At 39.4% G+C, this 117,228-nt stretch overlaps 2 protein-coding genes across 4 annotated transcripts; both read right to left on the reverse strand.

The window, feature by feature from the left end:
- Positions 1–331: 331 nt before the first annotated feature.
- On the reverse strand, positions 332–31,697 carry EDEM3 (ER degradation enhancing alpha-mannosidase like protein 3). 3 transcript variants are annotated; one of them, XM_057426958.1, is made up of 21 exons: positions 31,304–31,697; positions 29,129–29,174; positions 24,121–24,221; positions 21,830–21,869; positions 18,739–18,851; positions 17,617–17,770; positions 16,360–16,494; positions 15,258–15,363; positions 14,569–14,666; positions 13,473–13,598; positions 12,808–12,891; positions 11,282–11,365; positions 10,600–10,724; positions 9,971–10,136; positions 6,944–7,098; positions 6,014–6,167; positions 5,287–5,481; positions 4,345–4,510; positions 3,663–3,848; positions 2,750–2,797; positions 332–2,112 (listed from the first exon to the last, which is right to left on the reverse strand). In XM_057426958.1, the coding sequence occupies exons 1-21, from the start codon at positions 31,474–31,476 to the stop codon at positions 1,706–1,708; spliced, it is 2,862 nt and encodes a 953-aa protein (XP_057282941.1). In that variant the 5' UTR covers positions 31,477–31,697; the 3' UTR covers positions 332–1,705. The 3 variants fall into 3 exon arrangements, with proteins under 3 accessions (XP_057282941.1, XP_057282942.1, XP_057282943.1); XM_057426959.1 differs by lacking the exon at positions 2,750–2,797 and having other exon boundaries at positions 31,304–31,690; XM_057426960.1 differs by lacking the exons at positions 21,830–21,869; positions 24,121–24,221; positions 29,129–29,174; positions 31,304–31,697 and adding an exon at positions 19,100–19,237.
- A 2,460-nt stretch (positions 31,698–34,157) lies between these two features.
- On the reverse strand, positions 34,158–98,831 carry NIBAN1 (niban apoptosis regulator 1). Its single transcript, XM_057427191.1, has 14 exons — positions 98,705–98,831; positions 68,654–68,784; positions 67,136–67,267; positions 66,366–66,480; positions 64,737–64,904; positions 50,235–50,350; positions 44,355–44,459; positions 44,097–44,259; positions 42,944–43,131; positions 42,529–42,690; positions 39,875–39,985; positions 39,228–39,335; positions 37,355–37,466; positions 34,158–36,422 (listed from the first exon to the last, which is right to left on the reverse strand). Exons 1-14 carry the CDS (start codon positions 98,757–98,759, stop codon positions 34,696–34,698), a joined length of 3,393 nt encoding a protein of 1,130 aa, XP_057283174.1. The 5' UTR covers positions 98,760–98,831; the 3' UTR covers positions 34,158–34,695.
- Positions 98,832–117,228: the final 18,397 nt, after the last annotated feature.

Here is a 117,228-nt window from a genome sequence, read left to right on the forward strand (position 1 = left end):
AAAAGCTAATTTATTTAAAAGGACACTTACTCACTATTCTGCTACTGCTTCATTTCCTCCTCAAAATTACCTCCTACTCTAGTGATTTAATGTTATCGTTCAGTTTATGGATAATATTCTGACTGTCATGCTCTCAAAAGGTGCCTGTGCATTTTGATACTCTTGAAAGCAACTGACGTTAAGTATACATGTATACAACATTTTCCTGGGATCTCTCCATTCACACTGTACAGGAGTACACATAAATACATACAGTATGGCTGTACTAATTAACAGTTGCATATTCAGCACGCATAATTTCACCAGCTAAATGAAAGGTGCAATTCAGAATGGGGATTCTTTTTATTCCATGTAACAATGAATATAAACCTTTTTTTTTAGCCTGGTGCAGCATATAGGCAGTGTTAATTCACTCTTTAATATAAAACAATTCTTTGAAACACAAGTCACTACAAGCAGTTTATATAAATCAATTAGGTTTTGGCAGTTTCTTTGGACACAGTCAAAATATCTCTCAGTTGTTTAAACATCCCCCTTTTTAATTAAATAATGCTTTTCATAATAGGGATAGCAAACCAGGACTCACACTTACCTGTAATAAACCCCCAAAGCCCAGAGTAATACACCAGTCATCCTTGCAGTTCACACCACTATACTTTGAACTATGGACCCAATAGCTAAAATTGTTGCCTTTCACTACTGGTACTGGCCTCATTGCCTTAAGGATCACAAGTATAGAAGCTGCATATAAAAACAATGACAACAAAGTCAAGCTGTAAGAAGTCAAACTTGTAGAAAAAGGAAGATTATGTTATAGTTGATCTAGATCTGTTTAGTGTCCTTTCAGAGGATATTGCCAGTTTAAATTCCGTATCTCAGGGCAGATTGAGTTTTTCCAACCTGGGAGGCCAAAGGAAGTACCTGTAACTCATGAGCTGTCTTGTCCACTTTACCTTAACTTCAAACTTTAACAAAGCACTGGGAACACCTTTATCTGGTACACACCAAGGCTGTCTTAGTTTCCCTGATGAAACCTGCTTACAAAGTACATCCTACCCTACCTTTGGGTTATACGGTTTCTTTAGTCAAAAGCAGAGCAGAAGGGAAAACTGATGTTGTGATAGTCCTTCAAAGTAATGGAAGGGGTAATGAACAACACTACCATGTCCCAGTATGATAAGTCAGGACAAAAATCAAACTGCTTCTAGCTGTGTCCTAAAGATACAACAATTGGAAACAATTTGACCTGTTGCTATCAATGAAGGCTTTCAACTCAGTGGAGATCAGTGAAACTGCACCTAACTCCAACCAGAACAGTGGCTGAACTACTGTTTTCACGTGCACTCACCGATAACTGTTACGTAGTATGTTAACCCCACTGTGTTCAACTTCTGCTTCCCAGAGACCAAGGGAGTGTGACCTCTCGGAGCCTGGAACACAGAAGTCAGGCTAATTCCCTGAATGAGCCTCCTGGGTTACAGCACCATGCAGTGGAGCCAGACAAATGCTTCAATTGCACATTCCCATTTTTAAACAGGAAAAATTAAAACAAAGAGCGTGTGCTGGATTTCTATGGTATTTTCCAGGTGAAACCTGGCTGCTCATCACAATACTGAATATGTTTTCTAGTTCTCAGATACCAGGGCCTCACTTCTACCCAAACAGTTCTCCATTTGTTTACTAACAAATAAGTTATTATTACAAGTCATAGCTCATCCTTTTCCATCATTTCAAATGCTTCTATATCTTCATTCCAGTCTGCTAATATGGATTCCATAGGCTGGACTTTATTATCCCAGTTAACTTTGGAATTTGACTCTGTTTCGGTCTTCTGTTCCTGAGGCTGGTTATCTCCTTGCGTACACGTTGGCTCTGGAGCACTAGCCTCATCAGGTTCAGGGACATAGGAATCCTGATTTGAAATGGAAACACTGTCACTGTCTGCATTAGCAGGAGCTAAAGAATCAGGGTCAATAACATCAGATCTTTCTTCTTCTTCAGGCTCCTCACTGACTTCATCAACATCCTGAAATACTGAAGTAGCTTCTTCTGAATTCTGTTTATGTGAATCGTTTTCAGATAATTTCTGGTCCATATTCTCCATTTCCAAGTCTTTGAGAGGGGGAGAGAAAAAAAGAAATGTTGGGGGGGGGGAAGATAGGAAGGCAGATTTTAGTATGTATTTTAAAAGTAAGGTCATTTCTCTTAGCCTAATTTCCTCAAGGAAGCGCAGACTTACCACTGATACGAAAATTTAACATTATTAAGGAACACATTTTAAGGGGGGGAGGGGAGGGAAGACATTTAAACACATTTTAAATGAGGGCAAACAATATAGTGAGACCAGTTTCGGTTCCTCAGACTTGAATAGTGACATCCAGGTAAGTGCTAGCTACCATCATTCGGTCTTATGTAAATACCCACTACATGCACTGAACACCAATTTTAAACCACTCCCAGATCCAACAGGCCCTCTCGCATCTAAGCAAGCAGGAGTTAGATAGTGTTTCATGAGTTTACTGAACTGTGAACTAGAGAGCCCCAAAGCCGAATCCTCCCTCATCACATCCCCACTAAAATGAAGTAACATACGTATCTCAAGTACCTATTTAGCTTTACAACAGCCGTCCAATTTAACCATTCAGATTTCTCCGGAGTCTGAAGCTTATACCTAGTGTACAGGACACTAATATTTCAAGACTTCTAGGGAGTTTAACGGCATACACCACTTTTAATATGGGATACTTACTGCTATCAATAATGTAGTTTGGAATCATTTTACCTTTAAAGATTGTTGCTGGGATACCAAACGGAAGCACAAGGAGGGAGAGGAAGAAGCAGATACGAATTACAAATTCTCAAATGCAGAGCTATCTTTCATATTTAATATTTTGTTAGAGCAGCTTAACCATAGTTGTCAAGAGGAGGAATTTGTAAGCAGCTATGAAGAAACATCACTAGCTTTCAGCATATCACCTCTGCAAATGTGCAGAAAATAAACGCTCCCATTAGTTTACTAGAGATACTTGTTCTTACACGCTGTGCTTGGACAAAGCAGCACTACAAGGAAGGCTTACAGAAGGAAAACCTAGAATTTTCTGCCACATGCAAACATTTTAATTAGGAATATATTAGCTTGTCATTTTCTTGTATTATACAAGAAAAACTCCAAAACATCTGAGGTCGGTAGCCTTATTTCTCATGATAACCACTTCTCCTTAGTTACGCAAAATAGTTTTAACAGTTGCCTCTTTCCTTGTGAGTACCAAGAATGCCACTGGGGAGCTTGGTAAGAGAGAGGCATTTACAATGTAGGGCACTAAAACCACTTATGCTATTCCTGACACTACTTCAAAGCAGACTGTGGCAAAAAGGGTTCAAAAGAAATCAAAAAGGCTGTATTTGCTCATTAGTCAAACTGACATTTAACTTACGAACAGCATTTCTGGATGTTAACGTTAACTTGATGGGGCAGTAGATAATGACATATCTCAGATAATGGCTTTCTTATGAAAAAACTGATACCAATGTCAACAGAAAACTACAGCTATAAAATAATGTGTCTGTAACTTTGCGTAGCAGTAGAAATCGCTATTGTATTTTTCACATTGTGCCATGATAGAGATGGAAGCTAAATTTGTATAAATAACCTCTGATTTTACCTCTGTCTTTTGCTTTATCAGAAAGGAGCACCTCCACAGCCTCATACTCTCGGATAGCATCCAGTATAATGTTTCCTTCCTTGTTGAAGAGGAAGAGCATTGGAATTGTGATATCATCTGTATTCTTTCCATCACCAGCCATTTGAAAGAGAGGAGCTGTATCACTACTGCTTCCTTCATTGTCATCTAGCCAGATGCACACAAAAGGAAAAGCAAGCAAACCTCCTGTTAGATAAACAGACTACAACTCTGAACTTCAGCACCCTTGAGCAGCTTTCTACTGTCCAGTCAGTTAAGAGGATCCCAAGCATAAAATTTACATTGGTTGTAAAATGCAAAAAGCCAGCTTGTGTACTTGTTTTCCTTAACATCTTTCATTCGTATCTGAAGTCTTCCTAAGCAGTTAGTAGACAGCACTATTTCAACACACAGTGATCCTTAAAGTAATAACTTTTAATCTGCAAAAGCAGTGACAATTACCCATCCCAATTTGTTTCACTAGGCTTTTTGTGCAAAACCAGACAAAGCCAAAAACATTTCTTCATCTTCTGAAAGCACGATTTCTGTGCTGGAGTACAGCATCTCAAAGAGTTTAACAGTTTCTTGTCAGCTTTCTAGTAACTTCAAATCTGTAAAATACAGATTACATCTACACAAATAAAGAACTCAAAGTTTTATTTACCAATAACAATGCCTCCTATTGCTCCAGCTTTTTGAATGTTTCGTGCCTTTTCAGCAAACATACACTGGCCTCTTTGCATCAGAGCAATTTTCTCTTTCACTGCCTCAGGATTAGTGATCTCTGAGCATCCATTATATGGCTTAATGGTTGCAACAAATCCTCTTGTCTGTTTGGAAAAACAAAAGCAAAGAGAGGAGAAGAACACTAGGTTTAGGCTTGCAAAAGATCCCTAAACATTTTCTTTTCTTCAATTAATCTTATGCATTTTGTGTTGTCTTCTGTCAAGTGCAGGCAATCTTTACCATGAAGCTGGAGTTCTAAGAAGCAAAGAATGACCAAGTGAAAACTTAACTGCCATACTCGGTGTATTTTGTCTACACCTGTGAACTGCTGCCTCTGGAAAATTTTCTTCTGTAAACTGCTAGTCTGGAGCTTCTCTTTGGGGCTGCATCTTGCCCAGCCAAAGTCACCAGGTTCTCCTACAGTTTCCAGTAGGGACTATTGTCTCTATGATATTTTCTTCTTCCATCTAGATACAGCCTTTTATAAAAGCTTGCATAAAAACAGCCTACTCTAAAAAGGTTTCTGCAAATTCATGGCTGACGTGGTAGGAAAACCTCCTCTTAAATTAACATCTCTTAAAATATGCACTGCAGATTATATAACTTTTTGTCAAAGAAATCATACCATGTATGTGTATTAAATCCTAAATCATGACCAATGACTCGGGAACAGAGCGCCAGCCACAGACTGATAAGCCACTCATCTAAGACTGTCACTGCTGTCATTCTGTCATTCCTGTGCACTGTCATTTTAATTACTTATTAATCGGTCACCCTCCAGCTGGCCATCCTGAAATAGTAACAGTACTGTAAAATTAGCCTTATGCAATAAGGAAAGTAACAGAAAGCTAGAAACAGATCACATACACATTTTACATACCCCTGCTTTGTGTTTGGATAAATCCATCCCAAACTGTGCTGGTCCAGCAGTCAAGACCACCCGACCAAAGAATGGATGGGAAACAATTTGAACAGCACGAGGAGGTAGCTGTTGCTCTTTCTGTTGCTGACTGGAGAGTTCAATCATTTCCTGCATGAACCTTAAGCCATCTTCAGCATCAAGTGAACTTGCTGCCTGAGTAGTAAAAAACGAAAAAAAACGAAACACAAACAAAAAAAAAAAAAACAAACAACTTTCTTCTTAAATATTCAAGAAACTTTGAGGGCGAACTGGAATTACGTTTGCTTGGACAAGTGCTAAGAAGATTTTAAAATACAGAGTGGAAGCTCACTGGCACTTGCTCATCATTTCAAATACAGAAGTTAACCTTTTACTGTGTCCACCACCCAGAAGACTAAAACCATACAAACGTACAGACCTCCTAAACAAATGGAAGCATCCCACACTGAAAGCTAGTACTTTCAGGTAAGATGCTGTTAGGTACATCACTTTGACATGAACAGCCCCCATCTAATGTAATGGAAGATTAGTTAAAAGTGTTGCTTAGGCAAAATATTAACAAGCATCAGCCTGCCAAATATAGTTGCATATCCAGCTCATGTGCCCTCTTCCACAGTCTGGATGTCCCTCCTGAACCTCTAAGTCAGAAATCATTGCTAGTAGGATTTTACTGAAAGTGTTCAAAAAAAGTACTATCAGGCCTTACTTGCACTGCATGCTGTACTAATTGTACTCTTCCATCTTTAAGATGAATCAAACTGACTCCCATCTTCTTCAGTATCTCCAAGTGTTCAGGATTACTGGCCATGAAATCTCGGGCTCTCAATGGTGGTTTTGGTCCACTTCCCAAACTCTCTTCCCTGCCAAAAGATATTAGAGGTCAAATCTTTAAAAAGCAGATTATTCTTGAAACCTAACTTTCACATTATTCCTACCACAAGATTAGAATTCCTTGGAATAACACTGAGTACAAGCTTCACTATAATGCAACTTCTCAGTCAAACTATCTTTTTTAAAAGTTGTTGATTCTATCAATAATTTTATAGTGCAAAAAAGCACATGCAGTGTTGATAAAACTACCACATTTCTAAATAGCCTGCATTACTAAGACTGACTAAACCCAGTTTTCCTTACAGAGTTGCTAGTCAGTTTTACTTAAGAAGTATAAATATCAAAGAGCTGGTTAGATAGATAAAACTTCCTCAGCTATAACAGACTGTCTTCTGTAACAGACTGTCCTAAATTATTACCATACATAACTTCATCTATTTCAAAGATTTGCTTACTACAAAGAAGAGTTGCAGAACTGTTCAAGAGTCTATAGAGATTAATTTTACAAATCAGAAATACATACTTCCTGTAATACCTGGCCTACAACTACCACTTGCAGTATATGGCTCATCAAGCTCCTTTTACTTGAAAGACTTGCTAATTCCTGCTCAAAATTAACTAAGTCTTGATGATGCTGCCAGAGAAAACATAACTGATTTTTCCTACAGCTAGGCTATCCATTCTAAAAGGACTACAAACTTGAGCAGAGCAAGCTCCAATACAGCTAAAATTTCTCTGTCCATGCTTAACAGACCCTGCTCCACTTACTCCTACGCTACCAAAAACCAGAAAATATTCATCTTACGCTCTGGAAATAGCCCTAGGACAGCTCTTATCCACCACATTTTTCAAAGGTTCACGAATACTTTGAGCAAACATAGGGTCATTTGGGAAAAGAATCTGGGTGTTTGGACAGGTCCAGTCAAAGTTGCTGTCATCCAGCTCTGTGTATTCTGTAGTCTGAAATGAAAAATACAGATCACCCATTAAAACTGCTGTTTACATTTTTATACAAAGAAAAAACAACAGCCAGACCTTAAGTAATCTCTCTACTCAGGACATACAGCAACTGAATGCAATAAATGTTCTACAACCACACAGATTCCAGAAATGAAGAATACATCACTCTTCTGTGCCACACACTGCACTAATAAAGGGTAACCAGTGCACTATAATCCCTTTCTAGAGATACAGAAATATAAAACCCATTCTAATTTGTAACTTACCAAACTCGTATTCACAATTTCTAGAATCTTCCTGCAGAAACAGCTAATCTTCTACCAGCAAACAGTACTTCTAAAGCCCACTCCACTGACATGAAATGAAGGAAACTATGAAAGGAGTAGTTATAATTACATTTGACTCCACCTTTATCAGAGTGGATCAGCTTCAGGCCTTAGGTCATTCTTGCTTCATATTACTAAAAATGTCACATCTTTTCATGTGAACAAAAGATTCTCCTCCTCAGGAGCCATACTGACTTGGTAGTCTGAACCGGCAAGGATGAATCTATATATAATTTCAAACAATCTATTTTGAGAAAAGATGACAGAGCTAGCATTTGCACAGATCACTATTTTGTAACATGTAAAACCATGTAGAACATGTACAGTGATTTGGAGCCATATTTAACCTCTTAGTTTTGCAAATAACTGATTGGATAACTGACAAGTTAAATTTCTCACCTATAAAAGTTAATGTAGTATTTTTCTATTGAAAAAAAACACATCCCAATGTTCACAACACACTAGCTAATTAAAAATCAAGTATTTAAAGGCTCCCTTAAAAGTGAGGCCTAAAAGGCTATTAGTTCACTGTAACAAACAGTTTAAAGTACCTGTGCTTTTAGTGTGACAAAGGGTAGTCACATCACTTACGAAAGAAGGTCTTGCAAGCACAGTTGTAAACATCAGCATAGTAAGACATGACATTTCCTGTTTATGAGCATAAATACAAACAGGATGTTGGGTTGATGCTACAACTATGCCACAGACAGTTTGGTTTAATAGCACTGTGTTTATATGAAAAATAATTTACACATTCCATTTTCTCTTATCATTTTTTCCCATCAGATAGATTACATAAAAGATTAACACATTCATCTTCACAGCCTTTAAGCCATTTAATGCATCTTGTTGACACTCTTTTTCAATGGATCTTACTTATATTCTGAACATTAGCAGCTTTGACCTAAAAGAGCTTAAGAAAACTGCATCTGAACAATTTACATGGACCTTTTGGAGCAAGTCCAGAGAAGGCCATGAAGATGATCAGAGGGCTGTGCACCTCTCCTGTGAAAACAGGCAGAGAGAGTTGGGGTTGTTCAGCCTGGAGAAGCAAACACTCCAGGAAGACCTTCTAGCAGCCTTCCAGTACCTAGAGGGGCTGACAAGAAAGCTGGAGAGGGACTATTTACAAAGGCATGTACTGATAGGACAAGGGAAAATGGCTTTAGATTGTATTGGAAATGGATTTAGATGAGGCATTAAGAAGAAATTCTTTACTCTGAGGGTGGTGAGACCCTAGAAAACAAGTTGGCCCGAAAAGTTGTGGATGCCCCATCCCTGGAAGTGTGTAAGGCCAGGCTGCATGAGGCTCTGAGCAACCTGGTCTAGTGGAAAGTGTTCAAGTCTGTGTCAAGGGGGTGGAACTAGATGATTTTTTAAGGCCCCTTCCAACCCAAACCATTCTATGATTCTATGAATTTATCCTTTTATTGGCCATCCATTAGCATTTGCATCAGCTGTGTGAATCCTGTCTGCCTCACAAGTATCAACTTTTCATGTTAGCAACAGAAGTTACATAAAATGCTCCTTCAGACCCTTCAGAGAACTTCTTGCATAGTTTAAAAAAGTCTCCATTTCCAAAACTAAAAGACAAAAGATGATAAATGCCCAAAGAAAGAACAGTGAGGGTGCAGATCTCCATCATCAAGGAACATGAAAAAGCCAACCCCATGACCCATTAAATGTATTACCAATGTTGGACACCAAGTGCAAGTAATTAAAAATTGTTCACTGTCTAATGCTAGAGTCCATAAAACAGAGTGCGCCCTACTCATTTCTCTGGGACACATGGCTTGACATACAGCATGAGCATGTCCCCTGATCCAGGTGTTATTGTAAAACTCTCAGTAAAGGGTAAAAATAAAGGTACACTAACATAAGGAAATTTATGTCCCTGATACCCTAGACAATACCTAGAAGTATTACTGCCTTAAAAATAGTGTCACCTCATTGAACACACACAAAAACGCCAAGTATTTATGATGCTTCAGAGGGCAGTTGTATTACTACAGATTATTTCGGAAGGTTAAGTAATTTATAAACCAATGAATGTCCTCAGATTTACACAATAGATGCCTACTGCATGGATTAAACTAATTAAATATTCCAAAGCTGTCAAACTAACTTCGTAGCGGGCTCAAAAAACCTTTCAAAATTTGCCAAGGAATCATGTAGTAAAATAAAAGGACAAAAGTTTAGGCACAGTGTTACAAATGTTTTAGAGAAAAAAAAAAGATGGAGATAAAAACACCACAGTGCGTTCTTTTAAAATCCATACAGAGATAGGGAATGATTTTCTTTTTAAATACTGCTAATTTTCCACAGCATTTTTTCAAGATCCAGTTGTGCGGAGCCCAGTCATAGAAACATCATTCATATTGATGTGACTGGCACTGTTAATATGATGAAATTGTTCATATTAAATAAAGTGTTACAACTCATGTATTTCTTCAAACTATGATTTTTTCTGATTTTTCTTCCATTTCCTCTCATAAAAAAAGGAACTACTTCAAAGCACTACGAAAACTGATTAACCTATTACTTACTGTATTTTTTTTAGCAATGGTTTGATTTGTAGTAGAAAGCCAAAGTGGTAATAGATGAGCTTCTGTAGTGAAGATATAATCTTCAATGTCGAAAATCATGTCTTCCTTATCAGCAAACAGCAGGTAAAGATATTTAAACATCTCAGCCAGAAAGAAAGAATCCATTCTATGGAAAAAAGTGGATGCCCTTTAGGAAGATGCCCTTTTTTCTACAACATCACCAAAACAAATAGTCATACTGCTCCACCTCTGAAGACTTCATGACTATTATTGTTGAACTTCATTCCATTAGCAGTCCTTTCAATTGGAAGAAACCATGTTTGTAGGGAAATGATTCAGCATAATCATTACAAAGCAGCATTACTGAAAAATAAAAACCTCTATATTTGTAGTATCTTGGTGGACAGTAATTAATCAATCGCTCTGAGACAAATGAAGCATTATTCAACTAAAAATATTCTTATGTAACAAGCTAAAACTACTGAAATAGTTTACAGACTATGACAAATGCATAATTTAAATGCATAATCAAACTGCTACTCAAAAGCCAATTAATTCTATTATATAAACAGTAAGAAGATTTTTTTTCCTCTAATCTTTTTTTATGAAAAAATTGTGAAAACTTTTACCTATCTTCATGACTTCCTGTACGAACATCCTTCATTGCAGCAAACCCACAAGGTACTCTTGCATACTTGTTCAAGTTTTCAATGAGTGTTTTTCCTACTTCTAGATAGTAAGGGTCCCCAGTAGCCTAGAAAAGAAAAACCAACAAAAATCAATCCCAAACATATAGGTGCCCTTAGACTTACTTTACAATCAGCAGCAGTCATTTTCCTAATACTAATTTATTGTTTCTGTACCTTCTCAGACACCAGTAAAGTCTAATTTATTAATATTAGTCACAACAGATACTTCTGAGACATTGAGAGACATTACTTTCTATGGATATTCAGATACGCACAAGGAAACACAGAAACACAAGACATTTAGGCACTGCTCTTCTCTGCAAGATACAAATGGTTTTAGCTCTTACTCTACAAGATCTCTTTAGGAGAGATGGGCAACACTTACGTATCTTTAAAAATATGGGCCTTTGTCACTAAACAGTTTTCTTCTAATTCTAGGCACATCAAACAAAATTCCTAGAACAATTTTTGATAACCAATACTTTCATCTTCTTTATATATAAACTGGCACCAGTATATAAACTGGAGATATGCTATTCATTCTATATTGAAATAAAATGTCAACAGAATTCTAGCTGCTAGAAAAAGTGACAAAAACTCAGACAAATGAAAATTATCTTACCTTATACAGGAAATAAGTGCTTTCAGCAAATTCAGGCCTTAAAGGATGCTGAGCCCAGTGAACTCTAAAGTCTGTTGTGAATGCCTGAAGAAGAAAAAGAAAAATTAAAACAAGAATAAAAAACAAACACAGGCTTATTTTGAATCCCACTTACTACAATAAAGTACACAACAGTGGAGGACCAAAGGCCCAACATCAGTCTCAGGAGGCTACAAGAACATTTGTCCAGTTAGTACATTTGAGTCCAAAACCTAAACCAGTGCTCTAGTCCACTTAGTATGAGTGAGATTTAAGCTTGTGTTAGTGCAGGAGTGTGGACACCACCCGGCTTCTTAATAAGTGTCCAGCAAGTGGAGTTCTGGCAAGAAGTAACAGATGAGAACTTGTGGTCTAGACCCAGAAGGCAGCATGCAGCCTCCAATCACTCCTGTCAGCACAAACACACACCTGCTGCAATTCAACTAAAGCAGTCTGTTGAAGGGCCACTGTTGAAGAAACCACTCAAGCTTTCACAAATACCATTTTTGCAAACATACCTATCACCTGACACTTCCACTGCATTAAACTGTCATTTCAGACTGACAGATGGTGAGCAGCCACTTCTAACATAAGAAATACCACAGACTAAAAGTCAGGCACCTAAAAATTTCCTAGTCTACGTGTTCACATGCACTACCAGGTGGTTCATTCTAGTGCTTAAAGTAAGTCTTTGCTAAAGGAGATGGCATAACTGGCATTTCAAAGCTCCCTTGCTAAGTACAAATCACTGAAAAACCAACCCAAAAGAGTCCTGAGAAGCCAAATCATACCACTTTAAAAGCACTCAAAAAAAATTATCCCAGTGCTTAGAGAGCATTCTTTGGTCTCAATACCCACATTAGGTGAATGTGATGTTAATTAAATGTTCTCTAACAGAAATAAGCTTACACTAGGGAAAGTCAAAATTAAAACTGGAGTCAGAAGTGCTCTTGTATATTCTGGATCATCACAAAGACATACTCTTCAGCAGGTAAGCAAGCTTTTCTGTGCAGAATTAACTTGCTCAAACACTGCACTTGCAGTATCTACAGGTAAATTTGTGTACCTTCTTACAACATGCAAAATTTCAGAATGTTCTCTCAGAACAATTCAGTCTTTAGTTTCCCTCCTTAGTATGAACATGGCTGTGATCTTTAGCATTAATGCTATTATATTACTAAGCAGCTACTACATTTGCTTGTACAGGTTTTGCATACTGAAATGAGTCAAGGTCAATTTTGAAAGGCTGAAATATAAAGCTTAAGCAATTATTAACAGCAGCAGCTTCCTATGATTCTGTTAATTACAGCATAACTGAAGGAAAAATATTTCATATCCAAAACACAGTTGTCATATGTGCAGAACTGTAGCTCACATGAGAATGCTGTGGAAACGAGGCCTTTGGTCTTAGTAACAGGTATACCTACTATTTTTTTTTAAATGGCTATCTGAGACTGCTCAAATTGAGGTAAGAATCAGTTTACACAATCAAAAAATTACTACCTTACCTCCGGGAGAAAGTTATGCTTTTTTATAACCTGATACAGCATCTCATGAGTTTCAATAGCAGGTCTAATATCACCCTTCAACACCTAAAATTAAATAATAAAATTAACACTAATTCACCATGCATTCCTATATTACTCCTGTAATATTCAAAGTTAGGCATATTCACTGTGTTTATTTAAAGCTACAGACCACTTTCTACATTTCCAGCAGATATACTGAAAGGGGGTAATATTTACAGTATGTAAGCCATAGATATTCCCTTAGAGCTTTTAAAGCAAAATCAGTGACCTTATTAAGACTACTGCCTATGTAGAAAAAGGATCTCTATCATTTACAGAGATTGAAATGGGACTTTGTCTTAAATGGCACACAAACTAGAAAATCTGTCACTAGACTACTAAAAAGGTAGCTTAAGTTCAGAGTTTTTAATGACTGGTGGTGAAGGAAGCAAATCATACAGACATTCTTTTCCTGATTCTCAGCATGGCCACAATACAAATTAACTTGCATCATAGCACTGAAGTTACAGGAAAAGTCAGTACAGGAATCCTCTTTCAGTATTTCTGAAAGTCAAATTACTAAGCTTGACTCGTCAATTATATATCCAATCTATTTAATTATTTACTTGTTATTATATCATCTGTGCATGGGTTTTAAACCTTACCTGCAATCCAGGGAAGAAAGCTAGCAAAGAATCCATCCAGGTCCTAGCATTTAGCATTGGTTTATGAATATGGACATCAAGAAGAAGAGGTGGTTGGCTAATGTATCTCATTATGGCATTGTAGTGCTGACAAACATCAGAAAAATCATGAATTTGCATAATCAATACATTTTACAAAACAGATACAGATTACCAGACTATGAAATTTTATTTCAAAGGAAGGACCAATACTACACTGCCAATCATTATTGCATTTGGCAATCCACACTGATTTCTAGTGTAGTAAATACTGAAAAGCTCCACAGTATTACACATCCAATGCACATCACATTTTCCAAGTAGTATGCATACACAGAAGTATATTCAGTAGCCATGCAATAAACAAGTAACTATCACAGTTAAGGTACATTAGTTCTGGCTTAATTTTTAAGCACAAGCTAAACAAAGCTGAAATTGCTTTCTCTGGACAACAGAATTCTAAAGCAAATGTATCTCAAAAGAAGGGGAAAAGGAATTATAGAAAACGAAAGCAGCTGGACTAGATGGCTCAGAACTTTAAACCCCACTAGCTCACTTGTCAACTTACTAAATTCCAAACCTACTAGACCCCAAGACAACTGTCCTTCCTGTTTTCTGAAGCACAAGGTACAATCATGGACACAAGTGCTGAAGCAATAGGGAACAGTTAACAGACACAACAGAGGGAAAAAAAGCTCTTTTTTCTTGTTCCAGGACAGAAAGAACTTGCGCTGTGGCCTGTAACAAGTGGCCTTTATGTTGTTTTACAGCAACATTTGCAGTACTACACTCTTTAAGGTGATCTTGAAATACTGCTTCTCCTGTACTGGAAATGTGGAAAAAGGTCCAGAAGATTCCAATTTTCATTGGATGGGCTTAAAATAGTAGCTCAGGTGACAATTCACTCAAGATTAGCAAGAACTCATAGTAATAAGAACTGGCACTAGACATTCTGTGTCACAGAAATTCTGTTAAAGATCTCTTTATAAGCTTCTCCAGACTAACAGCTGACTGACAATACAACTAGTCTTAAATTTGTCTCACAGAAGGCACAAACCTGAGCAAGGTGTTAACTTACCGTGTTAAATCTTTCCAGGAAACTGTCATCTCCCAGCAAGACATAGGCTTTTAATAAATATTCATAATATGAATCTATTCCTGCTCCAACTCCACTATCTAGAAACAGCAGAAAATTAAAAGGTGCTTTTGCTTTAAATAGTTATATGGATATTTTCCCTTGGTTTCATTTTTACTTTAAAGGCTCCTTCAGCAAAAGGAAAAGCCTCCTATCACTAGAATTAAGGCACAGATGGATGCAGAGACACAATACTGTGTATCCATGGTAAAGGCTTTACAATATCAGTGCACATAATATGAAGAGACATGCACTGAAACCAGTTGTTTCACTTTCCTCATATGGAAATATTTCTACTGGCTGCCATAAACAACCACAGCCCTATTTATACTTTTCCTATGTATTCATAGTAGAATCTCTGAAAATTTATCCCAAGGCATTTCCCTCTCAGTATTAAAGTGAATCAGAGAACACTTCCTTTGCAATGAATAAAACTAGTTTTGCTGCCAAAACACCCTCCCAGAGCAAAGCCAGGCTTCGTTGTAGCAAGTTTCTCCAGTACTTAAATTATTTAAGTCCAGTTGCCTATCCCATTATTTTTAAATAGTCTGCCTGGGGCAGGAAGGTGTCAAGATTTTTTTCTTGCCCAAAACCGTTTGTGGTCACTGATTCCGAGTCAGAATATCACACACCTTTGCGGACCCAGTCTCCAGTATGGATATTAATTGTTACGCCCACTAAATTGCTGCTGCGCTGTCTTTTTTCCCAAATAAAATCAAGCGCTTTCCGGGCATATTCCTGCAACAGCAAAAAAATGCTAATTAAAGGAAATTAGAGAAACACAGATCCTAAAGACTGTTATTCTTTTGCCTATTGAAATTAAGATGCTAGGGAGTAATAAAGTGTTTCATATCTAACAATTCTGTAACTCAGTATTACACTTAGATACTATAATGTTCAGTCGACATTTTAAATAGTTACTCAGTTGCTGATTAAAAAGAATGGTGTTGACTACTCAACTATTTGCCTAAGACCATACAGTGTATGACCAAGTTAAACATCCTTCTGCATGGGTTAGTACACAAGTTACATACATTCTTTATATATACAAAATTAACTTGAAGGTAATGACCTATGCAGCAACAATGGCTTTAAATCACAAAGCACATTCATGGGATTTTAGCAGACAAATTCTACCAAAACACACAACACAGGCCCAGCTATGCATCCACTGGGTTCCATGACATAAAGTGGAATACTAGGCACATAATGAAAGGGTTTGTTGGCTTTTCTTTTTGGTATCATATCAACAAAACCATACCTGCAAGCATTTTTATTTATATTTCTGCTGAATATACCCTTAGGTGGGTCTTGCACAAGTTCAGTGGGACTATATACGTGTGGGGTTTATTTATTATTTTTTTCAAGCTACATATCAAGGACCAAATATCCCACTTTTCTTCTTACTAGTCCTGATCTCTTTACCCCAAAGCTGTGCAAGCATTATCCTTTAGCTACTCTTCAGTATATTTATCTTGCTTACTTCTACATTACTGTAACTACTTTCAAACAAAATTATTTCCTGTGTTTTTTTTATTCTGTAAAATCAGATTAGCATTTCAGGAAAAAATCCCCAGCACATGACAAATATGAACACATGCAAACCTTTTGTGCAGAACACCTAAGATATGCACCCATTTCATGAACTCAAAATTGTTTGCCCAAAATTAAAGAAATGTAACAGAACACTAATGAATACCTAATCTAAAAAACAAGTTAGCATGGAAAGCAAACCTCAAATATAGATGTTCCTGTGAATCGGCTTAAAGCTGCAAACTCAAGGATCAAGGTACCTGCACAAGCTGTACAGGTATCGGTTTCTGTTCCTGTTCGTGCTTCTGGATGTCTTACACCAAATTTTAAGTTAACCTAGAGAAAAGTAGATATCATCATCTTTATTGTTATTAGCTGAAAGAATTTATACTTCTATGATAGGTCTGTAGAGCAACGACGTAACTTTTTCTAAATGCAAGAAAAAAAAAGATCACAAAGCCCCCTTCAGTTTTGCTCTGATTTACCACATACTATCAACTCAAACACGCACATAAGGTTATCCAGAAGTACCCAAAATACTCAACCCTCCAAAACAAGGACTGGCCTAAATATCTCTTGCCTGGTTCACTCACAATTTGAATAAAAGAATACCACCCTAAAAATCTAATTCTAGCTATTTATTAATCAGCAAACCAGGAACTCAGACCATCACAAGTGCTCAAAATTAATCTTGCTACTCCTGGCTCCAGAGAATACCTGCAAGATGGGCCTGCTTTTGTTGAGGGCACAACATAACCTTTGCATTCTGAAGAGGGCCCTCTGAGCAGAAGACTGTCAAAGCCTGAACATTCTGAATTAGCCATTTTCACTAGAAAAGTGCTGATTTACTAAGACTAAATTTTTAATTTCTGGAAAAGTTTCCAATCAAAGCTGCATCTCACAAAATCAATGGATGATACGCATAGGAAGTAGTTTTCTGTCATTAAGTTTGCACCTTGGTCTGTTTGAATATGAAAGTTTTTACATTAAGTGAGTATTTTTTGATTACAGCTAACCTTACCCTCTTAAAAATGTGGATGTAGATTACAAAGACTAATCAGTTTTGTGCTAAATTCAGAAGCAAACACTTGCTAGTTCTCTTTCAATGTCTTAGTGAATGGTATGTACCAAAAAAAAAATTACTCTCCTCAGTTTCTTGGTGATGCCTACAGTAGTAGGGAGCAAGAAATCAGCAGTGATTAGACAAGGTTTCTGTTGTTACTATTTACACAAAACAATGTATACTAGAATTTTCAGAGGTGGAAATGTAGGTATCCAGAGCCTAAATCTGTATTTTAAAATACTAAGTAGCGTGTATTACGAAAGAGCACTTTATCAGCTTTTATTTTCTGTATAATGGCTTAATATATAAGTGATTTTAGAAACAGGGATAAAAGCAAAACAACAAAAATTTTGCTTACACAAGTAATCCTGTACTGCAGAAACCAAACAACTTACTCTTGGATAAGGGAGACCACTAGTGGTATTAAAAGCAGGTAAAAGCTTGTAGCCTAGTTCCTTTGCCATGTGCAGAAGTTCACCGTTGTACCACTGCATATGTTCACCTTTTTCCTTCAGCATAATTGCCACTGAATGCCCACCTAGGAGACCCCTAAACACAAGAAAAATTATCCACAATCTCAAAAGGCATATTCATCTGAACAGCAATGCAAAACTTTCCACAATTAGATGCCCATGTACATAACTGTGCTATATTCACATAGTCCTAGTTTTCAGAAATGCTGAACAGATACAACTCCCAATTACAATCAAGGTTAGCTGTCAGTATTTCAGAAGCAATTCTGTATCGTTTAGGACTCAGTCCTAAACTGCAGAGGAATCACTGTTTCCACTGACAGTCAAGAATAACCAGCACTTCTAAACTGCACATAATAGATTAAAACTAACCTGCTCTGATCCTGCATTGAGCTGCAAGTTGGACTAGAGACATCCAGAAGTCATTTCCAACCTGTAATAAGCTATTATACCAAGCATGGAAATGTTCTGTCTGTTAAATCAAGTACTGAACAGCATAATTTGTAAGACTGCTTCCATTAAATGAAAACCAATGCTACCAAAGGACACAATTTATTTATTTATTTATTTTAATAAAAAAAAAAAAAAAAAACAACCTCTACCTGCAGCATCTAGATGGGGGTCAACTTCACTGGATTAATTCTTGCCTAACATTTTAATCCTTTCTTAGGGCAGGTGTCAAGCTATGCCAACTGACAAAGGCATAACTTTTAAATGAGGGGAAAACAAGACAGAACCATGGAATCGGAATCATAGAATGGTCTTGGTTGGAAGGGACCTTAAAGATCTTTTAATTCCAATGCCCTGCCATGAGCATGGACACCTTCCACTAGACCAGGCTGCCCACAGTTCCATCTAGCCTAGCCTTGAACACTTAAAGGGATTCACAATTTCTCTGGGCAATCTGTACCAGTCTCTCACCACCCTCACAGTAAATAATTTCTCCCTTACATCTGATTTAAATACATACAGAAAGGTATGCCTTAAGGACATGCAGCTGAAAAACACATTTTTAAGAGTTTTGAGAACACAGAAGTTACTCACCCAAGGACTCTTATGTTGGTTTCAAAGACAGATACTACTATGTCATTATCTAAATTAACATCCTTTATTACTTTTTTTACAGCCTCTTCAAACTCTTTGGTTTTATTTAACACCTGGAATAGAAATATAAGCAGGTGTTTAGGTTCAAACATAGCTAATACAATCACAATCAGGCACAGAATAACTAGTGCAATGAATTAAAAAAGAAGGCATTTAACACAGCTTAGACCAATATCCTGGTCCTGCAGGGGCATACTCTGATACAGTGCAACAGACATTGGTAGCATTGTTTTTCTCATGAGATGCATGAAAGAGAATAAAAGCTGTACACAAAGTATGAAGTCACTGAGAATGTACCTACCCAGGGATTTATTTGTTTGCTCCTTCCCTACTCTCTCACCATGACTGTAGTGTGAGAGGACTCAGTGGCCTGCAGCTACGCTAGCAGAGTGGCTGAAGGCTGTCCTGCTCTGATGCCTCCAGTTTCATAGAAGCCTCCTATCCACCAAGGAGCTACATGCCAAGTCCAGTGAATTGTCCCAGCAATCTTTTTCCTCGCAACAGCTTTCTCCTTGTGCCTGAAGAACAGCTCTGTATTTCCTACATATTTCTTTTCACACCTTCTTTTTATTCAATCGGTCTTTAAGAATCTTTGTTACCCAATTTGTTGTCATTAGTACCTTTAAATTCTACAACTGTTAATCCTGCTTTAAGACAAGAAAACAATACATCACAGTATCACAGTATGCTAGAGATTGGAAGGGACCTCGAAAGATCACCTAGTCCAATCCCTCTGCCAGAGCAGGAACACCTAGATAATGTTACACAGGAATGTGTCCAGGCGGGTTTTGAATGTCTCCAGGGAAGGAGACTCCACAACCTCCCTGGGCAGCCTGTTCCAGTGTTCCATCACCCTCACTGAGAAGAAGTTTCTTCTCAAGTTTAAGTGGAACCTCTTGTGTTCCAGTTTGTACCCATTACTCCTTGTCCTATCATTGTTTGCCACTGAGTAGAGCCTGGCTCCATCCTCGTGACACTCCCCCTTTATATATTTATATACACTAATAAGGTCACCCCTCAGTCTCCTCTTCTCCAAACTATAGAGACCCAGCTCCCTCAGTCTTTCCTCATAAGGGAGATGCTCCACTCCCTTAATCATCTTAGTTGCCCTTCGCTGGACTCTCTCCAGCAGCTCCCTGTCCTTCTTGAACTGAGGGGCCCAGAACTGGACACAATATTCCAGATGGGGTCTCACCAGGGCAGAGTAGAGGGGAAGGAGGACCTCTCTCGACCTACTAACCACCCCCCTTCTAATACCCCAGGATGCCATTGGCCTTCTTGGCCACAAGGGCACAGTGTTGGCTCATGGTCATCCTGTCGTCCACTAGGACCCCCAGGTCCCTCTCCCCTACACTGCTCTCTAACAGGTCGTTCCCCAACCTATACTGGAACCTGGGGCTGTTCCTGCCCAGATGCAGGACTCTACACTTTCCCTTGTTATATTTCATCAAGTTACTCCCTGCCCAACTCTCCAGCCTGTCCAGGTCTCGCTGGATGGCAGCACAGCCTTCTGGCGTGTCAGCCACTCCTCCCAGCTTAGTGTCATCAGCAAACTTGCTGATAGTACACTCAATTCCCTCATCTAAATCGTTGATGAATATATTAAATAATACCGGTCCCAGCACTGACCCTTGAGGCACTCCACTAGTTACAGGCCTCCAACTAGACTCAGCCCCATAGACTACAACTCTCTGGCTTCTCTCCTTCAGCCAGTTTGCAGCCCACCTCACTACCTGATCATCCAGTCCGCACTTCCTCAATTTAGCTGTGAGGATGCTGTGGGAGACTGTGTCAAATGCTTTGCTGAAGTCAAGGTAGACCACATCCACCGCTCTGCCATCATCCATCCACCGTGTTATTTCCTCATAAAAGGCTAAGAGATTGGTCAAGCATGATTTCCCCCTGGTGAAGCCATGTTGACTGCCCCTCATAACCCTCTTATCCTTGATATGCCTTAAGATGGTACCAAGGATAAGGTGTTCCATCACTTTTCCAGGGATGGCGGTGAGGCTGACCGGTCTATAGTTACCCGGGTCCTCCTTCTTGCCCTTTCTGAAGGCTGGAGTGACATTTGCTTTCCTCCAGTCCTCAGGCACCTCTCCCGTTTCCCAAGACTTGGTAAAGATGATGGAGAGTGGTCTAGCAATGACTTCCGCCAGTTCCCTCAGCACCCGCGGGTGCATCCCATCTGGACCCATGGATTTATGGATGTCCAGATTGCTGGACATGAACGACAATAATCCATTTGAATGCCTGTTCAAGACAGGGAGGTCCAGACTCCACATTTTCAACATCTGTGGTCCTGATTCAAAAGAGCTAATGGTCACCTCACAGCACATCATAAAAAGGGAACAGCCATCAGAGAGAGACCACTATATAATTCACGTACCAAATCAGGGCAATAAGGATTTTCGAAACAGATTTACATGTAGATGTGAATGGCCAGAAATTCCTGATTTCCAAACTCTATCTTATGATGACAAAATATGTCAAAGGGATTGAAATCTAACAAAAAGTAGTTTATTAATGATTGGAATCTTTTAGTAAGAGATGAAACACAAGAAGTTTGGCAACATTTCCTAGCTAACCTACCCAGGGTGGCATTTTTTACATGTATATTTAAGCACGCACAAATTCATCCATGAAATGTATACATACAATCTAAAACCACAAATAATTCAGTAGGTATAAAGAGGTGTTCACCTGTAAGTTAGCATGCTGCTTAAGACTATAATGGGAAGCAAACCCACATGCTTTAAGTTAAAGCCCAAGAAAAAAAAAAGATAAGGAAGCATCAGTGTAATGTGAAAGAACTGGTGTAGCTTTCTTTTTTGCAACAAACTCCAAACACCACCATCACAGCACTTGGAAGTTCTTACAATCAATAGCCACTTCGAACAGACAGACAGACAGAGATCAAAAGTGAAGAAAAATATGTATTTTTAATGTATAATTTAACAAAATAGAAATCTAAAAGTAAGTCTGAGCATCAGAAGACAATCTTCTTGTTTTATTAATAGATTAAACTTACCACAAGAGTGTCCAATGTATCAATCAAGGTCAGTGAAAATCTATGGAACAAAATTTAAAACAGATTTACTATTGACCTGTATGTGTATAAATTAAATTGTTTTTCTTAGTAAACAATACTGTGGGAGAAACTAAACTCTTATAGACCACTAGCTACAAAAATTTTAGTTGTACGCAATATATTTAATATTAAAACACCCTACTAAGTTTTCTCCCTTTGTTAGTGACCAGAATAGGAGATGACTGAAACAAGCTACGATTTATAAAGATACCTCTATGTACTGCAAATCTTTCAAATTTCTTGTAAGCAAATTAATTTTTTATTTGTAGTTTCCAGTGAAATCCAAGAAACCCAGTAGAAAGGTCCAAAGTCTTTTTCAAACCTCTTTTTTCTTTTTCAAAAAATTAAGTGTTGTCTTATTAAGTGTAATAGTAAAAATATTTAGAAAGATCAAAAATCTAAAAAATCTAAAAAACCTAAATTTCTGCAGAAACTGTTCCAGTTACCTACTTCAGAAAAAGCTGCAGTTTGGTACAATCAAACTCAGTGTTAAATTTAGTGGTGGAAGGCTAAAGAAAATGCTGTTCTTTTGTTATGAAACTTCCTACATGGGAAAGCAATGGGCAGGCTTAAAATAAATAACTACTTATTCCATAAAAGGAGGACATCAAGTCAGATCCATACTATTTGAAACAGTAATATCACAACGAGGCTTGTCCTGTTCATAAATTCTTCTCTAAAGCTGTTGTAGTGCATACAAGCTGAGTGGACCTTTAGCTGAACCTGATAAAATTGCTCCTATGTTAAGAAACACACATAATACATAGAATAGAATTTACAGAATATGATAGTACCAAAATTGAAAACTTTGGAAACAGTTACAACTGCCTACTGAAGAACAAGCGCCAAGAATTTAAGCAAGTGCCTAATGTTTGAAACCCTGTAGGCAACATATGTCTGTGCACAGAATGTAATTCAAGGTCATAGATTGTAATTTTTTTTTAATTTGTGAAGATAAAATGGCATTCCATGAGTGCTGTTCTACAAGTGAAAGAGATTAACTAGTGGCTGTGTGCAGTAGGGGAGATCAGGCATTGCATAGCTAGAGAAAGCTGGTATAATTCCGTAGCCCTCCTGGGAAACATAACTGACCTATCTTGCAGTGTCATTTTATGATTGCAAAGGCTTGCAGAGAACAGGACTGATGAGGCAACCGGATAGAAAAAGGATTATATAAGAAATCTGATAAATAATAATGTAGCTAATTATCAAAACAGAAAAAAAGCATGTATACAGAAAAATAGTACATACTATGTACTTTCACACAAATGACAGCATGCTACTATGTAAAAAAAAAAAAACAAAAAGTCCCTCATCAGCCATATCTCTTAAAATCTCCAAGGCAGCAGGCTTATATAGGAATTTCTAGAATAAGGTACTTTTGTATATAATAAAAAAAAAAAAGAACAAAATTACATGCTCAATATCATACAGTGAATTTGAAGTAGTATTTAAGACAAGGACTTCATCTTTGATTAATGCTATTCAGCTTAGGGACACCATGCAGTGATACCAATCAAAAAAGAGCAGTAGCTATTTGTTATTGAAGTATTGCTCTGTAAACATCAAACTGCACACAAACAGACAACAAAGGAATCAATCACAAACACTTAGACCAAATTAATTTTGTCTTTTGATTGTTCTATCGAACATGGTGAAAACCAAGTCTCTAAACCTACATTTTGCTGTCCAAAGAATCAGTACTTTGTACTATAAGCTATCTTAAAAGAAAAAATATTAAGAATTTCCATGTCTGAAATAATGTTTTATACTTTGGCAAAGGCCTCAGGCTACCACACACGACAATCATTTGACTAATTCTGTTTTCAGAGAGCTTTCTACTAAAAATAAAAGGCATTTTAAATACCACTTATAAGGATAACAGTTTTCTGCTCTGTGTAGCTCATAATTAACCCTTACAACCTCTACTGAGGAGTCAAATTTACTAATACCATAAATGTCAGCTCACATATGGAAGGCTTGCTACATAAAATAATGTTTTTAATCATTCTCCAAGTTCTCTTTTGATCTCATTCACTGTCAATTCTCCTTTTCTGACTAAGGTACGATTTCACATCACTTAATATCATGGGGAAAAACAATAAAAGTAAGTATTTCTTACACAAGTAAATTTTTGGGTATGTCAACTGAACAAATAAATTTTATGGGCTGCAAATTGTACTTAGATTTATAAATGCTTACAAGAGACAGTAACCATTGCAAATACTAACTTTCCCAAGGCATCATCCACATCCCCTCGACTTGGTTCCTGACCCCGTACTCGTCCACGGCAAGTTAAAGGCATGAGTTCATCAGCTGGATACGCATGCTCCTGTAGGGAAACAAAACAATGGAATAAGTTAAAACTGTTATAGCCATTTCAGCAACTCTTTAGAGCCCGTTAAAAGGAAGCCAAATTGTGCCATACTTAAAAAAAACTCAATGACAACCACAGAATCTTTGAGGTGGGAAGGGACCTCTGCTGTTTATCTTGCCCAACCCCTCTACTCAAGCAAGGCCATGTAGACCCAGTTGCCTAGTACCATGTCCAGACAACTTTTGAGTATCTCTAATGATGGAAACTCCACAACCTCTTCAGGCAACCTGTGCCAGTATTCTGTCACGTTCATAGTAAAAAAGTGTTTCCTAATGTTCAGAGAAACCTTCCATGTTTCAGTTTGTGCCATTGCCTCTGGTCCTGTTATTGGGTACCTCTGAGAAAAGCCTGGCTCCATATTCTTTACACCCTCCCTTCAGGTATGTATCTAACATTCATAAAATCCCCGAGCTTTCTTTGTGCCAGGCTGAACAGTCCCATCTCTCAGCCTTTCCCCACAAGAAAGATGCTCCATCATCTTTATGGCCCTTCATTGGACTCTGTGCAGTACATCTCTCTTGCAGTGGGGAAGCCAGAACTGAACACAGGATTCCAGGTGTGGCATCACCAGTGCTGAGAAGAGGAGAAGGATCAACTCCCTTGACCTGCTGGCATTGTTTTGCCTAATGCAGCCCAGAATACCTTTAGCTGCCTTTGCTACAGAGCGTGTTGCTGGCTCATGGTCAACTTGGAGTCCACCAGGACCCCCAGGTCTTTTTCTCCTGAGATGCCTTCCAGATGGGTGCCTGGAAATTATTAAACTGTGAACAGAATAACAGGAGTTCTTTCCATCTAACCTCCCAGAGAAGTCTGGAACAACTAATGCACATACAACAAAAAAAAACCCAACAGAACAATTAACTTACATAGTTAATTGTGTGCTTTCTGCAACAAGGTGTGTATGACACTGTCTATTATGTTTTTTAGGTAGAAGTTATCATCTAAAAGAGGAATTTAAAACCTAAAACTAAATGCAGGCATTATCAAGTGGTTGGTATTTCATGGAGACAACAGTGGGAATTAGACTTTCAAGTGACTTTGGAAATATTTCCAAATGAATGTTAAGTGACTCAGGGTCACAACCAGTGACAGGTAAGAGAACTCACTTAGAAGTTAAAATAAAAATCTGTCAAATCACTACACATGGCATAACAAAGGATAACATTCACACAAAAAAAAAGCGCCTATCAAGATTGAGACTTTTACAAATTAACTTTTTTAAAGGGAGAGACACTGCTATATTTTTTTTAAAAGCAATGGTTACTTTCCATATTTCTAGAAAAAGCATTCCGCAAAGCATCCTGTATTGTAATATTACTTCTCATCAGTCAGTCAGAAATAACAGGAGTGGTACCACTGCCCAAGTTTTGCAAGTTTAAGCTACCAGCAAAATAGGACAGCAAACTAAATAGAAATGGATTTGAAATACATCATTGTGTAACAGGAGAGGCTTACTGAAAAATCTTCAGAGGCCACTGACATTAATACAGATAAATCTGAAAGATACCTAATTTCAACAAACATCCACAAAATTGCCACACCATTAGAAGCCAAAGACAAGTGATTTGGGATGGAGGTGGAGCTTCTCTCTTTTGATTACATCAGGAATCCAGCTACTGTACTGTGCCATGCTATTTTACTTTTAGTAGAGAACTAACATGTGGCAAGATAAAAAAGTTCAAATACTGAATGTCTTTACTTACAGCTTCAGTGCAAAGTCTTCCCAAACATATGCTAAAAAAAACATGCTAAAAAATAAAATCTATATTCAAACATGAAACAAAGAGGAATAGGAGGAACAATCATCTATAAATAAAAAGCTCTTACAGCAATTTCTTTTGAAAATGAAGTTTTGTTTCCCTGTTTACCACCCTCACAAGAGTTTTAGTCTTTGCATGACTCTCTTCTCCTCAAGTTTAACTACAAAAGCCAGAATCTAGATAATTTTAATATGACTCAGATGTTTCTGAATATCTGTGCAATGTATTCAGAAAAACGGTTTTAAGCAGTACAAACAAAAGCAATACCAAAATTAAGATTTCTGGGTTAAGTTATGGATAAAAGTGATAAAAATTCTGAAAAAAAAAAAAAAGCCTTTTAGTCTTACAAAATCATAAGGAACTAGAAGCATTTTGAAAAATAGAAGTTCTCTCTCTAGAACAGAAAAGCTACTGGGTCAAGTGATTTCCCAACTTTCAACTTTTCCCCTTTCAAGTAAGCTCAAAGGAAGGTAGCAAGACATAGAACATGATATAAATGTTTCAATAAACATACTTCTGGAAAATATTATAAAATAAAGCTCAACAAACTCTGGAATTTCTACACATTCTGACCAACAGATGATCCCATTGCCTAATGTTGGGACTGTAAAGTCAGGGTAGAACAGTACCTGATTAATGAAAAAAGACACATTGCTAATAGTGCTATAAACCAAAAAAATACCTTCTGGTCTCAAGCAACTGACATTTTCACATATTATTTGACTGTCAAGAAGAAAAGAATTCTGATTCTTACAGATATTGCCGAAGGAATGGAAAAAATAAGAAACAACCCACCACCAAAAAAGTAGCAGCTTTTTACTCAAGGCTCCAGTTAACAACTGAAAATAAGACAAGGGAGTTTCTGCCTTGCATGCAAACATGAATTTTCAGACTTCTAAATATACAAGTCTAAAACACATAATAATAGAAACAGAAAATCAAAACTCTTCAGGTGGCTGTTTCAAAAGCAGCTGCAAAAATACTTCATTTTCCACCTGTCAGAATCAAGTCTGATACACTAATCTTTTTTTCAGCTTTAAACAAACAAATCATATTTCTTTGTTTGTTTAGTGCTCCAGCATACGTGGCAAGCAAATATCCTTTTGGCTTCAAAGTTTCCAGCATAGCTGAGGTCCTTTTTCTCTTTCATCCAGAATTTTCTTGCTTCAGGTGTAGCAAGACGCCTACCAGTTTCCAGTTCAACACACAATGCACAGTAGAAGCACAGGTCCTTTCTACCAGGATATAATATTTTATCTAATTCTGCCAAATATGCAAGAGTTTTTCCTTCAGAATGCCACGGGAAACACAAGTCAAGTCCTTCTCATTGAACCAGGTCCCAAAAGTAACTAGTTACAAATTAGCACAAAAAGGCTGATGTTTGTTAAACTGCTAAGGTGTCAAAAGCAAGAACTAATATTAAAAAGAATAACTACACTCTCTTCAAAAATACCCTTACTCGGCTTTTTATCCATTCTAGAGTTCTATAACTCTCCTATACTACATAAACTTGTAACTCACAAGCTTTTTAAAGTATTAAACCATAATATAGAAACCAGGATTTGTAGCAAGATATTGTCAAGACACAGCAGTTTGTCCTGCAGGAACTGGTGCCACTTAAGAAAAGAGAGGTTTCTGCAACAGCCGCAAAAAATGTACAAAATGTTTGTTAATGGAAATTCAGTAAGACTCCATCTTTTATATTTATCTTATTCACATTCACAGTTTCTCTCCCCAGAAGTGTGTTACTAGTATATTTGAAAGTAATTATCATGTGAGGAAAGTCAGTCCACTCTAACTCTTTATTCTTAAACATATCTAAACCAAGCTAATGTATTTCAAGGTTGATTAGAATGCAGAATGGCTCACACATCCAGAACACAAAGATACCTGCACAGAAAATCACAACTCATACTAAAAGAAACCATAGTGAGCACGGTTCAGTCATATGACGGTCACATACTCAGAAGAGGCTATTTTGTGTAGATATGAAGCCAGATCCCCTCTTGTTCTACAAACAGTATTTGTAAAAAAGCTACCAAATTGCACCTGCTGTATCTTACTGCAAAAGGAATACTGTACATATTTTTTTTATCTACAAAGTAAGACCAGTTTCTGTTCTCCAGAATCTGATGACTACAGACAGCTCTTCCTGAGCTTCCTTTTCCTAGTATTTTTAGGAGTCCGGAATTTCAAAACAAATACTTTACCAAAATTAAAACTGTTCATAGCTTGATGTGAGATATACTGGTTTGAGAAAGATCAGGCACAGATTAACCCTAGCTACCATTCTAAAAGCCCTCATAACCTCCTTGACACTGCTCGTCCCGTAAGTAAGATTTATTCATTTATTTTCAAAGGCAGTACAAGTGCTCTTACTAATTTACCTTTGTTTCCGCCCCTACCTCCATGCTATTTCTCTAGAACATCTGGGCCATATCAAAAGGAGTGTGACCAGCTGGTCAAAGGAGGTGACTCTGCTCCTCTACTCTGCTCTTGTGAGACCCCACTTGCAGTATAGTGTACAGTTCTGGTGTACTCAACATAAAAAGGACATGGAATTGTTGGAACAAGTCCAGAGAAAGGCCGAGGATGATGAGGGGGCTGGAGCACCTCCCATATGAAGACAGGCTGAGAAAGCTGGGGCTGTTCAGCCTGGAGAAGAGAAGGCTGCGTGGAGACCTCATAGCAGCCTTCCAGTATCTGAAGGGGGGCTATAAGGAAGCTGGGGAGGGAGTCTTCATCAGGGACTGTGGCAATAGGATAAGGGGTAATGGGTTTAAACTTAAACAGGGGAAGTTTAGACTGGATATAAGGAAGTAGTTCTTTACTGTAAAGGTGGTGAGGCACTGGAATGGGTTGCCCAAGGAAGTTGTGAATGCTCCATTCCTGGCAGTGCTCAAGGCCAGGTTGGACAGAGCCTTGGGTGACATGGTCTAGTGTGAGGTATCCCTGCCCATGGCAGGGGAGTTGGAACTACATGATCTTAAGGTCCTTTCCAATCCTAACCATTCTATGATTCTATGACACTGTAGACTGCTTTCTCTCCCAAGTCAGCAAAAATAACTCTGAAAAAATTAAACCAACAAGTATTTTACTTACCATATAATTGCTATATGCATGATCAAACATTTCAAGCACTTGGTTTCTAAAAAAGAAACAAGGAAAAGCATTAGTGGTCTGCCTCACAATGGCCTTTAACTCACCATCTTAGAACTGCAAGATATATTACACTTTAATAACTGAGTATCAGTAACAGATACTCTACTAATGTACTCTACTCAAGTAAATGAAACATAGCAGAGTAATTTTTCCTAATTTGGCTACTTTTGTTCACTGTAGAAAGGACACCTAACATGAAGGTAAGTATTTGGGGATCTCTTTCAACCTCTTGTGCTTCCCCTTAAAATATTTGTAGATGTCACCCACACATTAAAACTAGAGATGGGACACATTCCATGCTCAGCAAAAAACAGCAAACAGAATTATGTTCTGCTTGTAATCACCAATACTAAAACCTACTGACATAGCATAAATTCCTGTCTGTGATTCAGAAAAGGACCATAAATTATGAGGTACACCTCTTCCTTGCATTAGAAGTCTTGGCAGGAAAATACCAAAGAAAAACCTTGAAGATACATTTATTTTACATGTTTAAAAAGCTGTCAATGTGAGAAACACTACTATATAAAAAAGCACTGGGTTTTTTTTTGAGACAGCACTACTTCCAATTGCTCCTGTTTTACTGAGAAGCCCTGAAAGGCAAAAAAGTATGCTAAATTCTAAGCTGCCAATAGCATAATTCACAATCTCTACTGACAAGATTGAACATAAAAGAGACAAAAACACTACAATTATATTCTAAATACCTGATTTAGCTCAGTGACTTGGAAATTTAAGTAGTTTTAACTCATCAAATACTTTTAAGTCATCAAAAGACCAGAGTATAAAGCTTTTTTCAGGTACTTCACAGCCTATATCCAGTCTGCAGTTCTGGTGTGCCTTTCAGCAGACAAAACCCCAGCATCTGGCACACAGGTGCCACATCCGGATGAACTAAACATACAATGCTGTTCAGTGATGCAGCACACAGAAAGCTTCTTAAAACTTTTATTTCTGTACACACAACTTACATCTACAGGGCATCGTCTGTAATAACTTCTGTGACTGTCATTAAATAAATACACAGATAACCTGCCGTTATTGAGAAACGACCCAGCTCAGTCTCTCACATACAAACTGTGGCAAGACATTATTTGCATATGCCTGGGCATGAGATGATGCAGTGACTGCAAGTTATGAACACAAAAAATTTAAAACCAACTGGTGAATGAAATTCAAACATACAAAACTTTGTACACACAAAGTACCCTGAGAATCCAAGATGGAAAAGCTCAGTAACTGTAAACATTATCAAAGTTAAATATCAACTTATAACTAGTGATTAACAACCATGAAAGTATCCAGAGTGCTTCTCCAGCAGACTTTTTGCACCACTATTCCATGCAACTGATCAGTAGATGGGAGGAGGAGGATGATGAAACTGCCCCACTAATACTCTAAGATGGTGATATGCTTGATCACATATTTGTCTAAAAAAGCCCTACTCCATGCAGTGCAATGCATTGCCACCTATATTGTCGTCTTTGTCCTTCAACTAAAAACTGTACTAAAAAAGAATCTGTACAAACACACAGGACCAAAGTAGTCTATCTTATAGTCAATCTTATATAGCAACTAGGCAAGAACACATGTAAACATTTACCTTCTTTATGACTCCCAAACATTCACTTGCTACAGAGGCATAGCCATAATTAGACCAACTGACAACAGATTTAGATTTACCTTTGATCACTTTTACCCATCATTACACGCAAACACTAGCTACAGTCTTCAAGACGGCAGCTCTCAAGCCTACGGCAGAAGAGTCTGACCCCACACACAGCAGAGGCGATAACGGGCCGTGATGACCTGACCCTAAAGACTAGCCCGGCTCTGACACACCTCAGACACCGACGGGAGACAGAAACCCCTCGTCTAGTAGAGTCCTCAGTGCGGGTAAAGAAAGGACCAGAGAAGCACTACCTGAAGAAGGATACAGCCGCACCCATCGAGCCCAACCAGCGGAGACAGAGTAGAACCCCTACCGCAACACGGCGACAGCTCCTGGCCCCGCTGGCCTTTGCCCCCGCCTATCTGGCAGCCTCGAGGACGAGCCGGCGCCACCGTCGTTCCTCAACCCCTGCTCCCAGCCCGGCCCGCCGAGGAGGCGCTCACCCCAACCGGCGCTTCTCCTCCTTGCTCATGGCCCCGGCGCCCGGGGCGGCCGCCAGAACGGAGGAGGCAGAGAGCAGGCCAAGAGCCAGGAGCTTCCACGGCCTCCTCCAGCGGGGCCCCCGATCGTCGTCTCCTCCGCCGCCGCCCCCCTGGCAGCCTGCACCTCCGCTCATGGCCGCGGCCGCCTGCCCGGTGCTGCTAGGCCTAGCTCCGGCCCATCTCGCCCGCTGCCCGCCCCTCGCGGCACGGCAGCCACAGCTCCCAGAGCCGACGCGCAGGCGGAAGGGACCGGCCCTCCACTTTCCTGTGGAAACCAAGGAAACCGCCTCACTCTGCCACTTCCGGGTCCCCCGCACGCACCGCCCCGCCGCGCCAACAGGAACGGGAACAGGAACACGGCGACGCGGGAGGGCACGCGGGCCACGTGACGGCAGCGACGTGCCGGGAGAGAGTGCGACGTAGACAAATGGAGGGGCGGGAAAAGCGGGTGCGGTGTCGGACTGCAATTCCCGGCATGCACCGGGGCGGTCGCGAGTGGGACTGCGCGCGGCGCGGCGCGGGCGGAGGGGAGAACTGGGGAGAAGAGGAGCGCCCGGTCCAGTCGGGAGCCGAGGGCTCAGCCGGGGCGCGGGGAGCGCGGCGTAACCGGCCTCCTTCACTCGGCCCCCGGCAGCCGCCCGCGTGCCTTTGGTACACCCGCCCTCTAGTGAAGTTGCCACACACAAAAACCAACCTCCCAGCGATGGAAGGGAAGAGCTTCGTTTATTTTCATGATAAGCGTTCTTACACGGATCTAAGCAAGATACAACGTGTTTCATATCCTGTCATTTAAAACCCATAAAATAAAACAGCGGTAACACTCCCCCAGCCACTCCCTTCAAGGCACCCCAGTGTTCCTAACCCTCAAACTTCCAGGCGGTGAAAGGTGATTTATTATTGTTCCTAGTTTACAAGCACAATAATTCATTATGAGTAGGTGTAGGAAATTCCAAGAACTTGACAAAAATCACTGAATGGGTGGATTATTGTACTTTTTGATCAGTGGTCCGACATAACCTTGTGGATTGCTAACTTCTAAATCGCTGTCACCTCCACCCGAGTCTATGTAAAGACAAGACTCTATCCATTTGCAAACATTCAAATGTACAGAAAATGTCCACAAAGTCAAAGGTTCCGTCCCCTAGCCATGAGGAACTTCAATTTAAATTGCAGAACAAGGTAATGTACAGGCTGAATCTTCCCTCTTCTTTCCCACCCTACTTAAGAAAATGCTGAGAACCTGTATTCAGCAACTTAATCCTTCAATATTACAGGAAAATATTACCCAGGTCTAAATCTGCCGTAGAAATAACTGAAAAATTACTATGATGGGAATGCTTTTGCTAAATACTTTCTGTATAGATGTATCTTGATTTGTATTAGTTCTAAACAGCTCTTGGAGACTGCAGCCTTTTTTGCGGAGTCACTGTCTTGCTAGTCCTCCTTCATACAACATCGTATGAAAAACAGTCATGTTGCCTAATTTATCACGGCTAAGAGAGACTGCTGCTGCTTAACTCTAAAACACATTATAAATTTGAAGTCACTTAGCATCCAGTACTAATTAGAAATAGCTAATGGTTTGTAAAAACAAAGCGGCTTACAGTGAGATAATGAATGATTTGTTAAAAAATGGCTGACAGTGGTTTGTGTGTTTACAAATTAGTATTTTTGCATGGAATACAAGGAGGAAATGAGTCAAAGTACTTTTGCAAGGAAAACTTCCGTGACCTTAATGTTTCTATACCTCAGTATGACTTCTAGAACAAACAGCAGTTGCATTTATTTTACAATGGTGACACTGCAGTTGATCCAGTTACTCAACAATGTTCCTTTCTTGTGCCGTAATATTTGCCTGTTCCTCTAGTGTCAATTCAATGTTAGTATTGTAGCGTATTTTGATAGCATTAAATAATAGACTTTGCACAGTTTGTTGAAGTTAAATGCCAACAAGTATTATGCTCTCAAGAATTTAATATTTTTTCCCATGTCTTTATGGGTGTAAATCCTGCATTTATCATTACTCATTTATTATTAATCTTTGCTGTCCTGTACTGTATTATATTTATTCAGAAACAGTCTGAAATACCAGGCAAAAATTTTAAGGTGTTCTAAACTGATCTCTGAAGTGAGGCCTTGAAATCTAAAGCCCATTTTACTAAAATACTGGTTTTCATTTCCAAGCTTTTATGTGCTGTAAATATGCAGATAATGCATATAAGCAACTCTGTGCATAGATTTGATATGGATGATAATATGCCACCTATGATAGCAATAGGTCTCTTTTCAATAACTGCTTTTGAAATGTGATTCTGCCCCCCAAAGTCTAAGCACATGTGAATAACCTTTGGCTGCTCTTTGCTTAACATCTGTGTTAGAAATTCTATGCAATTATTATGATATTTCACAATTTTTGTCATTTATTATATAATCTTTGCACCTCAAAAGACTTACAGAACTGGGTAACTCAGTAAAAATGGTAATGGCAGAATTATGAATATTCTGTATTAGACAGCCGTAAATGAATATATTTTATGGTGGGAGGTAAAACAGAAAGATGCTGTGTAATAGTTCTAGTTGTTGTAAACATTCTCATCTTCCCTTCCATAAAATTAAACAAAATAAAGTAGCCATAAAATGCTCTGGAAGGCTAAATAACCTAGAAGTACACAGCGGGACTGAGAAACCTGCTCCCATATTTTCCCCATTTTAAATACAGCAATTAAAAAAAACAAAAAATAAAAGTCTGAACACTTGCTTGTCTTAATTATTTTAAAGTTGTGGTGGATATTAAAGTAATCAGTTTGCATAGAGTGTGGCTTTTGAGCAACTTTCTAAATTAATTATTTGGTTCTGTTTAACTACTAAAGGGTTTATTTATTTCCCGTATTCTACATGCAAATACTAAAAGCATCCGTGAATAGCAATGTATGTACCAACCACCTAAGAATCACAGCAGTACTTGTAAAATCCATGTACTTAAAAACCATGAGCCACTCCCTTGCTAAAAAACTAAGAACAGTTAAGTTGTTAAAATAACTTTATAATTGGGGGGGAGTTGCTTTTGAACCATCCAGTGGTCATATTTTCAGACTTTTTTCTATAACCACAAAAGGTAGCAAATTTTGAATGAAAGATGAGGTTCCCAACAGCAACCTGGTTTTAAACAGTGAGGGCTTTAACTGGAAAGAAACCTATCACCCATCACACAGGAAGGGTTCTGTGCTAAAACTGCAAGAGCTGGTAAAACCACAACAAAGCCCATTTCCTCTAGCTCTGACCCAAAGTAGTCACAATTAAACAGAGATTACTGGAGTAAATAAATCCTGCAGGGATGCATTGAAAAACACTTCTTACTCCTCAGAGTTTTGTTGTGTGTAACTATCTTCTCTGTTTTCTTCTGTGAAAATATCTTTTACTTCTGTGCTTTTTAGTTCCATGTGTGAAGATGATTCATGTCCTGGCTTCCCTTCACCCTCACCAGCCTCCATATCTTCTATGACCTCTATGGCACTAACTTCGCCCTGCTCCAGCGCCCAAGAAACTGGCATATCTAGTAGTCCTGTTCTAGGGATTTCTGTATCCAAAATGGGCACTTGTGTTGTATCTGCATTTTCAGCAGGATTATGAAAAAAGCTTTCAGTCTCCACCACAGTGGCATGGCTATTCCCTACTCCTCCCTCCTCCCCATCTAATCTTTTGTCTTTGGACACATTTTCAGTGTGTTCCTCTGGCTGCAATCTATCACTTTTGCAGCTTCCCACACCTGTGTACCAAACACTTTGTCTGATCTCCACCTCTGCTTTTGTCTCCTGAGGCATATCTGAGCTTTCCACCAGCCATTCTGCTTGTGCTATATTGCAGGCCCCCTTGGACACATCTTTTAAATTCGTACCATCTGTCCCCAAACTAGATGAAGATGGTTGGTCCTCCTTGAACTCTGCACATTCTGCTGCATCTTTATTCATCATCATCTGGCTCACTTGAATTTCTTCTGCAGCCATTTTGCTCAACTCATTATTCCCTTTATTGTGCTCCTGCAACTTTAATATCTCACTTTGGCAAATCTCCTTTATGTTCTCAGTTGGAGTATCTGCTGGTATCTCAACTGTAACCATAAGCAAACTCCTTATCTCGTTCACATCATCGGGGGATTTAAAACTCTTTTCTTCTGACTTTCCTTCTTTTTCAGGATTATCCCAAGGCCCTCCTTTCCCTGCATTTTCATCCTGCGAAATAACCCTTGTCTCAGTACTAGCTCCTTGGCCGTTGCTTTCTTTTTTACTATCCTCTTCAAATCCCATTCCTACTGCATTTTCACTTTGAGTTAGTTTTTCTGTAATTTCTCTTTCTACCTTGATTTTCTCTTCAGCATCCCCTAAAATATCTGCTTCTGCTACGTTATCATGTGGGGAAGTCATCTTTATCACAGAAACTTTTTTGTATGCTTTGCTTTCTTTTTCTGTGCCACCAACAAACACAGCATCCATTGCCATTTGACTCTCAGAAGTTACCTTTTCTTCTACTGCTCCTTCATGTACCTTAAGTTCTTTTTTAGGGCTGGCTCCAAGACCTTTTACTTCGGTTTCAGTCCCAGAAGCTACTTTTTCCTCCACAGCTTCTGGTTGTGTCTTAAGCTCTTTTTCAGTGTTTACTACACACTCTGCTTTCACTGTGTCTTCATTCTCCAAAGTGCTTTTTTTCTCTACAACTTCTTGTTTTGTAAGTGTAGCTGAAAGGGACTCCTGGTCTTGGCCAATGTCTATATGGAACACTTCTTCACTTTTGCTTGCCTGATCACTAGCTGTTTTAACAGAAGTGACTGCCTCTTTGTCTGATGACTTTCTATCATCATGATCCTTCTCCCAAGAAATTTTTCCTGTCACAATGAGCATTTCATCACTGTGAGTTTCAGTGTCTGACATCTCAGCTCGAGCGGTGGAAGGCTTCTTCGCAGGAGTGGTTTGTGCTGATCCTGAAGGGGTCTTCAGGTCTGTTAAGCTGGACACGCTTTCACAGGGCAAATTCAAGTTATCTTCAAAGAGGTTGTGCTTCTTCATAATGGCAGCTTCTTTTATCACTAGATAAAACAGAAAGACCAAACTGTTTTGGAAAGACTGACAGAGGTACGTTGAAGAAGGTACAGTGTTTTCCCAAGTTTCTAATTTTGTACATTTTGATATGTAGTAGTAGTTTTCATTTTCAACTTGCTTTTAGTTTACATTTCTTTTGGGGTGGGGTAGGGCAGGGATTTTATCTGTTTTGAATAATAGAACTTCAATATTGACCTAAGCATTGCTGTAATAGAAAACTACCAGAGGAACCCACAGTGCACAAAGATAATGTTTCAATGCATATTACAAGAATATATGAATAGAAGTGTGTTCTTTACTTTTATTATTACACTCATATTTTTAAACAGTAGTGCCAAAGAAGGTCTATTAAAATTTGCTGTGCAATACACATGCTTGCCTTTTATCTAGGATATAGACAGACAGGCAGATCCAGAGAGATGCAAGTGTTTTATGTACCTATACATGCCATCAAAAATAATTTAGTTTTCTGCCACAAAAGCAGAGAGATCTGCAGGGAACACTGCACTGGCATCACTGATGTGTTGGAAACTGCATCCTGCAGTACATTTCATTTGAGGAAATTAATTTTTGCTGCCATTAGATATCACCAAGTCTTTGCAAACAAGATCATAATTTCACTCCTTGGCCCAGGAAATCAAGATGAAATGAAGTTGGTATAATTACATTTTGTTAGAAATAGGCTTGTGCCAAGCTATCACTTTGAATTTCCCAGGTTTAGTGAAGTTGCCACATAATTCAGATTTTAGGGCTTGCCATATATTTTTAGCACGCTAAATAAAAACACTGTAGCATCATAACCAACGGTCTTCAGGAAAGTGGGACCTGGGACTGAAATAGCCAGGTTTGGACTCTGGGAAGCTCTGAGGCAAGAGCTCACATTGAAATGTTGTTACTGTCACCTCAATAAAGTTCTCACCTTTCAGGGTTTCTTCAAGCAGTGTCTGATATAAAATCTCTTCATACACATTTTCTACTTGAATCACACTAGTGTAATCAGCAAAAATGAACTGCTCGTATTTCTGCAACTCCTGTGCAGACAGAGAAGAAAGGAACAGATATATAAAATGAGAGATTCTGGAAGTTCTGCTTCAACATAGCACCTTGGAGATGCTTTCTAGCAGGTCTTGCAATGATCCTTGATGGCTCTTGAGATGATCTATTCAAACTATGACTAAATGAACTATGTATGTTCACAATTTATTATGCATTTATCAAGCAGTATTCTTGCACAATACTTACATTTAAAAGCAGTATAGATTGCCACCATCTGCACTATAATAAACAATTCTGAAATAAATAGCTAGTGAGGAAATGCCTCACTGTTTGCCCAAGGAGGCAAATCCACAGTGAGCATGGGAGATACACTGTTTGACTTTGTTTTTCTAATAGGTGTGTAACATTTTAGCTTACTGATTTATATGCAATAGCCTGTCTAGACAATAACTGAGTCATTATCACTGAACAGCTGTTGATTGTCTATATGTAACCTCTGCCTGCTTCTAGAAAAGGTGCTTACATGAAAACGTCTGGAGGTTTTCAAGTAAGACGACAAGACCTTACTGGCCATGTCAACTGTTCCACATATTTACTTCTAGAGCTGGCTGCTTGTTTCTGCAGAGGCATAAACACAATTGTCATAAATGAAATAGAAAGGGCTTGTGGGAAGTTTGCATCACCACTGCTTCCTTCATCCTGTATGACAGAGACGTGATGTGAGACTCCACCCTCTCTACATATATTCAAGGTGATGAAATGCTTGCCCTTGTGTGAAGGCACTGCTGGCACTCTACAAGAGACTATTATTTTGGGGATAGTAAAGAAAGTAGAGTGACATAGAGAAGAGAGTGATTTTAAACACATTTTTGAAAGTTGTAAGTTTTAATAATCCATACTTAAAGTCTCACAGGCATAACTTGGGAAAATACTTGGTTTTAAAACTGCAACACCAAGAGCAGCACAGCCTGTGGGAACTGATGAACATCAAGGGAAACAAAAGTACAGAGAGGCTGGGATGGCTTAGGGCAGTCATTTTTCAGCAGGTACAGTGGAAATGCAAGAGGATATGCATGGGCTTCAAGAAAGGCACAGACTATTTGTTTTGAGTCAAGGTGAACAGCATTCCAGCACGTTTCTGATGCAGCCATACTGATAACATCTCCATGAAACTCTGGTAGCCACATTTGCTGAGTACTAACCTACCCATATGATTAAGGAAAACAGAGATCATCTCTGTTTGTTTCCTGATTCTTGACACAATTACTTCCATTTAAAATCACTGACAGCAAGTGCAAGGCCTGTCTGCTCCTGCTGCCCAAGCAGGCATTTGGCTTTGAAGCAGGTTGACAGCAGAGGCTCTGTATGGTCACAGGTGTGCCTCTGAGAGCGCTGCTGAAAAGGAAAGTGCCCTCTCCCACAGACTGCATTTTTGCCTGCAGCAGGGCTGCTGAACACAAGGACAAGTTCACAAACCACAATCATAACTCTCAAGAGGAGTCCAGTTTGAGGGGACTTCAAACCTCTAGGGAAGAAATGAAATAGGGATAGGCAAAGATCTGCAACTATCTTTGAGAAAGCAAGCCATATGTACAGCTTCCCTGTTTCCCGAAATCTTCCTTATGTTCCGTATGTATCCAGTCCATGAACTGGCAAATCTAAGTGTCTGTCCCAGCTGGCAGCCAATCTGCACAACTGTCCAAGAGAAAACAGCCTTATAGAACTGAGGATTTACTGCCAAGGTGTTAATCCTTCTCTGCCTTTTATGATTGTTTTTTATATTCACAGAAACCTACTGGTTTGCACATTGAAGCCAGTGTCTTCTGCATTGTGGGCAAAGTAATCTGTACCAGTGCTTCTTGAAATATCTTCTTCCGGATAGTGCTGCTATCATAATCATATTGCTGTCAAAACAGACAAAAAGAGAAACAAGCCCAAACATATCTGAGGTTATTAATCACTCATAAGAGGAGCTGGTTCTTGTTATCCTGTAACTGGTAATGGGTGAATTCCAAAGGACACCATATCATGGGTGCACTCAGGGCTTTGAATTCCTATGCAGGTTATTCCAGCTTTTAAAAAGTACTCTAAAATCTAGTTTTCTTGGATCTCTTTCTCTTCTAGAAACAGCCCCCCAGTTCTTCTCTCCAGGTATTTCATCACTGCCTCTTCTGAGAACAGCAAATTCTAGGGGCAGGCTAACTATAAAGCTAATTAAAATTATTTACCCAGATTCACAGTATCTTGTCCATCCGATTTAATTGCAATGAAAGGCATTGCACATGTAAATACTTTCACAAGTGTATGTCCAGAACTAGGTTTTACCCTCAAATGCTAAATGCCACCAAATCAGTATTTCCAGCTGGATGGTAAGAGATACCCTCTTTCAAATACTGACATAAATTAATATAAAATACATTCTCAGTTTCGAAAAGGCATTTACCTTCAGTACTCTCAGCTTGACTTTTTCAATGGTGGTTGCAACTTTCGCTGAGTCTGCCTGGCGACTTGGAGAGAACAACTGCTCAAAAGTATAAACTGCATTTTCCATCAGCTATAAACAATAATAAATAAAAAACCCACAACAACTGTTAAAGACCAGTAACATAAAATTGTACTTTTAAGAAGGCAAAACAGAGAAAAAATAACAGGCTTAAAATAAAAATTTCAATTACTTTAAATTATTGTGGAAGGGGAAGAAAAAACATACACAGAAATCTTGCAATAAAGAAAATATAGCCTTGGTATCATTATTAAGCTATCATAGCTTTCCTGTAGATGTACTCTCATGTCACCATCCAAACTGACAGTCACAAAGACAAAAAAGTAGAATCAATCACCTATATATATGAAGGCCATTGACAAAACTCATTATCCCTAATGAGATGACTCCCACTGACTCCTATCAGATTCTAATGGTCTTAACCATAAATACTGAAGAATTGTTTTTTTTAAAAGGTAAATAATTAGTAGCTTTACTTATGAAACAAATCACTATCAGCAAAAATTGCAGAGTGAAGTCATTTCTCATGGAATTATGTTAGGTAGGCTGGCATTTCTCGTATTTTCAGGTTGCGCAGAGATTCATTAAAAACATTAATCCACTATTCTGTAAAGGTATTTCAGAAAAACAGTTCTGCAAGTGTTAATTACTTCTACTTAATTAGGTTTTGCCTTTTTTAGCTAAGTGTTTTCATTTAAATTTTAATATATTCTGATTAAAGAAGTACAGGGATATCCACAGGGAGGCTGTCCATAGAGCCAGCTATTCCTTTGCATCACATGGGGCTACCTCAGTCAATATATGTAGCCATATATAATATAAGACTTCTTGTAGTCTGTAAATTAATATGTACATACTTAGGGATAAGACATGCTTTTAATTCCTCCTTGGCTAGTAAATCTTCGTGAATGAAAGCACACAGTGACAAATGTTGAAGACCAGTTTTTATAACTGAGTTTTCAGATAATGTAGGATTGGACTATACAGGCTGTATAGTGCAGAATGTGGAGATTTATTTAATATGTGTGTGCATGAGAAGGCTGTGCAATAAATGCTCATGCACTGCAAAACCTTGGATTCAAGAAAAATACAGGATCAGTGTAGAGTTAAGTCTGAGGCTAATTAAAAGATTAACTACTCATTTCTTATCTCAATTTTTATTTGAAGCAAGTGATAAATTGGTGTAATTCTGGTGAAGTCACTAAAGCCGCTTTATTTACGCCAGTTGAGCACTGTGCTCCGAAATTTCTGAGAACTGGCCGCTAGAGGATGCCAAGCTCCCAAGCCAAGGAATTCTGCTCCCGACTCCACCCGTGCCAAATGCTTTGACATTAAGGCTACGCGAGCATAGACATGTCTGACCTTACTCGTTAATAAAATAAATGTCCGTGACTACAAAGTGAAACTACTTGCTATTTTTCTGAGAAAAATACCAGCCTTCTAAAAAGAGAAGCATTAACAGTATTTTTAGATACAAGGTTTTTAAGGAGAGGAGCATTAACCGCATTTTTAGAACAACTTGTTCTTTAATTTATTTATTGTGATTTTTCATTCATGTTCTGTTCAGAAAAAAAGCACCACATGGACTGTATTTTTTGTCTACTTCTTTATCTTGACTCATAACCTTCACTTACTGAAAGACATTTTATTCGGCAGCATTTTGGAATGGTCTCCCTGAAAGACCCAGAGATGAAATCAGAACTTTATTTCTAAATAATTCTTTGGCTGCTGATCATGGCTGTACTTAAATGATCTGCTTAAAAGATCACCCAGCACTGTGCTAGAGACTTCCTTTCCATATTCACAACTCCCATTCCATAGAACTGGACCAGCTCCATTTCATAAGATTACCAACTAGATTATTTAGTTTCTCAACTGCATATTAAAATCACAAGATTCAACCTAGAGGTAGAAGGCCAAATCTGTCTTGTGATCTGGCAATCAAAGTAACTCTAATAGCCAGCTCTTAATAGATTTCTGGCCAGGCATCTGGAAGAAACAAATGCAAAGCAAAATTATAGCCTGTACACACTAGATGGTGAAAAGAGGAGTTAATTTTCTATCTGAAATGATGTAGACACTTCAACCATTCCAATGAGAAGTGAAGTTTGTTTAAAGCACCTAAATGTAGCTACATCCTGAGACATCATCTGTGTCCAAGTAATTGCCAGTTTCTAATATTAATTGCCTGACTTTATATTAATGAGAAAATAGACTACCAAGGAAGAGACATTCCATTTTGGTAAAATATATTTAAGACTCTTCCTGAATCCTTGAGAATGGAAATCAGGTAGAACTTAGTACTCCACTGGATACAAGCACAACTTTCTTGGGTACTGAGAATTCAGAACACAAAAGATCAGAAGAGATGATCCATCCAAAACTTTTGTGCCTTGCTGAAAGACACATGCATCCTCACAAACGTAAATGTCAGACATCTTCTAGCTGTGATTTTCTTAGGTTTTGTTATCTGTACTTTGATCGAGAGATATTCTGGGACTCTTGCACAGCTTTTTATCAAGGTTGCTTTGAAGCACGTTAGAAGAGCAAACCTAACCTGTTCTCCCAGGAGGAAAAACTGGATGTTACAGTACCTCTTGCATAAAGTTCTGTGTCCTCTGAATCACAAAATCAATGTGATAGACCTTGAAGCGACTCTTGAGGTCTTGAAGGAGCTCCTGGAGGAGATTCACTTTCAGATAGCAGGGCTCCATTTTCACAGAGTTGAGTGGCAGGTTCGTAAGCTGATCCATGTTCTGCATTCCAGTGGAGGAAGAACAGGTTTCAAGAGAAAGACACCAGAGGTGAATTTTTAATAGAGAATTTAACAGTGGCCCTAAACCAAATTCTGGTATCTGCACTACAGTTGCACAAATACCACTTCCTAAACAAAAAACCCAAGAGCTAACATACTACCACCTGGGAAAGCAAACACTGCTGTCAGTCAAATTATAGCTAGAAGGCCCTTGTGCTAATATAAAAGGCTCCAAATAGATTTTTTTGCCTTACCTCCTTTAGCTTTGTGATATCATTTGTCTTCTGGAAGTCCTGGATGATTTCATTAACTTCTTTATCAAAAAGTGAACGGACTTCAGTGAATCCAGAACTCACTGGACCCATGAGCTCCTCTAATATGGAAGTGAGAAATGGCTGGATATTTTCGGTGCAGCACTTCTGAGCAGGCTCAGAAACAGTGGCTACAGTGTCAGACAATACAACAGTTGCATTTAGGCTACTAAGAGATATAGTGAAAAAGTAATCTGAAATAATTTACTTTACAATGAATTGAATGGCTCCTTGCTTTTCCCCAGAGTCACACCTCCACAAAGATGAAGATGATGAAAGGAGAGTTTATAGTTTTAAATAAAACACCCTTCCCATGTCCTGCCTAATCAAATGCTAGCAGCTTAGGGGCATTGTGAGAGCACAGGAAAGGGCAGCTCTTAGCATTGATACATACTGGGAGATTCAGACAGAACATGGCCACAGAGACTCTATAAGGAAGCATCCAAACTTGGTACTCTAGTTCACTGAAAGCATCCTAATCTGGTATGTGAGGATATCAACAGAACATCCTGAGTTTTATCAAAACAGCTCCTAAATTATCAGTTATTTATTTGCTAGCTTAAGCAACATCAACTAATGTTTTGCCTGCTTTTTACACTCATTTTTATATTCATAACAAAATTATAAATTACTTCACATTAGTTTAAAACTATCTAAGAAGCCCTTTGGCTTAAGTTCTCTTTCATAGCTTATGAATTTGTCACATAACCAGAACCTGGTTTTGTGGCACATTCCAAGGCATCAGGTCAAAACCACTACACTTCTAATTATGCTCATGTGACCTCTTATCTTCATTGCATAAGGCTGTCCAAATAAAAATGAAAGCAGAACAAGCAATTCTAATCATAATACTCAAAACCCATCAGGTCTACCTCCATTTGAGAAGACCTAGTATTTTCAAAGGCACAGTGGCCACAGGTATCAGTTCCCATCAAAGGCAGCAGAGGTTCAAAGCATTTGTTTTCTGAAAATCAGTGTCTCCAGTTGGATTTTTCAAAACACATGAGAATTTCAGAACAATGACATCTGGTAATCTGAGCAACACAATGGGAAACATTAAAAAATTGCTGCAAAACACAGCTGTTCCTCCACTAACCTTTGATTTTTCCAGCTAAGAAGTTCTTGGAGTTCAGAATCTGATCAATGTCTGAACGAATCGTTCCTTCAAGAGTTTTTGCAAAATCTCTGCATTCTTCTTTCAAGGTACTTAATCCTTCTGACACTTGCTGCTGAACTAAGCTGTAAGTTTCTTCTACGATCTAAACCCAAATTAAATTAAGAAGCATACGTTAGGATCAGCACACACAGACAACAAGGTTTTAAGAGAAAAAACTCTGTAAATACCAGTACTTACACCAAACCAGGTCCGCTTCCTATCATTTCTCTTTCCTTTCATTTTAGGCAGGATCATTGTTTGAAGGTTAGGCAGGAGTTCCTCCATCACAAGGTTGCTCAGGATCTATATCGTCAGATGATTAAAATTACACATTCATATACTGTTCTCCATCTGAAAACTGAGCACTCACATCACATTGTGATGTGCAAACACAGGCAACCTCAAATAAATACAATGACTATCCCAGGTCGCCAGGAACACTGGATTTAAAAATATTAGTATGCCTGAGGGAAAATCCAGGAATTTTATCTGAAGCATTTCTCACTCAAAGACTTTGAGAGACCATGCAAAAACTGACCACAGATGAAATAAGATGCCTATTAAAATTTACTGCATGCTATTATGAAATTGCCATGTGCAAATCAGTGGAGATAAAATGATTGATATCAATTGAGCAACTGGATAAAAAAAGTTGGTTTGCTGCTTCCCCACACTGACCTTGTTCTGGGACACTCACACCCTCCCAGAGGAGGTATCATCGAAGATAAATTGTTCTAACAAGTCATAAACCAAAGGATGCTCTGATAGGAAGATAATTGTGCAAGAAAAGAAAGATATGACTGTCCCAATGGGAATCTCCAGCATTTTTTTAGGTGAGCACCAACTTCACAGTTCAAACAAGAAAAGAACAAGATCCTATGAAAAACAGGATATAGGACAGAAATGGGAAACAGAATTGTGGGGAACCTGTGAATCAAATAATTCTACTCTGATTTTTTAAATCTATAACATGATCCAGAAGACTTATTACCCCCCAGCCTAATCCTGATAGAGAAAAGAGAGAAAATAAACAACTAGCTGTTGGAGTTCAAGAAAAAATTTTCAAGCACTTTCTTTTGTCACTAAAAGGTAACTCTAGTAGTTTAAAACCAATAAAACTTTCACATCATAGGATTCATACACATTAAAGTTTCCTCTCAACACCTCCAGATTCTTGAATGAAAACCTAAGAAGATACTCTGTGACAAAGGTGCATCACAGCAGAAAGGGAAAGAGAAGTGTCAGAGGGACTTCTACACATGGAGTGTTCATGATGGAATGTAAAGAAACTGAGGAAAAAGTGTCATTGCCCAATTTTTTTATCATTTCTGTAAGTATAGTTGGTCTATCATTGCTTTATTTTTCTCAATTGACACTTAGTACTTTTCTCCCTCAAGAACATTTTCACTTTGAAACAGGTTTCAGTGGTTGTAGAAAAGAAGCATCACCTTTTCTCAGCCCAGCATTTAACTACCAATTCAGTCTTGCAGATGGTTCCGATTAGAAAGAAAATGCATCAGACTGGGAATAGAGATGATACCAATTTGAGGGAGTGGTCAATACACTGGCAAGCAAGGCTGTTATTCAAAGGGACCTAGATGGGCTGAAGAAATGGGTGGACAGAAACCTCATGAAGTTTAGCGAAAGCATCTGGGATGGAAGAACCCTGAACATCAGTTTAGGCTGGTGACAACTGGCTGGAAAGCAATTTTGCAGAAAATTACTTGGGCATCCTGGTGGAAAAGATATTCATCATTGGTCTGCAGGGTAGCCTTGCAGCAAAAGGCAACAGCAGGTTGAGGGAGAACATTCCTCTCTATTCAGCACTTGTCAGACCACATCTGGAGTGGTGTCCAGTTTGGGGCTCCCCAGTAAAAAACAGAACTTGACACACTGGAGTGGATCCAGCAGAACCCACCAGGATGATCAGGGGCTGGAGAACATGACATGTAAGGAGAGGCAAAGGGAGCTGGGTTTGCTCAGCCTTAAGAAGATAAGGCTCAGGAGAGACCTTACTACTGTCCACAACTTCAATATGGAGGATGTTAGGGAGGCACAACCAGACTTTTCTTGGAAATGGCCAGGGAAAGGAAGAAGGTAACAGTTACAAGTAGTAACAAGGGAAATAATAGTCAGGTATTAAGAAATATCTTTCAGCATGAGGGCAATCATGTGAACAAGTCATGCCCCCTCCAGCTTTGGATGTCTTCAGAACTAAACTACACAAAGCCCCTAAAGTTGGCTCTGCTTTAAGTGTGGGATTGGTCCAGATAACCTCCAGAGATCCCCTTTTAACTAAACTGTTCTATGGTTCTGTGTTTCTCTTGATAGCGTCACCCAACTTTGTACAGGAGAAGGATCAAATTCTTTCTTCAATACAGAAAGAATTTAATGGTGTGAGATGGATGCCTGGTTTCATTCACTGGTACCCATTTCAGAAGTTTTCTTCAGAATTACACACTGTATCAGGCTTTGAACCTTGTCTGCATAGATTTGAATGACAACGTCTTCCTTGCCCATCCCACTCAGATGCACCAAACTGGCAATAAATGCAGAGTTACAGGCAGAGATCTGACTTGGGGAGTCTAGGCTTTCCTCTCCATTTTTTATTTATGGACACTGTATGTCCTCTGGCCTGAGAAAGCTGTGAGACCTCTCTCCTACTTTCAGCAGCAAGTTGGCCAATAAGACAAACTATGCAAGCAGAGGTAAGGAGTTCATCACAGGACCTGTCCTATTGCTATTTCTTTGCAACCTCAGGTCTCTGAACGTTTCCTGTTGAAGCATCTGAGGATATATGCTGGATTCTTGAATTTCTCTGCTTAAAGCATCTCAGTTTTGAACTAAAGACCTCAGTCTTGTATTTGGTTCAGTCATTACTCATCCTCATAATCCAGGGGAGAAAGGGACATCTTTTATTTCTGGACATGCTCATTTTCTGTTCATAGATCTTGCCCAGGTATGTTTGTAGTGGCCCACAGTTACAGATGTACAGCTGCCAATTTGTGATGACAGAGGCAATACTATGGTTTATGTGCTATGCAGAACAGCACATAGCCCTTTCATCAAGGCTTTTTGTCTGTCCCAACTGTGCACAGATATGAAGTTGCCCACAGACTCTTGAAAGCTTTGAAGTGCAGTGGCTATCCTGAAAATCACAGAGAGACATAGTAACCCTAAAAAAGGAGCACAAAACGCATCTTAAATTTTGGTATATTTCTCATTTACTCTGGGTAAAGGATTTAAAGGATTACTACCTTGCTCAATGGTTTCAGTAAAGTGTCACAGACAAACGACATAGTCTTCCTTTTTCTCCAGTGGGGCTTGAACAGAGGTTTTGCTAAGTGATGCGTATTTGAACCCAGCTCTTGTCCTTGCTTCAGCAACAGCCCAGCGTAGTCCTCATTCAAGGACCACAGCCCTGAGGCACCCAGCTACTGGCTAAGCCAATACAAAATGTAAAAGCACTGCTCAACTTTACATTTCATCATGCCGATGCTTCCTGACATACAACCTCACATATTACAGCTCCTTGAGCGGGTTTTAGGCATGCACCAACAACACGACAGGGAAATGGCAGTAATTTAGACAGCAAAAGTAAGTAAGAAAGGGCTTTGACTGCATGCCATGTAGTGTAAAATAGAGTACCTCCTGGATGCAAGAGAGCCCCTACAGAAATGTAACACACAATACCCTACTTATACATCTAATATATCTATAACATGCCATACCCTATTAAAATTGTTTCATGCAACTTAAGTACTTATAGATTATGCCACACTACCACTTTGGATTCAGCTGTGCTGACTCAAATACCTGTCAAAACCAACGGACTATTTCAGGTCCTAAACTAATAGTTCAGTTAAAAATAATCTCAAGAATAACCCAAACTGGAGCACCACAGAACAAATAATAAATGTGACAATGGATCAAACATATTCTGAAGAATTTGAGCACGTTTTTAGGAATGCTGGATTGGCTTTATATTTCTGTACTGAAAGGTGCACTGTAGAATTTTGGGGCTTTTTAATCCCTTATTCTGCTATTCTTGATTTACCAGTGCGTTACTTCTGCATTCATGTAGTGCTGACCAATGAAGTTATATTAGTACAAAATCAGGGTGTTTTAGTGCTCTCACCAAAAAAAGCTCTCTGCTGCTGCTTACAACAAGCGTTTTTGATATTTTAATGGGTTTAACCCAGTATTTCAGCACTTAACCTACAGAAATACCATCTACCACTGAAGTTATCCTTTATTAATAGTGAAACCTTAAAAATGAAAAAGAACAAAAACAAAACCATGAAAAATAACTTTTATGACACAGAAAAAAAAAAATCAGTAGGTCTTCAGCCAAGTGACTGGGTACTTGCTAGTATTACATCCATGTTGCAGTACCTAGGTAGAACTGCATGAGCTAGTGCTGTAGAGACTCTGTCTTTATAAATTAATGTCAGGGAATATATTTATTGGCATTCTTCAGAGATTTTTACAGCAACAAACTGTAGCTTGCTCATTCCAAACCACTCACTTAGCTTGGATATTTGCCTAAAATAATTATTATATTTGTTAAAGTAGGCGTGAGAACAAACCATAGTTGCAGAATGAATTATTACTAAGAAGATAATAGCATATCTAGTCTGGATGTCTTCTGATTACAGTTCTCTTGAGGTATATGGGCTATGAGTAAGTAGTTGGCAAGCAAAAATAAAAATAAAACATAAAATGGAACTAGCACTATAACAGCTACGTAACTTGAGGGAGGAGGGGAGAAGAGGAAAACCCTCGCTCCCTCCATTGGAAAGATGGAACTCCTTATACTAAGGAATTATCAGATGTTAGCAGTAAACCTCAATCCCTGACATGATGGCATTGAGAAAGACAACGTTTATAGTTTCTTCCCCAGTTTCCACATTCTTCAGCATTTCAAAAGTAGACTTCTCCTAAAAGAATAATCTGATTTCTTAAAACAAATCCCCAGATTATAAACTCTGCATCAAGCTTTTTCCCATTTTCCCAAAGGGAAGACAGATTTCATGAAGGAAAACACCCAGCAGCTGGTACTGAAGTAAATATTTGCTGCTGAGTGCTCAGTGCTTAGGAAAACAATTGTAAATCAGGGCCCAAATAATGGCTCAATTGCACTAAAAGACATCTGGAGTGATGCCAGAGAGATCAGTGAAATTAGTTTAGCTACCACCAGTGCTCCAAAGCTACTCGCTCAGGTGCCCAAATATGGACCCAGACCTAGGACCTCATTTCTGAAGAACTGAAGTACACAGATTCCTGGTGTTTAAGTATGACTGTTACTATGCAAGACTCTTGTTTCAGAAGTCTGGCACAATAAGCAGGTATACCAGTTTATCCAATCAGGACTAAAAGCTTCAGTCCCAAAGTACAGGGAAAAGCAAAATGAAGAGGTTCTTCAAAATTTTTGTTTAGCTGCTATTCTGTTCTTCATGAAACCTGATCTCCTATGATGACATCTGGAGGCATTACAGGACAAGGAGCAGGAAAGTATTGTGTTAAGTAACAAAGGTAATAGCAACAGAAGAAAAAAAAAATCTCTTATCTGCAAAATAGCTCTCATGAAAGATAGAAAACCAGAGCAAAGCCCAATGCAGCTGACAGAGAGTATCTACTGTGTTTTGTGTGTATTGCTTTTGCTTTCACTAATTTACTGAAACTGTAAACAGCACCAAATGTGATAGAGAGATATTAGCAACTGCTTTGTTTTAGACACAGCATTTATTCACCAATTGACCCCATGGCATAAAATTAAAGTAGATGCATGAGCTTTTTTGTGGAAATGTAGTCATCCCTACATTCTAGTACAATGCAAGAATTTTAGTTCATAGCACACTTTCTTTCAGTTTCTAGCAAAAAACTCAAAATGGATTTTATTAAAAAAGAATTATCACTTTACATATCAGTAAGAAGTATCTTGAAATCTTGGGCATTTCTACCTACGAGATTTTCTTTTTCAAAATGCCATTTTTTCCCAAGAGGCTTTACAACCTTCATTATCCTCAAAGCTGACATATCCAAAGCCAATAAAATATCAGGAAGATATTCTTTTACCTCTTTTTCATTACCAGTTATCATTTCCCACATCCCATAGTGGCCTTTCTCCTGCCGGAAGAATTGAATGGCTTCTAAGAATGCCTCAACTTCATATGTTGTCTGGTTGAGAAAATCTAGAGAAAACACAAAGTGACATAAAGGATTTACCCATAAATAATCTTTACAAAATTACCATCCTTTTTTGATCCATTTTTCTGTTTCAGGTGCATCTAACTAATATTTTTAAGTTATTTATTAAACCTGAATGTCTGAAGATCTTGGGCATTCATTAAGATTTAGAAGTGCAATGTTAACTATCACACTGCAAGTATGAACTACCACCCCATCTAAGTTGATAAGTTAAACCAAAACCGGCAAATGTTAATATGCAAATGTTAATATGGAGCACATGATAAAGCAAGAGTTTTACAGCAGGAAGCCTTGTCTGTGGTAGACTATGATGAGGCGGACATTAACATGTGAAAGCTCATCCCTTGCCTTTATACCTATGAGCAATGTAAAATGGTACATGGGAAGACTTCAAAGGTCCATATCAGGACCAAGAGTTGGGAGCTTCTGCTTCTTTAATTCAAGATAAGAATTAAGAATTTAAGATAATCATAGTCAGCTGATTGTGGCATGTTGTAAGCGCTTGATGAATTTCTAAACCCTGAGTAAACACTCCCCAATAATCTTTTATTTTCTTTGTTTTATTCAGGAACTGATGATAAAGATGATTTTTCATGAACAAAGTAAGCACTGTGCTTGTACCAATTAAGCACAAACATTTCTGACAAAATCATGCTGCTTTCTCTAAATATTTCAAGAATGTTTAACCACAGCTCCAGAGTATCTGGTTATCGTCCACAGCTACTGCTGCTAGATGGTAGCTTTTCCCAAGAACAGCATGGTAGCCTGGGGAAACTCTGTTGTACAAATGAGACCACAGCACAGAAAAACCTGAGAAGTGGCTGAGCTAGTTTGCTCTTACAAACTCCGGTTAACCAGTTGTGCAACAGAAATCACATCACAGACAATTTGTTCTTTCCAAACTGCTAATGGCTTTCAAGACAGTTGCAGCCAACACTCTCCTTCACATGAGAGTGCATAAACCCACAGCTAATTAAGACTGCAACAGCAGTTATACAATAGGACTAGTTTGTCATGATCTGGGGAGAAACAGTCCCTTGCCTCAAAATGTGGAAAAGCTCCCTATTGCAACCAGGCTGCCCGACAAACCTGAGTAACAAAAACCACCACTGAAACACTTCAGGAATTCAAAGTGCTGTGTCTCTGCTGTGGAACTGGGCTTCAGGATTATTGTGAGGATTATCTGAAGGGAAAAACAAAGCCACAATGATTTACTGTCCACTCCTCAAGGTTATGTACTTGCAGTCTTGATCAGCTGAAATCCTGTCGTGTTCATGTTAGGAAGAAACGAGGAAAGAATGTTAATTCTCTGAAAGGTAAGTATGCTACTTTAAAAGACACTGATATGTAAAAACTATTGTTATGTGAAGAGTCAGAGAGTAAATTCACAAGTCCTGCCTGTCAAGCAAGACATTTCTGACTTGTTCATGAAACTTCTGAAGAGAGGAGCTTTATAGAAGGCTTGCATGCATACCAAGGACAATACAGGCATTATACAAATTATGGGAAACACAAAGGATTAAAACTTCAGTAATGCTTGAAATGTCAACTACCACATGCTTTAAAACACAAAAACGAAAGCTAGTGAAACATACAATTCATTTCATCAGTGCTTTACCCTGGCTGCTGCTTGAAAGCAGCACTGAATAGATTTTATCTAAATGGTAGGCAATGAAGTTTCAGATCTGCTAAGAGCCCATACGTCAGAATTTACCCTTTCAGAGTTTCCCCTGAACGTAAGAATTACTTCAGGGAGGTAAGTTATAGATAGTGTGGTGCAGTAAACACTCTCTCAGTGCCACTCTCTAGATACCATCCCCAATTTGCAGATATTTGGAGGTCCAGAGAGATCATACAATTTCTTCAAGCTCACACGATGATCAAACAAGAGAAAAACAGCCAGGTAAAATCCTAACCATACCTTCATTGCTACCTCCATGATTTATAGCACTTTTAATAGCAAGTCACAAACAAGGATGATAAAATATCAATAGAAGAGTTTAAGTCAGGTTGTTTACTGCCAAGAGATGGCAGCTTTAGTGAAAGAATGGAATATTTCATCTGAGAAACTGGTGGAGCACTGCATATGAAAGCTTCTGTCCTCACAGAATTAAACTCTGAATATTTTGACAAGAAGAGGGCCAGGCTTGGCTGGAGAAAGGGAAAACTGCAGCTCTTGCAGCTCTCTGATCATGACTCACATGTTTTCCTTCTTCACAGCTGTGCTCCTAACCAAAAGGGACAACAGACCATCCAAAGGGCTGGATCTTGGACCTGCTGAGATGATGATGCACCAGTGCTGACAAGAGTCTGCCCTCTAAGGTCATCAAACTCATTTAACTTCATGGTCAAGAGAATATTTTCTCTCTGTTCTGACTGTCCTAATTTGATACAGAAGTGGGAAGAAGGTGCTAAAAATCCAAAAGCAATTTATTTGAATAGTTCATGGGAAAAATATCAAGCTGCAAGTACCATAAAATCCCAGTAATGCATTATTTCCTATGCCAGTAAACATGGAGGAAAAACATAACTATGGCAGTCTTACTATAAAAACAGCCCAAAGTAGAAAGGAAGCTTTATCCTTCAAGGCTTCTACAATTGCTTAATTTAGGCAATTTCATTCCCACTTTCCATAAGAGGAAAAGATTGCATCAGTGATAAGGCACTGAACAACTAGATCCATCCAACATTGGGCTGTGCAGAAGCTGTTAGTGAGGCACACAAGACAGAGACACATTCATGGGGTATGGCTCAAGAAGAAAGAATTGTACCCAAGCTGAAAGGAGCTGTGGTGCACATAATCTAAGATTTCAGCAGGGAAGAAACAGAGCTTCTGTAAATCAGATCTAGCAGTTTATGGAAAGGTTAGAGGATCACAGCTGGCTTGGCAGCCAGCTCTGTTATGCCATAGCAAAGCAAGGACAACAATGAATAAGCTGTTGGGACAGCACCGCTTGCGTGCAGGAGAGCGGATGGTGTGTGGGAGATGGAAGCAAACACTGCAGCTGCAAACAGGGCAGGTGGTAAACCCCAGTGATATCAGGAACGATTGTTCATCAGAAGAAAGGACGACGTGTACTTCACTCTCCTTAACACCCTTGCAAGGGTTTCCCCTTCAGCAAATCTGGCTGGCACCTACCATGAGTGACACATCTGTCCCCGTTGCTTGTAGAAAATGGAACATTTTAGAGGAGCTTGGTGCAGTGGTGGTTGTACGTCAGCCTTAACCAACTTCCATACAAAGCCATACAATTTACTGTTGTTATCCAGCAGAAGGCCAGTGAGGCTTTATAGGTACTCACACTGATGTTACATGCTTAATCCAGGCTATAGTCTGCACTTGGAAAATTACCAAGCATCTTCTCCAACTGCTAATGAATATAACATCATTTTATTTGTGGAGAGTAAAAAAAATTCTCTTTGATTTGTTTAATTTGAACATAAGAAAACCCATCTAGAGACTCTATCTTTAGACATCCAAGTATGGAGCCTAATTTTAATAACAGATAAGATATTGCTAGCCATAAATTCCTTTTATAAACATAACAGAATAACCACTATAAAGCTCTGCTCTAAAAGATGGAAGGACATCTGGAAGCACCATGACTTCACAAATCTACCCAAATTTGCAAGTCTCTCAAAGGCATAGCTCAGTTTCTTCAGGACTGCAGAAAGCTACAGCATGCAGTGGATAAAAAGTTTAAATCGCTCTTAAAAAGCAGAAAATCTCAAACCTTAACAAGATGATACACAGAAGACAGACTGTTTGATGCCCACCGAGCACACTTGCACCTGATGCAGAAGTGTTTACTTAAGAGTTCCTCATTCCTAATTTCACCTGTATTTGATTTTTCGGCTGCTGTGGGATTTGCAGTCTCCTAATAGGGTGCTTCAGGCAATGAGCTGGGACTCCTTCTCTGTCACTTGGCAGGTGAATGTTTGGTTGTACAGGCAAGCAATGAGGAAATCTTCAGTCCCAAATTCCTATGTGCTCTCCCATCCACGGCAGGACAGCTGCAACTTTGTTTGAAGATGGATGTGTTGCTGGCACATTGCTTAAAAGCCCCTTGGGAAAGGCTATCTGAATAATTTTCCTGACTCACTAACATTTCCTCTGTGTGTCTAAAGGCAGCAGTGGAAACTGATTGCCCTGCTAAATTTGGTCTTGTCTACAGGCATAGATTGACTGGTCTTAGATCAGTCAAAACACTAAGACCTCTGTGCAAAAACTTCTATAAATACACCTCATTACCAGAGAGGATGAGTGCCACAGAAATCACTGCATCTAGCTAAAATGGTGGATTTTCAGCAAATCAAAATAATATGAAATCTGTAGTCGAATATTTCAGTTCAGATTCTGTATCTGTATATACTGCAGACTGCTGAATTGGGTCTGTTGCTGCGCTTTGTAGCAAAAAGCCCAAAAGCTGATGTTTAACTGCTTAGTTGATTATTTTTCTTAATTGCAACACATGCTTCTTTAACATTACATATACTAACCTGCCATGCTAACTGTTAAAAAGTATTTCAATATCCTTATCGAATGGATATATCAATATCCGTATCAATATTTAAATTGTTTGCCCCTCTGAACAATAACTGTCATGAATGAAGCTATTCAAACTCACTACTGCAGCATGAAAGAGGCTAAAATGGTCATCAAACAACAGGAATGCCAATAGGTGTTTGAAGACAGATGGCGTATCATTTGCCCCCTCAACAAATGCAACAGTGACAGTTAAGTCTTCCTCTAAGTGTCAGCACAACTCTTTTCTGTACTCCTTGTGCAACTGCATAGAAAAGTCTGTGTTTGGGAAGAGCAGGGAAATGTTTCTCCAGCTCTGGTGGGACTTCAGACAGTGAGAATTTTCCACCTCCCAGAACTGATGGGGTGGTTTGCCCTACTGAGACACGAATGGTTCACAGCTCCCTCCTGTGCCTTGGCTAATGCTGCAAATTGGAACTTGCTGATTTTTGCACACAGCAACAGCATTACTGTGTTAAACTGTTTAGAGAGCCAAGGAACTGCAGTCAGTATGTTTCATGATGTGTAAAAAATGAGTATGTCATTCTTGAAAACAGAGTGCCCCTATTGTAAACCACTAAATGTCCTTCTCCCATATGGGCTTTTCTTACAAGAAATTTATTACTTTTATTTGTAATAGTAGTGAAGGGATTGACTGTGGACAAGGCGCTTTTACCAAAGGGAGCTAAAACACTGAGAGTAATCTAAGCTTTTTGGCTGACATTTCACAATAGGCTAAGGCCCAAAGACTTAGAAGAACAAGTGTTAAAACAGAATCCAGAAGTCTGAGCTCACAGAACACGGGTTTTAATTAAAGAAATGCTGATTCTGACATAACACACATCAGCTGACTACCAAAACTCAGAAGTAATCCACCCTGGGTTCATCTGTTTCCTGCAGCTCTCACATCTATGTACATGTTACTGAGCGGGAGAGCTGCCTACAATTTTGTTAAAAGATTCTGCATTCAGTGAATATTATTTTCCATACAGTCCCTGAATTCTTTCTGCAGGTAACTATAATTGATATTAAAGCAATCTAGCATTCAACTATGGCTGTATATATAAGAGATGATCATGTGAAGGCCCATAGGTAGGAAGGTAGCCTTGCCTGGCTCTTGCCTACCATCTTCAATAATTGCAGCTTTGGTCAAATGTCTCTTCCCAATGTAAGTCACAAACAACTTGCTATACTTTGTAGTTCCCTCCTGCAAGACAGCAGGGACCATGAATACTTCCTCAGATCTTCAAAAACCACAGGCTGACTTTGGTTAAAGAGTGGGGAAGGTAGGAAGACAGCCACTGGAAGGAAATTAGTATGGTAAATTAGTAGAAACTGTATTTAATGTGATCTCACAGTAATATTTCCTTGCTTCTTCATCTATTTGGTGGAAAACTGGCTCAGGTGAAGGCAGCACCAAAACTGTTTTGTAGCACTTTCTTGTTGTTCACCTTATATAGTATTTTCCTGGGACAAAAAATTCTGTACAGATACCAGTGAAAGGTCTTCCTTCTTGTGATGCTACAAATAGTAGTAGGAGGTGGATAAGGCTAAAAATTATTTTTAAATGTCTTTTATTTTAGCAGTCTCAAAAGATGGGGCTTTGACCACTTACTATTTCCACTGGACACTGCTACTCTCAGTGGAATAGGTTTCATGCTAGGAAATGCAAATTACATTTTATCCAATTTTCTTATCCTTCCAAGTCATCCCCTTCTCCCCTTGGCATCTGTTTCTTTCAAATGTATTTAGACCATTGTTTTTCCTCTGCTTTCCTTTATACATGCTCTTTGATTTAAAAAACAAGAAAACAAACAAAAAAAAAGACCAAATTTTAGTTCTTTTAAAACAAAAGCAGGTAAAAATGAAAACACACAAACCCAAACTAGAAGGAGGCTGCTGAAAGAAAAGGCTGCTATTTTAAGATCTGTGGTGTCTTAACCATCTGAATACATAGGTCATTTCCATCTCTTGTACTGGTACTTCAAAGAAAGCTACTGCACACTGCCAGCCACCGAAGGATTTCGGGTGAATGCAGCTGTGAAACATCAGTTAGATGCTTCTGCAGTTAAGGAATCATTCTGCCAACCTCTCAACACCGCAGTTAGGGGATGTCTATCAAATAAAAATAAAATAAAAGAGCATGATGAAGAACAATTTCCCTTTCTACGAGTGATCTTTGTAGCACAGGTTTCCTGCAATAGCATTTTTTCCTAGCATTTCTGGTAATACCTGACTGGGAATTATTTGCTGTGGGTAGGGACTACAGTGATTACTGTCCACTGCTCACACAGTTTCTGTTTAATGATGAGCAACTTTTTACTATAAGGTGTATAAGTGATATCATCGCACAGAGGATTATGGACAGGACTCAAAGAATGGCTAAGAGAGGGCAAGACCATCTGATCGTGTTATCACATGACAAAAAGCTACCACCTGGGTTCCCAGCACATTTTAAGAGCCGCTGTTTGTAAGATACTTCAGCAGGTTGGTAAGAAAACCCATGGCCATCAATTCCAAAAAATAAGGTTCAAAAAATTTCTGTCTTCAAAAAATAAGCAAATAGTCCCAACCCAAAGAGGGTGGCAGTTAAGAAAATGTGAATCAATCCATCTGCTTGAATCTGAGGAGATGAGGAGAGCTTGGGAACTGGACCTCAGGAAAACATAGTTTGCCCAGGGCTTGTAGCACAACTGCAGCACCTCTGAAAACGATCCCCTGAATAGAAGGACACACCGTTTATTTTTGTAGAATGGAGTCCTGTCATATTATTATCCAAATTGAGAATTAATTAAAGTATAATGCACTGGGTCTGAGAAGCATCAACCTTATAGCTCAGATGTTTCCCTGAGAGCAATGTATTATCCCATTATGCATACATCATGTGGTATGAAGCTGCTAACCACTAACAGAAGCTAGATGAGGTCATTTCCAAACAGGATACAACCCTGCAATAATACACTGTATTTATAGCAAATACAGTTTTGCAGAGCAAGTTCCCTCCAAGACCATCAAAACAACATTCAGAAGGTTTAACTATTTGCTTTGCAGCACATAATGCCTGTATTAAAGCTGCTCAAAGCAGCATAAGACAGACGACAAGGAACCTCCCTCTACTGCGACCAGCAGCTTTGTTTCACAATCTATGACATGAGTGCGCTGTATAAACACAAAGAATCACAGTATCATTTATCTGTGACAATTTCCAAGTGCTTTCCAAACCAGCTACAATATTACTGGTGCAGGTGGGGAATTTTTCTGCTGCTTAACTTTGAAGCTGGAGCCTGAATACAACAGATAGTATCTTCACAGCTCCAAAGTTAGGCTAGGGTGGTGGGCACAACACAGTGGCTCTTCTGCACTGCTCCATGCTTGGTAATAGATAAGAAAAGGAGAATCAGCACAAGGCACGGAGGTGATAAGAGATACACAGACTGAAATCACAATTAGAATTTTAGCATGTTAATCACGGTGTTTCGGAATGAATGGAGCTCCTACAGACTGAAAATCCTCACTACGGTATAGGCAAGCACACTTACTGTAAAGGCAAAAGCCACACTAATTCAAAGAACTCATGCTGTAGAACATAAAACATCCCCAAAAGATGAAAAATGTCCTTATTTTAAGCAAAATTCTCAATTATACAAAAACTTTCCAAGTTGTGTCCTCAAATACTTTGTAGCACCCTACAAGCCTCATCAAAGATACAGCTGAATGGTTTTGAAAGTTAAGACTACATTAATAACATTCCTATGAAAATTTACACATCAGTTTTGAAAAGTCCATTTGGATCTAAGATATCTGGTGAAAGACCAGCCATGGTCCCAGACACTCATCTGGATCACAGGAGATCTGATCTTATTAAGCATAAAGTGATTTAATTAATCAAGGTGCAGCAGATGCAGTGAGAGGAGGCAATGAACATATCCCAAATCTGAGTGAGGCAGTCAAAGGGCTGAATACTCTGTCTCCATTCACACCTTTTCCCACTCCAAATCATCATGCAAACCTTCAGAAAGGTCTTGCTTTCATCCCAGTGAAGTACATTTTCTTTAATGGCAAAAAAAGCAATTTCCTCCTCAGTTCTACTTTACTTGGTTCTTCTGAATGTCATCTGGAAAAGGCAACAAGAAAATCCTTCTCTTCAGCTGCTATCTCCAGACAAAATAAGCCACCCTGTTTGTAACATGAAGACTAAGAAATCTTTCCAAAGTCCCATTTGGAGTTGTGACAGCTGCTTTGCTCTGTACATGGAGATATGTATCCTTCAACTTAAGTATTTACTGTCAACTTCTCAACCTTTATCAACACTTCAGTAACTATTTTGAACTATAGTCCAAGCATTGGTAAGCCCTACATGTACTATATGAATGTAATATAGGTAAGCTAGAAATAATCATGAGAAAAACACCTGCCACCTAAACTTACAGTTAAAAAAGGAAATGTGGAAGCAGCTAATAGCAACACTAAAAGACAGAGATGAAGAAAAAAGAACCTGAAGCTGTCCTGACATAGCTAAGCTGTGACAGAATACCCTGCATGACCTTAAAAATGCATTCTGTATTTCTCTCTTACCTAATGTATTTATTTTACTTCTTTAATATATTTATTTGTATTTTTTTTTTGTTATTTATGGTGAAACCGGAGATGACAGGATATGATTTTTAAATATGTTAGCTTCCTGTGTCATGAGGTTGATCATCAAGATAAGGAAGTGAAATCTAACGAGATGAAAGAAAACAAAATCATGAAGTGAAACTCCACATCTCTCAGAATTAGCTAGTTGTAATTTCCTTCTTGTCACACAGATCCCCTCTATCCAAGCACCAAGTGGTTAGGCTTTTTCACTTTTAATAGCAAATATGAAGTGACACACTAGCTGGTAACCTCATACAGGAAATGAGAAGACCTCCTAAAATACTGGAAAATTAAATAAGCGTTCAGAATATTTATGCAGATTTTCAGGGCATACAAACATAAAGGATTAAATACAAGGCCAACTGCAAGGTCCTGCACCTGGGCTGGAGAAATCCCAAGCACAACTACAGACTGGGCAGAGGCTGGATTGAGAGCAGCTCTGAGGAGCAGGACTTGGGGGGGTCGGTTGCCGAGAAGCTCCACATGAGCCGGCGGTGTGTGCTTGCAGGCTGCAGCCAGCAAGGCAACCCGTGCTGGGCTGTATCAAAAGGAGCTGACCAGCAGGTCGAGGGAGGGGATTCTCCCCCTCTACTCTACTCTCCTGATACCCCACCTACAGTACTGTGTTCAGCTCTGGGGCCCTCAACCCAAAAGGGATGTGGATCTGCTTGAGCAAGTCTGGAGAGGGGCCATGAATATAATAAGCGGGCTGGAGCACCTCTCCTATGAAGACAGGCTGGAAGAGTTGGGGTTGTTCACCCTTAAGAAGAGAAGGCTCCAGGAAGACCTCAGAGCAGTAAATGGGCTAAAAAGAAATCTGGAGAGGGACTTTTTACAAGGGCACATACTGATAGGACAAGGAGGAATGGCTCTAAGGTGAAAGAGAGTAGATTTAGACTAGATATTAGGAAGATATTCATCACTTATGGGGGTGTTGAGACATTGGAACAGGTTGCCCAGGGAAGTTGTGGGTGCCCCATCCCTGAACGTCTTCCAGACCAGACTGGACAGGGCTTTGAACAACCTGATCTAGAGGAAGGTGTCTCTGCCCCATGGCAGGGGGTTGGAACTGGATGACCTTTAAGGTCCCTCCCACCCAAACCATTCTAGAATTCTATGCTTATCAAGAGCTACCACTAGGTTGTATTACTCTACATCACCTTATTTTACTATTTACTCCTCTGCATCTGTTGGCCTGTTGTTTTTCTACAAAGAGCATTTTTTGACCCATGTTATATATCTAGAGACTTCCCCTCAGTGTTATCATTCTATATATATGTTCATGTCATTTAACTACTTTAATTCACCCTTTCATTTATCATATTCATTGATTAAAGCAACAAAGCTTTGAAATCAGCATATATGACTTATAATATTTTATATCCTATGCTTAGGTAATAAATTCAAGGAGAAATGAACAGTGGCATTTCAAGCTGCATGCAGTGTTCTTTAATGCAGCCCACTGAAGTCCTTCATTGCAAAGCTGTTGGTAAAGAATGGACACTTTGGAGTGAAGGAAGCCTTTTGATAGAGCTTTTGAGATAATGGCCAAGATTAGACAGTAGCACCTCTATACTGAGTATGCAAATTTACAGTAATCTTTTTTTTTCCTAGGAGAAAAGTTACACAGTCACTAATTTTCACAGGAGAAGCGTCATACAGTGAATGCTGAAAAGCAATTTTGCAATATATTTTACTTCAACTCAGACAGAAAAGGGACTCAAATGCAAGCATGGCTTATGTTAGAGTTGCCAAATCTCATTACACCTTTCTGCACCTGTCCCTACTGATAGTAGATCCAGACCACTGGTGGCCCACCTGGGTGGGTTTCATGAGCTGAGCTCCCTCCTCTGAGGACTGGGGCAGCCAAGTCAGGGTCTCCTCTGCCTCTATCAGTTTGTCTGGGTTCCTCTGATGCTTCCTGGGAACTTGTTTTCTTTAATTATCCTTCCCTGAATCACATGACCTCAAAGCTTAAAACCCAAAAAGCATTTGATCCCTTCCCCAAATCCTGAGGCATCACAAAAGCCAACTTGCAAATCTCAAAGCGGGAGTTGCCCAGATGAATCACTGAACTGGGATGATTTCTGTACACAGATTAATCCATCAAGCAACCTTGAGAGTGAAGGTAATTCAGAGAATCTCAGCGGATGCATCTGGTTGTGCTTGAATATTTTTAAAGCCATTACCAATCAGGTCTTGATTGGCTTAGCTGATTTTAAAGGCCTTAAATATACTTTATTTGAACTATATTAAAGAAGGGTGCAAAAAAAAATACATATTCCATTGATAATGAAGGAAATCACTGTCCCCTCAAACTGCAAACCCTTATCAGGTAGTATAAAAGATAAACACAACAGGAAAATTGGCAGGGGATGGGGGGGGGGCAGGGAGCAGAGGGGGAGAACAACTTGCAATCCATGCATCTGAATCATATTTAGGAGTGTTGACTCTAAATCCAAATGCTTTTGTAACTATTCTCCTGACTGTGAGTTCTGACCAGAAAACCCAGAAACACAGACTGGACCTCTTAAAACAGAGTGACTCTAAAGAGAGGAAACAGCTGAATGCCAGGGCAGCTCGCATTGTAAGACCACATGCCAACTCACTTCCATTTTCTGTTCAGCAAGTAACCCTATTTAATTCTGCTTCCTGGGAGAAAAGAGACTTTAACCAAAAACTACTCCAAGCTTCTGGCTAAAGCCCAGTGTGATACATTCCTTTCTAGAAGTGGTAGATTATAGAAAATACAGAAAGGCAACTTCTGATCAGACATTACATCTGTATTTCTCCTGCCCTTGCCAAATTTACCCTGGCAAAAGTTAGCTCAGTGCTTTTTAGAAGATGTGGGGTGAGTGCTGCCTTGGATGGTGCTCCTTATCCCTGTAAATAAAATTCCACAGTCAAACTCCAAGGTTTTTTCACATTTTTTTTTCTCTTTTCAATTTTATTTAATAAAAGAACACAGCCAAATTTTCTATCATGAGCCTTATTACCCACTGTATTTCTGCACATGCCTATAACTTTGTCAGACTGTTCGGGTACCTGTTTTTATAGGCAGAATTGTTTGCAAATAAGGCTTTTAAAAGTATCAATAAAGCAACATCATGTATGAGAATGAATATACATCAATACAAAGTCCTTGAAAAAAAGCTTGAAATTCACTCTAAGGGCAAAGCTAAGGTTACTGGGGTGCTTGTGAGTGATCATTTTTCTGCTTGCAGCACCTAGGTTTCTAGAAGATAGTGTAACTCCAACAAATCCAGAAAATATTGTCTCCCATTTTCCTAGCTGCATTTCCTAGTTCTTAATACAGACTGTGTTTGCTTACCAGTCTGTTGAGCAGAAATAATGGGACAGAAAGGATGAGTCTTGATGAAAGCACTTCAGTGTCATTAAGCACTCCAGTGTCTCTAAGCATCTTTGGTCAGAGAAAAACTTGACCACAGAAAAGGCTAAGAGGGATAAATCCTGGAACAGATGTATAAATGAGCAATAGCTGAGCTATATGAAATATAATAAAACACAGACTCACAGGCACTGGAAATGGAAAAGACCTATTAAGTCATCTAGTCCCAGCTTCTGCCAATGCAGAATTGGCCCCTAGAGTAATGTACTGAACTTTAAGAAAAAATAAGGCTGCCAAAAGTTTTGTCAAGCTTGTTACACTTGCTCCAGAAGAGAGAAATGAAAAACCCAAACCTAATGAACAGGCTTCAAGTCATGGAGGATTAACAGTGCCAGGAAAACTTGATTGTATCCCCCCCTCCTTACCAAACCTCAGTAAGGAGCAAAGGCATGGCTCCAGAACACTTTAATACTGTATGACCACCTCAGCTGAAACCAAGTTAATCAGAACTGAAAATCATAGAGGCCGGTGTGCTATGGGAATTTGGGTTACTCTGGCAGCTGCGTAGAGAATATTTATTGAGACTCAAGATATTTGGAAGTGCCAAGTGAAGGTGTGTTCTGCCTCCAACCCATGCTAATCTAGCCGCGAAACAGTCTTTATAGTCCCTGTGACTGGATGTTTGCCTACTGGGTGTTCTAGCCTTTAGCCTCTCCTCACCTGCACAGCAATATACCATAATGTGTGTTTTCATTATGGGAATGGAGTCCTAAACGAGACCAGGAATGCCTTTGGCAGTGGAGGCAAATGAATAGCAAAGGAAGTTGAGAACGGACTCAGAGAGGACAGTGTGAGTCAACTGTCTGAGGGTAATAGAGTGAAGCTGATGTCCAGAAGACAAAAGTGACAGCTAAAAAAAAACACTGGGAGCCACTTCTGTAAGTAAAAGGGACTGTTCACACACTGCAGTCTCATTTATCTGCAAGCATGGGCTTCAGGCCCAAGTGGCTGAGATTGCTGGAGAAGTTCCTGAGTATTCCCATCTCCCACAAAAAGCAGCAGCAGCAGATGGGACTTGAAAGTGACACTAAAGGCATGGAAGAGCCTGGACACCAGCAGAGGAACCAGGTCAGCTTGATGGAAAATGAGAAAAGTCATGTGAAAAACAGGAAAGCATTTATTTGTCTGAAGGATACAACTCATAAATGGTGTTCCAAATTCATGGGATCAAGGTCATTTTCATAATCCTAACAAGTCACAACTTGCTGGAAGCTTTTATGTTTTCTAGTCTAACATACTTAGAAAGTGAGGCTTAAAATTTATCCTCATGTGTACAATCAATACCATGTCTTACACACTATTCATGACCCAGCTACAGGGCTTAACCCTGGCTGGGGCTTAGGTGCTATCTAAACACCAACAGAAAATATTAAATGTTTGACCATTTGTGATGTAACATTAGACATGTGCAGGAGACTACATTCCCTTCACATTTTACAAACCTGGTCTAACATATATATGATGCATTTGTCAAGCTTGCAAACACAGGTGAGAGTTTGACATTACATATTTTGTAAACATCTCCTATGATTTTGTATCATGATACTAGGTTTAGATGAGCTGTCAGAGAGGGGAATGCCACTTTCAAAGCAATTCCCATGTTTTCTACCTAAGCTTACTACACTGCAGCTCAAATCCCACCTGACTTTGCTCCCAGCAAAGCAAGAAGGGGTATGCTACTGCATTCCTTGAGGTACTGAAAGTCATGCATCTTTTGTAAGTGACTTGCATTTTTTTTCAGCTTTTTAAATCTTCACTGGGGTGAATGACGTACAGGAAGAGGCCTTTCTCCACTTACCATGGTTTGAGTGTCTCACGCAGTCTGCCAGCACGGCACTGAACTGCCTCTGAGCTTCTGGCTCTGAGAAGCAATAGTAGCTGTGCCGGGCAAAGGGCTGCCACAGGTAAACTGGGAACTCCCTTGGCAGCTGAACAAAGGCTTGAGCAACCTCCTTCTCACTTGAACCTACACAGAAAAAAGACATCTCCATGTGAAATCTGCACATTTCTTGGAGGGTTTCCTTCTTTGCTACAACAGAGAGAACAGGGATGCATGAGACGTGAAAAAATCTCCTTCTTGATCCAAGTGATTTGGCACAGAGGTCACGGGGACACATCTGGGTCAGATAAACTCAGCAGGCACCAACCACCTCTCTAGGTTATACCGTACAACTTCATGTCCTTCTGTTTTGTATTCAAGGTGGCCATAAACTACACAGTTTTTGTGACATTTCAAAGAGACTATTTCATTGGCTTGTAGCTGCTAGGAAAAAGGTTTTCAAGGCAAATGTCAGTGAGCAGGCCACGTAGAGACCACATAGGAGCACATGATCTTCCATAAAGAAAAGAACTGCATTAAACCATGTAGGAGCAGCAGCAGTTTCCCTGTCTCCAGGGTCTCCAAATACAACAGCAAAATGGCCTTTTGAACTGTCACTTTGAGCCATTGAAGGTAAAGCAAAGAAAGCATTAAGTATCTTGTTTCCACCTGCCCTGAGTCACTGTGAACAGGGGATGCTATGCAATGCAGTTTATGTATGACCAAACCCAGTCTTGTGTCAATGCCATGCATTGAGACCCCAGCCACAAGGAGTTTATCTCAGGGGGTCTTCATATCACACGGAAAGGGAGAAGACCCATAAAGGACACAGTCACTCTTTGTGAAGGGAGACCACAGGAAGCCCACAAGAAGCCTTGGGCTGTTCCAGATTGCTCAACTACTGCAGAGCTGTGGCACACACAGAGGACCCCTCCAGCCACTGCTGCCTCATGCTACCCTCTGACCACCCTTGGGAAAGTGGTTTAAAGGGTCACCTCTCAACAGTCATAACTTTAAGTGGTATGAAACAGGCCTTAGAAAAAAAAAATCTTTCTCTACACGTTGCCCTTCTCCCTTTCCTTACGTGGCATCCCATCCAATTTTCCAAATCTGACTCTGAAACATGAGATCTGCTCCCTTAAAGCCTGAATCTTCTCCATCTTTGTGGAGTGGGGACAGGCAGGATCACAGCAGTTGCAGTCCCAGAAACAACAAATTCAGCAGCAGCAACCTTCCTGCCCTCTCTGTGGGACTTATTATCAACTGTAAGTCAACACAGGCAGCTGGCATCTAAAAATGGAAACAAATAAGCCAGGAATATTAACAAAGCCCGGGAACAATGGTGGTGTGGTGGTGTGGTTCCTGCTGTGTTTCAGCACAGCTTTGTGCTGGGATGTTGGAAAGAAAAGGGAGCCAGCATTTCTCTGAACGTTAGCTTATAGCACGTTCTGTGTACATCCACTCTGGAGCTGTGCTTTGACTTAGAAAAAGGGCTGTGCCCATCTCCTGTTGCCTCATTTTAAAGTCTATCCTGAAAGTCTGATGAGAAGAGGTCTGCATAAGGAATGGAGCCTGGGGTTTGGCAGTTCAGCTTTGAGCAGGGCTTACCAACAGGATCTGGAAAATGTTTGTCAGATAGCGAATTGTAATCTTCTTCTGAAGTCAGTACTTTGCCTCCTGCAGGAATAACATGATATTTAGGGCTGGCTCCTTTCTGGTAGGCCTGGAAAATCAAGAAAGAGGGAGTCAAATAAGAGATATAAAGACAGGGAAAACATAAACCCCACAACTCATTGACAAAGCTAATGCATGGGGATATTCCCCAAAGGGAAATTTTTGTCAGACTGAATTTTGTATATATACCCTAGGCACATCAAATCTAAACCATGGTTAAACATAAAAAGCATATTTGAAAATATCCTCTTGGTGTTTATCAGCTGTGATGAAGAGTCAGCGACAGAACGGACAGGAAAGCATGGGATTTGCTTCTAAATTCTATTTGATTGATTTGTCATCCAGGACTGTTTGACTACAGCAGCTGCCAAATCAAAAGTTTCACTGCAGTCAACTTGAAGCCACCCAAAAACTGCTACTGAAAATCCAACTGCAGAAACACGGGAACATATTACCCTGACATACAGATAAGAAGTATTCTGTGATAGGCAAAGGAAGGTTCAAAGCATTAAAATTATTTGCTAGTTCTTGCAAACCTACATGGCCAATGGAAGACACCTGGTTGTACCCAGCCATCCCTCTGGACTGCAAGGCTGGAGCCACCTCGCTGAGGACAACATTTCATCTAGTATTGCTAAGAGAAAGGTAGAACAAATTCACTTGATATCAGTTTATTTGGAAGCATAAAAGGAAAAAGCATTTACCTCTTTAGTCTCAAAGCAATCCACTGTGTAATCATTTTTGATAACAACATATCTGTCCTTCCACTTCTTCAGATCCTCGGCAAAATGCAGCAGTTCTGCTTCATATAAGACCACCCCAGCTTCCATCGGGGGCTACAAAGATGATTTTAGAGTTTCAAAATTACTCTGGATTACTCTGAATTTCATTATGAAGCTTTTATTTCTACATTCCCATAACGCTGCTACGAGGGCTTTTGAGTCTTCAAAGGCAATTTAAAGTTATTAAACATCTCTCTGATTCAGACAGATACTACGTACACAACCAAATTCCTGTAGCCTGAGGTGAGGAGGCAGCAGAAGAGCTCTGCCTTCCAAAAATAATTCCAGCTTTCTGAGACACAGCATTCTTATTTACATTTCAGTTGGCATGTTGAATGCAAGATGACTGTAGTTCATTATTTCCCATTTTCTACTATGTACCAAAACTGTTTCATCAATGCAGCAGAGTTTTATTACAAAATAGTAAATTATTTCCCATTTCTTTTGCACCTGTGCTCTTGTAACTGATATGCATCTTTCTGAAAGACAGGTCTCTTCTATTATCCTACCTTTACATTCCACCTCATTGATTTACCCTATTCATTTCAAGAGCATTGGATTTCCAACAAAGCCAAAATATTTAGATTTGTTTCTTAAGATTGAACACTTTCTCTGCATTTTCATCTAATAAGAAAGTTTTGTTTCTCTTTTTGTCCCTCCTGCCCTACTAAAAAACATCTTTCTATAGTTCACAGAGGGGATTATTGCCATCTCCTTTATGGAACCCTGTAGCCAAGGATAATTAAGTCCTGAATGTATGATCTCTGACCCAAGATTCTTGCAAAGTATTGCAATTAGCAGGAAGCAGCTAGTTTTGTCCAAGTGTCCAACTCTACCTTGATGAAATGCATGCTTTGTACCAAAAACTTGTGTCATGATTGTTCTCATGCTACATTCAAACAAGACCAAAACAAAGATTAACTCTCCAAAATAAATTTTAAACCTGTACCCAAATGCAACTTTTCCACCTAAAACGTAACTGAACCAAATCCAATATCTGCACTTACAAACCTTTTGTGTACACTTGGGTTATATAAAAGACAGTACACATATAAAATGTCCCAGATGCACATTTATTATGTATGCAACTATCCAATGTAAGAAGCTGAAAGAACACTTCCTATATTGGAAATGCTTGTATACATATAAAATATATCTGTATATGTATATACTTACATAAAGAGCATTTAAATAACTTGAAAAATACTTTGGATTTTGATTTTTAGAAGCTCTGAGTATCTGAACTTCACTTGATAGTATTAAACACTGGGAAAAAGAAAATCAATCTCAGTCAGCATCTGATACACTTCCAGCTCAGGTTTTCACACACTGCAACTACTGAATGTGTTATTTAAATAGTTAATGTGTTAATTAACTCAGACAGGAGAGCAGAGCTGAATGGCATCTTAAGGATGGGGAGTAGCTTATATGCCCTCCTACCTTGTTTTTCAGGAACTGGGACTGGGAATCCCGGTGCTGCTCCAGCTCATCCTGCACATGCTTGCAGAAAGCCACCGCATACTGGCGTCTGTAGTGCGGGCTGAAGTTTTTGATGAGAGCCTCTGTTTTTCCTGGAGCAAAAAAAAAGAAAAGAGATTCAATTGTATTTAATATACACGGGTGCAGAAAGTGCAATGCAGAACCAAGGCAGTTATCACCAGCAACTCAAAATACTGTTGAAGCATAAGGTCACTTGCTGCACAGATCACGAAACCCTCAAAAATACTTTCAGCTGTTGTGATAACCAAGCACACAGGGAATTTGTCCAAGAAAATGTTGGGATTTGGATGTTGTTCTTCCTTCTAAGAGTGGTCAAAATATATCCCAAATCCATTTCTCTCAGAAAAGACACTATCTGCCTCTTCCTGGGACATACTGCCACAGAGCCATAGGTGTTCAAGAGCTGGTAAGGTTTTCAAAGAAACATACAGATAAGTGATACTGGCTAGTATTTACCTGTATTAACCAATTTATTCACATAGTGATATTTTAAAGCTGACTCAAAGCTCCTACAAAGGATGTGTTCTAGGCTTGGGCACGAAAGTCTCTTCTTTGTTTTAATGTAAACAGATAGTCATGCTGCAATAAACACTAATCTTGTATTGTCTTGTTATGATCAAGATCTCATCAGCAGTAATAAGAGCAATAAACACACTGACAGTCTCATTTCTGAGAATCTTGAAGCAATTTACAAGTAATTGACTCATTAACTCTATCAAAGAAATAACAATGCTTTACAAACAGGGAAGTGAAGCTGAAAGTTACAGCCATGTGCACATACATGACTCAGAGAGTCTCTGGCAATGTGAAAACTAAAACCTGGACTATGATATACATAGCATCCCAACCATCCTGAATACTGGAGAGATCTCTTTCTTCTGTGTATTAAGGAGTGCCATGACAAAGGGTTGTGGTTTTTGAGCATACAAAAGAGAAATGGAATTTCACAACTCAAGGAATTTTGATGCTTTCAAAATTTTACTTTGTTCTGCATTGGAGAAATAATATCAAATTTTATCTATAAGACCAAAAAATGGTAATGCACAAATTGAGAATTCTTGAAGCTTTTAAAGGTATGGACTCCTAAACCAGGACTGGCATTCAGCACTCCTGAAGGGCCAAACAGAGGAACCAGCAAGAATCACCACGACCCCCAGAGTCCTGAAAAAGCTGAACCACTTGCATCATATAATGATACTGCTGGACTGACAAACTCCTTCCAGCCACCCACCAGCGCTGCCACCAAAAGGGACCCACTGGGAGTTTTCATGATGTTTCTGTACTTTATACAACAGGCTGTGAGCCTGCAGCAGCTATGATGTAATCAGAGAGAGGTTTAGACAGGTTTGCTGTTTCAAGCATATAAGCATAGTCCTTCTAAAGTAACTATGCAAAACTTCCTGGATTAGTACTGATTCTGTTGCTGTTTTTCACCTGGCTTACATGGCAGTACAGTTCCCAGATTGTTCATGCTTTTTTTCATCTTAAATAATTTTACATATGGTGAAGTAAAGAGAAAAGCTGTGGATTATTACAAAATGAGTGTCTTGGGAATTTGCAGGAGAAAGTGTGTGGGATGCTCTGGTGTACAAGATGCTATGGTCCAAGATTTACCACATCTGGCTATCTTATTTCCATTTAAAAAATACAAATATGTGTGGCTGAGACTGCCACGGAAAAATAATTAGTTTGCTAAGGAGTTCATACAGATGTGAGATCTTAAAAGGTTTTTAATGTGCTCATTTTAGGTCCAGCCAGAATTTGCTCCTAATGTGGGACATTATTGGGTTGTTAGAGGTAATTTCATCAATCCAGATAGCTACAGTATTTAATTACTCTCTAACTTCCTGATTATTACATTTACATCACTGTAGCTATGTGGATGTGCGCACTAAGGAAAAAGCTACACATCGGCTCCTCTGCTTTTGCAATTTTATTTTCAGTTTGATGCACAGAATTTGACACCACCCAAGTTTAGGGACAACACTGACATGAACTTTCATTCCAGCTACTGCTGTGTAACTGGCTCAGAGACGTGAGCTGGAGCCTTTTCCTGATTAAGCATCAACAGGATCACTGCCTTCAGCTGAACTGAAGGCCCCTTTTGCCCCACTCCTACACCATTCCAACCACGCATCACCACCAGGTTACAAAACTGCCACAAAACTGGGTACACAGAGGAGACAGCTCAGCCAGCTGCTGCGTTTGCAGAGTCACTACACAAAGCTGGAGGGATGTCAGGAGGCCACATTAAGTTTTCACTTACGCAAGTTTTTCACAGATTTACCTGTGGGACAGCACCAGGTGACAATCTGCACTCCAACTCTTCAGTTTTAAGACACCAGTTTTTTTGAGGCTTACTGATTATAGGACATGCTTGCATATAATAGCAGGATACCAATGCTGCTGAAGCAGAAAATCCCTGCCCATATGACATCCTTTTAAAAATCAGCCTGCTTGGGCAGAGGCATAAGCTTATTCTCCAAATAAGGATAAAGCTTCCCAAAACATTCTTTAGAGCACATTTTTTTTCCTTCTGGTCCCAGCCAGCAGTAGGATGTTGTTGGCCCCAGGCACGGTGGAGTTTCCTGCTCAGGGTTTGCCTCTATTTTCCACCACGGCTTTTTCTTTTGCAGTTTGCAGTGGCCTCGTAATCTATTATAGAGGGCTCTGGGACACTGGACCTCACTTGACTACTGCCTGCATCCTGCAGTAAAAATTTGTAGAGGAAGTGGAACAAAGAACAAAATTATGGTGTTGGGAAAAAAACCCAACAATCGCAGGAAATACCTGTAATTTTGGCGAGGTCTTTCAATTATGGCTATGTCGGCTCAGAAGTGTGATTCTTCAGTGTCAGCATTTCTTAGATCAGCTTAAAGTAGAAAGGAATATGTAATTCGTAATACATATATATATATGAAAAATATTATATCAATGTATTTTTTTTATGTGCAGACTATATTTACAATCAATCAAAACATGAATCAAGGAGCAAATGCTTTAGGCTGTTTAGTCTTTACACTACTTGTTGCAAAGGATCTCTGCATTAAAAATTCTACCTTCTAAAATTAGAATAAAAGGTTTTATTAAGAGACTGTGAGTGGTAACACATAAAGACCTGGTCTTATACTGCTTGGCTTGGCAGGAATTGCAACACTACCCATGCGCAGGAAGAGAAGTGGATGAACCCTTGATCCATTGTTTGTTGATGGATCTTTAAACTCTTGTGGTTTACAAAAGATAAAAATATGCTATCAGAATATGAACATCATGGAAACAGTCATGAGTAACAGAAACTCTTCCCATGTAATAATAATATGGGGCAACTGGAGATAAAATACTCCAGGGTAGTTGAAAAATGAGTTCCCTTAATTCTTTTCCAAATTTAGTGTGGCTTGCTTAGTCTGAGATGTTTATATGGATCAAGGCCAACCTTCCCATTGGCTGGTCTGGCAACAGTGTAGTTCCAGCCCGTATGAATGTGATCTGAAACCCAGCAGCTAGGATGTTTATCCTAGGAGAATACGTAGCTTGATCATCTCCAGTAGAAGCCTTCATGCAACTGAAATTACCAACAGGAAAGGATGATAAAGATGGGGGTGGAAGGATTTCTGTCAAATTAATGAGGAAAGGGTCTATTCCCCCTTTGCTGAGGGGAATGATCCTGCTCCAGAATAAACTTTGCTAATGCTTCAAGATGCATCTCCTGTTCCACAGAAACATTCTTGTACTTGATCACAAAAGTTTGGCAGAAGTTACGATACGTCTTTTAAAACAAAAAAAGAATGTCATTGCACTGACAAACAAGAAACACCTGCCAGTTGCCCCACTGGAAATCAGGAACCCTCCCTCAAACTTGTTCTTGCTGCTCTACTGCCTTTGACCTTCTTAACTGTGTGTCACTTGTGCTAGACACTTGTATGTAACTCCAAGTTACATACACCCACAGCATGTCCTCAGATAGCTGGCTTTCAATTTTGTGTTTCATTGCTTTTATTGAAATAAACTGATAAGGACACTCCTTGTCAAGCTGTCCCATGAATTCCTGCTGGTGTAGCCGCTGGCTTTCAGCCTGGTGGCTCAGCTACGTGCAACTCAGCTAGCTCACCCTGCCACACTTCTGCCTCTTAACAATGTGTTGCCAAGGGGCTGCTGCAGATACAGTTCAGGACAATTCAGAAGAAAAGGGCAGAAAACAATAACTTCTTGGCTGGCATACAAGAGAGGGGTTGCTCACAGTCACTGGATTTCACCATTTGGAAGTTAGAGAAAGAGGTAAGGACTTCAAATGAAAATTATTATTCCGCTCACATATTGGTGTATTCAGTAGTTAAGATCTTGCTGCCTTTATCTTGCTACCTTCCAAGGGTAGCAAGATGACCATGACACTTCCTCTCCATGGCACAATTGCTTGCACTCAGCACCTTCTGAATGTGGTTTTCAAAAAATACCACGATCAGTGAGTGATGCGAATCTCTTTGGAGGTCTGGAGGGTTTATCTTCTTAAACTATTTAAACCTGTTGGAAAATATACTTTGCCCTCAAGAGACATAAACTATAGGAAAAGTAGATGATCTGCTGTATCAAAGCAAACCCTAGACAAAATAAAACCTAAAAGAAACAGTAAGGATTGTGCATGCTGAACGCCAGTACACCTAGCATTTCAAACAAGTGTGAAGTATTGAAACAGAACAGGAATGAATGACTTTGTCCTTGTATTTCTTCCACAAGGCTACAACCAAAGCCATCAGAAGTAAATATAAAAAGATCAGTCGATCATATCCACATGGTACTTCACCAGCCAGGAGTACAACCCACAATCGGGGACATGCTTTTAAATGACAAACTATAAACTACACTGCATGCCTTAATGTTATTCAGCAAATTCAGTACCGAGCTTTAAAATTACTATCATCCATCCATCCATCCATCCATACACATAATCTTATTCTCACAGCCCACCAGGGTAGCAGCAAATGAGTTAACAAAATAATTTCAGTGTTCAGTTCATGGGTCGACTTCACCCCAAGTCCAAGATAAACTCAGTCTTTGATTAGGATAAACATGTAAAATTGTAGATGCTCTACTTGAGCCCTGCGAATTGGCAAAGCTGGATGTCAACATTAGCAGCTCTGAAACAGATTGGATGCTTGTCATGAAGAGAGAGAAGCAGCCTCTGCTGCTTCTGCTGCAATACTGTGTATAAAAGCTGCTCTTTCAGAGTTCACTCATTCATTTGAAACATTATTATAAATTATTAAATGCATATGGTAAATAGAAAACCTGTAAATGCAATTCTCTTTGGCATATCCTCTCAAACAATGCCGAGCACCTTCCAGTACTCTGGGATATGTGATAGTGCAGTGGGAAATACCAGCAATTCCCTCTTTCCTACAGTCTTCTTTCTTGTGCAGTACTGTTAAAATCCAAGTGATCCCAGGCTTTATCCTACACATACAGGGAGGCAATATAAAACACTCTTTGTTGTCGAAAGCACAGCTCAGTTTGATCTTTATTTACAGAAACAGTACTTCGATTATCTATGAGTCGTAACTTAATACCTGTTATGAAAAAAGGGATGACAGACACAAATGCCATGTTCTGATTTGGCTGAATCACTTCTCTGCAGGTTTGTTTGCACTCAGTCAGCCAAACCAAGACGCTCTCTGGTGGAGCCACCGCTCTTCCCCATGTAGACATGCTGGAAAGCATGCTTTGCACCTTATAAAATACTGAAACCAATTATTTACTTTCAGCCTTGTTTGTATTAATGGATCCTACTCTTATTAAAAATTTATAGTGCTGTAACTACTCTGGAGTGCACACACGCCCAAATTATCCATCTGTAATGCAGACACTGAATTACACTGGTAAAATTCCAGTTAGTCACCCAAAACTCAACGCATATCAGAGGATAATACCCATCACACCTCAGATCGTATTCTTCCTTAATCTCAGCGTATAAGCACTCCTTGGATGCTTAGCTCACCTTCTCTATAGGATGATTGAGAAAGTTGATGCTGTCTTGTGAAAAAAAATCAGATTCGTTAGCAAGTTTGCCAGCTGAGACTGTGGATGTGAAATCTGCACTCTACCAGAAGTGAAGCTTCTCTCTCAGGGCAAGCTAAACAAACACATTTGTAAGTTTGTGTAAACTTGATCCATGGCAAAGGAGGAGCCAAAAATAACAGGCTCCATTCCAACCTTGCAAATCTCCTTTTCTACAATTTTACTCAAGTACTTAGGTCTTCCTCAAGTGCTCTGCTAAATGAGGCTAAATTTTATACTGAGCTGTACAATTATCTGATAGATTTCAATAGTTTTATACGCCTGTGATCATCTTGGGCAACTTTGTGAGCATCTCCTATTTCAGAGGGAGTAGGAAGACCTGAGTAGTAGAGACCTCATACTCTCATTAAAAAAGGGCTTGTTTTCTTAAGAGTAGCTTGTGATTTGACTATGGATCCTGTTATTTTAAATTAATTCTGAATACTATCTCATTATTAAAAAATGCAGAGCACAATACAGAGCACTAATCCTGCTTAAACACAGCCCCTCTCTTGGGTCAAAGTCACAAACTCATTCCTACAGCCAGGTTTCCTCTCCTCTTTTCCCTTCCCTCTCAGACTGAGATCAAGAAAATTCTTCTCAGGAAATGCAGAGACAGGACTATCACACCTTTGATCTGTGGTTAACCATCATGATCCTAACAGCATGTCTTTCACACTTTCACAAGCATCTGGTATAACCTGAAAGTCTCTGGAGAGTATCATCTCAGTTGCAATCACCTTATTTTCATGCATGTGTCTCCTGCAAGAAGCACACAATTCCCTCTTCACTATGTGTTGCCAGGTATTACATTTAATACCTGCTGCTGTTAAGATGGAAATGCCCAGGGAAACATATTTTAGCATCAACCCACAATTGCAAAGCCAAAGGCTGGGGTGGCACACATCTCATGACCACTTAAAACAGAAAAGGAGCCTCTATTGGGTACACCTAATTCTTCAACATGTGCACTTCACAGACACGTGTCAGCCCTGGGACACCACCCCCTCCAGTTTCTTCGTACCTTCTCCCATACATGTGCAATCTCCCATGCTGGGAGAAAAGAATGGACAACCTCTCCAGCCAGAGATGGATCCTGCACAAGCAGCTCCGTCAACACTGCAGAGCGGAGAGGCAGTAAATACCAGGACCCTATTTGCAGTGCTACTGCCCTCCTAAACATGTAGGCCTGAAGCAGGGTTTAGGGAAAACAACTGAGAGGATTTGAATCTTAACATTAAAAGATCTGAATTGCAACCAACAAGATCAGGCACTCCTCTGTCAAACAGTGGGGGCCACCAGCCGTCAGCTCTGCAACATTCCCGTTGCTGAATTGTTATTTTGGGGAGAAAAAAGATTTCATGAGTTGCCTTTGCACTTCTGTTACATTAAAAAATGTTCTAATGATCATGATTTACATAAAGGCCAAAGCCTGTGGTTAATCAAGCAGAAACAAGCCCGGTGCAAGCCAAGGGTTTGATTAACACTGTGTCATATAAGCTTATCCTTAAGGCTGCTGAAATTTAGCCTTTACTGGTAATGGGATTAGAAGCAGCAACATTCTGTCTAGAAACAATTACTATCAAATTCAACAAGAATAAGGTCTGAAAATACTTTATTTATAAGCTTACTTCACAGCACCCAGAAGAACTAGAGATTTAATAAGACAAATGAACCCAATCTAGTTCCTTGGGGCCACAAGAAGCTAAACTATGCTCTGTATTAAGTTAATTTGAAGAAAGTCAGTGGTTTTCCAGTTTTGGATTTGTTTTGGTTTTTTTTTCAACTCTCTGAGACACAAGCTGAACCACTAATGTGGAAACAAACACCAAACATCTCTTAATCAGCTTTCTCCAATCCAGATCTCAGCATCACATTACATGTCATGATAGGTCATACAAGAATGCTTCTTGGGAACACTTAAACAGGTTTCAAAAAATGTAAGCAAATGCCGCATCACCCTTTAAATCAGGATGATATCTGCTCTCTTCCCTCCCTTTTGGGTGACGTTGCAGCCAGTTACTTCACTGCATGACCATCCACAAGACAAAGTAACAAAACCCATCCTCACATCACAGGTACAAAAAACAGATATAACCACCTTCATGGTACTAGTTAAAGGTTTTTCCTTATATATGCGTTTATATCGGCACACACACCTGCAGAAGGTTAATTCTGTGCAATCCCTGGACTGTGCTTATGCAGAACTTTCCTTTTTTTTTTTTTATTTTCCTTAGTTATTTTGCCAAAATTATGCCATACTAGACATCTCTATTACAAAATTACTCAAAGGCATATATGACATTGGACATAGTTATGAATATACACACACACATCTTTCCATGTGGGGCCTCATTTTTGCTGAAGTTACCTTAGTCTTAAATTTCACTTTATTTCCTTCACATTGTAACTACTTTCATCACTACTCCAGGGTAAATCAACCCAGATGGATTTCTCAGAGTACCAGGTTCAAAGTACCAGGTTTCCCACAAAGATACTGCTTTTTAAGTACTGCAGCAGAAGGCCACTTTCCCATGGCAATATTTTTTTCTATTTCTCAACAAACACACAAACCCCAGAAAAAGGAAAAGGGCTACATGTGCTTAACAAAATGAGAATAACGGCACCATCAGGTCCCTTTTCTTTACAGTTTTCCTCCCCAGATTGTGAGGTGTTTGATTCTCTTTTGGCTCCCATATACACTGAAAAATAGTAAATGTCACAATTTCCAAGGGACACTATTTCAGCCAGCCTATGTGCAGTTCACAGCCCAAGGAGTTTTTTTACCCCACCTCCTACTTTACATTAAGCTTGGACAAGAAAAATGGGAAAATTATTGGGTTCACACCTTGCAAGAAATACTTCCAAGCATTAAAGGGTGTATATTCATGCAACTAGAAGTCTCCCCTTTTATAAACAAACCCTTCTGTACTTCTCTGTGGATGATAATATCTCCCAGCCAGCAAAACCACACTGTTCACTGAATTTTTAATTCCACAGGAGAGACAGGAGGAAGTGCTGGCGCCTCATCCTGCAGGGAAGGAGGTTTCTTCCCACTGTTACAAAGGGCATCAATTAAGGTTAAGAGTTTAGAAAACAAGTGTATAGAACTTGAATATGCTCACCAAACCCTGTGTAAAACATTCCTTTTTCTGTGAAGATTACAGATAAGGATGGGAAACTACAGCTCTGTGATGCAACAGATTAAGTTTTATAATCCAAGTTAGTTGAGAAACACCAAGAAGTGGCACCAGAGAATTAGCTGCACAGACCTGAAGTTCTTTAAAGCTATGAAAATGTCTTACCCTTCAAAACAATGCCAGACTTTATGAGTATGCCAGGTTTTCTCACTCACACTCAGGTTCTACTATAGCTGCAGCTACTGCCTAGAAGTCCTCTTCCAGTTGTGAAATGGGTGCAAAGGAAATAGAACTGACTACAATGGAGTGAAGGTCTTGCCCTCCCTTGTGAAACCAATGTGACTATGCAAAAAGCCCCTGTTTGTCCAGGGGCAATCCAGGTCCAGAATCAGAGAAATGATGCAAAAGGCCATGAAAAAAAATAAAGGGAAACAAGCGAAGAGAAGATGAGAGATGGCCCTCTGGCTGCCTGGAGTTTCTCAACATGGGAGACCCGTCATTTGCCTCTTTTTCCCCTCTTTTCTCCCATTCAAAGCTGAGCAAGGCCAGAATCAAGATCCCAGTAATCCCAAAGCACTGTGAAAGAAAGAAACAAAGTGATCCAAGTGTTTTTTGAGTTTTAATTTTTCAAGGCTAAAAGAACCCATTAAACTTAAGTGATCATGTCTTACTTGTCAGAGCTTATGCCTTTGATTCTTCTGGATTGAATTTAGGACCTGACTAATAAAAGTATACCTTCTGCTAGCAAATTCATAATTAATTCTGGAAATCTAATCTTGCAAAGAGGTCAAGTAAAAATCTTAACAACCCTTAACTTTCTGCAACTACAGCACTATCAAAGGATTGCCTTCACATTCACCAGGTTTGCCCCCCCTGCAACAAGCCAGTGCCAGCAATTCTGATCACCAGAGGTAGAAGAAATACTCCAAGGTCACAAGGTCAGAGGTTCGGGGAATTTAAGGAAAAAAGGTAAAAGAACTGTGTTCAGAAATAGTTCGATGTAAATATAACAGAGATCACATACAAAGCAAGATATTTATCTTATAGTCATTCCTGTGCAAATGCTGAGGTTTCAGGTCTAATTAGCTTTTGTCCTTTTTACCTCTTTTTACCTTTTAAACATTTTGTTGAAAAGTATTTATTTTCTTTTTCAGACTTCCATTTTAGCCTAATTCAGAGAAATGCCAGAGCCCCACTGAGTGTTTGTCTGTGACTCCCAGACAGGCGTAGCTATGGTGTCACTTGCTGTGATAGGAATGTGGTGGCAGGGAACTCTGCAGGTGGAGTCTCAAAGCCGTCTTGTTTCCTTCGTGGAGCTGACTTCAATAAAACCCATTTTATATGCGATGGAATAAAGCTTGCAGGGGTTACAGTCTAGCTACTTGACAGTACATTATTCTTCTTCTGCCTGGACAAGTTTCAGTTCCCCAAACACTCATGAAAGCATCACCAAGAAGACAATAGGGTTAGCACTGGTGTTTGTTTTTTCCATTTCTAAGAAGACTTCCCGGGAAGAAGCTCCAGTCAGCTATTGTCTCTCTCACTAAACGTGTGTTTGAGTCTCGTTGGCTGCTCAAGCTCTTCCGCCTCAAAGTTTCAATACTCCTTCCTTTTTGAAAAAAAGAGAAAGATAAGTTGCCTCATTTCCTCTCCATTTATCTTTCATGTTCAGAAGGGTTTGTGACAACATGACACAACTTGAAAGGAATAAAACAAATCAAAACCATCTTCTTCCAGTGCTGTGTTTGTACAGTAGGATCACGTGAGCTTCTGGCCTTGAAAAAACAGCCAGACAGGTTATTATTAAGAAGAGGAAGTTTCTGAGAATTTATTTGGAAATGGTTCAGTGAGAGCTCTCCTGGTGATTCACAGAAACTCTGTGCCTTTTGAGGTCCACAGCAGGACCTCTGTGCATAGACACACCAAAAGTACTTGCTGGTAGGTTGCAACTTGTGGCAACACATAACCACAGCATGCTCAAGGTTTGGTTTTATATCTATGGTGGCAATACCTCAATTAGTGTATTTAACAGTTTACTTTCATTGCTCTTGCCTTTGCACAATCAATTATGGAGCTCATTTTGTACGTCTCAGTTCTTCCATCTTGGGTCTCCATGAAGTTCCCACATCAATCTCATGTGAGCTCTCATCAATGTGGATGCTGATACTTCCTCTCTTTTTGGAGAAAAATATTGTCCTCTGTTCTGTTTGTCCATACTAAAAAATAAATTCTTCACCTTTCTGTGTTTCGTAAAATGTTTTATTTAGGGGACTCAGGAAAAACCACCCCTAAGAATGTGACATGCAAGAGCTGGTAAGAAAAAAAGATAATGGCTTTCCTGTCATAAGAGATTTATGTGGCAAATTCATGTGTATCAGATTACATTTTAATTTTCTGACTGCAGAGGTAATCATTAGTAATGCTACTTCAAACATATTTAGCTCCTGTCTACTCAACTGCATTTTAAGCATACTATCAGTTCATTTCATTGGGGAGGCAGACAGGCAGTAGTCTGATTTACATAGAATCATAGAATGGTTAGGATTGGAAAGGACCTTCAGATCATCTAGTTCCAGCCCCTGCCATGGGCAGGGACATCTCACATTAAACCATGTCACCCAAGGCTTCATCCAACCTGGCCTTGAACACTGCCAGGGATGGAGCATTCACAACTTCCCTGGGCAACCCATTCCAGTGCCTCACCACCCTCACAGGAAAGAATTTCCTCCTTATATCCAATCTAAATTTCCCCTGTTTAAGTTTTAACCTGTTACCCCTTGTCCTATCACTACAGTCCTAATGAAGAGTCCCTCCCCAGCATCCCTATAGGCCCCCTTCAGATACTGGAAGGCTGCTATGAGGTCTCCATGCAGCCTTCTCTTCTCCAGGCTGAACAGCCCCAACTTTCTCAGCCTATCTTCATACGGGAGGTGCTCCAGCCCCCTGATCATCCTCGTGGCCCTCCTCTGGACTTGTTCCAACAGTTCCATGTCCTTTTTAATCTGAAGACATCAGAACTGCACACAATACTCCAGGTGAGGTCTCACAAGAGCAGAGTAGAGAGGCAGGATCACCTCCTTCTACCTGCTGGTCACACTCCTTTTGATGCAGTCCAGGATACGGCTGGCTTTCTGGGCTGCAAGCGTACACTGAAGCCAGCTCATGTTCATTTTCTCATCGACCAACACCCCCAAGTCCTTCTCCACAGGGCTGCTCTGAATCTCTTCTCTTGCAGATTCACAACTGGGAAAAAGAATGCTAAAGGCACCCTTCTGTGGCAAAAGGAGTCACAAAATGTTTACATTAGTGCAGGTCTTTATAAGGGAGAGAAGATTTTGGATAATAAGAAATAGCTGTGATTATGTGGCATTGCTTTGAAATTTCAAAATTATACAACACAGTTTTCTTTCTGTCTTTCTCCAAACTTGTCAGTTAAATGACTGCAGAAGATAAAGGAGAGCCTATGATATGGTCGAGTTTTTGCTTCAACCCCTGCAAGGCTGATCTGCAAAATTTTGCCATGAGCCCATGTAAGCATCCAATATCCACAAATTACCTCTAATCCAACAGAGTAACTCTCATTTCAGATATAATCCAAAGCTGAATTCGTCCATAGGCTGTCTGCATTTATTGACTACAACTAAATTTCAAGCCATGTTTGCATTCTCCAATGTGGCTTTCTGAGAAAGAAATGCAGGGAAAGCTGCATAAATCCATTTTCTGTCTTCATTTAGGCTGACAGGATTTACCAGCTTGATGGAAGTGCAGGATGAGCACTAAATTTCTACAAAATATTTTCCCACCTAACAGTATCCAACATGGCTTAAAAACATCCCCAACAGTTCTTGAAGGCAGAACAACCTTTCAGAGACTTTTCTATCCCTTACTATTACTCCTGAAGACCTCTACTATACAGTGCAATCATCTCTTCCAATGACGTGCTACTTGGGCTGCATTCTGCTCATGCAGTAGCAAAACTTCTTTGTACCCTGGGACACTACTTCTTTGCTACTTACCCTTTCAAGCATCACTGAGCAATCATTTCACCAACAGTTTCACTACAGGTTTTGCATAAAACCAGCAACTTCATACTAACAGGCAGGCTCTTTGTTAGCTAAAAAGCAAATCAGTGAAAAAGATGACAGAGTAAGAACAGGCCAGGAAGTTTGGAAAACTGTATTCACAAAAACCACCAATATGATTCATGGATTCTTTATAATTTCCAATGCAAAACCACAGCCGCTAGGAGAGACTGTTGTAAAAGTGCATCTTATGCTCTCCGCTTTACACCAAGCTTCACTGGCAAAGATGCACCAAACCTCTCAAAATAAGCCAGTCAGGTTGAACCTTTTTACTTCAAAAATTTTGGTTAAAATGGAGTCATGACTTTTTCCTTACATGTCTCGGAAATTCAGAGGTCAGGACATCAAAACACAGGCCTCATTTAACATATTAGTTTCCAATTTTGCTTGCAGACATGTCCCTCTGAGGGACATATGCCTCAGCTAACAGCCATAAAAACCATAGTGTAAGAGAGGATAGTCTTCTTACAACCTCTTTTGAATCAGTAATGAGGTCTGGTCTTTCCGCAGTAATTATTTCAGAAGTACCTCTGTCACTAACAGGATGGTTGAAGATTCAAAGGCATTTTTGAAAATTACTTTTGCTACCACTGGTGTGAGGCAGTTTCCAGAACTGCTGGGTACTAACAACCAGCACTGGGTGGGCAGGTGCTCAGCACCTCTGAAGCCAAGCTCAAAGTGTAAATGCCAAATTACAATTTTTGTTTGGGATGTATTAAAAATATCTGCGTGGTGTGCTTCAGAAGAACCTTCTGCAAGAAAAAAATTAAAGCATCAGATCTTGTCTTATTCAAGAATGAGTAGTACAGAGCAATGCAAGGAAAGTTGGAGGAGATAATGGAGCCCTGGCTTCAAGATTGAGCAGATACGCTAACATGTTTTTTAAATTCAGTTTCCTAGCATTCCTCTAATTTGTAAAATACTGTATCTTGAAACTGAAAGAAAACAATTATAACAAAGAAACTTGTAAGATACAAAAGCAGAACTGCTTCACTAGCCAGCACACTTTTTTTAAAAAAGTTATTTAAATAAAAATCAGTCTTATTAGAAGATAGTAATTAGAACTACTTTTTTTTTTGCCAAACTGCTCCGGAAAATTCATTTTTTAAACATACACTCTTCTTTCCTTGTCTCCTGCATACAAATTATATATCTACTGGTTAACATATTATTCAGTCTGGAGTAATTACACATCAGAGAGATGCCTATTAAGCTAATCTTAAAACTACATGTCTAGATCTCAAGGATTGTTTTATGAATATAGAATGGCATCAGCTGACAAACATGGCATAGTCCATATTATTGTGGTTGCTACCAAAACCAACATGAATCAATGTTATGAGCTTGGTTTTGTATTATTCAAGATGACAGGACTCTTGAAGAAAAGCAAAAGCATGTTTTATGATCGTGAGAATCCACTATGAAGATAAAAGAGAATTCGGCACACAACATAATATAAATACAGAATATAAAGAAAATACAGAATATAAGCTACAGTGCATTTTATCAACAATGTGCACTTAACTTGGAAGAATCCATAAGGTTTTAAAAATCCAACAGCTGCTACAGGATGCAACAATGAATAGAAATGCTTGCATTTACAACTAAAACTAACAAGGGGCAGAATTGACAGAGTATTTTCTGTTACCATAACCATATTGCTTTAGACTTACATCAGACAAAAGCTATTTTGACAGGAAAACCTGTCTTAGCCAACAGCTGGAAAACTCATAGTCTTATTCTGGAAGGAAAGGAGACTTATTACTTTTTACAGATGTCTTCATTCCCATCATCCAAAAGAAATTAAAAATGAATAGAGAGATGGGCCCCATATGAAATACGGCTTTCACATCCTCCCAAGGCTGCATACCCTCACATCTCTGGCATCAAATCAGACTATGCTACTATACATAATGGTGACAGAAACTCAACCTGACATTCCGTATAGCATCCTAAAAGTCAGCTTTAAATTTACTTTTTGTTCAGTCTCTCAGAAAATCGCATGTCCCTTCCAACAGCAGAACTCCAGACACCTCTGCTATCAGAGAAGCTGGGTTTTATTTTCTAAATTGCTCTTTTGCAGACAGTAACAGTAAAAACCCAGCCAGTGTTCACCTACATTGTTCAGCCCCAACACCCTGAGAGACCTGGCTGTAAGAGCACGCTTCAAGGCAAGTCTGCTTCCATTTTATATTCATGAAAGTAACACCTGCCAATGCCAACTTTTATGCAAACAGCACAGCAACTTTTCAGTTGACCACACTTCCTGCTGCCTAAATATTTAAGGCATGCTAAACGAAAACGATGTAGCAAGATTAATAGCTACCAAACCACAAGCTCTTGCTCAGAATTACCATGTAGTATTTTATACTCTTATCAGCACTTTGGTTTTATATGTTTGTTTACATTGGTAACTCCCTTGTATCTCTGTGTGGTATCAGCTTTAGACATCCCCATTCTGGTACAAGATGTGCTGAGCAGATTCATGTTTTTTTCCATCCATAAGGGAAGTTGGTGATAAATGCAGATGAGAGCCTTCCTTCTTCATTCACTTTGAAGCCAACTTCTTCCTCCAACAAATTCCAGTGCTGCTTCTCATTGGGCTGCTTCAGTTTATGATTTGTCACTGCTACTTGGCCAAAGCTCCCAAGGGAGTATCATGAACACACCAAGGCAATCTCCAAAATCTGCAGAAACTTATTTTGCTGCAGATATTGGGTGTGTTTCACAGCAAATATGGCCTTAATATTCTTCTTGGCACTCTTCCTTCCCACTGTTTCCCTTGGGTTTGGTAGGACATTGTTTGAAAGCAGCTTGCTGCTGGGCCCTCCTGCTTTCAGGTGAAAAGCAGCTGAAACTCAAGAACAAGAGGAAGGAATTGCTGTGGTAGAGATCAGTGAAATACATAAAACAACATGAGGACCTTTCTTGTACAGCTTCTGAGGAAATTCCATGATGAGGACAATTGGAATGGCAAAGAAACTGCTGTGCTAATGAAATACCCATGCTCACTGCAGCAGCACAGAAATTATATACCATGAAACCAAGCATGCATGCTGCAGGTATTCCATAAGAAAAGCATCCACCATATAATTAAAATACTTATCTCTAAAGGAATGAGAGAAATGGGAAACAAATCCTAATACTGGCCCTAAAAAGACAGTGACCAGTGTAGCAGACTGGTGAAGTATCACTCACCTAGAAGTAAATTTAAGTCAGAATTCACGTTTAAGTCAGAATTCATATTTTCAAGGTGCCTTGATTTTGGCATTCAGAGAGAGGGGCACTGAAATCCTACATCAGTCCACATGGACACCAACATCCTTCCCCATTCCTTCAGTCTGTTTTTGATCAAGAGGCTGATGGAAGCAGCTATTAACATGGCTTTCTGCTCAGCACATGATTTGCTTCTGTAGCTCAGAAAGTTTTTTGAACTTCCTAGAGATCAATTTCTTCTGTTAAATACATTGTGATGGCTGAATCAAGACTTTTGTGTGGGCTACAAACACCTTTCACATGTAGGCTGGACTCAAATAAAGCTCAAGGAAACTGGGAGTGATGCCTGTCTTGTGGCCATTCACTGGTCTGCTTGAGACCTCCCTCCAAACGGTAATGTTTGATTTGCACCACAAGCTGAATAAATGGACAAGGAGGCTAACATTGCTTGCCATCCTGCTTTGGATAGAAAATTTCATTTTCTTGAGGTAAACAGATGATTTATTATGCTTCATATTCAAATGGATATATGTCCCTCCTTCACAGACTGTACCCTTGGACTAATCTGTTTGATTTCCCTGGATTAAATCCTCCTGTGCAGCATATGCAGGTTTGTTTCACAGGATTTCTGATTTTTTTACCTTTTATTAAACCAAAAGATGCTGAAACAACCATTGGCTGCAGTCTATCAAGCCTCCCATGCAAGGTATAGGAAGCAACACCAGGTAGGTGTGCATGCATTTTGGTATATTATAACACTGAGCAATGCCTCCAAGCTCTGATCCCTGAAATGCTAGAGTCTGGTTTGGTTTATATAAAACATGATTCCTCATGAACAATCCAGCACCTGTGTCACTTTCACATATAGTTTTTGCAAGAGTTTACAACTTAATTTTCCCTCTATACACAATTGATTTCCTAATTCCAGCCTGCACAGGAGGTGAACATGCCTTTCCCATTTTCCCTTTGGGTTTTTTATGCAATGTTTGGCTTTGGAATATTTTTTTCAATATCCCTTTGTAGGAAATGGCAGTCTCTGTTTAAACCCTTCCTTTCTCATTAAAAATATGGCAGCATAAAAGCCCTGAGGTCTTAGCACAATTTCATTACCTGATCACTTTGCCTTCTGCAAATGAGGGTCTTCACTGAGGGTCACAAGAGGGCTAAAAGATACTCCAGCTGATTCTCTGTTTCCTGGTCATAGGTGGAAAGCTAGTTGCAAAATACCAAGTCTGGTAGAAACAGTAATAAATAAGTAAACAACCATGATTACATTTTGAAAGCTCACAAAAATCAAGAGCTCATGTCTTCTCTGCATCTTTAGTTCAGACAGTCATCTTTAACATGTGCAGTTGAAACACTTTTAAAGGACGGTGGGACAGTGGCACAAGTTGTGCAGAGAAGCTGTGGATGCCCCATCATTGGAAGTGTTCACAGCCAGGTTGGACAGGGTTTTGAGCAATCTGGTCTAGTGGAAGGTGTCCCTGATAACGGCAGGGGGACTGGAACTAGATGATTTTTAAGGGTCCCTTCCAAGCCAAACCATTCTACGAATGAATGTATGATCTTTCCTCCTCCAAATCACCACAAAAAACACCAGCTTATAGCAACTGACAATCTGGATGATTTTTAGGCTCCCTCCTGCAGACACACCAAATGCAACCCTGACATCTGGATAACTTCCTCCAGCCACACTCACAAACCGTCACTAACCTCAAAATACTCGTGTCAGCTGCTACTTCCTAAGCTTAGAGCAAAGAGACTGATAGAGCACAAGCAGCAGTGGCTTAGACAGTAAGCTTTACAGTCACACCTAAAATTCCAATTTTCTAATGAATTTCATATTGTACCCGCCCCATTCATTGCAGAGCTCTGAATGTTTGTGGCATGGTGAGCTAGAAATAGCAGGTAAATGCAACCCCAAAGAACTAGATCCTGTCTTCTGTGTCTGCTACAAAATGTAAAGCCGGACAAAACATATGTCATTTATGGGAGAAGCTCCCAGATGGCTCCTGCTGCCACTTTTTTCTGATTTCTGGAACTGCGGAATGCCTCAATCACAACTAAGCACAGCAGGAGCCTGGCTGGAAATCTGGGGGGGAGCATTAAAATGGCCAGGTCCCTGAACAATTAAGCACTAGATGTGTCAAGCCCCAAATTAATATCCATAACTCCTCATGCATGAAATAAAATACCAGCACTTATCACAGTATCTCAGTGGGAAAATACCAGGATTTATCACAGTATCTCAGTGGGAAGATCATCTGCTGATTGACGCCTGCACAGCATTATGTAGCTTGACAGGTATACAGGAAATCTCAGAAGGGAAGAAAAAACCCAAACCCAAACAACAGATCTGGGGCTTCCTACTGAATTAAGCCAATGGCAAGCAAAATATTGCCTTTGGACCCTGGTCTCCCTCAAGCATTGCTGGTGAGTTCAGGGCTTTAGATCCGTGAACCTTTTCAGCTAACACTGTAAGCTTATGTGGTAGAAAGTTGTGTTTGGTTTGTGGCATCACCTTTGTCTACAGCAGTGAACAGCTACTGGTAGCTGTGGGGTTCCCAGCTACTTGCTATACTGGACAGCAGGGAAATGTGGAAACAATGGGGTTTACTTCAGCAGGTAAACACTGGCAGTAATTAAAAATCCTTTCCATTCACCTTTGGTTTTCCTTATTCCAGCTTTACGGATCCAAACCCTTTCCTCCTCCTCCAGTATATGCCTGAGCTGCTCAACAGAACATCCAAGAGAAGAAAAACACATTTTCTGTAGCTTAATTTAAAAAAGAAAAGAAAGGAAAGGAAAGGGAAAAGAAAAGAAAAGAAAAGAGAAGAGAAAAGAAAAGAAAAGAAAAGAAAAGAAAAGAAAAGAAAAGAAAAGAAAAGAAAAGAAAAGAAAAGAAAAGAAAAGAAAAGAAAAAGAAAGAAAAGAAAAGAAAAGAAAAGAAAAGAAAAGAAAAGAAAAAGAAAAGAAAAGAAAAGAAAAGAAAAGAAAAGAAAAGAAAAGAAAAGAAAAGAAAAGAAAAGAAAAGAAAAGAAAAGAAAAGAAAAGAAAAGAAAAGAAAAGAAAAGAAAAGAAAAGAAAAGAAAAGAAAAGAAAAGAAAAGAAAAGAAAAGAAAAGAAAAGAAAAGAAGAAGAAAAGAAAAGAGAAAAGAAAAGAAAAGAAAAGAAGAAAGAAAAGAAAAGAAAAGAAAAGAAAAGAAAAGAAAAGAAAAGAAAAGAAAAGAAAAGAAAAGAAAAGAAAAGAAAAGAAAAGAAGAAAAGAAAAGAAAAGAAAAGAAAAGAAAAGAAAAGAAAAGAAAAGAAAAGAAAAGAAAAGAAAAGAAAAGAAAAGAAAAGAACCTCAACCGCTTTATCAGCAGTTTTCTGAAAAGTGCAGTGGGGCAGACGCTCAGCACAGAAACTTCATGCTGGAGAGTGGCAACTCTCATTTGCAACTGAAAACAGTGGAAAGTGTCTGGTAGACTAAATCACAGACAATGCTCTTACTTTACAGAATACTCCTAAGAGAATATTTGCATTCGTTTTGGGTTATTTTTTTCCCTTTGCACAGGCTCTGCCATTAAACCTTTGCCTGCAGAAAATGTAAGCTTGCCTTTCCTCTACTGTGACCACTACACTATGTGGAATATCAAATGAAAATACACAAGGATACTCCATATCACATTCAATAAAAGCAAGTTGGTCTTTAGACAATGTTCACTTAGCCATTTAATGTCCCCAATTCTGCTTCAAGAATCAAGTCTTCTGCTATCAACATTGTGACAAAGCTCTGCAGAGAATCACAGCACAAATAGCAACTGTGGTTTCATGTAGAGAAAGGGAAAATGTCATGTAAAGCTTTAAAAATTGCTTCTTAAGGAAGCAGGTGAGAGGGATTGAAGAGTCCTAGATAAAAGGTCCGGGATGAGTGAGCTGGATGCCAAGTGGCAGGATGGTGCTGGCACCTTATGTAAATATGAAGCAATGCTCCTATGTCTCTGAAAAGGGTAAGGAAAAGCTTCTTGGCAGCAAGTTTCCAGATACAGCAGACAAGGCAATTTTTTTTTTTATCTGGGATCCCAAGCACAAAGAACTAAAAACCAGAAAGGTATTACACAAGTGAATGAGCCATCCCAGGCAATGAGCAGTGGATTTTTAGGAATGGTATGCACGGACAGAGCCAGCATTCAAGCTCCACAAAACCTGCAACTACCTTAACCTGGGGAACATAATCCTTCATGGGAAATACCAGATGTTTTTATAATGCAAAGAAGCTGCAGACATTCTTTCAAGGTTGTCTGTGAAAGTATTTAGTGATCACGAGTGCTTAAAGGTCCAGATGGCCCCTAGCACATAACACAGCCATTGACTCTGCCTTGGCTGGGACACATCAACATGGTTCAACTGGAACTGTGGCAGAAACCTGACCCTGCATTGGGGATTGCTGCAGGCTGCTTCTCCTAGTCCTGCCTAGGAGAACGCCCTGGTCCCGTGCCTTTGTTTTTCTGGTCCTTTGCTTTAGCTTTGTGTGTTCTGCTTGCTTAAACAGTAAACAACCAGAAACAAGGATTGTTTTATGCTCTTTGTACCATGAACACTCTTTGTGAGGACCTACATGTCCCACACACAAAACCTAATGTGCTTTTCATGTGTAGTTAACCTTTTCTTCAAGTTTTTGCAATGCATGAGAGCCACAGTCAAAACATGCACTGACCTTAGAAGCACAATACAGAATGAACCTGGAAAAAATAGCATTTTGGGGGAGCTATGAGCTGATTGTCTTAGTCCACTACCAATGATCTCCTTACAAGTCCATTATCATTTGAAAAGGCATTACCACTGCTGGTGTTGTTAGTGAAGAGTCAAAAAAAATGGGCTAGGCACTGATGTGGGTGGCTTTTCTCAGCATTCTCGCTGGCCAGAAACCATAGCAAGGAGGCTCCATTACATTCACTGTTTAACCAATGACATGTAGAAAAAACAAACTCAACATCAGCTGACATGTTCACTTTGCATAAATCTCAAAAGCAGGATTTATTCTGAAAGACTAATCATGGCTCACTCCTGGGAAGATATGTAAGGTGGGTAGTAAGCCAGAAACCTCTGCTGCTGTTTCCATCCTGGATTGCAGCAACCCATTGCTGCAGCTATCCCAGCTCATTGAGCAGCATGGTGCCAGACATGGTTTGAGGCAGTCCTGAAGGAGTGCACACTGCATTGACCTAAAGGGTTGCCATAGCATCCTCTGAGATCCCAGAGCATGACCATGCACCTGCCAACAGCAAATATCTATTAACCACCATGGTCACACTGACAGTTGACATGGTGCCTCCCCCTATTCACATGGGACCTACAACACATTCAGCAGAAAGCCACCTGAGAGACACTTGATTGGTCTGGCACTGAACAGGGATTGCATGAGAACACTGAACATACACAATAAAAGCCTCTGTAGCTTCTGCACACCCCTTAGTCAGGGCAAGGCAGAAGAATGGGCTTAGAATCAAGATTATGACAAACAACATCAGAGTGTTATATTTTATAGCTATTTCTGGATTAGAAAATTAATTTAGAAAATAAATTAACTATTCCTTATTTATTTCCTATATTATAAAAAAAATCTACATTTTTTGAAAACTATATCACTTTTAACTTTTTAATCATCTAACCAGAAGAAACCACCTTTTGTTTTCTATTTCCTGATAACTGCTAGCTACAACTAAACTTTCAATAATAATAAAAAACAGGATAAAGTTTTTAGAAAAACCAAATGGATGAGCCCTTTCTTCACACAAGTCTGTGTGATTTCCACAAGCTGTGATCTTACTTTTGTGTAAGAGTTGGCCTCATTTCATCACTGTCCTTTAGATGCAAAAGGAACTAAAATGCTCACATGCATGTCCAAAAGCTTGAAGCCACTTTTAATTGTCCTTTAAGTGCAAAGAGAACAGCATGTTTATTATATGCAAAGGAAAAAGCTGTAGAAAGAAATGCTGCTGTACTTTAAAAGCATCCATGACCACATTACTTATGAATATCATCCTTCCCAACCTAGACACTGGTTTTTCAGCTGCTACTGCCCAAAGGCATCAACAACAAAGCTGCTTTAATCATCTCAGAGCTCACTTTTTCTCCCTTTAATATCAATAAAATTTCTATCAGATGCAAAGTCTGTCTTATAATTTGTGGCCAACCTGCACCTCCAATCTTCAAGGTTTTGGAAAACAGTAAGTACAACAGTGCAGCAGACTCCACACAGTGTGCCTCTCAATTACAGATTTTTGGGGCAAAGGTGAGCATGTTTCTCACTTTTTCTGTTGAGAAGAAGCTCTTTCCATGAATACTCATGCCTAATTCAACTCTCTGAGTAGTTCCATCTACAGAGGCAGCAGAAAAGAATGAAAAATGCCACATGCCTTCTCCTACCACCTGATGGTTTCCCTTCACTCATACCACCTGAAAAAGACCTTCTTTCCCAGAAAGAAACCACCTTTCAGTTTTTAAACTCAGGCTCTGTAGCACGCATTATGTAACACATCATCTCTGAGGTTAGTTTTTGTGCAAACCTAGTCTTTGGTGTAAGGAAGCTTGAGATGATCCTGCTGAATGGGCAAGGAGGCTGACCCAGCTTTCCAGATGCTTTGGCAGAAGAGGGAGCTGTGTCACAAAATGGATAACAGATTTCTGGGTTTATGAAAACCTCAAGCCATTTACAGAAGATAAATTGGATGTGATCACAGACAATCCTTTTATTGACAAACTGAAGAACAAAATCTTACCTCCTGCTTTGATAGGGAAATTCCTGACCATGCCCATTGCAAGACAACATGACTGCAAACTTCCAGAATTGATTGTGATGCTTTTAAAAGAAGCTAATAAACAAGCCTACATGAGCAATGAAAATTGAATAGAGAAGCTATCTGCTGCCTTAATCTCCCAAAGCTGAAATCTGGAAGTTACCAAGTACAGTAAATTCTGTTCAAATTGGGTGGCAAATACCTCTTCCATCAGTCACGTCCCTGGACGCCTTTTGCTTGCCTTCAGTTGAGAGCTAAGATAAAGTACTTTGCCCCCTGAATTAAAGAATGTAAGAAGAAATAAAGAGCCTCTCCTTTCCAAACAGACAGGCACCATTTATTAAGACGATGGATGAAAATCTGCCACTGGCTCCAACAGCAACAGCCTCTCTGAGGACTAAAACTTCCAAGAAAGCAAGTAAAGCCAAAATGGTATTTTTTCAAATTCTCATTTCTTAAGGTCTTCAAGAACTTGGAAACTTAGCAAGGTGCATATAATGAACAGAATTTCATCCATATTGAATTTCCTATGCATTTTGCTTAATTTTTTCATTCTGTGGGTATTTATGCCTATTTGGATTGGACTAGATGTACTTGCTCGGTGTTAACCCACAATCATGAATTCTGGATTCAGTACATGTTTGTAAAAGAAAGTATTACTCTGCCTTTTTCCTAGATTTTGGTAATGGCAGAAAAATACTATCAGCTTTCACCATAAACCTCAGAACATGAAAATGTAAAGCACCTTCTAAGAGTTATGAAGCAGACACTATGAAGTCCAGAGAGACTCCATGCTCCTGCTCTGTATGATGCAACAGCCACACTCACCTGCAGAAAATGAAAGAGAGGACTTCCAAAACACAGCAAGCCATAGCTTGTAAAAGGCTGAGAGAAAATGCAGTAAGCGCAGCCAGAATTTTACAAAACTCGTACACTTGCAGTTGTACACCAAATTAAAACCAGAAGGACTATGCGACAGTTTAAAGAAAAAAGTCCAATATCCATTCTGAGTGCCTGTCAAAAAAAAAGGCCAACTTTTCCACAATTAATTCCAAGCTATTCTTCAATCCTCCAGCATCCCTGTTCATGGCTATGTGCACGCCAGCTGGCTGCTGGCAAGAATTTCACTGCAGAGCTGTAGTAGGCACTTGGGTTATCTCCCTCCAAGTCAGCGGGACTTACCTTCATGCAGCCAATGGTATTTTTTCCAGACAGTTTCCTGTAAGGCTAACAACAGATTTCCTTATCTTGTCTTTTAAGTGTAAACCAGGCTCCTCTTCAAGTCTCTAAAACTTGACAGAATAAGAAGACGGTATCTGCATTTTTAAGTATGCTGCATTTGTAGGAGCACATCTGAAGTGTTTTATTGTTATGCAAAAAAAAAAACCCATCTTAATTAGTACCATACTGAAAATCATAGGCAAAACAAATAACTAGAAAGAAATTTCTTACAGACGTTAAGCAATAGCTTTCACTGACAACTGAAAAGAATAACAGCTGGAAGGTCTGCTCAGAAAAGTCCTGAACAATGAGAAAACCCATAGGCTGCATCCCTGGGTACCACAGGGTCACAGCACCATTGCTGTGTCCCTCAGTTGGGCTGTCCCATATGCCTGGGTGAGGAAAGAGAAGGAAAAGAAGGAAAAGAAGGAAGAAGGAAAAACTGCATTTAAACAAACAAATCAAAAGCAAATGACTACAAAGCCTTTATGTTTTACAGAAATGGTCAGATTGGATATGGTCAAGTACGCTGAACACCTTTAATAAAAAAAAAGCCTTCAGAGAAGTTCAATATTTTTATTCTAATCTCTTTTGAAGATGTACCTGTGAAATTACTGGCATTGGGTACTTGAAATCTCCCCATCTCTTCAAGTTTAAAAATACTTGGTCCCAACAGACCACACTTGACAGAGCAGAGCTTGATCCCCTACTTCTGCTGCTGAGATTGCAGAAATGGAAAATCATTAACACTATCAGGGTCATTTCCACCTTTGCCCCATTGTGAGACCTGCGTCCTTGATTGTTTCTTGCCTAATATTAGAGGCCTAAAGCTAGAATTTTCTAGCATCGATCTTGACACCTCTGGCACAATCTCCCAGGGCATACTACTAAGTGGTTTAACAGGCACTTTCATCTTTTTCCCCAATTCCATGGTTGCACCCTGAGTCCATAACTCCCCACTACTGCCCTATATTGCTCCCTGTTGGGTGTAACACTCACTAAATGTCATTAGACAAATCATGCAACAAACACGTCCCATCACAAGTTTAGCCCATGCTTCATCAAGCTGAAAGCATGAATTTTTTTAATAAACTCTTTTCACTTGACCAACTCCCAGTCTCTTAATTATTACTGACATTTTTTAAACACCATCTATTTCACTCACATCCTGAGTAATTCCCATATAGTCCCACAAAAACCCTACAAAGAAGGATTATTTCTGCCACAAGTCTTTCCTTTTTTTTAAAGGCTCGGTTCAAAACCTAGAGGGATTACTATTAAAATTTCTTTTAATTTCAGGAGGCTTTAAATCCTTTCACTGCTTATAATGTGTGTGCATTTAAAAAATCATGAGGATCTTAAATAAATGGAAAAAATATTTTTCCACAGGTATGGTTAGAAAAACAGGTTTCTGCTACACAGAAGAGAAGACACCTTTGAAACTGCTACAGTTTCAAGACTAGCAATGCTGCAGTGTGTGTGGCCTGGCTTTCTGCCCCATTTCTCCTTGCTGGCACTACATGGCTTCCTACTCTCCTCTGGATACCCTCCACCCAGCTCCTCACAGTGGGCTCAGGCTGTCTTCCACACTCACAGGAGTCCCTGATGACTTGTTTTTTCATTATTTTACTATGACATTCATTTCCTTCAGGTATGCGTAAGAAATATTGAGTCTTGACATTTTATTCACAATTTTACCCCACAATAATGATCAATTTTCATTGATTTCTACTTGAAAAAGACAAAAAGATTTTGTGATGGCTTGCAAAATACAACTTCATGAGAGATAATTTCTTAATGTGGAGATTTTCTGAGTGTAAAAAATGTTTCACAAAACATTGCCATCTGCAAATAAGTCTTTGGCAGCTTACAAAGTGCCTGTCCTCGATTCAAAGTTCATGAGGAAGATCCCTGCCCTTGCAATCTCAAACACAGCCTCACTTACATCGTAAAGTGAAGACCACTTGAAAAATTACATGTTGGCATTGTGTATTTTCCTCTTAGGCATTATTTGCCACAGGAAACCCATATTACCAGGTCAATAGTTATAGTAGCTGATTTTCAGGTATGGCTCAAGATATTGCCCCATGTACAAGTATACACAGGTTTCAACAATTTGCAATTTGGTTGGTTCAATACTCCCACTTCTTACTTAAAAGCACAGAAGTTGCAGTAGGTTTTCGTGGAAATCACAGCCTTTGTATTCAGTAACCAAGACTCTGCATAGGATGCCTTCATGATTTTCTCTGGGGTTCATTTCTCCAACTGGTCTGACAAGAGTCATGCTTATTCACCTGTGGGGAACTGCATGCAGCAAAGCGTCTCCCATGCTCTGAGGGCCATGTTCTTGCTGGTTATATAAACACCTACATATACGGTTTTACATATTTTTTTACATAATTTTACATATCACATACTCTTTGCCCTTGTTTTGCTCTACTCTCATCTCTCACACAATGTAAGCAGACTTTTGCAAATTAGAAAGACAGTAGATTTGTACATATGTTGATGAAGAAACTGTATCAGTTTATTGCTGACAACTCCATCTACTCCTTTAAGTCCTCAGTCCCTAATTCCATTTGTTACACTGTGTTTCAGCTCAAATGTTGCCTAAATACCAACTACAAGGCTTTACGACACAGGGATAAAGCTTCAGACAAATTGAATTATCATTACGTCAACAAGAAATCAAATTAAACCACCATGACAACAACCACGTGGAAATCCTACTACACATTCAAACAGTCATGTTTAACCCTGCCCCACGCAATACTGGTTAACTCCCCCACCTTGCAGGGAGCAGCCTGGCATGCTGCAGAGCTGACATGCTGCCCAAATAATTTTATCTGCTGCAGGTTGAGGTTAGCATGGCAGGAGCTATCTCGAAGGATGCAGGATGCCAGTGTTCAATCACAGCAAGCTTCTGCTGCAAAAGCAAGGAGATGGGGCATGAGGCAAGCTATGCTACGGGAGATGAAAAAATTTAGTGCTGAAATCAGGACATAAAGATTGCAAGTGTAAATTAGTTTACTGAAACACTGGTTGAGAGGGAGCATTAGAGGTGATCTAGACCAAACTAGGATTTCCTGTCCTGAGTCCATTGGTATTTGGGCCAATATGAGTGAGCATCCCAGAATGCATGAAGTTTGGAGAATGTCGCTGGCTGCAGTCTCAGCGTGTGCAATGTACAAGGAAGCACCCTTGAGCTTGTTGTGTCACAATCTCCATGACCAGTGCAATCCCATTCAAGCACTATGTATCTACAGTTCTACTGACAAAACGCATGTATTCCCCTTCCCTTTTTACTGGGGACCTTCCTGCACCATCTTTGGAGGAAAAAAAAAATCAAACACAGAGCTACCTGACCCCCAGTAAAACCCACCTAATCTTTACAAAGCCAGCTAAAAATTGTGCTGCTTATTCAATCTACAAAATCACTGATTCAGGCTGATTCCTCTTTGAACAAGCAGAGCTTACCATGGCGCTTGCCCTGAAAATACATCAGACTTGCAGACTCCAGCCTCAACATGAGCAGTAGGTTTGGTGAGCTGGCTGGACCACACTCTATTTCAATTTAAGACGCTCTTCCCAATTTCTTCTCCTTCTCAGAAGTATTAATTTATGGGCAGCCTTTGTATAAAGTGCCTCATAAATTATTTTTCAAAGCAAGAGTTTGGAGTGGGGCATCCTCACAGCAAGAATGGCAGACTTGAGCCAGGGAATAAGCCTTATGTCTTAATTCCTTTTCTCACAATGATTTTGCTTTAGCAGTTGCATCTGCAAAGATGTAATAGGCAAACTAGAGATGTGTCTGAAGAGCTGCACAACTCTTAGCAAGGCTAAAGCACTCTCTCTTTTCGCTACAGGGAAATTTCAGATACATACGTCCAGTCAAGTTTCACACGGGTCCAGATACGGATTTCCCAACCCTCTGGCATGAGTTCCCTCTTCTAATTCTAGATGATGTTCAGGGCAATGACAATTTCCTCTTGCACAGCTGTAAAGAAGCTGGTAAGTTCCCTGTATCTCCTTCTTTTTTTTTTTTTCCCTTTTCTCCAATAATTGGACATCAGCCTGTTCAGATGCTTTTAACTGCCCTCACTCAGTCAGGGACCAGAAACCTCGAAATGCTGAATTGTGGAAGTGCAATTTTGGCTGCAGCATAGGGATGAGTGTAAAGAAAAGAAGAAATACATGGGGATTGGGGGATTGTACCTTCAAGGCTCTGATGGGACCTGAAACCACCCACAGTGGGACAGGTGAAAATGACAACGCTGAGCGGACACAATACAAAAATCTCTGCATGTGAGGTTGGATACTTGGCTGATTGCTTTTTTGAGTGAAAGCCACGTAATATTTGGATGATTCCACTATGGAAATCTACTGAAAGATACACTGTGATTTCAAAAGCCTAACAGAGGAGCAGTTTAACACTTGCACTCTCTCTAAGCCACAAAAAAATCCCAAAGGAACAGAATAAAAGGACAAGCTTGACTGTGGGCACCACCCAGGAGTCACCCTATGCCCTTAGTCATCAGCCCTGAGTTTGATCTTCCAGTTCAGAGGACTCTTACAGGCTCCAGATGCATAATACATAATATACCAGAACAGGGCTTCCTTTTTACATGCAAACTTTTACTTCACTTGTGAATCCCCAGCCTTAAAATTTGCTTTGTAAACACTTTACCTGCTACCTTACTGGTGAGGAGTGTAGGTAGACAGGAGCAAGAAGTATTTAATATTTTAACCACTCAAATAACAAAAACACCCCCCAAAATACAGAATTATGCACTTTTATTTCATAGTTTAAGTGTAATATGCATAAATTTAAATCAGGTTTGGGGTTTTTTTTGTTTTTTTTTTTTTTTCCATTTTCTCTCTCCTAACATTTTAATGATATAAAGCATTGTTCTCATGCAAGTCTGAGTCGTTTACCTAAATACTGACCCAGTAGTTTTCCCACTGCCTTCAATGGCTTTGCAAAACATCGAGCTATATAGTCTTGAACCTATCTACCCTGGCAAAACCAAGGTGCTTTAAAGGTTTCAACGGCCGGGCTGGGGAATTGGGACTCTCACGCAGTTACAGGTCGCATCTCTCCACACTCTTTTCAGTCTTTACCGTCTACTCTTCGGCACGCTCCAACTCCCTCACGGGGAACTTTTACAGCATTGTCTTGTAGGAAACCGTCTGCTCAAAACCCCATGGGACACTGGTCCCTTTCCGAACCAGCTCAGCGATGTGCCCAAACCGCCCTGACGCCGCCGACTCCCGAGCCCGCTCCGTGCCTGGGACACCCGGCTGGCCTCTGCACCGCGCCGGCCCCGGCCCCGGCCCCGGCCCCGGTCCCGGTCCCAGTCCCTGCCCCGCTCGGAACCCCGCCGCGCCGCGGGTGAGTTTCTGCGAGCTTTCCCACCAGAAAGCGTGCCTGCAGTGCAGCTCTTTCAGGAAAACGTCTCCGGAGGCAGCTGGCCGCTTCGCCTCCCCCTAGCAGAGCCCTACCTCGGATGTAAGTGCACTTGCTCTCGTCCAGCAGGCTGGAGGTAGAGCTGCCCATGCTGCCGGCGCCGAGGGACTGCTGCACGGGCGCTGCCGAGGAGCGCTGCCGCCCGGCCCAACCCTGCCCGGTGCTGCTGGCGACCCCGCGCTCCCTGCCCGCGTCCTCCAGCAGGCGCCGCCTCTCGCCCGCCGCAGCCGCCGCGAGGAGGTCGGGCCCCGGGGGCGGGAGGGCTCCTCCGGCCCCTACTCCCGCCTCCCTCCGTCCTCCTCCCCTCCTCGCTGTCTCCTCCACGCTCCAGCAACCCTCTTGCCATGCCCAGGAGGCGACGCCGAGGTTGCCCGTCACCAGTCTCGTAAATTGAGGAGCAGAAGGTGGCAGGAGGCCCCAGAAGGAGTTGCAGAGGCAATGAAAACACATCCACCTGCAAGGCAGGCAGAGTGTGCCTCTAGATATGCATGTCCCTAGGTTTTTTCTTTGGCTCGTCAAAATGCACAGCGCTGTCTCCTTTTGCCCACATGTCGTTTGCTACCCCATCTCAAAATCTCCATCCCTCTGGAGATGTGCTAAGATGTTCTGAAGTAGCCATGCAGGCTACTTTAAAGATTATACATGTTGTTGGCATCATGGGATTGAAGTCCATTAGAAATATTCTCCAACATTTCTCAAGACAAAAGAACCACCTGAAATATCCTTCAAATAGGATGCCTCCTACAAGGCATGTTGAGACATCATGGGATTCATATGGCTTAGTATTCAGGGCCATATCTTCCTGCTCATCTTATTGGGAATCCTAGTGGTCTATATAGAATACTATTTAATATACAATTCCAGAATCATAAGCCTACAATTCCAGGGTGATAAACCTACACAAGCAAGCAATAAAATGTATGTCTCTTCAGTAAACATTATCCAATGATCAAACCAACTTCCTAAAACATGCAAGAGCGCCAGTTTGCTGATTCTCAACACAGTGGTGTAAGATGGTATGGAACAGTTACCCAAATCTCCTTGCCTCTGAATAATAGTCTCAGCAAGACTTTATACCCTCTACAACCTTCTAAGGTATTTTCTTGTCTTTTGCTGTTTTTATAATGATAATTCAACTGACTGGGAATGGGCAGCTTGCCATATGTTATTGTGCCTCATATGTTTAGTATGGAGTTGATGAGATGCAATGAATATGGATTGTGCTGTCACAGTGACTGGAAGTTATGCATTTTAGACTTAAATACTTTTCATTCAGCTTGTACACATCTGTCACTTACTGTGAAATTGCTCTAACATAGTTAAGTTTTGCTTATAAGGATTGTGCAGTAGGTAAATTTAGTACTTTGCCACTCAGTTGTTCAAGGAAAGTTAAAAATTTTTGAGTTGAATTGTAAAACATTTTAAACCAACGCTAAACTTGATCAGATTTGAAATATTGAAGCTGATATGTAACATCAAGTTCAGTATTCTGCTAAACAGCCTCTTCCTTCAAGAAACCTGATTGAAGGCAACTTCAATATAAATTCATGCTTGCTGGCTACATGCTGATTGCACCAAAATGTAACAGAGCAATTGTTTAACTACCCTGAGGAGACCACATTCATCCCAAGCATCACTAAACAGGATTTCAGAAGTCTATAGATAGCTGAAAATATAATATTAAATCGACAGCACTTCTAGAGGTCAAAAGTGGATCAGACTCTATTATCAATATATTTGGTTATTTAGTTCTCCTTGAGAGCTTTGCACTTGCTCACAGAAAGGTGGATGTTGTAGTTTGCTCACAGCACGTCTTTGAGCTGTGTGAGTAGGCAATGATGAGGAAATACTGTTTACTGTTGTGCATCTTAAAGGCTTTAACTTAGAGAAGAATTTGGGGTCCACTCAGAGTAGTATATCTTTTATCAAATGTCTTTGAGAAGCATTTCATAATGTACAGTCATACGTAATGTAAAGTCAGCTCAAGCAGTCTGGAGAGATAAACTATGGAAAATTCATGAGCTGTGAACTGGATTGCTATTCTGTCTCATCATTTAGCAGATGAAAATATGCCAAATCCCAGAAGCTGTATACCCAGAAACAGATGTCAGTGTGCATACTGAATGAGAAATCTCCCTGTCTAATTACAGCTAGGGTAAAAACAAACTGAGAACTGAATAGTGTTTTTAATTATAACATTTTATACTTTGGCAATACCTGATCCCCAAGATCCCCAAGCATTTCACAAATGCTAGCTAATTAAAGACCATAATTTTCCTTTTAAAATAGGGAAATGTGGTATTTTAATGGCAAAGTTTTTATCTTAAGTGTCTTAAAAAGATACCATGAGAAATGTGAGCAAAGTCAGGAACACATATAAATGATCTGTAACATATGCACATTGCAGCTATCAATGATAAAGTAATAACATCAAAACAAAAATACCACCAAAGATAAAAAAATATTTTCCAACATTTTCTCCAATGAAATCCTGATTTTTAGGGAGTTTTACCTTTACTCTCCCAAAAAGCTCCTTCTATAAACACCCGTTTTGTATTATATCCTATAGGACAACATGATGGAACACTTCCATCTCATAGAGAAAGTGAATTCACGGGTGAACAGGACCAGGACATGCACCTCCTCTCCGACAAAGGAATGAAGATCTGTCTCCACTGCCTCTGCAACTTCACTTGTAACAGCTTAACATCAGGAAAGAAATAGTTTCTTACATCACCAGAGTCCAAACTTTACATATATTCTTTACCCAGGAGGCAGACAGTGAAACTGCTGGGAGCCCTCATACCCAAAAAGTGCAGTCAGTACACAGTCACTACGCTGCCTTATTTTGTGTCAGACTCCAACCTGTTTTGAGAAGGGAGGGAGGGTGAAGGAGGTTCTCTCCACAACTGCTTTATTATCTCCCTGTGGAGGGAACTGTAATGTAGCCCTGACGTGCCACAGACATAGACATGACGAGTTCCATTCTCAATGCAAATGTGCATATCACCATAATAAATAATATATATAAATAAATTTCCAGTGGTTGTTAGTCAAACACACAGTCCTTAATGTGACCACAGGGCTGACAAATTGCAGATGTCTCATCAGAAGGAGTGATAAAACCTTTGCCATATTGTTGGCTACTTCTCCTGTGTACCAACACTTATCTAATTGTAAATAAGACATGCCAAGGAATGAGTTACTTTGACATGCTGCATAATAGCACTTAACTGCACCCTTTGCTTTAGAGGGTTCGTCCTGTGTGTACTCTCCCACAACCTTCTTGGTTGCCTCAGAAGCACAGTTTATCAACCAGAAGCATTGGAGTGAAGTGTGTATGAAATCCACTGGGAGAGAAAAGAAATTATCCAGAACTACTTTATGAGATTTCTCCAAAGGCCCGTAGTCATTTTAAGACTGCCGACTTCTGTAAGCAGGATAACAAGGTACTCTTGACAGACAGCTGCAAATATAAAGCCATCACAGATAAGTAATATCTATTGCTAGAGGAAATGGTTAATCATTCTTGTCTGAAAGCCAAAACCAGGTTGCAGAAAGTAGTACCAAGAATATGTGTCAGAAGACAAAAGCAGCCCTTTTCTCAGGACAGGTTGTTGGTTGAAATATATTCTGAATCTCTTCTATCTAATACAGGAAGGTGTTATTCTTATGAGGTATTTTCAAAAGGTTGGAAGGAGGTTTTAAAATCTAACTGCAGAAGATAACCTAAGAGAATTACAACTGTTTTGGCTGGAGAGACCAAAATAGTATTTTGATAAACTAGCCTCAAAGAAAGTTAGAGTTGGTTGTGCTTTACCTACTATCCTAATTCTGAGAGACCACGAAGAAGCACTGAAAACCCAAAAAGGCAAGAGTGGATTTTAATAGATTCTTCATTAACAGAATCATGGAACAGCCCAGGTTGAAAGTGTTCACAGGAGATCATCCGGTCTTTCATGGGAAAGGGAGCCTAGATGAGATTATCTAGCACGCTGTGCAATTGCATCTTGAGAACCTCCAGCGATGGAAACTACCATATCCCTGGAGATATGGTTCCAGTGAAAGATTGTTCTTTCTATAAGAAATTTCTTTCTTTTATCAAGATGAAGAGAAAAAGCATGATGTGGAGTATATGAAGTGCTACCATGTTCTGGGGAAGAGATAAAATCTGAAGATTTCTGAAAACAATAACCTCACAAGAAAGGACTAAGAGACTTTGTTTTACCTTAATTTTGAGTTTATCTTCAAGCCCTGTTGTGAAAAGTGCCCCTGGTCTTCTCTTCTTCCCTCTCTGGTTTTACTGCAGGACCGATGTTGGCCTATCATCCACCACGTCAAGAACCTAGAAAGAACATTGGTTTAAGCTTGTTCTTTTGATGTCAGCTTTCTGACTCTTTGAAGCTGAAGTATGCTTTTGGAAGGTTGGATGGGCAAAGCTGGATCTAGAAGAACAGGAAAGTAAGGAAGTGCAGCAAACCCAAAACAAATGGGAATCACTAGGGGGGAAACTCTGTTAGGACATGACACAGGACTTGGGAAAGGAATCAAGACTCACAGTAGAATGTGAAATTCAGAATCTTTAAGATGTGATTCTTGATTTTGTTTTGGATATATTAAGGAAACCTGAGCTGAGAATTGCCTCCAGCTGTTGCATACTTCATTTGCCTGTCCCAGTGGCCAAGTAATTACAGGGGTTTATGTGTATGTAAATTCAAATAAGTTATATGTGTTGAACTTTGTTTACTAAATACACAAAACCTATTTCATAAATTCAAAGGTCATTTCCTTCTCTGCTTCGTGACTAGGCTATGAAATCTGTTAAATGACAGAGCTAGAGGTGATCATTCCTGCTCAGTTGCCATTAAGGGATGTATTTTAATTAGTTAGGGCATTCACATCAAAGCAGCTATAACATACAAGCCTTTGTAAATTAACTGTTGAAGCAAGCTTCCTCATTGTCAAACAAGATGCATTGATTTGTCTTGTCACCTTGAAATAGAGGTGGCATATAGAAACCAGTAAATAAAACTCCAGTTGACTGCACTTTTCACTGCCTATTGCTCACACAGCTACAGAAGAACAAAAAGGCACAGCTCACTATGATGATCTCAGCAGAAAAAGCAGGATAAAAACATACCTGTCAGAGATCCAATAGATTCTTTACTGTCTCAATTGGGCAGCCACACCTGCTTGGAAAGACAAAAAGAAAAACCTTCACAAGTGGTGAAACTGAGTTTATAGGGTAGGATTTTCAGAAGGCAGCATTAAAGGCTTTCAGCTCAAGTACCATAGGAAGTCTTAACGCATCCCACTGTCTTTAAACAGACTTCAGTGAGGCAAGACATCAGAAGCTAGAAATTAGACCTGTCATTTTTTCTTCTTGATTAAGTAAATTGTAGTGTGACTCTACTTAGGGGAGTAAGAAGTTCTGTTTCCTTTTGATTAACAAAGATGTGACTGAAACTTTGCTCCAAAGTGAGCCAGTGTTCATATATTATTAACTACCCTTCAAAAGTACAGCAGGCATATGCTGCAGAAGCTGGATGATGCTGCAGACAGGATTTAATGAAGGAGAGGAATAAATCCCCACAACATCTGGATTTGCTTCTTTTGAGCACAGATGGTTTTGGTTGCTTTTCAGTCCAAGTATATTCATTAAGAATAAGCATGGGGTTTAAACACAGTTTTCCTGTTCCAAGTCTCCATTTTGCATGGAGAAGCTCCTCATCAGGAGCCTATCCAAGAAGGCATATGCAGTGATTGAAATGGGATTTGCTAAACTGTTTTGCACACTGAATGGGCTGCAAGAGTTCAAAAGGAGATATACATCAGAAATCTGAATAGATTGGATTTTTTTATATTCTCCACCCTCTTCCCCTCCTTCTCCCCAGAAGTAGTTGTCTGATCTGCTTCATTTTCTTTCTAGAGAATTTTATAAAAACCTTAGCACTCCTAGGTTTTCAACTTACAATAAATGGATCTCAGAATGTTTATGTGTTTTTCTTTCATTAAGTTTAGCTGCTCAGAGCATAAGTGCATCCATCCAAGCCTAGCTTCTGACATGGGAAAGCTACAGGTGATAAGCTTTCACAGTAAAGGACACAATGTACTAATCATGTTAGTGGGTGAGGTACCCACTGATCCTTATAATCCTGTCAGACTCACGTTCCTCTCCAGCCCATCTGCATTACACAAGAGAAGGATTTCACCTACTCAACGGCACCAGCACATTCCAGGGCAGTTCCCCCATTCCAGTACATGCTGTGTCAGGATATGTTTGTTAATAGTTCAGGATCTGCCATAGCAATGCTGACTAGTATATAAATTGCAACAAGCATGGTGAAGCAGGAAGCAAGAATCTTAGCAATTAATAATTACCAAGAGTTATTTGGGTAGCAATATCTGGACATAGACATTTTCATTTTCCTTTAGGAGAGCAAATGCAATTAATTGGTATATTTCTTACTTTTGCGCTGATTTTCTTACACCTACTTTGTTGCTCTTCTGGTTGCTAATGTGGGTAACAAGCAATCTGCTTTTTTAGCTTGTTACCTGGCTTGGGTTCTCTCTAGCTAACACCATTATAGCAGTTGCTGTATCTTGTGATACTTACATAGATTTACAGAATCAACCAGTTTGGAAAAGACCTTTAAGATCATCGCATCCAGCTGTTAACCCAGGACTGCCAAGTCCACCACTAAACCATGTCACTAAGGGCCTCATCTATGCGTTTTTTGAACGCTTCCAAGGACAGTGATTCCACCTCTTCCCTGGGAAGCCTGTTCCAAAGCCAGATCTCAGTGAAGATAATTTTCCTAATATCCAACCTAAACCTCCCCTTGCACAGCTTGAGGCCATTTCCTCTTGTCCTATCACTTATTCCTTGGGAAAAGAGATCAGCCACCTCCTGGCTCCATCCTCCTTTCAGGTAGTTGAAGAGAGCAATAAGGTCCCCCCTGAGGCTTCTCTTCTCCAGACTAAACAACCTCAGTTCCCTCAGCTGTTCCTCATAAGACTTATTCTCCAGACACTTCACCAGCTTCCTTGCCGCTCTCTGGACCTGTCCAGCAACTCAGTATCTGTCTTGTAGTGAGGGGCTCAAAACTGAACACAGTAGTCAAGGGGTGGCCTCACTAATGCTGAGTACAGGGGGATTATTACTTCCTTAGCCTGCTGTCCCCACTATTTCCAATATATGCTTGTTTATAACAAAACGGATTGCATTAGCTTTGCTTTATTATACATTCTTTGTTAACTAATGCTAAAAAAAAAAGAATTTAAAAAAAAAAAAAAAAGAGGAAAGTAACTCCTGCATTATTGTCATGCAACTCATAGACACATGTCAAGTGCATGGCCAAGCTAGCAGTGTCTTTTACATCTCTTAAAATGGTTAACAGTAATTTGTACAATGCCAAACACCCTGCTTTGCTGTAGAAGCAGTGAAAAATACAGTCTTAAGCTCTAAAAATTAGAAGGTAGCCAATTTTTTCCTTTTGCTCTAAATTGAGCATTTTTATATAATAGTGATCTACTTAGAATTGATAAATTCTTTCAAATCACTCATAAGTCTGTGTTTTTTCAAATCAATGTAAATGTCAATGTTTGTTTGGCTTTAATAGGAAAGCATAGTACTCATTAAAAAAATTGCTTGCTTTCATATACACATCCATCATTGCAAGTCCAGCTGTTTGCTGTACTCTATTGAACATATTGGTTTATTTATTAGATTAAAAGCACTCTCTATAGAAAAAGAGAAAGAAATAATTACTTCTTTTGATGATTTTTAGAAGAAACCTGTGTTCTCCTGGTTGTCTATGTGAATTAGCTTTACCAGATTGGTTTTGACTACAGTTGGTTGCCATAATATTCGTAAATGATATGCAACTATTGCTTTTCCTTCCTTTTCTATTTCATAATAAAGTTAGTATTTCCTTAGGCACTGGAATCCTCATTTGCCTGACATGAGAGAAAATAACTACGTTCTTCTACTACCCCAACTTTGAAACATGATGATTAGAAGTATTATCCTATATCACAGAAAAATCTAGGTTGTAAGAAGCTGTTGGAGACCATCTGGTCCAAACTTCTGCTGGAAGCAGAGTCATTGAGTAAGGTTGTCCAGGGCTCTGTCAAGCCAAGTCTTGAATATTTCCACTGAAGCAAATTCTATCACTTCCCTGGCAACCTATCCCAATGTTTCCTTGTTCTCACAGTGACTTTTTTTTTTTATTTTACCTACATCCAGACAGAATTTTTCCTTAAAGTAACTTGTTTATACTAGCCTTGATGTGTTTTCCTGTGAATTGTTCAGATATGCAAATTAGTGCTTGCCTGTCTAAATAACCAACAGAAGAAACAGCAGTAGCCTTATTTCTGATGTCATGCTAGATATTCAGTAATTGAACTAACTGAACACTAGCTTTTGCCCAAGTCTTTCATTCCCCTTTCCCCAGCCTCCACAAATACCAGACAGAAAAGGGTGGTCTTTAAGTACTTTGTCAAGTACCAGATAACCAAGAAACAGAAGGCCAGAGGTTGAAACTGAGGGTATTAATGTTCTACAACAGCCACCCACCCCACTTTAAAGTAAAATTTTTGAAGAATTTTGCCTATATAATATAATTGAGCTATAAAAGTCCTAGACACTGCCTGAAGGCCTGTATTCGACCCTCATTTTGTGCACATACATCATTGCCATAGACGGAAAGCAGTACGCAAAACTAACCTTGTTATTCCTGCCAACAATTACCTGTTACTTGGCCCACTGCCCAGAACAAAATCATGCAAAATTTTAGACTCTGGTCTCTATTTCTCTGGTATATTTCTATAGCTATTTAAGCAGCCTGGTGGGGAAGAGGGTGGGAGGAAAAAAAGGAAAAAAAGAGAGACCATAAAAATGTTTAGATTATGGAATAAGTATGCATAATGGTTTGGCTATGGTTCCCTTCTTTTTCCCTAAATACTTGAAAGAATAACAAGAGGAAATACTAAAAAGAACCAGCAAGCTAAACAAAGATTGTGAGGTCAAAGTCTCACTTGCTCCTCCTTCCTTCTCTTTATCACTGGTAGCCACTTGTCTGCTGGCTCTCAGCAGAAAGGACTGGTTGCATTGTTAGTCCATGGGCAAAAACAGTAAATGACAAAAAAGATTTTGTGAGTGCCCAGTGATATCTTGAGCTGTTCCAGAGGTTTGCTGTGTGCAAAATTAATATCCTCTGAAAAAAAAAAGGGAAAATAATCTGAAGTCCATGTACATGAAGTACATGAAGTACCAGCCTTAACTCTGGCCACCACGGATGATAGTTATCAATAGAATCAATTGCACAAATAACAGCTATATCTGCTGTGTTTAGATGTACCTGCAAAGGATAGTAAGGAAAAGCACCACATCAGCTTGTGAAGACTATAATTGCAGCTATTAGGCAGGAAGTGGTGGAGGAAAGACACGAAGACGAATTATGAAGATTTTCACTAGATCTTCACTAGGCACTGAGGTCTTCTTGGCAATAGCAGTGAAATGGGACTGAAGTTTGAATATGTGAATTTGAAGATAGAGCAGTGAGAGTTTTGCATCAAGCAGCAACCCGTACAAATAGGTGAAGACTCTGAAAGTCCACCAAACATGAAGATGCTTCTGCATCTGAGGATAGGATGGGTATAAGCAGCTGACAGTGCATTTCACATAAATGAATTCACCACTGCAGAGGGAGTCATTAAACCCTGTCTGATACTGCTTCAGTGTCCTGTTTCCTAAATGTTTCTGCTGTCTGCAAAGAGCAGGCACCTTATACTGCTACAGCCCTGAAACTAAATAGAGCCAAAGTTGTAACTTTGCTGTATGTTGCCTAATTCCATAGCCTGGGAGCACAGCCAGCTAATGCAAACTGTATCAACTGAGGGTCCTTGTAAGTGAATTTTCTAGTTTATCAAGGAAGTAGTTCAATGTAGAGACTGGTATCACATGGCTGTAATTGAAGTACTAGTATGACACAGTAAAAATAAAGGAATCTGTACAGTTCCTACTAAGCTTGTTTTCACACATCTAATTATAGAGGAGTGATAAAGATTACTCTGCTAACTGAGCAAAGGGTAGAGCTGCTGACATGAATGTCAGAAATCAGGTTTACCTGTTGATATTCATATCTCACTGGCTGTGACAATGCATATTGAATTCACTAGCTACCAAAATCACGGATGCTCAGTTGTCTGCTTTAACTCTCTGAGGCTATGCAAAATATGACCTCAACCAAAACTTTAAACTAGTTGTTCTCTTCCTATTTCGTTCAGATGTTAGCGCGGCAAAAGTTACTCCTTGCTATCTGGCGCCCTCTCCCGCACATTTGCTTGTGGTTGGTGGTCTGCTTACAGGGAATCTCCTACAGCGTCGTCCTCTTCTGATAAGGTCTTTCCGTATACAGAGGTCCTTCCCGACCCACCAACCCTTACCTCTCTGTTTTTCAGATACCCCGGTTGTGGCCACTTATTACATTCTGAAAGGCTCCCAGGCAACCATAGCTTTGTTAATGAAGAGTTATCACACAATTTGTTTTCTTTACAAAATTATTCCTAGCATCCTCAGTTTACCATGATCCAGCTCCCCACTGGTTGTCTCCAACTTATTGACAACAGTTGCCCTTGCCAGAAAATGCATTGAAAAGGTATTAGTGTCTTTACCTCTTCTACCTTTTCCTTCATAGACTTCAGCTGAAGTTGAAGCAAATTGCTTTGCATCTCACTGTCTCCTTGCTACCATCATACCACCTTCAGCCTTCTTGCTACTCCCTGTAATAAGATAGGAATAACTCTGTATCAGTGATTGTCCCTGCACTCAGTAGAGGCAAGAAAAAGCAGACAGACTTTGTGTCTCTCAAATATAAGATCTAAGTGGGTTTGCCCAGAAAACCCATTGAATCTGCAGCAGAGAAAGTTTAGGGAGGTGTGACTTGACCTCTGCCTCCTGATGGCAGGTTCTCAGTTCATCCAGCTGAGTATAACAACCTCAAACAACAGCTCTGTAATAGAAAAGTTGTTCCATGTGTGGGTCCTCTTCCCTTGGTGTGAGAAAGAATGAACTCACCTCTTTACCTGGAGCTGAAAATCTATGGTCCCAACTTCCACAAAAGCCAAGGAATAGGACACAAACCCTGAGGAGTTTAAGAATTCATACAAGAGGAAACAATATGGGGCTAGCACTTAATCACCACATTTCTACATCCTCTCCTCATAGGCTGATTTCCAAATCACTTTCTCTTCTGTTTCCTTCCTCCCTGTCATCTTTTTCACTATTTCAAGTTGTTCACATTGCTTCCTTAGCTCCATGCAGTGTTCCAAGACCTCTTTTTACCACATTGTCTTAGTTTGTCATCAAAAAAGCTGCAAGGAACTAAGAAGAGAAATTTTGTCTAAGAGAACACAGAGAATGCTTTGACTTTTGGCTAATGCTTTTCCGCAATGTTTATGGCATTTTATCTGTATGTTTCAGTTGACATTTTATTTCTAGTTTTGGGATGAGAAATAAATGCCTGTTTTCAGTAAAAATTCATAGATACTGGCCATTCATTTTCTGTAGATGCCTTTGAAAATCTTTCTGCAGGGTGGCCTGTTTGATTATTCTGTGATCACTGGCTACACAATACTCCTGTAAATTATTTCACAAGAAGGTACATTAAAAACTTGTTTCCAGCTACTTTGTGGAAACATAAATTCAGTTGCTTTGTGAAAACAGGCATGTACTCTATAGTTTCATTTTCCAAGAACTCTGTATCACTGACTACTTCAGACAATAGATTACTTTTTTTTTCCTATAAGCTTCCTGGTCCAGTAGTGAGTGACAGGATGAATCCTCCTTAAAATGCATTTGTAACTTTTGTTTTTATTATTAACCTATTATGCAATATTATGTTACATCTCCTAAGTGAGTAAGACTGTTGCTCCACTGTTCCTGTTGTAGGTAAGTGTTTAGGACCAAGACGTGTGCTAAGATAAATTTGTGAAAGGCCTTTCTATAGTTCTGCTGCGGATTTAGGTTGTCCCCAACTCCCTCCTCCTGATGCACACCAAGACAGTGTACTTCCTCAAAATAAACCACTGAAAGTAGTAGGAAAAGGAACCCACAAAGTTTCATGAGTTGAAACCATCTATTGTACGATTTACTTCAGCATACTGGTTCCTGAAACACAGTAGGCACTTCTGTAAAGCATACAAAATAGCAGAACAAAGCTTTCAACAGTGCCTACTCATTTATGGTAGTAAAGGTTTTGGTATCCATTGACAGTTCCCCCCCCACTTCCACTTAGCTTATTATTAGTGATGCCTGAAACTCCTTTCAAACAATACTCTAAATTGTTTCCGTGGTTTGAAATAGGCTTGTTTTAACTTTTCTTAAGGAAGTGTTCTCTATTGTTGCTAAACTATTACAAAAAAAAAAAAAAAAAAACAAAACAAAACAAAACAAAAAAAAACAAAAAAAACAAAAAACAAAAAACAAAAACAAAAACAAAAACAAAAAACCAGGTTTTGTGGATTGTGACAAGAAATAAATACATCTACTTCCTCCCACCAGCTTTCACTGTCTTCAAGGTGTTTCAAAATCTTTCAGCTTTGACCTTTGAGAAAATACAGTTTTCAAAGCAGCTCATGTTCTTTATGAAAGTGGGTATGATTTATGCATCTTAATCACGTAGATGCTATGGAATCACTACCTGAAGAGAATCACTATGTTGTATTTCCTTCATTCCAGCCTTCCCTCCTTTCCCCTCATGTTTTTAATTCCAAAGCTGTAATTGAAACAGTTTAAAACAAACAAACAAAAAAAAACCCAACCAAACAAAAAACCCAAACAACACAGACACACACACATACACACAAAAAAAACCCCAAACCACACACACACACAGAGAAAAGCAAACAAACAAACCCCAAAACTAAACACAAAACTAATGAAGGTCTTTTTTTTTTTTTTAAGAATTTACAATCAGGTTCTTTCAGATTAAACCTGTCAAATCATACCTTCTGTAATTTCTGCAATTTCTCTTCCTTAGCTTTGTAAGCTCAACTTCAAATTGTAGCTTACTTTTACAAGTTTGGACCTGGGTGGAAATCTTGAACTTCAGTGCTAACTCGCTCTACATATCTAACTTAGGTATGATTCAGAGGACAGAAGCTATTTTACTAGCTTAGTCAATTCAGAGGCATGTAAGCAGGGAGAAGGAAACCTAGAATACCTGAAGTAGATGATTAGAGCACTGTGTGGGAAAAAAAGCCCACCTTAATAAGTAAAAAAAACAAAACAAAACAAAAAGCAAACAAACAAAAAAATAGAAAAGATTCTTTAAACTATTAAATGGGGGTTGGAACTAGATGATCTTCAGGTCCTTTCCAGCACTAACCGTTCTAGGATTCTATTAGTCACCCTTCAGCATTCTCCTGTTCTGCATTCATTGCAATGTCTCTTTTCCAGTCAGGCACATTGGCTACATAACAGAAGAGTTCTTTAGTGCATCTAATTGTTATTGTCATTGTGCCCACTGTTATGTTAATTAGATCAAAAAAGACTCCCACTGAGACTGTAACAATAACAAACATTGTAGTAATCTGTCAGCTCTCTCTGAAACCACTTTCAATGGCTTTGTAAATGTGCTGCTCCAACAGACCACACTGCTGTGTAATGTAAATAATCTGTTTTGACCACACTTGCTCACATACGTTGCAATAATCAATATAAAAAAATAAATTCATAATGACTGGGAACCTGAGGCACATTACCAATCTTCCCAATCAACTAAAAAATGAAAAAGGTAATAGAAACAGAATAACTTTAAATATGTATTAATACTGACATTTTATTAACTATACGATGCAAATACTGTGGAGAATTATATCCTGTCAGAAGTTTAAAATTCTTGTACATTAATACTCATCCCCTTCTTTGTCTGGAAATATTGTCTTGTTCCATTTTTTCCTCCTTGCTTTAAAAAGGTTGTAGCCTTTTCACTAGTTGTTCTAAAGATAATAATAAATTCTGACAACTTTTAACATAGACCCCCAGTTCTATGGGATTTCACTTCCAGACAGCTAACTTCTAAATCCATATTCTGACTGTTTTCAAGGGCTGGTTTAAGACACTGATGAGCTGTCTGTCTTGTGGCAAATCATTTAATGCACTGTTGGTGTCCTGAAATTTATTATGTGCAGCAGATTTGCGCAGGTCTCCTCTAGGCAATGCAAGAGTAACTATTGAACTGCCTTTCTCATCTTACTGAAAGAAGACATCCAGCAACAAGGCAATCCTCATCATCAGACCACACTGAGAAGCAGGGTGGTTTTCATAAGTGCAGGTTCTTTACAAGTGATGTGGAAACCATTATAACAAATAGTGATGTACTTCTCACTAGCTTTATGCCTCATTTAACTACATCTAAAAGGTTTAAGTCTTCTGTATCCAACATGTGTGCATGCATGGACATACATATCTGCTGTGTTCATAAACCTGTATTATACATCTCATTTCTTCTCTTGCTGCAATTCTGAAGCAGATGTGTGAGACTACAGAGAATAGGTGCAGGCTATTTTTCTTTGATCTGTGTTCTTGTTGATTATTTGGAAGGCAAAAATTTTCCAAAGAGCAGAACTACAGACTTAAAAAAAATAAATAAAAATTAAGGCATATAGCCAAGATTTCACTCCTCCATCCCTTAGCCTGAAAAATAATGAGTGAAGGTGGAACTCAAACAGAGAAATTATTTCTTCTTTAGACTTTCTACCCTAATGTAATGCCTGCCCCAGCACCTGGCACAGTCCACTGCAGATCCTTCATTCATAAGGTTGTTTAGAAGGTCATCTGACAGTTGTTATATTTGCCTTCAGGTGCTGGAGCTGATTTGCAAGCCTTAAGTGACTTGCTTAGGTTCACACAGGCAGTCTGTAATACAAGTGCAAATTGGGCTGGGCCTCCTTGGGAAAAAACTCTTTAACTGCAAAATCCTACTTAATATGTTGGGCTGAAATGTGAGTGTGTGCAATATGCACTACCATCCCAGATAAATTGGAGCTCAAATCTATGTGCCCCAAATTCAAGGGATCTCAAGACTATAGCAGCAGAACTATCTTTGAGTTAAGCAACTCTTAATCATTTACAAGAAAAGAGCCGTGTTATAATGAAGTGGGCTGAATTGCTTCAGTGAGTCACTTGCAGACTTGGAACAAGACCATAACTGGCATACACCTATTTTTCACAATTTCTTGAGATCACTGCTTAAGTTCAAATGTCAGAAAAACCCAGATGACTTAAAATAAAACCTCTTTGAATTATATTTGAAACACATAGCTCAAGGACAGTCTCACAAATTTTAACCAGCCCCTGGAAAGCACTGCACAACCATCTGCTGAGCTTCTCCACTAATGGAGACTAGGCCCCACTCAATGATAAAGTCATATGGGGAATCACATGCTTTGACCAGCTACGAAACAAGGTAAGTCTATGTTATGAGAAATCCTTAAAAGAAGATACAAAAAGGGGGAAGGAGTAGTCATTCATTTGCTATAACTGATGCTTAAACCAGGGATGACTAAAACTGTATCCTGGGTTTGTTTTGGTTTGGGGATGTTTTATGATTTTCCCCCCTCCTCCTCTTTTTTGCCTGCTTCTGGTTTTATCCTTGACTGTCTATCTAAAAATGCAATTTTGTTCATCACTTTATAAATGGCCTTGTAGAAATAAATACAACAGGCCAAGATATCCTCATACTTATTTACCTCTTTTGTGCTTTTCAGTGCAATCATGAAACTTCAACATTTTCATCAAAAGTGATCTTGGCTGGACCATTCACTGGTAGAAAAAAAAACCCTATGTTTGCAAAAGTAATAATTGCAGGAAAAAAAATCTGTATTCAATTACATCTGTTTCAGATACCTACAATTACAAATGTGACTAAACTTACTTGTGCACTTTAAAAGAGGTCTTCGTGGGTGTCATGGAAGGAGTAAAATACTTCTACTATAGCTTGATGTGAAAAACTCCACAAGAGGGCACCAGATAGTTATGTTAAATATCACATGGGGGGCTGGATGTGAAAAGTTCTCATGATTAGAGATCAATAGCTGTATTAACCAATCACAACTCAGGCCTTCAATATAGACACATTCAGTGGCTAGCTCAGTGTTTCCATCTACACTCAGCCTGAAGATTTCTGCTTCTGTTTCTGATCCCAAGGAGAGCTTGCACGCAGTTATTGATTCCACCTACAAACATTGCCCCATTTCTAATCTTACTTCCAGTGCTGCCTTGTGTCACATACCTAAAATATTGCACATACTTAAAATACTGCCTAGAGCTCTAGGATAAGAGCAGAAATTGTTAGATTTGTTTTCCAGGGCACAGTGTAACTTTTTCAGCACAAATTAGAAGTTCATTGGTGCGAGACCCAGTTTTACTATGGGTTAGTCTCAGCTTGTAGAGCTATTCCCCAAACATCACTACCTTACATGCCTTTGACCTTGTCTTTGCAATGTATATACATAGTTATTTAAAAAAAAAAATACAATATCAAAACCAAAAACACCCCCCAAAAATCAATCAAACAAACAAAACAAAACAACAAAAACACAACAACAAAACCCAACAAACAACCAAGCCTATTTCAAAACATTGTATACACAATTTTCCCTATGGGAAACCACATTTGATAGGTGTTAAACACACTTGTTTCCTTACTGTAGAGGATAGGATGTTGCAAACATGTTTGCTGAATCACAAATTAAAAAGTTATAAAAATTTTTTTTTCATGTCCCTAGTTCTGTTCAAAGTACCTCTACTCAAAGTATGAGTATTCTGAAACCACTGTTTTTGAGCACAAGCCCTAAGGCTATAGATTTTGTAAATACGTTTTTTTCAGTCTAAGTGAGTTTGGAGTTTTGTCTTTTGAAACTCTTAAGAATCTGAATTTCATATACTAACTTTTTTATTTGTATGGCCATTTCTTTAATTTGGGGGATGTAATATTTTGATTTGTCTTTCATTTTTTAAATGGGCAAAACCCTTTGATCACTGCCTGAAACTTCATTTTATGAAGCAGATAAAATTATCTTGCAGCTACTCCTGAAGTTCTCGCCTAGTTTTGACCTCTGTTTTTATTTTGCGGATATAATTACTTTCAGGACCATGCAGTTCAATGGTTTTATGAAAAAATTGCTGGAAAATACTAAATAATTCTGAATTACCACCAGTTACTGATACCACTGTACTACTGTTTTTCACCAGTTCTGGCTGTGTGATTCTTTGGCTTGCACCTACGCTCAACTGCTTCATGCCCATACAACTACCAAAGCTATCAGACTATATTGCCAGTTAAGAGTTGAGATAGATAGATACTTTTTTTCCTACACTGTCTCTCATCTTTGCTGCCTCGTAAACAATCTGCATTGGAGAATGTGACCTAATACTGTTCCCATCAAAGCTGGTGAAAGATATTATGCCCCTGCTTTCTTAAAATCTTGCTAATCTGCACATGGCTTAGGAAGTGCATTGTAGTCATAAGTTTATTAAGGCTATATTAGGTCAGATACATGAACATTTTAAGGATACATTGGAGAGGAAAACAAGTCTTTGTCACTTCCTAAACAAGATCCGCTATGTTATTCTCTGCTCCCATCTCTGCCACTCCTAGCTCATTTAGGACTCACAAACTGCTGGTTTTAGCAATATCTTTCCCTCTTGGGTCAACACTGATTGTCCAATATTGGCCTTCAGTGACCCTTTTGAAAGCAAGAACTTAATAACGGTGAGGCCTGAATACTGAAGACCCTGTAGTGTCTCATGCACAACTTTTTTCCAAAGGAATAAAGCTAATAGAATCCCTCATCTGTGTGCTTTGATCCTTGAGTAACATGGATCCTGCAACAATTCTCATTTATTCATGTTACGGCTGTGAGTAGTAAATATGCCATGGCTTTCTCCTTCGCACTTATTTTTGTCTACAAGTCTCAAAATAAAGCCACAGTCTTTTCAAAATTCTGCAAATATATTTACCTTACCTATCAGTCCAGGAAATTAATACAGATTATAGCAGAGCTGATGTTTCTGACAGATTGAATTGTTTTCATTGTATATATAAACAAGCATCCAGAATGTGTGATTCACTATTGAAATAGATGATAAGCCTGAGCTGAGCATAATCTACTACATAGCTAGCAAGTACATCCAAAGTAACTCCTTACCCTTAACTTCAAGATGCCCGTTTGAAGGTTGCATAATGTGACCTAACTTCTGCCTTTGTAAGAAAGGTACCCTCTATCACTGATTACTTAGGGTCTAGGAAATCCAGCTACAGCCAGAGAATCCTACTTCAAACACAATGCCTTCATGAAAGTGAACTGTCACTCGATAAAAAGGTAATTCCTTCCTTTACCTTTTTTGCAGCTTTCTTATCATATAGAAAAAGGTTTTTCCTCTAGGTTTCCACTGGACATATTCACCAGAGTTTTATAGCTCTAGAAAGAGGAAGAGGTACATTGCAGTTACAGCCCCACTGCAGTCATGTCACATCAGTCCATCTACCTA

This window comes from Pezoporus wallicus, unplaced genomic scaffold, assembly GCF_028554395.1.
Source record: "Pezoporus wallicus isolate ANWC-B61680 ecotype Strahan unplaced genomic scaffold, APGP_CSIRO_Pwel_v1 scaffold_7107, whole genome shotgun sequence".
Classification (NCBI taxonomy): Eukaryota; Metazoa; Chordata; class Aves; order Psittaciformes; family Psittacidae; genus Pezoporus; species Pezoporus wallicus.

Coding starts and splice junctions, on each gene's coding strand:
- EDEM3 (XM_057426958.1), bottom strand. CDS start 31,476: ATGAGCGGAGGTGCAGGCTGCCAGGGGGGCGGCGGCGGAGGAGACGAC. Junction 13,599..14,568: donor TCCTGGAAAGATTTAACACG/GTAAGTTAACAC, acceptor GATGTTTGTCAG/CACTACAATGCCATAATGAG. Junction 11,366..12,807: donor AGCATAACTTTCTCCCGGAG/GTAAGGTAGTAA, acceptor TTTCTTCTTCAG/GCATTCACAACAGACTTTAG.
- NIBAN1 (XM_057427191.1), bottom strand. CDS start 98,759: ATGGGCAGCTCTACCTCCAGCCTGCTGGACGAGAGCAAGTGCACTTAC. Junction 43,132..44,096: donor CTTAGCTGGAAAAATCAAAG/GTTAGTGGAGGA, acceptor CTGACACTGTAG/CCACTGTTTCTGAGCCTGCT. Junction 37,467..39,227: donor TGGCTTCAATGTGCAAACCA/GTAGGTTTCTGT, acceptor CTGTCTGCACAG/GAGTTGCAGAAATACGAGCA.